General features: G+C 42.7%; 1 protein-coding gene across 2 annotated transcripts; it reads left to right on the forward strand.

The window, feature by feature from the left end:
- Nucleotides 1-39,093: 39,093 nt before the first annotated feature.
- On the forward strand, nucleotides 39,094-105,810 carry SPIN1 (spindlin 1). 2 transcript variants are annotated; one of them, XM_047760054.1, is made up of 6 exons: nucleotides 39,094-39,185; nucleotides 61,785-61,995; nucleotides 78,263-78,311; nucleotides 92,385-92,638; nucleotides 98,166-98,399; nucleotides 102,267-105,810. In XM_047760054.1, the coding sequence occupies exons 2-6, from the start codon at nucleotides 61,944-61,946 to the stop codon at nucleotides 102,464-102,466; spliced, it is 789 nt and encodes a 262-aa protein (XP_047616010.1). In that variant the 5' UTR covers nucleotides 39,094-39,185; nucleotides 61,785-61,943; the 3' UTR covers nucleotides 102,467-105,810. The 2 variants fall into 2 exon arrangements, with proteins under 2 accessions (XP_047616010.1, XP_047616011.1); XM_047760055.1 differs by lacking the exon at nucleotides 61,785-61,995 and having other exon boundaries at nucleotides 102,267-102,885.
- Nucleotides 105,811-144,179: the final 38,369 nt, after the last annotated feature.

Consider the following 144,179-nt stretch of genomic DNA (forward strand, 5'->3'; position numbering starts at 1 on the left):
TTACCCCTGCAGCCCCCTAAATACCATAGTCAGTTTCAAAGAAATATGTTGAGAAAGGGTGTAGTAGTGGTGTTGGGGGGGTGTCACCAGAAAAAGCAGAGTGAACACGGGTGAGGTTGTAATGCAGATTTAAGTGGCTGCTTCCTTCACTTACTGGATTCTTTTGTAATTTAGAGTCATCTCTTCTTCCTGGTACAGAAGAGGAGACACGCTTACAGATGGAGATTTCTCTTTATAAATGTAAATGGTCCTTACAAAAAGGTAACTTCTACTCTTCTCAGAGCTTCTGGGGCTTCAGCTCTTTGTCAAAATAATCCCTGTGCCAAAGAGGCCTATTTTGGGGTGGCCTATTCTGCTACACTTCAGCAAGCTCTGGTATCTAGGATAAAAATGGATAATTTTGATATTTTTTCCCAAATAACTACACATTCACTATCACCCTGAAAAAAAAAAAATCTAGGTACTTGACTGTGTGTTGTTTTGTTGAGGTTTTTGTTGTTGCCGGTTTTTGTCTTTTTACGGCTGCACCCAAGGCAAATGGAAGTTCCCAGTCTAGGAGTCGGATCAGAGCTACTGCTGCAGGCCTACACCACAGCCACAGTAACGTGGCCTCTGAGCCACATCTGCAACTTACCTACACCACAGCTCATGGCAACGTTGGATCCTTAACCCACTGAGTAGGGCCAGGGATTGAACCCTTGTCCTCATGGATACTAATCATGTTCATTACCCCTGAGCCACAGCAGGAACTGTTTTGTTGAATTTTTAACTGATCTGGTATTTATAGTTCTGTTTCCTTAGTGAAGACTGCGGTTTTAAAAGCCACTGAGCCTCCCCTATCCATCACCATGTCTCCTTTTCTGCTTAATTTTCCTTGACAGTTGGGCCCTTGTCTCTAGTCTCTAGAAATCGCAGTCTAGAAAAAACGATCTAAATTGTGAATTTAAAAATGTATACATTATATATTCTGGGTTTTATATAGAATTTTTAAAAACCACAATGTAAACTGTGTTGGATTATATTAACACTCTGATTCATTTTTTTCGATAAATCTTATTTGAAACCTAGAAGATTTTTTTCCTAGAACTCTAAATTTTTCTGCTGTAGAGATCACATATTCTTTCCATATAAGCCCTCAAAGGCTAAATCTGTGCTTTCTTGCACAAACAAGGTCAAGAGTACGTCTTTTCATTTTATTTTTTTAATTTTTTTGGCCTTGCCCACGTCATGAGAAGCCAGGGGTGAAACCTGCACCACAGCAGTAACTCAAACCACAGCAGTGACAATGCTGGATCCTTAAGCCACTGAGCCACCAGGGAACTCCTATTTTTTTTAATGACGGCTCTCAGAAGATAGAAGTGATTCAACATGTTAAACACAGGAGCTAAAAACCTTGCAGAGAAGGGTGCTTGTGTAAGGGAACCGTTGCCTGGCACTGCCCACCTCGGCCAGGCATGATAATAGCTGCTGGCTTAAGTTGTCTCACAACAGGAAGCCCTGATAAGGGAGAGGGTGCCACCCTGAAGACTAACTAGGAGGATTTGGGAGGAGCCAACAGGAGGGAGGAGACAACCAAACTCCCAGGATCCTTGGCACTGGACTCCATCTTGACTGAGAGGTGTGGGTGCTACCAAGAAGGACCCTGGGCCAGATGAAATACGGGCTGAGCAAGATGATTGACCAGGGACAATCCAGAACCTAACCCCATTCCCATAAAACCAGAGGCCTCGAGCCACTTGGCAGAGCAGTGCTCCTGGGTTCCCTTACCCTGCTACTCTCTGCCTGGCCGCCCCTTCCCAATAAAGTCTTTTGCTTGGTCAGCTCATGCGTCTCTTCAGACAATTCATTTCAGAGTGTTAGACAAGAGCCCATTCTCGGGCTCCTTCCTGCAACACTTGCATCTTTCACATTTTCAAGTGCTTGCCCAGTGGATTGATTTTTCTTCTTGGCCCCATTTTGTCTCTGTACTTTGCAGAGGGTGAAAACTAAGTGTCGGTACTTGCATCAGTAGCACTAATATAAACTGTTTGGCTTAATTGACTAATTTCCATTACCAGGCAACATTTCCGAGGGTGGATTATAACAAGTAGTATAGACATAGTCCTGCCTGATTTGTGTTTGGTCGTGAATCAACTTAGCTCTTATTTCCTCCTTCCTTCCCTTTTTCTTTGCAAAAGATTTTCTTTTCTTCTTCTTCTTCTTCTTTTTTTTTTTTTTTTTCTGTCCTTTTGCCATTTCTTGGGCCACTCCCGCAGCATATGGAGGTTCCCAGGCTAGGGGTCGAATCGGAGCTGTAGCCACTGGCCTATGCCAGAACCACAGCAACGCTGGATCCGAGCCGCGTCTTCGACCTACACCACAGCTCACGGCAACGCCGGATCCTTACCCCACTGAGCAAGGCCAGGGGTCAAACCCACAACTTCATGGTTCCTAGTCAGTTTCGTTAACCACTGAGCCACGATGGGAACTCCTGCAGAAGATTTTCTTTAGGAGTTGCTGTGTGGCTCAGCCGGTTAAGGATCCAGCATCGTTGTTGCTATGGCATGGGTAGGATTCCTGGCCCAAGGAATTTCCTCATGCCTTGGGCACAGCCAAAAAGAAGGAGTTCCCTTTGTGGCTTAGCAGTTAATGAACGCAGCAACTGGTACCCATGAGGACCTGGTCTTGCTCAGTGGGCAAAGGATCTGGCCTGGGAACTACCATGTGCTGTGGGTGTGGCACTAAAAACAAAACAAAACAAAACAAAAACTTTCTTAAAAAAAAAAATTAGGAGTTCCCGTCGTGGCGCAGTGGTTAACGAATCCGACGAGGAACCATGAGGTTGCGGGTTCGGTCCCTGCCCTTGCTCAGTGGGTTAACGATCCGGTGTTGCCGTGAGCTGTGGTGTAGGTTGCAGACGCGGCTCGGATCCCGCGTTGCTGTGGCTCTGGCGTAGGCCGGTGGCTACAGCTCCGATTCGACCCCTAGCCTGGGAACCTCCATATGCCGCGGGAGCGGCCCAAGAAATAGCAACAACAACAACAACAAAGACAAAAAGACAAAAAAAAAAAATTTAAAGGGGAGCAGATGGAGCAGACTTTGGCCCATATTAAGTCTTAAATAGGAAAATAGGCCAAGATACATAGCGGGATCTTGCAATGTCCACCTGTGAGCTACAGGGACTTGGGGACGCATGCAAATGCCGCCCTAGAGACTACACCCCTGCTTTGTGTCTCCCCACCCACCTGCCTCCAACACCAGAGGCTTGTGGACAGGCACAGCATTTCTCCCTTCATTCTGAAAAGGCAGAAGTAAACACTTTCCTTCCAGCTCCTGGTTTTCACTGGTGCCTTGCCCCTCCTGAACACCTTTTTGCCCACACCTTGTTTTTCTTTAAAAAAAGGACAGGAATTTGGGAACGTGGCCCACTCTTACCTATTGCAGAAACTGACAATTCCTTCCCCAAAGTCACTCTGGAATAACAGACCAAGATGCAACAACCGGGCAACCTCTCTCAAACACACTAAAGAAAATTATGCTGATATTTGTGCAAATGGTAAGGAAGACCTTATTCAAGACGATTGCCATAGGGGCAAGAGATCAGGCCCAGGAGTTCTCATTGTGCTACAGCGGAAACAAATCCGACTAGGCACCATGAGGTTGTGGGTTCGATCCCTGGCCTCGCTCAGTGGGTTAAGGATCTGGCCTTGCCGTGAGTTATGGTGTAGGTTGCAGATGCAGCTCAGACCCTGCATTGCTGTGGCTGTGGTGTAGGCAGGCAGTTGTAGCTGTGACTAGACCCCTAGCCTGGGAACCTCCATATGCCGGGAGTGCGGCCCTAAAACAGCAAAAAAAAAAAAAAGGAGAGAGAGAGATCAGGCCCATCTCTGAATGCGGCAAAGACTCCTGGGGGTTTACAGCCAATGGGCACAACGAGGGAATGGTGGACGGAAAATCACTAAGAGGAGGCATCCAGGATGGGGGATTCTGGCTAAACCAGCCTCACAGGATTCTTGCCGAAGTCAATGGTGGGAGATGAGGAGTTCGATCAGATTTCAAGAGTGGGTGAACCTGGCTAAACTGACGTAGCAGGATTCTTTCTAAGAATGTTTCCAGTTGGTCAAGGACGAGGAGCCTGTCTAAAGTCTGGTCAAGCGGAGAGTCTTTGCGAACCAGCTGACTTAAACAGGGGCCAGGCAAGGAGACTGAGATGACTGCCAGACTCATAGTCTTCCTCAAGAATGCCTGAGCCATGGAGTTCCCTGGTGGCTCCACAGGCTAAGGATCCAGTTGTGTCACTGCTTCGGCTCAGGTTGATGCTGTGGCTCGGGCTCAATCCCTGGCCCTGGAACTTCTGCGTGCCATGGCTGTGGCCAAAAGGACCTGGGCATCCTTCACCATCAGGGGCCTCGTTATAAGTCTGCCCACGGTCAGCTGGTACACCATCATGATCAACCAGGCCACCCCCTGTAACTACCCACTGTTCTTCCTAGTTGATGGGAACATACCAGTGGGTCCAGCTACCCCCAGGACTCCCAGGGCACAAGCTTGGAGTGGCTGAAGAAACTGTAAGCATCTATGCCTCCCTCCTATATCCCCCAATAAAAATGTGAACACTGAAAATGGGGGCAGTCAGTGTGTATGTATGTGCATATCATGTGCTTAATTATGGGAAGGGAAGAGAGGGAAATAAGTTTTTTGGTTTTGTTTTTTTTTGGGGGGGGGGCGCACCTGAAGCATATGGAAGTTCCCAGGGGTCGAATCGGAGCTACAGCGGCCTGCCTACACCACAGCCACGGCCAGCCTAGATCCAAGCTATGTCTGCAACCTATACCACAGCTCCTGGTAACACCAGATCCTTAACACTGAGCATGGCCAAGGATCGAACCTACATCCTCATGGATACTAGTTGGATTCGTTTCCACCGAGCCACAGCAGGAACTCTGAAATCAATGTATTTATTTTATTTTATTTTTTTGCTTTTTGGGGCCGTACCCTCAGCATATGGAAATTCCCAGGCTAGGAGTTGAATGGGAGCTACAGCTACCGGCCTACACCACAGCCACAGCAACCGGATCTGAGCCACGCTTGCAAACTATACCACAGCTCACGGCAACCCCGTATCCTTAACCCACTGAGCGAGGCCAGGGATTGAACCCACAACCTCACGGATACTAGTCGGGTTCTTAATCCACTACGCCACGATGGGAACTCCTCCCTGGTCCCCGTTCTTGAGGAGTCTCTGGTCTGAGAGGAGAGGGGAAGATGCAGACATTCCCGGGACAATGAGGAAAGCAATGTCCAAGGACACCAGGGGTGTAGCTTGGTCGGAAGGAGGAAAGAAGAAAAGGGGTGGAGGGCTAGTCAGCGAACTTTCTCTCCCTCCCTCCCTCTCCTTCCCTCCTTCCTCCCTGACAATAGAAGGATTCTTTGTGCTGTTTTATTTAATCCCAGTACTTTCCCAGGGTCTAGCTAACTGCTGGCACAAAGACGTTCGAAAAAAGTTTAGGGGTTCCTGTTGTGGCACAGCAGAAACAAATCCAACTAGGAACCATGAGGTTGCGGGTTTGATCCCTGGCCTCGCTCAGTGGGTAAAGGATCCAGTGTTGCTGTGAGCTGTGGTGTAGGTCGCAGCCTTGGCTCAGATCTGGCATTGCTGTGGCTGTGGTGTAGGCTGGCAGCTGTAGCTCCGATTGGACCCCTAGCCTAGGAACCTCCATGTGCTGAGGGTGCGGCCCTAAAAAGACAGAAGACAAAAAAAATATATACAGTTGATTTACAATGTTGTCATCTAAAGAATTTAGATAAAGGTCCTGACCCAGCATGAACAACTGAAATATTGACAAAGAATAGGGCAAAAGTGGCAGGGGGCGGGCACACTTATCAGCTTTCTGTGTCCCATTGTGTCTGCCTGGCATAGCAAACATTTGTTTACAAACATTTGTTTTTCCATCTCCAAGTGAAATGCCTTCCTTCCTTCCAAGTCCCAAACCTCTACCTGCTTCTTCTCTCAGATGCCATACAGGCCACAATTGCCTAACTTATCCTTAGGGCTTGCATTCTTCTGGAGGCCCCACATATACATGTAATTAAATTGTAATTTCTCCTGTTAATCTCTCCTGTCAGTGTGATTCTTAGACTAGCTAGAGGAATCTAGAAAGAGTAGAAGGAAATTTTTTTCCTTCCCCAACGTGGCACCATGAGCTGCTGGCTGGCACAGCAATGCCTCCTCGTCTTTGCTACTGCTCTTTAGTATTCTGGGAAACCCAGGGGGTGTCCAACGCATTGATAAGAGGGTCCAACTCCACTATAAGGCAAGGTATTAACTCTTGTAGGGGAGGAAAAAGCTCTCTCCCTCTTCCTTCCTAAGTTCTCTGTCTGGGGCCCTGCAAACTGGATGGATGAGAGACAGATTAAGAAGAAAAACTCAGGGTTTATTAATGTGAGCAGCACATATAGACCTGGGAAAATTCAGTGATGAATAACACAAAGGGATGCTTAAAACTTGGGTTTGTATAGCATTTTGTTTTTTTGCTTTTTTTTTTTTGTCTTTTTAGGGCTGCACCCAATGCATATGGAGGGTCCCAGGCTAGGGTTCTAATCAGAGCTACACCTGCCAGCCTACAACACAGCCACAGCAACCCTGGACCCAAGCCGCATGCGACCTACACCACAGCTTAGGGCAACACCAAATCCTTAACCCACTGAGCAAGGCCAGGGATCAAACTTGCAACCTTATGGTTCCTAGTTGGATCCATTTCCTCTGAGCCATGACAGGAACTCCTTGTATAGCATCTTAACAAAAAAATAATAAATCTCCAGTGAAAGGACTAGACTCAGGAAAAGATGGGCAGGATTTATTTTTTCATTATTATTATTATTATTTTGTCTTTTTAGGGCCAAAATCTCAGTATATGGAAGTTCCCAGGATAGGGGTTGAAGTGATGCTATAATTGCCGACCTACCCACAGCCATAGCAACACTGAATCCGACCCTTGTCTTCGACCTACCCCACAGCTCATGGCAACGTGAGATCCTTAACCCACTGAGCAAGGCCAGGGATCAAACCCTCATGCTCATGAATACTAGTCGGCTTCGTTACCACTGAGGCACCCACAGGGACTCCAAGATAGGCAGGATTTAAAGGCAGCAAACTTGGGAAGATGCACGGGCAGACCTCATGGAAGTTAAGTCTGGTTTTCGTATGCTTCTTACATAGATTCCTCTCCTGCTGTTTCGGGGAGCAGGAAGAGGTTAAAAGCCATCTTCTTCCTGGTACAGTACAGGGAGAAAACTTTACAAATGGGGACTTATGGCGTGCTTTTAGGCAGGTGGGGGAGGTCAGAGAGCTGTTTGGCACCTGCTATTTCTCAAGGGTCTTTAGCTCAAGATAATCTTTATGCCAAAATGGCCTGCTTTTTGAGGCTGGCATGTTCTGATATCCTACAGCCTTTGATAATCCCAAATCTTAGTTGGTGGCCAACGACCCTGCCCATGTTTAAGGACAATTGTGGTGATGCAGGATTTATATACAAGCAGTATGGCAGAGTTTAAGGTGGCCTGGGAGGAAGGGGCCCAGCCTTGTGTCCTTACTCTAAATGTAAAGCCTACATGATGGGATGGGTTGTCTGTCCTCGCGTGTACCAGAGAGGAGTGCAGTTTTTCAGTCTTGGCAATTCTTCCAGTGAGTTGCCCGTGATAAGCACTTTATCTGGTTTAATGCTCTTATTTGAGGAGTTCCCATCATGGCTCAGCAGAAACTGATCCAACTAGGAACCATGAGGTTTCAGGTTCCATCCCTGGCCTCGCTCCGTGAGATAAGGATCCAGCGTTCACGTGAGCTGTGGTGTAGGTCACAGATGCGGCTTGGATCCCGTATTGCTGGGTCTGTGGCATAGGCTGGCAGCTGTAGCTCTGATGAGCCCCCTAGCCTGGGACCTTCCACATGCCACTAGTGCGGCCCTAAAAAAATAAAAAAGAAGAAAAATGCTTTTATTTGATAATAGCATTTCCTTCTTCTGCTTTCGTTGAGCAGTTTTCCGGGGAGGGGGTGGGGGGACAAGGATTTTGCAATTATATTTCCTCCACACGGGCCAGGAACAAGCCCCAGCGCCCCTGCCCCAGAGAACCTTCAGGTGGTGACAGACTCAGTCTCCCGGCCCAGGCAGCGCTCTTTTTCCTTTCACACCTAGAGCGCCAGGGCACTCAGGAAAAGACCCCATGGGAGCCCAGGCCAATTATCATTAATCCACATTTCTGGGGTAAGGCTGAGAAATCAACATGTTTTCTTAAATTTCCCAGGAGATTCCAATGTGAAGGCACAGCTGAGATTTGCAGTTCTGGGGGCAAAACAAAACCCAACACTTGCTGGGATTCTAGTATGAGCAGAGCTATGTCGGGGTCAAAAATGGCCAGGCTCCCTGTGAGGAAACTCCCACCTCTTCCTGCCCCAGTTCTCTCAGGCTTCCCTGTCTCCCTGTCCTTTCTAAGTCTGGACCCTTAGCCTTCCCTTCAGTTTTGGGAACAACAGGTTTCTGTGAATTTCACTTTGAATTTCATTTCACTTAAGTGAACTCACAAGGCAAAAACCTAACACAGCTATTGGAAGGAAGTGCAGGGGAGGAAAAATGTTGTCCTCGACCCTCTCAGGGTCCCTGGCTGGATCTGAAAATTAAGCTGATAAAGACAGATGAACTGGAGTTCCCACTGTGGCTCAATGGAAATGAATCCAACTAGTATCCAAGAGGATGTGGATTTGATCCCTGACCTCGCTCAGTGGGTTAAGGATCTGGCATTACCAGAAGCTGCAGTGCAAGTCAAACATACGGCTGGGATCTGACATTGCTGTGGCTGTAGTGGAGGCCGGCAGCTGCAGCTCCAATTCAACCCCTAGCCTGGGAACATCCATATGCTACAGATGAACAGGAGAAAAGTATACAAATTTACTTACATGATGTGGGAATCTTCATAAAATGAAGACCCAAAGAAGTGGTTGCACCTGAGCGTTTTTTTGCTAGGTTTGATGAAGAATGGTCAGGCTCATGAAGGAACAGGGTAGGACAAGACAGGGCATGAAGTCAGTGTAATAAACTAGAGGAAACAGTGATTCTGTGCACTCAGAATCTTCTCAATGTCCCTCCACCTTAGAGATACCACATTTTGCTTTTTAGGGCCGAATGTGCTTCTTAGGGATGCACTTGCAGCGTATGGAAGTTCCCAGGCGAGGGGTCAACTCAGAGCTGCAGCCACAGTAACTCAGGATCTGAGCCACATCTGTGACCTGTGCCACAGCTCACAGCAACACCGGATCCCCAACCCACTGAGCGAGGCCAGGGATTGAACCCACATCCTCATGAATACTAGTGGGATTCATTTCCGCTGCTCCACAACAGGAACTCCCAAGCACCTCTTTTTTTTTTTTTTTTTTGAGGGTTGGGGGGCCTGCACTGATGGCATGCAGAAGTTCCAGGACCAGGGATTGAACCCGCACTGTGGCATTGACAATGCTGAATCCTTAACCCACTGAGCCACCAGGGAACTCCATGGAAGGGCACCTCTTACAAGAGGATCTTGTGACCTGCTCTGGGGGAAGTCAGAGAACCCTTCCAGCACCTGTCATTTCTCAAATTCCTCCCCTTTAAAATAGTCAACATGCCAAGATATTCGGAACCCCATCGGAAGAAATCGTTGCTTTCAACTTTATACTGACAAATCTAACCATGGTTTGGTTTTCATTTTTTATTTATTTGTTTATTTTTTTTTTTTTGGCCATGCCAGCGGCATTTGGAAGTTCCCAGGCTAGGGATTGAACATGCACTTCCAGTTGAGCCCACTATTGTTCTCCATCTCCACATTCAGTGACTGTATATATAGAAATTACAGAGCGTAGCTTACTAATCACACTGCTAAAGTACTTAAAATGCTTTCTAAGCAAACCTTTTAGAGGTATCACTGCAATGTTTGTGAAATAATGTTACTATAATACGGACATTTGGAATACATGATTTAGTGTTTCATTAAACCTGGAAGCTCACTAGCTTTGAGGAGCTTTCTCTTATAGGTGAATGGACACCAACTTGCTTGGTCATTGTCCGCTAGTTCTGTATCTCTGACTCACTGAATCCCTTGAGTGCAAGGTATAAATTTATCAGAATAAAGCACAATTAAACACAGTGTAGGGAGTTCCCCTCGTGGCTCAGTGGTTAACGAATCTGACTAGGAACCACGAGGTTTCAGATTTGATCCCTGGCCTCACTCAGTGGGTTAAGGATCTGGCATTGCCGTGAGCTGTGGTGTAGGCCGGCAGCTGCAGCTCTGATTCGACCGCTGTCTTGGAAACCTCCATATGCCAAGGGTGAGGCCCTAAAAAGACAAAAAGAAAAAGAAAAAAAACAAAACAGTGTAGACACTCAGCAAATACATAAAAATCCCACTGTTATGCTATAACTATGATCTAAAGAATTCAATAACCTAAAATGCGAGTCACATTTCTGATTCACCATTGTCATTGCTGTGGCTTGGGTTCAATCCCTGGTCTGGAAACTTCCACATGCCAGGAACACAACAACAACAAAAAAGAACTGGAGTTCCCTGTTGTGGCAGCCGAAACGAATCCAACTGGGGGGGTTTGATCCCTGGCCTCGCTCAGTGGTTAAAGATCCAGCGTTGTCATGAGCTGTGGTGTAGGTCACAGATGCTGCTTGGATCTGACATTGCTGTGGCTCTGGCGTAGGCCAGCAGCTCTAGCTCCGATTCAATACCCTAGCCTGGGAACCTCTCTGTACACTTCAAGTACAGCCCTAAAAAGCACACGCACAAAAAGAATTAATTCTACATTTTGGAAATGAGTGAATAAATGATTAAAATAAATACATAGTGACCTCCCAGCATTTATGCACTCATCTTGTTTTGCTATCATTTGAACTTATTAATAATATGCTTTTGACTGAGAAGAGCTTTTGCTAGTTACATAAAAAAACACCCGCTGTTGGAATATGTTCAAACGAACCTTCTAGCCTATCTTATTCCTTTGTTTGCTTGACAGCCAGGTATGAGAAAGCAGGTAATTTAAAATTTTTTCTACCCAAAATGAATGGCTCTTTGGTTCAGTGAAAATGTAATATGAGTACCTTACACATCTGTCACGTGTTTTCCTTGCCTGAATGTATGGTCTCTCTGGCTGCAGACGCTGTCTGCTGTAGCTGAAATGAGACATCTGAGGCTCAATGTTGGGTTCATTCTAGGATTAAAGAAGCTTTACACAGATAGCGTTATATTACAACCAAAATGAGACCAAAAAAGAGGGGGATCTTCTGCTAAATTGAATGCAAAGAGTATGTGATCAAGGACCCCACAGTAATGATAATTTTGCAGCAATTATTCTAGACCAAGGGCAAGCTAAACAATACAGCATTTTTCATGCCATGTTAATTTTTATTTTTATTTTATTTTTACCTTTTTTTTAGGGCCGCACTCATGGTATACGGAAGTTCCCAGGCTAGGAGCTGAATGGGAGCTGTCACTGCCAGCCTACACCACAGACACAGTAACGCAAGATCTGAGCCGCATCTACCACCTACCCCACAGTTCATGGCAATGCCAGATCCTCTAGTCCACTGAGTGGGTCCAGGGATCAAACCCACGTTCTCATAGATACTAGTCGAGTTGTTTCCACTCGGCCATAGTGGGCACTCCCTCATGCCATTTTTAGACGTGGTTGTTATTTAAGTTGCATTCCACATTTGGAAGTGTATGATTTAAAATATAGAATGTGAATTTTTTTGCTCTTGAGCTTGTTTCCTGGGGCAGCGCACGTCTTGTGTATGAAGCATTAGGTGAGGTGATTACAGGGAAGAATGTGTCTCAATAGAGCAGGTGAGTCTCCCAAGGCCGCTGGTGGCCCAGGACCCCACAGTCACTAAGCATGAAGGTCCTGGAGGACCGGCCATTCGGAGATCACCAAGGGGGTGATTCTTTTTTTTAGGGTTGCACCTGGGGCATATGGAGGGTCCCAGGCTAGGTGTCTAATCGGAGCTACAGCTGCTGGCCTACGCCACAGACACAGACACAGCCACTTGGGATCCGAGCCGCATGTGCGACCCATACCACAGCTCACTGCAATACCGAATCCTTAACCCACTGAGCGAGGCCAGAGATTTAACTCACAACCTCATGGTTTCTAGTCGGATTCATTTCCGCTGCGCCACAATGGGAACTCCAAAGGGGGTGATTCTCCTTCCAGCAAGAGTGGACTAAAGGGGACAGAATTTCCCCTTTATCTCTTGCCTTACTCAACTGAAGTACCGGTCAGCTAGAGGAAACAACTCTGCATTACTTTCTTGGAGGCTCTGCTGGCCACAGAGCAGGGAGGGTGCCCAGATATAGCCAGCCATGGCAGGACCCCTGGGTTAAGGAGATACAGCTCAGAGAGGGGGTGACCAAAGCAGCTACAGAGGCCCCAGAGGAGACCTCTCCATGGAGAAATCCAGAAATCTGCCTTCAGACATGTGACTGGGTTCTGAAAAGAGTCAGGATATGAGGAAACAGGACAGAGAAAGATCGCCAGAAAGCATCAGGGGAATAACCCCCAGCCTCACACACTCCAGGAATAATTCATGTTCCACCAGCCAGCCTGGAAAGACACCCAAGAAACAGAGTTTTGAGAAAAGTAATCAATAGTGTATTGTCTTGTCAGTAGGGACAAATTAGCCCCAGAGTAAAAAAAAAATCAGGGAGTTCCCATTGTGGCAGTGGAAAGGAATCTGACTAGGAACCACGAGGTTGCAGGTTTGATTCCTGGCCTCACTCAGTGGGTTAAGGATCTGGTGTTGCTGTGAGCTGTGGTGTAATTTGCAGATGCGGCTCGGATCCCGCGTTGCTGTGGCTCTGGTGTAGGCCGGCAGTAACAGCTCCGATTAGATCCCTAGCCTGGGAACTTTCATATGCCACGGGTAGGGACCTAAAAGGACAAAAGACAAGAAAAAAAAAAAAAAAAAAACAGGAGTTCCCGTCGTGGCGCAGTGGTTAACGAATCCGACTAGGAACCATGAGGTTGCAGGTTCAGTCCCTGCCCTTGCTCAGTGGGTTAAGGATCCGGCGTTGCCGTGAGCTGTGGTGTAGGTTGCAGACTCGGCTCGGATCCCGCGTTGCTGTGGCTCTGACGTAGGCCGGTGGCTACAGCTCCGCTTGGACCCCTAGCCTGGGAACCTCCATATGCCACGGGAGCGGCCCAAGAAATAGCAACAACAACAACAACAACAACAAGACAAAAGACAAAAAAAAATAAAAAAGTCTCTGAAAGATCAAACTATTTCCAAGTACTTCAATAATACCAGAATAAAGGTGAATAGCAGTTAAAAAAAATACTAAAAAAATCCCTACACCTAAGAACATATTTACCATATCACACAATAAAAAAATTAGCAACTATGCAAAGATCTAGGAAAATATAACTCATGATTAGTAGAAAAATCGATCAATAGAGACAGATCCAGAAATGAAACCAATGATAGAATTACTAGGCAAGGATATTAAAATAGCTGCTATGAATATGCTCCAAATGTTCCAGAGGAAAGCATATGTATAAAAAAGATATGGAACATATGAAAAAAAGATCCAAATAGAAAGAACCTCAAGAAATAAAAAATGTCTATTAAAAAAAGTCTGAGATAAAACTTATACTGGTGGGTGTGCCTGTCATGGTCCAGTGGTAAAAACCCTAACTAGTATCCATGAGTACGCAGGTTCCATCCCTGGCCTCACTCAGTGGGTTAAAGAATCCAGCATTGCAGTTCCCGTTGAGGCACAGGGGAAACGAATCTGACCAGGAACCACAGGTTGCAGGTTCGATCCCTGCCCTTGCTCAGTGGGTTAAGGACCCGGAGGTACCGTGAGCTGTGGTGTAGGTCACAGATGCGGCTCGGATCTCACGTTGCTGTGGCTGTGGTGCAGGCCAGCAGCAGTAGCTCCGATTCAACCCCTAGCCTGGGAACCTCCATATGCCATGAGTGCGGCCCTAAAAACCAAAAAAAAAAGAATCCGGCATTGCCATGAGCTGTGGCTTAGGTTGCAGGTGCAGCTGCTGGCCAAAAATGAAAAAGAAATTGATAACCCCAAGCAGAGGGATCATGAAGAAAGTTACTACAAGGCTTATCATAATAAAATTGTTTAAAGTGAGTGATGGAGGAAAATCTCCCTGGCATCTGGAAAACAAAGGGCACATTCAGAGCAGAGATGTGAGGGTGGCAGGAGAGGAGCAGCCAGTGGGCCCAGGACCCTCCGCCTTGAATGTTTGTATGTCCTTCATTTGTCCTCCTTGGCCCAGCTCACAGACCAGCTACTGTGAGGGACAGGAGGGGACACTGCTGACTCTTGATTATCAAGGTCTGTTTTACTGGATGTGGCAGGTGAGGGAAGATATCTTTGTATCTTCTTTTTTTTTTTTTTTTGTCTTTTTGCTATTTCTTGGGCTGCTCCCGCGGCATATGGAGGTTCCCAGGCTAGGGGTCGAATCGCAGCTATAGCCGCTGGCCTACACTAGAGCCACAGCAGCTCGGGATCTGACCTATACCACAGCTCACGGCAACACCAGATCGTTAACCCACTGAGCAAGGGCAGGGATCGAACCTGCAACCTTATGGTTCCTAGTTGGATTCGTTAACCACTGCGCCACCACAGGAACTCCCATCTTTGTATCTTTTACAGCAAGTATGTATCAGTTTTCTAATAGAAAGTGCTGTGGCTTTTTTTTTTTTTTTTTTGGTTTTGTTTGTTTGCTTTTTAGGGCTACACCTGCAGCATACGAAGCTCCCAGGCTAGGGGTCAAATTGGAGCTACAGTTGCAGGACTACACCGCAGCCACAGCAACATGGGATCTGAGCTGCACCTGCCACCTACACCACAGTTTACGGCAATGCCAGATTATACACCGAGTGAGGCGAGGGATCGAACCTGTAACCTCATGTATACTAATCAGATTCTTTTACACTGAGCCACAACTGGAACTCCCAAGAAAAAAATTCTTCATCTTTTCTTTCTTCCCAAGCATGACTTATAACTCATGTTGACTTTACAACACACACACACACACTGGAACTAGAGACTCTCATACTGAGTGAAGTAAGTCAGCAAGAGAAAGACAAATACCATATGATGTCACTCATATCTGGAATCTAATACTCGGTACAAATGAACCCTTCCACAGAAAAGAGAATCATGGGGAGACTTGTGGTTGCCAATGGAGTGGGATGGATTGGAAGCTTGGGGTTAATAGGTGCAGACTACTGCCTTTGGAATGGGTTAGCAATGAGATTCTGCTGTGTAGCACCGGGAGCTATGTCTAGTCACTTGTGATGGAGCAGGATAATGGGAGAAAATGTATGTGTAACTGGGTCACCATGCTGTGCAGTAGGAAACTGACAGAACACTGTAAACCAGCTATAATGGAAAAAATAAAAATCATTATAAAAGAAAGAAACCATCAATACAGAAAACAGAAGATTGCTTACGAATAGTTTATGTGAATGCGCGTATTTACAGATTCAAAATAAATCAGATCCTATTATAGTGGGAAACACACACACACACACACGCAGTGTAAGAGTTAGGAGGTGAGTATATTCAGGGTCTTACTGAGGACCAAAAACTGGGAGATAGGTTCTCAGTTCTAAGAATCTCTTCCAAAGCAGTAAAGGAGAAGAAGCCAAGATATATGTGAGTTTTTCGCTAGGAAAAAAATCACAACCATGTAGCTGGATATCAGATTACTGTTTATTCTTGAGAACACACATCTCAAGTTAATGATTTTAGTGCTTTTCTATATATAGAAAGATGCAAGAAACTGGGGTCATTGAAATTTTTCCTTAGATATGTATCTTAGCCATCTAGGGCTAGTATCCAAACACAGAATTCTTCCTGTTTTTATCCGTTCTGAATTCCCCTCAGGTGCACTGTCAGTAGGCAACTGCAGTAGCTAATGGCTGGATTCTTGTAGAACAGGAATGGCAGGCAACATTCATTTTCTTTATACTCAGAAGTCCACCTTCTCTCTCTCTTTTTTTTTTTTTTTTTCTTCTTTTTAGGGCAATACTTGCAGCATATGGAGTTTCCCAGGCTAGGGTGAAATTGGAGCTGCGCAGCTCATGACAATGCCAGATCCTTAACCCACTGAGCAAGGCCAGGGATCGAACCTACGTCCTCTTGGATGCTAGTCAGATGGTTTCCTCTGAGCCACAATGGGAACTCCAGAAGTCCAACTTTTCATCTGCAATCACGGGGGAGGGGTCTGGAGCCCACTCAGGAGCCCATTGATTGCCTGGAACATGAGAGGTGAACAATGATAATTACAGATTGATTCGCCTTTTACCATTCCAAGAAGAGGCCAGTTGACATTTGTCCCTGAGAACCAGAAACCATCTCTCCTGGAATTAAAACAATTCTTCCCCTTAGCCTCTACCACCTACTAACACAACATTATCATTAGCACAGAGTCATTGCAAGCACTCTGGGTGAACTTATAATGAATTTAATTGACATCCAAGGCAAAGAGAACAAGCTGTGCTTTGCCCATTTTCTTTTTGTTTCTTCTTCTTCTTAAGGCTGAGCCCTTCCATAGCCTGGCATATGGATGTTCCCAGGATAATATCGGAGCTGCAGCTGCCAGCCTACCCCACAACCATAACCACACTAGATCCGAGCAGCATCTGCGAGCCATACCACTGTTCATGGCAATGCCAGATCCTTAACACACTGAGCAGGGCCAGAGATCAAACCCACATCCTCACATATCCTAGTCAGGTTCTTAACCTGCTGAGCATGATGGGAACTCCTACCCATTTTCATTTATAGATTAGCAATAGTATATATGGACACACATTAGAAGCACATTCACACATAAGCATGCTTGCTCAAAAGGTTTTTAACTTCAAGATCAAACAAGTTTGGAATTCAAATATTTAGAACAGTCTGACTATCCTGCCTTACAGGAGAGTTGATCAGGAAGACTGTAAGAGCTCAGTGGGTTAAAAACCCGACACTGTCTGTATGAGGATACAGGTTCAATCCGTGGCTTCTGGTGTTGCCGTAAGCCACAGCATAGGTTGCAGATGTGTGGCATGGATGCTGTGTTGCTGTGGCTGTGGTGTAGGCTGCAGCTGCAGCTGCAGCTCTGATTTGACCCTTGGCCCAGGAACTTCCACAAGCCTCAGGTGTGGCTATAAAAAAAACAAAACAAAACACTGAAGATAACAAAATTCTTGGCTTTTGATGTACCAAGTAGACTTCTGAGGTCTCAAGGAAAAGATTTTAATTTGAGACAAAAAACTTAAGAAGTATGCGAGGTGGGTTTGAGACTCAAATGTCACATTCCTAAAGACTTGCAGATTTGGAGGAGTTGGAAAGAATAGATGAAACTGATCCCTGGTGGGAATATAAATTGGTGCAACCACTGTGGAAAACAGCATGGAGAGTCCTCAGAAAACTAAAAATAGAACTACCATTTGATCCAGCAATCCCACTCCTGGGCATCTATCCAGAGAAAACCATGACTCGCAAAGACACATGTACTCCAATGTTCATTGCAGCACTATTTTCAATAGCCAAGGCATGGAAACAACCTAAATGTCCATCGACAGAGGAGTGGATCCAGAAGATGTGGTCCATATACACAATGGAATATTACTCAGCCATTAAAAGGAAAGAAATAATGGCATTTGTATCACATGGATGGACCTAGAAATTATCATGGTAAGTGAAGTCAGTCAGACAAATGCTATCACTGACATGTGGAATCTGAAAAAAGGACAGACTGAACTTTTTTGCAGAACAGATACTGACTCGCAGACATTGCAAAACTTATGTTTTCTAAATGAGACAGGGTGGGAGGTCGGGGGATATACTGAGGGCTTGAGATGGTCATGCTGTAGGGTTTGGTTGTGATGATTACTGTGCACCTGTAAATGTAATAAAATTCATTAAATAATTTAAAAAAAAGAAAAGAAACAGGTCCTTCCCTGCCCTCCTGAGATGAAGACAGCCTCCTCCTCTTAGGAAGCTGGAGCCTTGGGATCAGGGATTGGGACAGATCGTTCCTGGTGGAAGTCTCTCTGCTCCTAGCCAGACAATGCCCTGGAGTCTGTGGTGTCTCAACTGAGTTCTCCATTGGTGTTGGCTTTGTCCTGGCCATGGGCTGCACCTTGGTGGGTTATCCTGGATATGCGCTAACTGCTAGAATGGCAGTGCTCACTGCACTTGCCCTAGGATTTGCTCAGCCCTCTGAATCATCCTCCCACCCAGAAGAAGTGTGGTGGGGCCCAGCACTTATACTCAGACTGAAGTCAGTAGATGACCCATGCTTGAAGGCACATTGTGAAAATAATCATCAACCTGGGTCATTGGGTGCAAGCACTGTGGCTTCACAGATGTAATCACTTCCATTATATGCTAATTATTTCTAGTTTTCAAATCAAAGGAATAAGCTTTTATGCCTTTATGCCCTTAAGGCAAATCTAGTAAGGGGAAGTGGGGTTTGGACCCTTTACTGTAGCCTTCTAAGCAAGGTGGGCACCCTAGGAGCAAGAAAAACCACACATGCACAGGGGCAGACATTCACAAACACAGATACACACTCAGAACTAGGGACCCTAAAGAAGGCTTGTCTTTGGTTTCTAGGGAAATTATCTTGGATGATAGAATATTTAAACATGATAGAGAGGCGTTCCCATCGTGGCTCAGTGGAAATGAAATCTGACTAGCATCCATGAGGATGCAGGTTCTATCCCTGGCCTCGCTCAGTGGGTTAAGGACCCAGCATTGCCGTGGGCTGTCATGGCTCGGATCTGGCTTTGCTGTGGCTGTGGTATAGCTATAGCTCCAATTTGACCCCTAGCCTGGGAATCTCCATATGCCATCAGGGCGGCCCTAAAAAGACAAAAAAAAAAAAAAAGAAAAAGAAAAAGAAAGAAAAACATGATAGAGAATGAAAGTGGAAGATTTTAACTGTTTAACAGCATAAGCCACATTTAAAAATGGGAAAATATTTAACAAAGTCAAACTTATCTTTTCCTGTGCTTAAAGTTATAGTTTATAATTTTAAGGTTTTTTTTTCCTCTTTTTTAGGGCCACACCCACAGCATGTGGAGATTCCCAGGCTAGGGGTCCAATTGGAGCTGTAGTTGTTGGCCTATACCACAGCTACAGCAACACAAGATCTGAGCTGCATCTGTGACCTACACCACAACTCAAGGCAACGCCAGATATTTAACCCACTGAGCGAGGCCAGGGGTCAACCCTGCGTCCTCATGGATGCTAGTCATTCTTTTCCACTGAGCCACAACAGGAACTCCTATGATTTTAAGTTTTAAAGAACAAAAAAATGTTTCTGAACATGAAAGGAAGAAAGAATGCATTGTAGGGGAGTATAGGAATAAATAAGTAGGAATCCCCATGTGGCAGAATAGGTTAAGGATCCACTGTTGTAACTGCAGCTGCTTGGGTGGCTGCTGTGGCTAGGGTTCAATCTCATGTCTTGGGCATGGCCAAACATGAGATAAAGAAAGAATAAGTAAAGAATGCAGTATAAGGAAGACCTTTCTAAAGATGATAAAATGAAGAAGCAATATAAGAAAATGAAACCCAGCAGGATTCTGTGGGGCTTCAGGGTACAAATCCTTTCTATGTCCCCTCTTTCTGCTTTGTAGGCTTCATTGAGCCTCACTGACCTTCCCAGAATTCTAAGGGGCAGATCCAAACAGTTGCCAGAGATGGGAGGAAATGCAGAAACAGGGGAGGAGCAGTCAAGAAACAGTGCAGCCTTGGGGCAGGGTCCTGGTTCCTCCTGAAGGAATATACATAACAATACCTTTGAGTTTTGCTGTAGGAACTAAGGTACCCCCCAACCCCCAGGTGGAGGACGGCAGCCTCAAGCTGAGCACAAGATTCCTAGAAAGCTGTCCTGTTAACCTTACCACCAACCAAGCAGAAGAGTCACACACCCACAGCCCTCATCCCAAATTTTGTCTATTAAAAACTTCTCCCAGAGTTCCTGTCGTGGCTCAGCGGTTAGCAGACCCAACTAGCCTTCATGAGGACAAGAGTTTGGTCCCTGGCCTCGCTCAGTGGGTTAAGGATCCGGTGTTGCCATGAGCTGTGGTGTAGGTCACAGATGCAGCTCAGGTCCTGCGTTGCTGTGGCTGTGGCATAGGCTGGCAGCTGCAGCTCTGATTAGACCCCTAGCCTGGGAACCTCCATATGCCTCAGGTGTGGCCCTAAAGAGACAAAAAGGCAAAAAAAAAACCTTCTCCCTAGAAGCCATTGGGGGAGTTCCCACTGTGGCTCAATGGATCACAACCAGGTTGCGGGTAGTATGCATAAGGACACAGGTTCGATCTCTGGCCTTGCTCAGTGGGTTAAGGATCCAGCATTGCCATAAGCTGTGGTGTAGGCTGGCAACTGAAGCTCTGATTGGACCCCTAGCCTGGAAATTTCCATATGTTGCAGGTGTGGCCATAAAAAGTAAAAGAAAAAAAAAATCAGAAAATTTGGGGTTTTTGAGCATTTGAGCATGAGCCATCCTGTCTCCTTATTCGGCCCTGCCATAAACTTTCCTCTGCTTCAAACTCCAATGTTTTGGGTTTTTTGGCCTCACTATGCATCAAAATTTCAACATTGTTCAGTAACAGGGGAGATCTCGCGCATGTACCACCCGTCAATAAGATCCTAGTGGAAAGAGCAATACCTTCCATCTTCGGCAGGAGTGTCATTGCCCCCAGCAGGATGAAGAAAGACTTTCTTCTTGCCTGCACACAGCTCAGACTATGAGGGGCTGTCACAACTCAGCCAATGAAAAACCACTATGCTTTGACTCCCACTTTCCTCCAGTGGATATTGTTTATAACAGCCCCTCCCAACTTCCCCTTCTCAACAAAATTTCCTCTCCTTTGATTTCTCAACTTCCACATAGTTGCCTATGGTTGCATGTTTTGAATTGCAATTGTTTGTTGCTCCCAAATAAACATACTGTTCAGGTTTTGGGCAAAGGAGAAAAAAAAAAAAAAGCTTGATTGCTTTGCCAGACAAAGGCGGTCACAACAGGATAATGCCCTCAAGACTATGCCCTCCTTTGGGAGAGAATAGGAGGTGGCATTATAGTTTTGGGAGTGGAAAATAGGGCCACAGATAAGGATTAGGGTAGAGGCAAGCTTTCATTCTTCTTCAAAGTTGGTATTTACTGGCCCCAGGATTTGTTCTGGCGGCCCTCCTACTTTCGGGAATGAATGCTTCAATAGGTACCTTTAATTTGTTAGGGGTTTTAGCTCTGCAGAGGCACTCAAGGTATTGTTACACAGATCCTTTGAGGAGGAACAAGAACCCTGCCCCAAGGCTGCACTGTGGTCTCTAGACTGCTCCTCCCTCGTCTCCGTCTCCGTATCCCCTCCCTTTCTGATTAGCAACTGTGTGAACCCCTCTTTGGAACTCAGGGGAGGTCTTGGGGACTGAGTAAGGTCTACTTCCTCAGGCAAAAAATAGGGGAGAAAGGCTTTTCTGCACAAGAGCTCCACAGGGTCCTGCTTGGTTTCACCCTCAAAAGAAACAGCACCCCTTAGTCACTGCCCCACAATCTCTGTCTCCTGTCCCAGGGAACAAACTAATCTACCTTCCATCTCTACAGATTTGCCTATTTTGGACATTTTGTATATATGGACTCATATAATATGTGGCCCTTCTGTTGGTTAATTGTTGAACAGTCTTTCCTGGGCTTATTTGCCATTTGCTTATCTTATTAGGAAAACTATTCAGATCCTTGGTCCATTTTTAGTTAGGCTGTTGTTTTATTACTGTGTTGTAATGAGACAATATTAACTCAGGTAGTCAGTGCAGGAGCAGGGGCTTTGATGCATCTTTGATACGGTCATTGATTAACATTTATGGCTTAAGAGCTCCAGGGAGTAACATCCCCACAGGCCTTGTTTACTACAGGGAGTGTACCTACGCCCAGAAAGACATTAATCTCCAATGGCCTATGACTCAGTTTACGGGAAGAAAGGGGCAAAGGAACTTGGAGAAAGGGGGAGATTTACCGGACACTTCCACCCCTAAGACCCTATTGGACGAGGACTGATGTGGGTAATTGAACAAGGTCATTGGGAGAAAACCACATCTTTCTGGACCCCATGTTGGTACCCCCCCATCTTTAAGGGATAAAACCCCCATAGGACAATACGGAAAGGGGGGGGGAGCTCTTCTCCCCGCTCCCAGCAACCCCGGGAGCTATTTGCTTGCTTTCTGCCTATATGTTCATGAAGTTCATTCTTCTGTGAACAAGAACCCAGATTCCGGTACCATCTTTCTAGCATCAAAATGAGATACTGAGACTTCAGTTGCGACATAGAGAAACCAAAGTCATTTAAGACTATTAATCAGTATGTTCAGTGTCGTTTTGAGATGTTCTGTACAAGAAAGCACATGATTTTAGAAATTATAAAAGACAGTCAGTCCATGGTTGCTTCAGAAAAGTAGGATGTGAGTTTTCAGTAAAGAAGGAAGGAGGAATGGAATTGCATTTTATTAAGGGAACAGAAAGTAAGTCTGCCTTACAGCTTGTTATTTAGAATGGAAAGGTAGGGGACAGAATAATATGGATATAGAAAGTGATGGAAGATTTGTGGGAAGTGGACACTGAGAAAAGAATTTTTTTTCTTTTGTCTTTTTGCATTTTCTAGGGCATAAGGAGTTTCCCAGGCTAGAGGTTGAATCAGAACTGTAGCCGCCAGCCTATGCCAGAGCCACAGCAATGCGGGATCCGAACCACGTCTGTGACCTACACCACAGCTCATGGCAATGCCAGATCCTTAACCCACTGAGCAAAGCCAGGGATCGAACCCACAACCTCATGTTTCCTAGTCAGACTAGTTAACCACTGAGCCACAACGGGAACTCCCCAGAAAAGAATTTTGTGCATGGTTGGGGTTGACTAAATTTAGAATTAAATTTAATTAAGTAAACTAATTTTAAAAGTAAGCTAGTGCAAAACTTGAATTTGGATTCCGTCTCTCTGTTAAAAGAAGGTTTTCTTAAAATGCTGCTTTTGATAACAGGGTTTATGAATTTCTTTGCCTTTAATTTGTATTTGCTTTTAAAATCCTTTGTAACTTTAGCTGAATGAATAAGTAATGTTAGGAGTTCCTGTTGTGGCTCAGCCATAACGAACCGACTAGAATCCATGAGGATGCGGGTTCAGTCGTTGGCCTGGCTCAGTGGGTTAAGGATCCAGCATTGCTGTGAGCTGTGGTGTAGGTTGCAGATGCAACTTGGATCCTGCGTTGCTGTGGCTGTGGCTGTGGCATAGGCTGGCTAGCAGCTGCGGCCCCAGTTTGACTCCTAGCCTGGGAAATTCCATATGCTATAGGTGTGGCCCTAAAAATAAAAAAATAAAATAAAAAAGTAATGTTAATAATCTATGATTCTATTTGACCAGGTGTTTTTAAATTTTTCCTTATTTTTTTTACAAACTTCCTGAGTGTAAATTACATTGTCAAATAAAAAGCAAAAACAGAATCTATAAAGATTATGGCACACATAGACATAGTGCGTCCTACTTCTACAAGGAATTAACCCCTCATTGTCAGAATTTTGCCATCCTGATGCCCCTGTAGCATGGTAACAGTCTGCTCCTAACTTAGAGAAGTTAAGATAGGTAAACAATAGCTGTGAGTTAAACAGTCAGGGCTATGGGAAATCCAAGACAGCTGCTTGGTTCTTCCCAGCTCCCTCGCAAAGCCAATAATGAAAAAGTAATGGTTAGAAAATGTGTTTTCCTTTTGGGGTATATTTTCTATAATCCTAATTTGACTATACTTGGTAAAAATGAGGGTAATTTTAAAGAAAAACTAGAATTGGAGTTCCTGTTGTGGCACAGTGGTTAATGAATCCGACTAGGAACCATGAGGTTGCGGGTTTGATCCCTGGCCTTGCTCAGTGGGTTAAGGATCCGGCATTGCCATGAGTTGTGGTGTAGGTTGCAGATGCAGCTTGGATCCCGCGTTGCTATGGCTCTGGTGTAGGCCGGCGGCTACAGCTCAGATTCAACTCCTAACCTGGGAACCTCCACATGCTGCGAAAGCAGCCCAAGAAATGGCAAAAAGACAAAAAAAAAAAAAAGAAAAAAGAAAAAGACTGTTTTGATCCATATTCTAGTTTTGTGTATTGAGATTAGTGTTCTGTCTAAAACTCACCTCCCAATTTGTTCTTTGCCACTATGTTACGCTGTTATAAAGTTTAACTGAGTTAATAAGAAAAATAATCTAAGCTTGTTTCTGAAGCCGATTGCTGTACTCTGTCTCTGGGTAAATATCAGATGTCCCATGATAACTAGCAGACTATACGTTCTGGAAAAAAGTGTCATTTAAAGGTCCATCTCCAGCCTAGAGAAAAGGTTTCTTATCAGGAAATCTTTTTTTTTTTTGTCTTTTTGCCATTTCTTGGGGTGCTCCCACAGCATATGGAGGTTCCCAGGCTAGGGGTAGAATCAGGAGCTGTAGCCATCTGCCTACACCACAGCCACAGCAACGCTGGATCCGAGCCGCATCTGCGACCTACACCACGGCTCACAGCAACGCCGGATCCTTTAACCCACTGAGCAAGGCCAGGGACCTGAACCCGCAACCTCATGGTTCCCAGTCGGATTTGTTAACCACTGTGCCACAACAGGAACTCCTCTTATCAGGAATTCTTAAGTGCCATGTGTACAAAGAAAGTGAAGAAACTCTTAAATTTATATTTCTCTCTTAAGAAGGGCTTCTACATTAGACTGGTCTATAGAGAGAACTATTGACTTCAAACTCGTCCTAAAATAAGACTCTAATAAGAGAAACAAACACCAATGCATGGACAAAATGAAGACAACATCAGAAGTAGACCCCTGTCCCAAGATTGCCACTCCTGACTCATATGGTTATTTGTTTTACTTCTGATGTACCTTGGTGGGTTTCTCCCCTCCAAGGCTCTTATTGATGCTACTAGGTGGGGTCCCTTCACCTGGCCATTAATACTCACTCTCACCCAGGCCATAAATATGTTTTCTTCTAATGTTTCTCAAGATCAATCGGCAACAAGTAAGACGTCAGCCAAGGGATATAACTTTCCCAGGCTATATTAATTTAAATTTAAAGGCTCCCTTATGTTGGGAACAATTAAACCATCTAAGGATAACCAGCCTAATAACACTAGGAAATAAGGCTGAATGGACAAAGCCAGTATATAATTTCCTTTAAAGATTAGGAACACGGAGTTCCCGTCATGGCTCAGTGGTTAACAAATCCGACTAGGAACCATGAAGTTGCGGGTTCGATCCCTGGCCTTGCTCAGTGGGTTAAGGATCCAGTGTTGCCGTGACCTGTGGTGTAGGTCACAGACGTGGCTCTGGGGTAGGCTGGTGGCTACAGTTCTGATTCGACCCCTAGCCTGGGAACCTCTATATGCCATGGGTGCGGCCCTAAAAGACAAAAAGACAATAAATAAATAAATAAATAAATAAATAAAGATTAGGAACAGACAAATCCAGCTGAACCGGAATATACTGGGCTGTACTTGCTAAAAACATTTAACTTAATATTATTATTATTATTATAGGGCCACACCTACAACATATGGAGGTTCCCAGGCTAGGGGCTGAATTGGAGCTGTAGCTGTTGGCTGACGCCACAGCCATAGCAATACCATATCCAAGCTGTGTCTGTGACCTACACCACAGCTCACAGCAATGCCAGATCCTTAACACACTGATCGAGGCCAGGGATTGAACTTGCATCCTCATGGATGCTAGTCATGTTTGTTCGTTGCCACTGAGCCACAACAGGAACTCCAAAACATTTAACTTAAATTCTTATTTACAGCTTTACTAATACTGCTATTAACTGTTTTCACAAAATTGCTATTTCTTGCCTTGCCAAATGTGTAACTGAGTCTCTGATTAAATGATATACAGTTCCATATGAGATCAGTGATCTCTAGATATGGGAAAATGCAACAAGAGGGAATATTTTCCAGAACCATAAGAGACTAGAAAGACAGGTGATCCAGATACTTGGCTCCTGTTAATAAGGCCAGGTCTAGTAATAGCACATTGAGTGGCCTATGAGCAAAATCTTTGCCAGATCTAGGAATGTTCATTCCTAGCCCCATGGGGCAAATGATCATGAAATGCTTCCCGAAACTGCAGTTGAATCTATGACCATGGGGAAGCACTGTGAACTGAAGTTTAGCACTTACCATCAGCCTCCACATAGAGTAAAACCTGAGCCACTGCAGCTGCCAACCTGCAGCACCCCCTGAGCAGAGGTTCGGGTGGAGACCAGGAGCAAGGTACTCTGTGTTCTGGGAAAACTGACAGAACAGGCCTTCAGAGAGTTAGATTTCAGGTAAGGACTTTTATGGGCCCAAATTCTTGTGTCTTCTCTTATCTAGAAAAACAGAAATCATTAATAGTGGCATCTCCAGGAGTTCCCGTCATGGCGCAGTGGAAACGAATCTGACTAGGAACCATGAGGTTGCCGGTTCAACCCCTGGCCTCACTCAGTGGGTTAAGGATCTGGTGTTGCCATGAGCTGTGGTGTAATTCGCAGATGCGGCTCAGATCTGGCATTGCTGTGGCTCTGGTGTAGGCGGGCAGTAACAGCTCCGATTAGATCCCTAGCCTGGGAACCTCCATTTGCCATGCGTGTGGGCCTAAAAAGACAAAAAACCCCAAAAAACAAAACCCAAAAAACAGTGGCGTCTCCATTGGCCATTAGAGAGAAAAGGCAGAATGGAGTAGCTATGGGTCAGACATCCAAGGTAATACTAGCAAATATTATGGGCATAATTTTAGACAAGTCTTTGTATTGCTAAGAACTTATTGTGTTCCCTGTCAGTCTTGATGCCACCAGCTGTTCTCAAACAGCATCAGCCGGCCACTCAACCTTACGTTTTCAAGGTCTCCTCTTAAAACAACAGAAAGGAGACACCATTTATAATAACCAATAGCTCCCGTTAATTGTGTGTTAATACCACAACAAATGTTAAAACCTACTTAGATAAACTATACTCCTTCAACAGTACCCATATCAACCTATAATCTCAAACCTCTGTTTATTTATTTTTCTTTTCTTCCCATCCTCTATGGTAGGAACCTACCATGTCCAGCCACCCAGTACTACTCATCCCTAGCCACCAGGAAGTAGCTACAGAAGAGTAGACATGTCGCCTCTGTTCCACATAAGAAAAGGCTGGGATGATAGGTTCCCAGGATGATGGGGACAACCACCCCACCCTCACCCCCCAAATGCAGCTGTTCACCTTGGAGACCTGCTTGCAGCCCAGCACAAGATCTGTACCCTTTCCCGGAATGCGGAGGCTCAAGTTGGGCAGCAAGAAACAATGGCCTGGAGTTCCCGTCATGGCTCAGTGGTTAACAAATCCGACTAGGAACCATGAGGTTATGGGTTCCATCCCTGGCCTTGCTCAGTGGGTTAAGGATCCAGCGTTGCCGTGAGCTGTGGTGTAGGTCGAAGATGCGACTGGGATCCTTAGTTGCTATGGCTGTGGTGTAGGACAGCGGCTGCAGCTCCAATTCAACCCCTAGCCTGGGAACCTCTATGTGCCGCGGGAGCAGCCCAAGAAAATGGCAAAAAGACAAAAAAAAAAAAGAGAAACAAAAAAGAAACAATGGCCTGAAGGAAATAACTGTCTGCATAGATTAACCACCTATAAGGATAAAGTGCCCTCAATCTCAACCGCCTACCCCTCCCTCGATCTTCCCCTCCTTCTTCTTTGTAGGTGCTACCACAACCCATCCAGCCACAGATCCTTTATAAGCCTAGCACTTCTTCACGGTCAGGGCTGGTGCATCTTTTTTTTTTTTTTTTTTCTTTTTAGGGCTGTACCCCCACACCTGCGGTACATGGTGGAGGTTCCCAGGCTAAGGATCCAATCAGAGCTACAGCGGCCAGCCTACACCATAACCACAGCAATGCAGCATCCAAGCCGCATCTGCGACCTACACCACAGCTCATGACACCAGATCCTTAACCTACTGAGCAAGGCCAGGGATTGAACCCGAAACCTCATGGTCACTAGTCAGATTTGTTTCTGCTGCGCCACAATGGGAACTCCGGGCTGGTGCCATCTTGAACCCCTCTGATGCCTTAATAAATCTCTCTTATTTTTACCAACTCGGCCTTGCATGTTCCTCCCTTGGCAAACCTAATAATTTTCATATATTTTCTCTCATTCTGTGGGTTGTCTTTTCACTTTCTTTCTGGTGTTCTTTAAAGCGCCAAAGTTTTTTTGTTTTGTTTTGTTTTTTAGGGCTGCATCTGTGACATACGGGAGTTCCCAGGATAGGGGTTGAATTGGAGCTACAGCTGCTGCTCACAGCCACAGCCACAGCAACACCAGATCCAAGCATCATCTACTACCTATGCCACAGCTCACAGCAATACTGGATCCTTAACCCACTGAGCAAGGCCAGGGATTGAACCTGCACCATCATGGATACTAGTCGAGTTTATTACCACCGAGCCACAATGGGAATTACAAGGAATTGTTTTCTTAATTTCACGTTGGTTTGCTCATTGCTACTGTATAGAAATAGAATTGATTTTTGTATGTTGATGTTATATTCTACAACCTTGCTGAAATCATTTATTATTTCTAAGGGCTTTTAAGGGATTCCTTAGGATCAAATGACTTTTATTTATTTTTTTTTCTGCTTTAAAAATAGCAGTTTTATTTATTTTATTTATTTTATTTATTTTATTTTTTTCCCACTGTACAGGGGATCAAATTATCAAATGACTTTTAAATATATGAAAAGAGACTAACCTCTTTTACAATGAGATAAATGCAAATCAGAACTACCAATGGGAGTTCCCTGGTGGTGCAGCAGTTTAAGGAGGATCTGGTGTTGTCATTGCAGTGGCTCATGTTGTTGCTGTGGCACAGGTTCAATAAGGCAAGGCCAAAAAGAACCCCCACCCAAACCCCATTGTCATGGAATATGGTTTTGTTCACCTACTAAACTGGCAAAGACCTAAAATTTTCAATTGTATGGGTGTGGTAACATTAATATTCATACTCTTTATTCAGCAATACCACTTCCAGGAATATATTCAACAGAAGCTATCTTCCAGTTCAGTTCATGTACAGTATCCCTAGGGACGCATAAACATTACTGAGGCACGAAGGCACATCTCTGATTGTTCATACAAAGTTCAAAAACAGGCAAAACTAATCTGTGGAGAGTAATCAGCATAATTGTATCAACATATCGTTTAATCAAAAAATTTTCAGTATGTTTCTTTCTTTTCTTTTTTTTTTTTTGTCTTTCATCCTTTTAGGTTCATACCCGCAGCATATGGAGGTTCCCAGGCTAGGGGTCTAATCGGAGCTATAGCTACCAGCCTACACCACAGCCACAGCAACACCAGATCCTAGCTGTGTCTGTGACCTGCAGCACAGCTCACGGCAACACCAGATTCTTAATCCACTGAGCAAGGCCAGGGATGGAAACTTCAACCTCATGGTTGTTAGTTGGATTCATTTCCACTGTTCCCAGTATGTTTGTTTCTTTATTTTTTTAATATATATTTTTTAATGACTGTGCCCATGGCATATGGAAGTTCCCAGGCCACGGATTGAACCAGCACCTCCACAGGGACAAGCCGGCTCATTAATCCTCTGCACCACAGCAGCAACTCCAATCAGGATGCATCTTTAAATGATGACTTCCTCCTTCTCAAGCTAACCATAATGCCACCTCCATCCCCGCCTCAGTAAAATAATAAGTTCTCTTTATTATCAGTTTGTTTGCTGTTTAAAATGTATGTATTATATTATGCTTTCCATAAGCACTACATCCAGTTCAAATTCTGTCCCCAAAAGTTATTACAGTAGCCTTCTATTATGTGTTTCATAATTCCCACTTTATTTATTTATTTATTTATTTATTTATTGTCTTTTTGTTGTTGTTGTTGTTGTTGCTATTTCTTGGGCCGCTCCCGCAGCATATGGAGGTTCCCAGGCTAGGGGTTGAATCGGAGCCGTAGCCACCGGCCTACGCCAGAGCCACAGCAACGCAGGATCCGAGCCGCGTCTGCAACCTACACCACAGCTCCCAGCAACGCCGGATCGTTAACCCACTGAGCAAGGGCAGGGACCGAACCCGCAACCTCATGGTTCCTAGTCGGATTCGTTAACCACTGCGCCACAACGGGAACTCCCATAATTCCCACTTTAAATTCTCCTCTGCATAGCACCAGATTCACTTAACAAAATCACCCTACGAACCTGACTGAACATCTTCAATCGGTTCCTACGGGATTGTGAAACTCCCTTACATGTGCATAGGTCTGTATAGAGTTTAGGTTGATCCCTGATATAATCCTGTGGGTAGGTCAGGAGAGTTTAAATTCCCCAATACCCTGGCACTTGGAGACACTTCACAACCCTTTGTTCTTTTTTTTTTTTGTCTTTTTGCCATTTCTTGGGCCACTCCCACGGCATACGGGAGGTTCCCAGGCTAGGTGTCTAATGGGAGCTGTAGCTGCCAGCCTACGCCAGAGCCACAGCAACTCGGGATCCGAGCCGCATCTGCGACCTACACCAAAGCTCACGGCAACGCTAGATTGCCAACCCACTGAGCAAGGGCAAGGATCGAACCCTCAACCTCATGGTTCCTAGTCGGATTCGTTAACCACTGCGCCACGATGGGAACTCCCCGAATAAGGTGCTTCTTTTTTTTTTTTTTTTTTTGGACTTTTCTAGGGCCGCAGCTGCGGCATGTGGAGGTTCCCAGGCTAGGGGTCCAATCAGAGCTGTAGCCACCAGCCTACACCACAGCCACAGCAACTCAAGATCTGAGCTGCGTCTGCAACCTACACCACAGCTCACAGCAATGCTGGATCCTTAATCCACTGAGCGAGGCCAGGAATCGAACCTGGAACCTCATGGCTCCCAGTCGGATTTGTTAATCACTGAGCCCCAACGGGAACTCCACAGCCCTATGTTCTAATAAATCCACATGTTCCAGTATTTGCACACAATCATGTATTCATTTATAATAATTGTTGAATCTTAACAGTCGTCTAGGAGGTATATTGATAAGGAAAACAGATATGGTTTCCAGATATGGACTTTACAACAAGGTGGGGAACAGATAATTCACAACTCAACAATTAAATGCTGTATGTAATTACAAACAATCAGTGCTCCAAAGAAAAATAAACAAAGAGGTCAGTAAAAGAGAAGAGAGGGCGGAGTTCCTGATGTGGTACAGCAGAAACAAATCTGACTAGGAACCCTGAGGTTTCGGGTTGGATCCCTGGCCTCGCTCAGTGGCTTAAGGACCCGGCGTTGCCTTGAGCTGTGATGTAGGTCGCAGACGTGGCTCAGATCTGGTGTTGCTGTGGCTGTGGCATAGGCTGGCAGCTTTAGTTCCGATTAGACCCCTGGCGTGGGAAACTCCATGTGCCACAAGTGTGGCCCTAAAAGACAAAATGACAAAAAAAAAAAAGTAGCGAGAAGAGAGGGCAATTTACTCTTGTAGATGTCAAAAGAGGCTCCTCTGAGGAGGTGACATTTAAAAGCGTACATATGGAGTTCCCGTTGTGGCTCAGCAGGTTAAGAACCTGTATCCATGAAGATGCGGGTTCAATTCCTGGCCTTGCTCAGGCCTCGCTCAGTGGGTTAAAGGTTCTGGTGTTGCAGCAAGCTGCAGTGTAGGTCCCAGACGTGGCTCTGATCCATGGCTGTGGCATAGGTTGGCAACTGCCACTTCAATCGGGAACTTCTACATGCTACAGGTGCGGTCCTAAAGAGAGAAATAAATTAATTAATTAATAAATAAAGGCATACATTTAACTGCTGTGTAGAGCATGACCTGGAGAAAGGTGGGAGTGAGCCAGGGGAGGGAGGAAGTTGCAGAGTTGACCAGATGGCTGAACTCTGCTCCTGCTCTTTCTTTTTTTTGTTTTTTGTCTTTTCAGAGTCACATCTGTGGCATATGGAGGTTCCCAGGCTAGGGGTCTAATGGGAGCTAGAGCTGCCGGCCTACGCCAGAGCCACTGCAACACCAGATCTGAGCCACATCTTTGACCTACACCACAGCTCGCGGTAACACCGGATCCTTAACCCACTGATCGAGGCCAAGGATCAAACCTGCAACCTCATGGTTCCCGGTCGGACTCATTTCCACTTCGCTACGTCGGGAACTCCTTGCTCCTGCTCTTTCTTTCTTGGAGTCATTCAGTAAATATGTCCTTATCACCATGTGACGGTCCCTTCATTGAAGTGTAAACATTCTTGGGTTTGTAGATGTAGTGTCCTCTCCAGAGGCTAATATAGTATCTTGTGGTCAGTAGGGTCCATTTTATAGCTTTTCTTGTTCTCTCTCTCTCTCTCTTTTTTTTTTTTTTTTTGCTTTTTAGGGCCACACTTGCGGCATATGGAAGTTCCCGGGCTAGGGGTTGCATTGGAGCTGCACCTGCTGCTCTACACTACATCCACAACAACACAGGATCCAAGCCACATCTGTGACCCATGCCACAGCTCACAGTAACGCTGGATCTTTAATCCACTGGGCGAGGCCAGGAATCGAACCTGCATCCTCATGGATTCTAGTCAGTCTCCTTAACCATTGAGCCACAAAGGGAATTCCCTCTTGTTCTCTTCTTTTTTTTTTTTTGTTTGTCTTTTTGCCTTTTCTAGGGTTGCTCCTGCGGCATATGGAGGTTCCCAGGCTAGGGGTCTAACCCGAGCTGTAGCCACCGGCCTACGCCAGAGCCACAGCAATTCGGGATCCGAGCTGCATCTGCGACCTACACCACAGCTCAAGGCAACCCCGGATCCTTAACCCACTGAGCGAGGCCAGGGAGCGAACCCACAACCCCATGGTTCCTAGTCGGATTTGTTAACCACTGCACCATGACAGGAACTCCACTCTTGTTCTCTTCTTCCTTCAGCAGTGCTGAGGAGTGATGATGGCTTTCAACTGAGAGAAGCCTGGAAAGGGCACGGTGCTCTAAGTTGTGATTTTCCTGAGGATCCAGGAGCAAGTTGAGCCAGAAAAATGAGCATGGAGAGAGAATCCCCTCTGAGAGATGGGATTCCTGAGAAGAAAGCAGCCCTGTTTGGCCCCACTGCTGCCAGACTTCCAAGGATAGAGGACTGCAACAGTATGACTCCCTCCCCCTCTAACAGGAAGAAGCTTCAGTGCAGTGTCGACCTGACCTGAGGCTTCCTGGGAGGCAAGGTGGCTGGACGCCTCCATTCAGAATGGGAAGGGAAGGAACTCATATCCTCCTGGTTGAGGTTGTTGGATCCCAGGGCAGACTGCCTCCAAATATGCCACAATGGCATGTTGATTATCACCATTATTATTTTCTTTGCAGTGCTGGTGGCATACGGAAGTTCTGGGGCCAGGGATTGAACCTGTGCCACACCCGCCACCTGAGCCATAGCAGTGACAACGTTGGATCCTTTTTTTTTTAACTTTTTTTTCCATGGCACATGGAAGTTCCCAGGCTAGGGGTGGAAAAGGAGCTGTAGCTGCAGGCCTACGCCACAGCAATGCAGGATCCAAGCTGTGTCTTCGACCTACACCACGGGTCACAGTAATTCTGAATCGATCTGCTGTTGGAGGCCAGGGATTGAACCTCCAATCTCACAGTTCCTAGTCAGATTCATTTCCGCTGTGCCACTACTGGAACTCAGACAATGCCCGTATCCAAGGGAACTCTTCACGTTGATTACTTTAATTAAAATCACTTAAGAAACAGCCAATCAGGGGCGTGCTCTGTCTCCCTGAAAACAAGGAATAAATCTCCCATGTGAGAGGTACCCTTCCTGTACCAGGAGGTAAAGAGAAAATCCTTATCACTAGAGACAGGGAAATCAGGCTGAGAAGCCTGTATAAACAAAAGCTTGTTACTTTTAAAATTTACTACCCAAAGTCCAAATTCTGTTTAGATTCTTCCCCAGTTGAGCACCCCAAATCCAACTTTCTTTGTTCTATCAATTCCTCACAGATTTATTGTTTCTTTGCCTGAAAAGAATAAAATCTGCCTGCTTTGGCCACTTTGGAGATTCTATTTCTATGAGATCTCCATGTGCATGAATTAAAATTTGTTTCTGGAGTTCCCATCATGGCTCAGCGGTTAATGAACCCGACTGGTATCCATGAGGACGTGGCTTCAATACCTGGCCTCACTCAGTGGGTTAAGGATCTGGCAGCGTTGCTGTGAGCTGTGGTGTAGCCTGGCAGCTACAGCTCCTATTCGACCCCTAGCTTGGGAACCTCTATATACTGTGAGTTTGACCCCAAAAAGACAAAAAAAAATTTTGTTTCTTTTTCTCCTGTTAAGCTGTCTTCTGTCTTTTTAAAAAATTTTATGGTTTTTGTTTTTTCCTTTATAGTTGATTTACAGCGTTCTGTCAATTTCTACTGTACAACAAAGGGGCCCAGTCATACATACATATAAATTCTTTTTCTCACATTATCCTCCATCAGGTTCCATCACAAGTGACTAGATATCCAGTTCCCTGTGCTCTACAGCAGGATCTCATTGCTTATCTACTCCAAATGCAATAGTTTGTATCTACGAACGCCAGACTCCCAGTCCATCCCACTCCCTCCCCCTTGGCAACCACAAGTCTGTTCTCCATGTCCATGATTTTCTTTTCTGTGGAAAGGTTCATCTGTGCCAAATATTAGATTCCAGATATGAGTGATATCATATGGTATTTTTCTTTCTCTTTCTGATTTACTTCACTCAGTATGAGAGTCTCTAGTTCCATCCAGGTGGCTGCAAATGGCATTATTTTGTTATGTTTTATGGCAGAGTAGCATTCTGCTGTGTATGTGTACCACATCTTCTAATCCATTCACCTGCTGATGGACATTTAGGTTGTTTCCATGTCTTCGCTATTGTGAATAGTGCTGCAATGAACACACAGTAGGTGCATATATCTTTTTCAATGAAAGTTTTTTCAGAACTCCTGTCAATTTTATCATTAGTCTATCCACAAGGAGTCAAGAGGGGCAGAGTAGGAAAATTTTCCCTCCCCAACAGGGTGGCCCCTAGAGAGGGCAGGGGGGGGTTGGCGAGGATGTGAGAGGGTAGGGAGGGGGGGGGGGTCTAGGCTTGGGTGTCACTCCTCCAGAGCTTACATTAGCACTCTGGCAAACCTGGCTTTTTTCCCTAATAGGTTACCTCCCCTGGAAGAACAGTTTCTGCATCGAGGTTGTGAAACAAACTTGGGGAAAGCTGTCTACAAACCACAACTGGTCTCTTGTAGGGTTGTCAATGGTCAGTGAAGCCCTTCTCTCACCAGACTCCAGCCTAGTCAGTGGAGACACAGCAGAGAAAACTAAGGTGTAGGAGTTCCCGTTGTTGCACAGTGGAAACAAATCTGACTGGGAGCCATGTCAGCCCAGGCAGCCGCTGGGTAGAGAGCATCCTTACTTTCAAGGTGACTGGTGGCACATAAGGCTCACCCACCTAGAGAGTAAGCTAATACAAAGAATGACCCTTGTACAAGGAGTACACACTAGATACTGAACACTTTTTGCTGTGTTGAATAACCGAATTCAAATGTGTTGAATAAGTCTATGATAAATATAATGAATTTAAAAAGGTTAAAACTCCTGAGGTTGGGTTTCCTATGATCACATCAATGTCAGCGGTGAATATACCAAGTTTCACTGTGGATTCATCTCTGGGGAAGAAGTTCCCTTCTCCCGAAGTAGGATCCCCAGGATCCAACATTAAAAGAGACATAGTCTTTCTGTAAATTGAAACGTCTTTACTTTTAATTTTTTTGTCTTTTTAGGGCTTCACCTGTGGCATATGGAAGTTCCCAGACCATGGATCACAGAATTGCATCTGCCAGCCTACACCAGAATCATAGCCACACCAGATCCGAGCCACGTCTTTGGCCTACACTGCAGCTCATGGCACCACCGGGCCCTTAACCCACTGTGTGAGGCCAGGGATTGAACCCAAGTCCTCATGGATACTAGTCTGGTTTGTTACCGCTGCGCCACAACGGGAACTCCTAAGTTGAAACTTTTAACATGCCAATTTACGTTTGCTAGCAATAAAGTTCCGGCAGGAGAAAAAAATATGTATGAAAGCCCTTCTGACCCAATCTCCAGCAGTCCAATGTGGTTGAAAAACTGTAAAGAAATTAACTACACGTGTTTAAGTTTCTGGAAACGTGTGGTTAGCAAGTTGGAAGAGAACAGAGGCCACCCGGGAAGTTGAAGCACTGTGGCTTATTTAGCATCCTAGAGATTCATGAAATAACTTGTATTCCACTTTTTAAAAACATTTTTACTGGAGTATAATTGATGCATAATGTTATATTAGTTTCAGGTGTACAGCCAAGTGAACTATATATATTCTTTTTCCCATATAGGTTATTTATTTATTTATTTATTTTTGTCTTTTTAGGGCCGAGGCATATGGAAATTATCAGGCTAGGGGTTGAATCAGAGCCACAGCTGCCAGCCTACGCCACAGCCACAGCAATGTCAGATACAAGCCACGTCTGCAATCTACACCACAGCTCACAGCAACGCCAGATGCTTAACCCATTGAATGAGGCCAGGGATGGAATCCACATCCTCATGGATACTAGTCGGATTCATTTCCACTGCAATATGACAGGACTTTACCAGCCACACTTGGTACTTCATCACACCTCTCCTAAGAACGAGGATATTCTCAAACATAGCCATTATCACAGTGAAACATATAACAGACTCAAAATTACTCTCTTTAGTATGTATTAGACATACAAAGTTCTCCAATTACCTCTCAAATCTCTGTCATAGCTTCTTTCCTTCAACATGGTATAGGATCAAGGGATTTGGTTGTGGTCCCCTAAGTTTGGACTGATTTCTAGCTTTTCTGTGTTTTTCTTGATATTGATTTTTTGAAGAGTCTGGAGCTGTTTTGCAAAATGTCTCTCAATCTGGATTTGTCTGATTTTTTTTTCCCCGTGACTAGTTTCATTTTAAACCTTTTTGGCAGATGTACATGGGTGATGTAAAATCCCATTTCTGACATTCAGCGTGCTAACAAGCTAGGCCTTGGAGGATGGTTGATATATTTTTAGCAGGACTAGTTGTTGCCTTCTCTGGAGTGTGGTGGCCCTTTCTGACATAGGACTGGCTGACCTCTCTGGCCTGTGCACTGTTGAAAACTCAGTGACCCTCATTAGAGGCAAAATTTTAAAAAGGGAGGTTCTCTGTTGAGAGAGGGGATAGGACAACATATCCGGCTTTGTCTGGAGACATTTTTGGTTGTCATATTGGGGGAGGGGGTGTGCTACCAGCATCTAGAGGGTGGAGGCCAGGGATGCTGCCAAACATACCCATTAAGAAAGAACTATCTAGCCCCAAATGTCAATAGTGGCCAGGTGGAGAAAGCCAGTGAATGCCAATGAAGTGCTTCAACTAGTCGACTTCTTGGCACCTGCCTCCTTCCAATCTCTTTCTGAAGTGTTCCACTACTCTTTTTGTCATAAATGTTGAACACGAATGAAAGAAAACAATTTCCAGCACTTCCTAACTGTTACGCAGGGTGACACAATTTTGTATATCTGTATCTAAACTGGTCCTCTAGTTGGCCTGTGAACTTCCAGCTCCTGCCAAGTGTGTCATCTGAGATGAACATTTTAATTGTTTGAACAGGCACGTATCAATCTTATTTGGGAGAAAAGGTGCCAGTAAAATCCCAAAGAGCATTGCGTACTGACAATTACGCTGTAGGTTAGAGTGTACAGAGTGCTTTCCAATAATACATCTGTCATTCGACCTGACAACATTCGGGGAGGTGGTTTATTAGGAAGTGGCTGCCCTTTCGCACTCGAGGAACCACGTCCGCCCAGAGCTGTGCCGGAGGACTCCGGACCAGGGAGGCGGGGGGGGCGGGGGGGGGGGGTTGAGCGCGGGTTAGTCGGGGAGGGGAGCGGGCCGGGAGAGAGTTGGGTGGAATGATGAGGGAGAGGAGACCTCCAGGCTGGGGTGGGAGGGTAAGGGGTTCAGACTGGTTATTCAGCCTCCAGGTACCGCAGTCAACTTCGCAGGAATCAAAACTGTTCTGGACTCTTCCTCTCCCTGTCCTCCCGCAAACAACCAACCTGACACTCAAAGGGCATCTTCTTGGGTGAAACAGAAGTCAAACAAGTTCTAGAGTGACCGTGGAAATGCCTGGCTCCTGACTTCCGCGGAAAGCTGGGCAAGTTCACCTGTTAGTGGCGGGGCGCAGCACGCGTAGGGAGTGCGGGGTCAAGTGCTTGCAGCGCTCACCCTCCCCCGCCAGGTAGGGCAGGTGAATGAGCAACGTCAGAGTCCAGGTTCGATGGTGCGGTGAGGAGCACAGAGAGCTCTACAGCGCTGCATCTCGGCGACCATGGCTTAGCTGGTGGATGGCCCTGTTACTGTATCCGGCTTCTTCCACCCGTGCGGCATGCGAGACGCAGGTCGACTTGACAAGACGTGGGGAGACAATCACGGCGTGATCAAGGGATTTGATCCTCCCATCACGCGAAAACGAAACTTCTTAGGATGCCAGACTTCCAGTGCGACCTGCGCCGCCCCGGCTGGCGGGGCTCGGAGCCCTGAACGCCGTCCCTCCCTGCACGTACCTGGGGCCTAGTTCGGCCATGCTGCCAGGCCCCGCTCCCAAGGTGGGAGTCGCGCCTGGCCCTCCCGGCCGGCAGATCCCACCCCGGAGCCAGGCCCTGCTTCGCTAAGTCCCGCAGCCAGGTGAGTGGCGCCAGGCCCCACCCTGCCCCGTCGCCAGGCCCCTCCCCACCTTCAGGCCCTGCCCCACTCGGTCCCATCTCGCAGCCAGGTGAGCCGCGTCAAGTCTTGTCTCATCGTCAGGCCCCGCCCTATCCCGCCGTCATGCCCCGCCCACCACCTCAAGGCCCCGCCCACTGACTGCAGCGCCTGCGCGCTGTGGCCCGTCGGGCCAGGGCCGGGCGGCGCGGCCGGTGCAGTCGGCGGGCGCAGTGCGCGTGCGCCTTGCGGCCGGGGGCGGGCGGCGGCGGCCGCGGAGCGGAGCGGGGGCGGGGCGGCGCCGTCTGGCTCGGTCGGGCCGGGGCGGGAGCGCGGCTCGGGACAGTGGGGCCCGCGGGCTGCGGACGGCGGCCTAGGTGGCCGGCAGGTGAGGCCCGTGCGCCGCTGGGGAGCGGACGCCGCAAGGGGGGCCGCGGGCGGGGCCCGCCGAGGGGCGGTGGCGCCCGGGGAGCAGCGGGCCCCGGCGCATTGTCCGGGCGGCGGGCGGCGCCTGCACAGCGCCCCCTGCCGGCCGGGCCGCGGGCGGGGGCCTCAGGCTCGGGCCGCGCGCCTTTGTTCGCCGCCCCCGCCAACATGGCCGCCGCCCCCGGCCCGGCCGATCGGCCCCGCGCGCTTTGTTCCAGAGGCCTCGGAGCTCACGCGGGCGGGGGGCGCGAGGTGGCAGGGCCCGTGGCGTGGGGGGGGCGATGCGGCAGGCGCCAGCGGGGGGGCGGGGCGGGGTGAGTGTTGCATAACCCGGGCTGGGCGGGGGAGGAAGGAATGGGACCCTCGGGGCTTGAGGGGGTGGAGTAGGAGTCCCCCTGGTGTGGGGGAGGGGGGACAGGACCCCCGGGGTTGGCTGGAGGGATGTGGGGGGGAGGGGAACGGACCTTCGGGGCGTGGGGAGGGGCTGGGGTGGAAGGTGGGAAGAAGGTGGGGGGAGGGGACTGGTCCCCCCGTGTTAGGAGGGCGCTGGACGGCACCCTGGGAAGAGGAGGGGGTTCTCCAGGATCGGGACCCCTGAGCACTGACGCTGCTCTCCCACCCAAGGCTGTGTACCTAACGACGGCTTGGCCTCTCCTTGGCGGCTGCCCGGGGTCCTGCAGCGATGGGCTTGGCGGAGAAGGTGGTTTTTTCGGGGCTCCCATAACATCCCCCCACCTCATTTCCCTCTTTCCCTTGGCGGCCGGTTCGCACGCCCCGGGGAAGCTCTGCGCGGGACGGGCGGACTACGGGGTTTTCTGCACACACGGACACTTTTCTTTTTCATCACGAGTGACCTTGAGCGCATTCCGCAAGCATTTGCTGAGATTAATTGCACGGCGCGGAAACTGCGCAGTGCCTTTCCTTTGCCTCTGTTAGCCTCTCCAATTGTGGATGCGTCCTCGACTTTACCAGATTTGATTTTAGTGATGGCCTCAGCAATAAATGCCCCAAAATAGACACCCCAAATCTGTTTACGCGGTTGCTTTATGCTTATTTGCTTATGATTTGTGGATTGGGGTTCTTGCTTTTGGAGAGGGTTTTCCGTGCATGTTGAATTAACAAATATGGATTTGCTGTAGATCAATAAGCAACACAGGATACATTTAAGTATTAAAGGATTACACTATGTAACGTGACTTGTGCAGAAGACGACGTACCTAAGGAAATGCGAATACCTATGTAAGTTGGATTGGAATTTTCTGGAAGGAACTCTGCAGTCTGAAAGGATTGATGGAGAGTACAGTAATTGCTTTCTACATAGCTTTTGTTAGGAAGTGAAAATTAAACGTAAACTTGGGGTTGTATACTAGGACAGAATGAGTTTGTGCACATTCTTAAGAGGTTGTGAACTTCTAGTGGCTGTGAAATTTCAGATGGGGTCAAGTGAAATGAGGCAGCTTTTTACCCTTCCAACTGTCAGCCTTAGTTAATGGGCAAATACCAAAAAACTGTACTAGCTACTAATTTATTACCAGACTTGCTAATTATATGTAAAAGTTGTTAAGTATGTTTCTCAAAATTATGGGTAATAGGTATGTGTTTCTTGTGAGAATTAAAATTGATTTTTTTTGTTTTGAATTTTTTGAGTGGCAAAGTGGTTACTGTTAAGATGCTTTTAAATGGATAAGGAAAAAAAGACCTTTAGCCATCTCTATGATTCACTTCGAATTCTTGGGTTTTTTTTAAAGACTTTAGATGATCCCCAGAGTTTTGATTGTACCATTTCTGATGGTACCTTTATTGACCAATTCAGAACATAGTAACAATAATTTACTTAGTTTTGGAATATGTATCTGAAGCATTGTTGTTTCAGATGGTAGTCTTTGTTACACTGGTATTAAGAAATGCTGCAGGAAAACGGGTCGTGGGTCTCCTTTAGTTTGGGAAACAAATCTAAATCCTTTCCTTCTTCTGTAGGGTCACAATTTTTATCATATCCAGGGCTCTCAGAAATAGTGCCAGCAGTGTTTTCCACATTTGGCCTTAGGTCCCTTCTTGTTTGTCTTTAATGTAATATCTAGTAACAATCGGGAAATCCAGGTAACGGTGACATGTTGGTTATTGGTGTCCTTATAGATAATGGTGCCACTCCCATTAATTGTTGACTCGGAGGTTGATGTGATCTGTGTGTGCTTGTGCATCCTGTGGGAAGCAGTATCTCGGATTTGGCTCTTATTGATGAGATATAATTATGAGTTACTAATTTGAAGTCTTAACTACAGGAAATTTATGCAGTTTTTACTTCACAATGACTTACCTGATTGCATACTGTTACAGCTCCACTGGCTGCACTCCGTAATTGTTAGCATTTTTTCCTCTGGTATGTTAGAAATATGTAAAAAGGATACTATTGTTCCTGAAGAGTTACTGTGGATTATTTTAGAGATGCACAGTAGTGCTGTTGGGCATTTCTTTTGGATTAGCTGTTAGCAGGAAACTAATTTGCTGAGAAAGAGCAGTTACTATATATCATGTACATATTTTCTTATATTTATTAGATGCTTAATGTGTTTTCTTTCTCTTTTCCTTGAATGAAAAGAAATTCGAAGAGGGGAATCAGTGGCGAAAAGGATATGAGCTCTGGAGTTGGACATGGAGATCGAATGGCCTTCAACTTGAAGGAGTCTGGGTTGAAATCCAGCCCCAGTCCTTATTGGTCTAAAGCCACATACCTGATTCATCACAGAGCCTTTTTAAGCTTTCAATTCCTCAGCTGTAAACTGGGATTAAAACCTATCATATAAGACTGTTATGAGAGTTAAATGAAATAGATTTGTAGCACTTCCAGTACGTTCCTGAAATGCACCAGCTGATGCCAGTCATTGTTGATTTCCTTTTCTTTCCTGCCTTTGAACTTTGCTCTAGTTATTAGCATTTATTCTTCAACATCAGGTTGCCGAGCTGTGCTCCAGTTCAATTAAATTTTTAATTAAATCTTTATTAGGTGCTTATTTTATAGCTTTAAAATTGCTATAAGTCATGTATGGGCATATTACGTAAAAATGTGCCCTTAGAGCCCTTAACAGCTTGGTAGGGAAGATACCCATTCATATGATGAGGAAATTCTATGCTAATGGTGTTTGGGAAGAGAAGGTGATGTGCCAGCAGGGTTTAAGAATATAGATTAGGAGAGGAGTTCCCGTCGTGGCGCAGTGGTTAACGGATCTGACTGGGAACCATGAGGTTGCGGGTTTGGTCCCTGCCCTTGCTCAGTGGGTTAAGGATCCGGTGTTGCTGTGAGCTGTGGTGTAGGTTGCAGATGTGGCTCGGATCCCACGTTGCTGTGGCTCTGGCGTAGGCAGGAGGCTACAGCTCCGATTCGATCCCTAGCCTGGGAACCTCCATATGCCGCGCGAGTGGCCCAAGAAACAGCAAAAAGACAAAAAAAAAAAAAAGAATATAGATTAGGAGAGAAAAGAAGTCTAAATGGAGTGACGGCAGGAGCAGAGTCATGAAGAGAGTGTTTGAGAGCATCCTGAATTTGAACTACAATCAGTAGTTTCCTGATTGTTATTCTTGTGAGAGATTCATAGGACCCCTGGATGTCATGAGTTGCCTATGGGTATTGATCATACCACTGTAGTCTGGCATAACCAGTCTATCTAGGGATGAATTTGGGGCTAGATTTTCAATCCACATGTCACGTTAAGGTAGTTGGTTTTTATCCTAAAGGTGGGGGAAGCCGTTGAAAGGCATTAAACCTATGAAAGGTGGTTTGGAGGAATCTGCCTGTGCAGGAGCTCTAGCTTCTAGCATCTAGTCTGTGGAAGAAGGTGGATGAAGTCATTTGAGAGCAGAGGGAATTTGTCTGGAGTCATTAGAATGTTAAATGTGTGGACTTTTCTGGGGGCTGGTGATGGAGGAAGAAAGGATCCATTCATCATGGATCCTTTTATACCCAGATGTTGAGAGAGTAAATGAAGAGACTAATAAAGCATTTTAAATACCATTTTGGGTGGTTTTAGTTTGTTGTAATAAAGAAAAGGACAGGACAATTTTTTTTGAACCTAGATTATTTTTGTTTGCTTATTACTTGTTCCATTTGCTTATAGTTATATCCTTAACAAACCTAGGTTTAGTTTTTGGACCTGTTTGCAAATGATCTATGTATTTATCTATAGATCTATATAGACACATATATATCCATGTGACCTATATATCTGTGTACTCACTAACCATGTGTGTAAGTTAATGTTCCTCGTGAGAGTTTTGGGTTCTGACATGAGGGTGAGAATGTTCTTTTTCCCGAGTACATGGTTGATTCGTTGTGAGTTTCTTTTTGCTTTCTTTTGAGGATCATGGTGGTCTCGTGGAATTTTATGTATTCAGTGTGTTTTAATCGAGTAGTCACCATTCTTTTTCCTCAGCGTGTTCTAACTTGGCTGTAGCTTGGAACTCTGAATCTAGTTCTTTTCCCTCACGTGCAATCCCGTTAATCTTTTAACTGTTTCTCGCTCATGTTACAAGATGTCTGAGACTCACTTTGTGCTTTTCCTGCCCAATGCCTATCATCTAGTTCTTTCAGCTCCTTTTCTTAGGCAGTGGAATTTAGATGCCAAGGTGCTGTGCACCCTTATTGGTGCTGAGATGCCCTTGCTTTCGTTGGACAGGCCTGGGAAATAATACATTTTGGTTTGTGTGCACTATTGTGTTGATATTTCCAGTTCACATTTAACTTTGTAGGGTTTTTACTTTGAGTTTATCCTTTCTTTTCTAATATGGAAAACCTGCATTCTTAGCAGCATTGGTTATTTTCCTTTATCTTATGAATTAGTTTGAAAACACTAATAACCATGACGAGATTGTAGGTTTATATTTTATTCTTTTTGTTTAAAGAATATATCCACATAAGGATGTACAGTGGACATTCCGAAGTATTAAATCATTTGAAAACATTTTCCTTCTGATTTTGTGTAACCAATTTGATTATTAATTTGGCTTATTTGAATGAGATCTTTAACTTTTAAGGATTGCTTTAATTTTTTATTTAGTATATTTTTTCACCGTGTAGTTCCAAAGTCAAAGCTGCGTTACAGAGGTCTGTTCACTTTCTCCCTTCTGTTCCTGTCCCCTGCACTGTTCTCCTGCTCCATTTTTATTGGTTTCTGGTTTATTCTTCCACTCTTTTATTTTTTCAAATAAAAGCGCACTTTTAAAAAATTTATTTGCCTTTCTTAAAAAGAAGTTTGGGTACATTGTTGTTACTTCCTTTTAATATATTCTGGAAATCATATAAGCTCTTTTCCATTCTTTTGTGCTTGTTTGTCTCTTAATTATGGACACTTGGGTTGTTTATATTGTGGATATTTTGTTTTGTATTTGTACAGGGATAGTTTCAAGATAGTGAGATTGTTAGATAAAGAGGTAAATAATGTTATTTGTTAGTGTCAAAAATTACATTTAAAAAATTATCAATCTTTAATAAAATTCTCACTGGCTTCTCGTTGCTTTAAAGAAAGAAATGTCACAACATTACCTCAAAGGTACACGTGATTTTTATCCTTTGGGGCCTTGGCCTCACCTGTAGCACGCCTCCCTTTGCTTTCCTTATTCCAGCCATACAGGTTCTTCTTGCGTGTCCTGTGGCCATCATCATCTCCTCCACTAAGGAGTGTGGCCCTTGTTCTTTTCCTCTTCCTGGAATGCTTTTCTTTTGTTCCTAGTCTTCTTTTAGAGCTTGTCTCAAGCATCACTTTTTGGTTTTTTTTTTTTTTTTTTTGGTCTTTTTAGGGCTGCTCCTGTGCCATATGGAAGTTCCCAGGCCAGGGGTGGAATTGGAGCCATGTGGCCTATGCCACAGCCACAGCAACTCCAGATCCGAGCCTCATTTGTGATGTGAGCCACAGCTTGTGGCAACTCTGGATCCTTAACCCGCTCGCTCACCAAGGCCAGTAATCTAATCTACATCCTCACGGATGCTACTCAGGTTCTTAACCCTCTGAGCCACAACCAGAACTCCAAGCATCACTTTTTTATGGAGTTCTTTTCGTGTGAGTTTACAGATTTTATAATAGCAGTAGAATAGGGCACCTCCATTTGGCCATCATTTGCTATGGTAAATAACCATCAATCTTCTGATGTTTTTGATTTTTTTTTCCTTGGTTTTCCTGAAGTCAAGTCCTTCTGTTAGAGACATTACTATCTTTTCTGGTTCTTAGCAAAATTAGTGTTACAGTAGTTCACATAATTTAATGGAATTTTTTCTCAAAAGGGCTGAGTTACATGAAAGCAGAGACTCTTCCTGTTTCTGCCCATAATTCCTTTTCTTGTCCTTAGCTCAGGGCTTGGGTTGTTAGGGCTCAAGTCCCCTGAACAGTAGCTAGAATTATCCAAGGGTAAATTGAGGCTGTGTGATTAAATGTGTGGTCTGCTGCACAGGGTCTGTCAGAGTTCCATTCAGGGATCTTGGTTAGAGTTGGCAATGCACCTTTGTAGATAAGGCTGTTGTCAGCATGCCTGATGTTGGAGTTTGCACACTGCAGGACAGTCATTTGGGGAAGGAAAGTGAAAGTTCAGGTGGGAAGAACACAGACTGGAAGCCACAGCAAGATAGATTGAAAGCTGTATCAGTTCTGTTGTCTCTGACCTTGCTTGTGTGGGCGTCTCCAAGAGCTGGGCCTTTGTCATGGAGCCAACCACACGCTCTTGGCCCAGGAGGCAGACACTCTCAGGGACCCCGGAGGAAGGTAGAATGGCTATTGCAGCCTTGCATCAGTAAGGCGGATGGGGAGGTGAGTGGGTGCAGGCTGCAGATGTCCCACCAGATGTGCCCTTCACTTGGCGCCCTCTGCCTGCTGCGCAGTAGTCCCTCTTGTGGCCCGCCCAAACCAGAGACAGATGGGAGGGGAAATACTAGGGAATGTGGTTGAGCCCAGCCAAGTTAAAACTTCATAAAGCAAAACCTGGAGTTTTAAATTCGCAGCTCGGGTTCCACATATGGGACCTGAAAGTTTCTATGAAAACCCTGCAAGTGCAAATTGAATTCCCAGTTTGTAAGTGAGAGTGTTGATTGGTAAAGAATGGAACCCTGAAAATTGGATTAGAGACCAGTGGTCAGATTCCAGTTTAGCTGGAGACCTTGAACTCCTAAATTCTGCTGGGCTACCTTTGCCAGTAGAAGCAGCCTTTCCATCCTCTGCCTGAGGAACTTCATCTCCCCCTGCATTTGGCTTCCCCTGGGATCCTACCAGGAGGCCCTGATGGGTGAGGTGCAAAGTGTGACTCATGAAGAGGTGGGCCTACCTGCCAAAAGATTGTCTAGTTTGCCAGTGTGGAGTGAAGAACCTGGGGAGTATTTGTAGCAGTGGATGTTAAAGGTGTGGGGTAATGATGGAGGGAACGTAGGATTAGGCACCAAATGTATTGATGTACCCTAAGCAGAGATTCTGGATTTCAGTAGCTCAAGGGGTTAGAAAGGGCTCTGCTTAGTTGATTGCCTGAAACAAACCAAAAGGTGACCTGTGCTAGGTGGGGTTGAGATGCCAGAACTGCCTTGGTATACTCTAGAGAAAGGCTTACGGAGATTGGAGTGGATTTGTCATGAAAGACTTGCTCACCAACCCTGGGAAGATTCATAGCTCATGCCTTATCCCACAGCCAATAGACTTGCAATGGGAGCTCCATTATCCTTGAGAGCTCTGCTCACTTTGCTCTCTAGGTCAGAAATCACAGTGGAAACTGCTGGTGTTGAATTGGGACCTGTAAATGCAGTGGCAACAGCTGGATCTTGAGTTGGCAGCTCTGTTAAATGGTTTTTATTGTATTTTTTTTCCCCTTGGCTGCGCTTGTGATGTGTGGAGATTCGTGGGCCAGGGATTGAACCTGAGCCACAGCAGTGACAGCACCAAATGAATCCTTAACTGCTAGTCCACTAGGGAACTCCTAAATGGTCTTTTTTTATTTAGGATTAATCTCTGGCTTATAACTACTGGTAATTTTTGTTACTCTGGTGTTTTTGTGTAACCCTAAAAATTTTCCTTAAATTCACTCAGTATAAGATAAATGCAGTCTTATGTACTTTTCATTCATAATTACTCTTCACAATTTTTAGTGCATAGAGTAGGATTCATTTAAGATACATAGCCTTGGGAGTTCCCGTCACGGCTTAGTGGAAATGAACATGACTTGTATCCGTGAGGATGTGAGTTTGATCCCTGGCCTTGCTTAGTGAGTTGGGATCTGGTGTGTGTAGGTCGCAGACACAGCTCGGACCCCCCATTGCTGTGGCTGTGGTGTAGGCTGGCAGCTGTAACCCCTATTCGATCCCTGCCTGGGAACTTCCATATACCACGGGTGTGGCCCAAAAAACCAAAAAAAAAAAAAAACCGCCATTAAATTATTTATATTGCTTATGGGACTATAATTTGATAGAATCTTTCTGGAAGGTGGCTTCACTAAAATAATATAAAATGCCTGTACTCTGGCATAGTGATTCCACTTCTAGAAATTTACTGTATAGATGTATTTGCACAAATACACAAATCTGTAATATTTTTCTTTATAATGGTGTTTGTGATAGTGAAGAATTTGAAACATCTCTAATATTGGGGTTAATGGTAAAATAAGTGATCTTATTATATACATATGCTGAAACGTTCCATCACTATTAAAAATAAGTGGAAAATAAAAATAAGAGGAAAAAATTTCCTATACTGCGTGAAAAATATAACAGTAAGAGAAGTGAGTTGTAGGACTCATGCCTCTGTGTGCATGTGTGTGTTTTAAGATGTTTGTGTTTCTATTCTTATACTTTAAATATTTGCATATGTCATTAGATTCACAGCCGTCTTTTAACAGTAGTTACCTCTCAGGGATGAGACTGAAGAAGGGGGAGGAGGATGCTGTACAAGATAGTAACAGTTTGGCGGCATGTGACTTGGTTAATAGTAAGCAAATTTCGTTTTGGTTTGGGGACAGTTGACTTCTCAGTCTTACCTTTTCTTTGAGGAGTGTGTGTGTGTGAAATATACTGTAAGTAAAGTAGTAGCTACAGATTTGTGACATACCGGCTGTGGAACTGCTCTTAATTTTGTCATGAATTTCATTCACAGGGTCACATGTAGTTTGTTTATTCATGTAATGATTTTTTTCATGTATTAATTATCCATGACTCTTCATTCTTCTGTTGATAAATATTGGGTGGTTTCCAGTTTGAAACTGTTCAGGTCCCCTGAAGAATAAGAAGACTGCAAACTGGGATTAGATTTAGATTTATTGGAAGGAATGCTTGTGAGAGAGCCAAGAGCGCCTTGCAGGTGTGATGCATGTGGAGGAGGAAGGGGTTGGAGGGAAAGTCTGGAGGATGTTTTAGGACTTCAGGGCAGTTCTGAGAAAGTTTAAGCAAGGCCAGTGAGGAGCCCTCCAGCCAAAATTGGGGGCAGAGAAGTTCCTTATCCTGCAGGTATGGGCCTGCTTTAGCACCCTGCCTGTGGCCAGTCATTGGCTGGAACAGTCTGTGAGAAATGTTGGGCTGGGGGGAGGAATGGATTCAGAGTGGAGCAGCTCCACATGTTAGGTAATCGGAGAGGTTCATTTCCATGACTGACCAGGGGCTCATGTGAGTGGACTTGCTATGAGCATTCAGATGCATGTTTCTTGCATGCTTCTCTGTTGGGTGGACTTAGGAGTAGAATTGCTGGGTCATGTATATTATGTTTACGTCCAGTATTGGTATAATGCCAAACTTCCGATTTGGATATACCCAGTTTCTATTCTGACTACAGTGAATGCATTCTTGTGGCTCCACATCCTCACCAATATTTGGTTCTTTTTAAATGTAAATAATTTCAGTGAGTGTGTGGCAGCATCTTGCTCTAGTCCCTGGCTCCTAATTAAGTGTGGCCATGTCATTTGTGAGCAGAAGAGACTTGTCACTCAGACCTGAAGAGCAGTGGTGAGATTTGCCACATTCCCTTCCTCCTGCCAGTGATGTTTTCAACTGGAGCTTCTTCCAGAGCAGGTCTTTTTATTTATTTTTTTTATTTTTTTATTTTTTTTTTTGTCTTTTGTCTTTTTGTTGTTGTTGCTATTTCTTGGGCCACTCCCGCGGCATATGGAGGTTCCCAGGCTAGGGGTTGAATCGGAGCTGTAACCCCCGGCCTAGGCCAGAGCCACAGCAACTCGGGATCCGAGCCGCGTCTGCAACCTACACCACAGCTCACGGCAACGCCGGATCGTTAACCTACGGAGCAAGGGCAGGGACCGAACCCGCCACCTCATAGTTCCTAGTCGGATTCGTTAACCACTGCACCACGACGGGAACTCCAGAGCAGGTCTTTTAAATGTCTAGAGGGAAGACAGAGCAGAGGATGAGGGAAGGGGCAAGGGTGGAGAAAAAGAGGAAGGGCAAGGGTGGGGATTTTCTTTTTTTTTTTTTTTTTTGTCTTAAAGTAAAATTTCTAAGGTTGTTTGTAACCATAGCAACTCGTTAAACCTATCCCGACAGACAAAGCTTTATGAAAAAATATACTTTATTTTTAAGAGCAGCTTTAGGTTCACAGCAAAATTGAGTAGAAAGTAGAGCTCCCCTGTATCCTCTGATCTCACACAAGCCCAGCCTCGTCCATTAACAACATCCTGCACCTGATAGTACATTTGTTAGAATGGATGAACCAACATTGACACATCATTATCATCTGAGGTCTATAGTGCACACAGGGTTCACTCTTGGTGTTGTGTATTCTGTGGGTTTTGACAAATTCGTTATGTATCTCTGCCAATGTAGTATCGTACAGAATAGTTTCACTGCTCTGAGAATCGTTAGTGTTCTGTTTTTTCCTGATACCTCTATTCCATTGTGGTCAGAAAACTGTATAATTAAAAGCTTATGGGAGTTTCCTGGTGGCCTAGCAGGTTAAGGATCTGGCATTGTCCCTGCTGTGGCATGGGTTCAATCCCTGGCCCAGGAACTTCTGCTTGACACTTGTGCAGCCAAAAAATAAAAATAACAGCTTATGAAATTTTTTGAAGCTTGCTTTATGGTCCAACATATGATCACTTTTTGTAAATCTCTTGTGTGTGCTTTGAAAGGATGTGCTTCTGCATTTGCTGGATTCACTGTTCTATATTTGTTAATCCAACTTGGTTAATTATGTTACATTCTTCTACCTTTTTTCTTTATGGTTTGCTGGTTGTATTGGTTACCAAGAGAAATATATTAATACTCTTACTTTGCATTTGTCTGTTTCTCCTTACTTAGGATAATTTTTGCTTTATCTGTTATGAGGGTATGTTATTGCATGCATACATGTTCAGAGTATATTTTCCTCATCAGTTGAGTCTTTCTTTTTTTTTTTGGTCTTTTTAGGGCCTCACTGCAGCATTTGGAGGTTCCCAGGCTAGGGGTCTAATTGGAGCTGTAACTGCTGGCCTACACCACAGCCACTGATCCATAACCCACTGAGCAAGGCCAGGGATCGAACCTGCGTCCTCATGAATGCTGGTCAGATTCGTTTCTTCTTAGCCAGGATGGGAACTCTAGTTGAGACTTTAAAAATCAACAGGTATTCTTCCTTAAGGCCAAAGTATTATTAGAGGTTAAGGTTGCTTAACTTAATATTTATGTAGTTGCATTATCTATTCTCTGATTAGTAGGTGCAGTGTATATCTTTTTTTTTTTTAACCTTTTATTTTCAGTTTTTCTAAGTCTATGTTCTGGATGCTTCTGTTTTCAACGGTATATAGCTGAGATTTTTAGTCTGACAGTATTTCTTAAATTGGAGCATTTGCTTGATATTTAACAAAGTGACTGACATGGCTTTGTTTAAATATGCTGTCTTAATAAGTGCTTTCTGTTTATTATACCTGCTTTATGTGCCTTTTCCTCCTTTCTTGTCTTTCTTTGGAAGCTTATTTTTTTTTTTTCCTCTGCTAATTTGGAGGTTACTTAAAACGCATCCTTGACTTGTCAAAATCTAATATTTGGTTATTTCCTCCTCTTCTGGACACTTAAGCTCTGCTTATCTTATTTTCAGTCATGTAGCACAGTTTGTGCTCTTGTAATTCTGTGTGTACTTTATCTTAAGATATTATTAATTTGTACAGTCAGTAGTCATTTAGATTTATCCTTTCATTGCTCTTCATTCCTTGCCATATTTCCAGTCCAGCCCAATTCCATTCCATTTTTCCTTCTGCCTGAAGAACCCTCTCTTGTTTCTCCCCTGTTGTGTGACTCCTAGTAGTGAATTCTCTGAGTATGTGTTAGTCTAAAAGTATCTCAAATTGATTTTCCTTTTTGAAGGACATTTTTGATGTGTATAGAGTTCTAATGTGTCAGTTTTCTTCTAAAGTGTTGAAAGAAGTTATTGAATTACATTTGCAGCTTTCATTTTTTTCTTAAAAAGTAAACTGTCAGTTTAATATTTGCTCCCATGGACGGGATCTTTTTTACCTCAGTCTTTATGATTTTTTTTTTTGATGTGTCTATTTTTTTATATTTTGTGTTTATAGGTCTTACTGAATCTGTGGTAATGTCTTATTCTTTTGAGAAATTTGTAGGCATTGTCTTTTAAAATATTTTTGTTACCCTGGCCCCCACCTATCCTCCACTCCATTTAAACACATGTGAGACTTTCCCAGTCTGTTCTGGATATTTTCTTCTGATCATTTTGTTCACTAATTTATTTATTTATTTATTTGTAAATTTTTTGGCTGCATCTCTGGCATGCAGAAGTTCCTGGACGAGGAATTGAACCTGTGCCACAGCAGTAACCAGAGCCACAGCAGTGACAAAAGCCAGATCCTTAATGCTCTGAGCCACTAGGTAACTCCTGTTCACTAATTTTTAATAAGACTAGCCTACTGATAATCTATCGAGTTTATTGTATTTTTTTACTTTTGGAAAATCTGGTTCTGTGATACCAAAGTTTTCTAGCTTATGTTTTATCTCTTTGAACATAATAGTTACAGCTATTTTATTTTTCATTAAAAAATTTTATTTCTGTTGCTTCCTTCCCATAACTTACTTTAAAGTATGATTTTGTAACTGGAATACCTGGCAGCCCAATTGATCTGTTTTTTTTGTGTGTTTATTTGTTGTTTTCGATAGTCCTCCCCCCCCCCCCCCCTTTAAAAAAAAAAAAAAAAAAACCAGCTGCATCTACACATATGGACGTTCCGGGGCCTGGGGTTGAGTTGGAGCTGAGCTGTGGCGTATGACACAGCCACCGCAACACTGGATCTGAGCCATGTCTTCAACCTGTGCCTCAGGTTGGGGTAGTGCCAGATCCTTTGCTGAGCCAGGATAGGGATCGAACCCACATCCTCACAAACAGCACTGGGTCCTTAACCCCCTGAGCCGCAAAGGGAATTCCTGTTTCTGCTCGTTTCTGTTTTGTCTCTTTGTAGGCTCATTTCTGTATTTACACATGTAGTGGATTACATTTTAAAAATTGAGCTAATTTGAGGGTCTAGGATGATATTCCTAGGAGAATTTATGCTTGCTCTGCTGGGCATCTGGGGGAGTGGGCAGCCTGGGATCTACTTCAGCTCAACTTTAGGGTGAAGATGAGTTGCCTCTGGGCATCGTATCATTCCCCCAGCCCCTAGGAGCAATTCAGGATTCCATCTCAGGATTCCATGTCTACATCTTACAGATACATAGGTTCCCCAGCCCCCTCCTTCCTTTGCTAGTCCCTGGGTTCTGGTCTTTGGCCCCTTACCTTGCAAAATTGTTAGCCTTTCAACTGTCCTTTAACACTTGACACTTACTCTTGGCTGAAGGTGGTTGCAAAGTGGGGTTTACCTCTCTAGGTCCCAACTCTGAAAGCACTGCTGTCTTGGAATTCTGTGATACCTTCAGGCATATGGTGAGTGTTTGTGTCAGTATGTGTGTTCAGGGTTTTTGTCATGGACGTTTTCAATCTTGTACAATCATCCTTTCTTTGATAGTTGCAGAGGATTGGTTCCAAGATCTCCCATGGATACTCAGGAACGTCACATAAAATGGCACAATGTTTGCATATAATCTGTGCACATTCTTCTGTGTCCTTTGTCATGTTTAAATTATTTATAATACCTAATACAACGTAAATACTGTGTAAATGGTTGTCAGAACAATATAAATGCTGTGTAAGTAGTTGTCAGTGCTTTGGGGAACGTCCTGGAATTTTTTTCCTCCTGATTATTTTTGGTGTGAGGTTGGTTGACTCTGTGGAACCCAAAGATATAGAGGGTTAACTGTACAGAAGTCTAGGAAATAGTGTAGGGCTTCCCCTACTGGCGCAGCGAAAATGAATTCGACGAGGAACCATGAGGTTGCGGGTTCAGTCCCTGGCCTTGCTCAGTGGGTTAAGGATCTGGTGTTGCCATGAGCTGTGGTGTAGCTCACAGACGCAGCTTGGATCCCAAGTTGCTGTGGTTGTGATGTAGGCTGGCAGCTACAGCTCTGATTAGACCCCTAGCCTGGGAACCTCCATATGCCGCAGGTGTGGCCCTAAAAAAACAAAAGAGAAAAAAAAAAGTAGTGTAAACGAAACCTTTCCAGTGATGTCTTCCTGACTTCGATAGCTTCCTGGCTTCTGGTGTTGCACGGTGTTCCAGGCGCCTCATGTATTTCCTCCCCTCATCTGGAATTAGCCATTCCTCTGAGAAACTCTGGTTCCTAATAGTTTTTGTTAGAGGTGTTCTTTTAGATTTTATTTCGATATTCTAGCTTTCAGGAAAGTGGTCTCAAATACCAAGCCATTACTACCAGGCTTGTCTGTTCTTTACATTGATGCTTGCAGGTGGCCTTGAAACACATCGAGGATTCAGAGTTGCTCTTTTTGCCTGTGGTGTGTTGTATGTGTGTATGTATGTATGTATGTGGCTGCCCCATGGCATATGGAGTCCCCGTGTCAGGGTTCAGATCTGAGCTGCGCTTGTGACCCAGGCTGTGGCTGTGGCAAACACCAGATCCCTAACCCGTTGTGCAGGGCTGGGGATTGAACCTGGTCCCAACATTCCCAGGATGCCACCGATCCCATTGTGCTGCAGCGAGAATTCCTGCCAGTGGTTTTAGGCAGGGGTGATTGTGCCATGGACTTCCTGGTAGTCTGGTGAAACCTGTGGATACCTTCTCAGAATGTTTCTGAATATGATAAGTGAAATATGAGGGATCAAAGAAGAAATCAAGTATGTTTAAAGTTATTAAAATGTGAAAACAATTTAAATTCAGTGTGGCTTTTTTGTTAATATGTTAAGCAGTGCAGATGAGCATTTTCATATTTTAAGATACTAAAATGACACCTTTTGCTATCCATCAAAAAGTAAATTGAGGTGGTCTTTGATTTATCTCCTTTCACATATTGACCAGCCGATAACTGATGACAGGGAATACACGTGAGCATTATAGATCCTGTGTGTTACTGTGGAGTAATCTTGACACGCTAGTTACCCAGAACGAAGTCGTGCTTTCAGGCCAAAGCTCTGTCCTCCGTACAGCTACCCTCCCTGCACACACCAGTAATAAACTTGGGGGTGGGGGCGTCCCTAGGCCATCCACATCTGACCAACTGGCTGCACATTGGGGGATTCTCATGACTCAGGTTTGATAATTTACTAGACCAACTCCCAGATATCAGGAAAGTGCTCTATTTATTATACAGCTTCTTTACAGGAGAAAAAGATCCACATCCGTGGCCAGCCAAAAGAAGAAACACATAGGATGAGGTCTGGAAGGGTCTGTGTGGGAAGCTTCTAGTTTTCTTCCGGGGAGTCAGGAGGATCGCCCTCCTGTGTGTGGATGGTAATGGCGCATGGAGTTGGGAGTACTGTTGACCAGGGAGGCTCCCTTTGGCTTCGGGGTGCAGACTGCTTATTGGGGTTTCATTATGCCAGCATGGCTGATTGAGTCATGAGCCATGAGGTTGAGCTCAGTCTCTTGCTTTCCCCCTTAAAAGTTGGGCGGCTGTCAGGGAATTCAAAGCCCCAGTCCTCTAATCCCATGGTTAGTCGTTTCGGTGTGGCCGGCCCCATTCTAAGTCATCTTGTTAGCAGAAACTCTCGGGTTCCACCATAATCTCAAAGACTCCTTCCTGTCACTTAGGACCTTCTAAGGATTTAAAAGGTGCTTCCCAGGAACTGGGACAAGGGCCAGCCAGAACTCTTTGTTTTATAACAGTCACCAATTCTGTTTTCACAGTTTGATGACTAATGCCCTGATGGCTGATCCACTCTGGTCATGTCTGTTCTGCGACAGACCTCCTTCCTAATTTAGAAGTAGTTGATGAGTTTAAAAGCTATTTTGAGATTTACAACAAATGCAATGGGAAGGAAAGATCTGTGATTTCCATTCTTGAGAAAGTCAGAGGTATGGTAATAATACTGTGGTTTATTTTTTGTACATTCACGATGGAAGGAAGTATTATATATTTCAGATGAAAGAAAAATGAAGATAGAATTTTCCTCTCATCCAGATTCACAATACTTGTAAACTTTGTCCATGCTTAAGAGCTCCTATAGTAGAACTTGGTGTCCAGACATTTAGTGGTTTAGGCTGTTCAGTAATTTTGTTGACATTGTTATGAGAGTTTGGGGCTCTGAAGACCTTCAGGTATTTGCTTGATATATATAATAGTCAAACACTGAGTAACTGGCAATGCTGTGTTCAGATAGAGCCCTTCATTTTAATCTTGAGCTGTTAGCCGAGGGACAGCCTCCAGTGGAGGCCTCTAGAACACTGCTTTTAGGTGCTATCCATTGAAACATTTATGACTGGCCTTTCTAGTAAATTCTTTCAGGAACTTGGGAACATTTTGAGTTGTAATCCATTGCTTTTTCTTTCCACATTTACAAAATCTAAAATCATTGACCGTTTCCCTCAACATTGTATCGTGAAAAATTTCAAAAATATAGAAAATTTGAAATATGCAGTCGAACACCTGTATACTCACCATCCAGATTCAGGAATTGCAAATAATTTGCCGCCTTTTCTTGGCCTATTTTTAAAAATCACATCATAGGAGAAATGAACTATAGACTTTTGAGTACCTACAGTAAATCTACATTGTTGCCATATTTGGTATTCCCCCCCCCCTTTTTTTTTTTAATGCTTTTACACTTTTTTTTTCTTTCTAGAGCTGCACCTGTGGCTTATGGATGTTTCCAGGCTAGGGGTCAAATCAGAGCTGCAGCTGCCTGCCTACACCATAGTCATAGCAACGAGGGATCTGAGATCTGAGCCACATCTGTGACCTATGCCACAGCTTTGGCACCACCAGGCCCTCAACCCACTGAGTGAGGCTAGGGATCGAACCTGAGTTCTGACGGATATACTTGTTGGAGTCTTAACCCACTGAGCTGCAAAGGGAACTCCTCCCCAAACCTTTTAAATGAAATTTCCTATGCATGGAAAAGTTAAAACTATAGCTGAATTGTACCTGTATGTTCTCCACCGAGATTCATTTGCTAGCATTTTGCTGGACTAACATTTTTTGTTTTTGTTTTTGAGCCATTTGAAAGTTGCATTAAATTGCAGACATTATGACACTTCTTAAAACGATATTTTTCTTTGTAGCTATATCATAATTAAGAAAATTGTTTAATATTTAGGTTCTCTTCAGATTTTAGTCGTATGCTATTTTTCACATAAATATTTGTGGTAATGTACATTCCTTCCAACCCTTTGAACCTCTGTGACAGTAACTTTAAGATACTTGTTTGCAGCCCAGACTTCAGCTTACACTTGACATGTTTGGCCATTAGTGCTCCTTTGTGATCCAGGTATTGAGATTTCTTTGGAACATAGCACTTTTGCTTAAGCAGTTTCAGAAATGTATGTATTTTTAATAAATAGGGCTTTTTGGTGGTAGCAGCTGGCAGTAAATTCTTTGGTATGTAACTTCTGCTTTGTGTTTATCACTGATACATGTGAAATGTTGAAATGCTTATTTCTTAACCTTTCCGGAGACGCAATACAGTGTCATTGATGTTTGTGGTGCCCTCTTCCTTTATGGATATAATCTGTGTGGTTTCTTTGCCTTTTTTTTTTTCCTTCTTCCCATTTTTGGCTCCATCTGCAGAATGTGGAAGTTCCCTGGGTATCAGGGATTGAATCTGAGCTGCCTCTGCAACCTGTGCCACAGGTGTGGCAACCCCAGATTCTTAACTCATTGTGCCGGGCCAGCGATCAAATGGCAGTGCTGCAGAGACAAGCCAGGTCTTTAACCCACTGCATGTCACTGTGGGAACTCACGTGTGTATTTATTTTTAAAATAGGAGATTTTTCTCAGTAATGTTACTTGCGGTCTGTATGACCACGTGAGAGTTGTTTTAATTTTGGTGCCGCAGTTTTTAATTTCTAAAATGGAACAGCTATATGTGCCTTGTGGTTGTGTAGAGTCTGAATTGATGCATGTATAGCAGTGTGTGACACATAGCATGTGCTTGGGGACATTTGTTTGTGAAATAGTTTCTGAGAATCTTGTGATCCCCTTTGAGATGGTTACAGAAGGAGAATTTTGAGTTTCAAAACCAAATTCATGACATGTTTTAAAGATCATTTAGCAAAATTGCATGCCTGTTAGCTATGTTTAATACAGATGGACTTAGCAAGGGAAATCCAGGCTCTTTTTTTTCTCAGCTTTTTATTACAGAAAATTTTAAATTGAAATAAAAGTTCCGAGAATATTAGTATGTTCTTCATTTAGATTCAAAAATTAACATATTGTCATTCTGAACTTACTGTTCGTGTGTGCATTGCTTTTTTTTCCCTGAAGTGTTTGAAATTCACTTGCAGACATTATAACAGCCTACCTGTAGAAATTTCAGGACTCATTTCCTAAGTATATTCCCGTGCATAACCACAGTGTACTTTTAAAAGTAAATGATAATTCCATAACATGTCATGTACTATATAGTCTCAATTTAAATTTTCCCATTTGTCTTCAGTGTCTTCTTTAGCTTTTTTCTGTCCAAACCATTCATTCAGGATTTACTGTTGTCTGCTTTTATTTATTTATTTTTTTACCATGCTTGTGGCGTGCATATCTGGGTCAGGGATCAAACCTGAGTCACAGCAATGACAATGAGCCACAACAGTGGCAATGCCAAATCCTTAACTACTAGGCCACCAGGGAACTCTTAGGTAGCAAGCATTTTTGGCAAGAATGTTTTATAAGTGATGTGGTGTGCTTTGTATGACATCACATCTGGAAGCCTCTAAAGTGTGGTTGACTCACTCTTAGTGGTCCTGAATTGTTTGATCTCTCCATCGTAAAGCAGCATTTATAACCAGTAGGTAATTTTGGGTGATCCTTTGTTACCATGCAGCATTATTCTCTCACAGCCTTTCACCTGACGGCGTTAGCTGTCTGTTGGGTTTAGTCCTGAATACAGGACTATCCTTTTTATGACCTCCAAATTAAGCTCCACTTGACAACATTTTCTGTATATTTGAAAAAAAAAAAAGATGACTCCTGCTATCTTAGAAATAATGAGATTTTGCTATCTCAGAATTTAAGATCAGGCAGTTGGAATAGGAATTGTGACTCAAAAATGAGGAAGGACTTTTATCTGAAATTATGCATTCTTACATTATTCAAAAAGCTCCTGTATCCTTCCTTGCTACAGCTCTTTCTTCAATCTGTGTCTTACACTTTTTTAAAAAGTATTATAACAAGTTCAGCCTGGAAATTTTAATGAAGTGGTAAGCAATAGAAAATTGTACCAAGATAAGCTTAAGTCGGCTAGTGAAAAGAGGGCAAGCTCTTTAGAACATCAGTTAAGTTAAAACTTTCATGTTGTAGAACCAAGCTGATTTATTAAGTTAGGAAACCTTGATTACTTGTGTAGATTAAAATATTCTACAATCTTTGAAGTAGCTTTGTCAAGAATGTTGGAGAAAAGGAGCAGAGTCTTGGGATGTTTTTAAAATTGGGAAATATTACGTTATTGTATGCCGATAAGAGAGAAATTGATGGAGATGAGATTGATAAAACATGAAAGGGTCGAATTTAAACACAGTTCATCTGTTATAGCAGCGAGGGTACCAATCAGCTGGTGAATTTGATGGTGGGAAGATGAGTAATTCTCTTGTTTGCTTCCACCTCACTTGCAAAAAGCAAGCTTATTTGCTGAGAGGGAGGGAGTGGTATTGTCAAATGCCCACTTGAGATAGGAGATTTTAAATTTGAGGTTTTTCCAGCCACGCTTAACAGCTTAAATTGTGGGGCAAGGAGTTAGGCCTTTGCCAAAAAGTGACAGAGGAGAAAAGCTTGGAAGTCACCATAGTGGTTGACCATCTGTGGAATCTAAGCAGAGTAGTGATGAGGGCAGTAGGTCTCCAAGAAAGGTACAGGTCAAGACGTAGTTTGGAAGGAATGGTTGCATCAAAGACTTATTGGAATGGGACTATTGGCATCAGAAAAGTGGGATAATCAGAGATGGTTTTGAGTGTGAGATACTGGAAACAAAGATTCTGGAGATATTGCAGTCATTGGTGATGAGGGGTTGAGGTTGTGACTGTGGAGTCAGGTAGGTAGGCTGAAGTCAGGATATCAGAGAACCAAGGGAGTATGTTGTTCAGAGGATCAGATGTTGCCAAGAGTGTGATGAGGATAGTGAAGGAAAACAGGTAAACCAAGAGCTAAAACCTTCAGGAGTGTGTGCACATGACTAGAGGATTAACAGGTAGCTGACTGCAACATAAAGGGGGGTCTGTTATTGCTGGTGCTGTGGCCCGTGCCTCCACACTGGGGTGTTGGGGTGGGAGAGATTGTGTGAGGACACTGGGGGACACAACCACTCTGGAGAGCTCCTGGACAGAGGGGACCCTAGATATAGATAGACTCTTGGGACAGGCTGCCTGCCTTTCAGAAGGCAGTGGAGAGGTTTGGGCAGATAAGGGGAAGGGGGCTGTAGGGTTCCAGTGGGGCAGTGTACATCAGTGCGGGAAGAATTGAATGGGAAGCTGAGTTTTCTGGTGCTGAAAGAGGTAGAGCGGTGCAAGGCTTGCATGGCTGTTGGGTGGACGCCTAGGGAAAGATGACTGTCTTTGTTGTCATGGCAACCTTGGCTTGGTCTCCTTAGCACTTTGGGATGAGGAGGCAGGTTGGTGTATCACCCAGGAAGGATCCATGAACCTTGCACAGTCACCTTCAGAAAAGGTTTTGCTTCTGTTTTTTTTTTTTTTTTTTTTTTTTTTTTGGTGCAGGCATACCTCTTTTTATTGAAGGTTTATGGCAACCTGTCACTGGCTGGTGATGGTTAACATTTTTAGCAATAAAGTATATTTTCATCAAGGTATGTACCTAGTATTTTCTAGTAAAGTGGTACTGCACTCTGAATAGACTACAGTGTAAACTAACTTTTATATGCACTGAAAACCAAAAGATTGGGTTTGTGTGATTCATTTTATTGAAATACCTTCTTCATTATGTGGTCTGAAACTGAACCCACAATGTCTCTGAGGGATGCCTGTATAACTTACTGCCTCTTGAGATACTGTCTCTTTTTTTCCTCACTTGTGTACTGTCTCTCCCCTCCTACCTAAGCTACAAATAGTAGGCAGTTTGAATATTCATTGAATGAATTATAAAGTCCATTTATTTTTAAATCTTCCTTGAATAATAAGTTTTATACAGTTAAGAATTTTTAACAGTTAAAATGATTCATCTCTCCCTTGTTCTTTAGACTTTTAAATTATTTTAACTATTTTGTTGTGTTCCGGCCTCACATTACTTCAGCACTCCCTTCAATTCTTAGACCTGTGAGCACATGGCTGTAAGTTGTAGACATGGCGGTGTAGACATGCGGACTGAATGTAGTCTTGTGGTTTGGTGAAATTGGGGGTAGACGTTTTTGTGTTTTATGAAAATGTTGCCGTATATATTTTACTGTGTGGACTGTAAGCCGGCACCAGATTTGGTTTAAATGATAAGCTGCTTCTGTAGGATGACTTAACTTTTTGCATGGGTATGGAAATTTCTTTGGCTTCTCCAAAGTTACTGGCTCTTTCCCTCTAGTTTCTAGAAGCAGGAGAGCAGAGAGGGAGCTTTTTGATGGCTGTCATCCCTCCTCTTCTTGCCTGAGGCTGCCTGCCTCCTGACCTAGCTGTGGCCTGGTCCCGAAGTAGATTCCTGAGCAGACCACCCCTCAGTTGTCCCACCAAGCGCCTGCTGTACCTCTGTTGCCTGCCCCTGTGCCTCATCAGGTCTTTTTGTGTCCTCTTAAGAAGGGCCATGACTATCTAAATCGTAGCCTCAACTCCAGCATCCACCCTTTTCTGACTTCTGCCAGTGCAGTGGGTTGGGATGCAGTGGGGGAATTCAAATGCTGTATTGTGTGTAGTTGGCCTCTGAGGAACTATGCTTTTCCTTGTTAAAGAGTCTAGTACTTCCTTTTCTTCCCTTGCTCTGTGCTGTCCTTGGCACTGAGGTCTGAGGAAATAAAGTTAATTGCTTCTGGGCAAAGTGCATTTTAGCTTGATGTTAAATTTAAAATTTATGTCAAGTTTGATGGCTTGCTTGGAGAAGTTTGCTCTTGTGATGCTCTAGTAATGAACTATTATTTCATTGTTTTACAGAGTACTTAGAATTTCACATATTTTTCCTGAACTTGTAAAAATGGCGCTTGGGATGATGGATTAACAAGAACATTGAAATTCTGTGAAAAGTTTTAAATTGGAGCATATTGAATTTTCACCCTAGTCCAGCAGCTCTGCTGCTCACTTAAATACAGATGAATGAAGACCCCATTCGGGAAGACACCTGGCCAGCGGTCCAGAGCTGATGCAGGTAGGCAGTGCGGTTCTGCACATACTTCAGTACAGTAAATTTAAAACAGTTGTAAAATTGAGGAATGTCTTCACCTAATTCCTAGTGGTTTGCTGTTCTTAGAGCTTTGTGGGTTCTAGTATTTCGTACACATATCCATGTGAAAAAAAAGGTTTAGGTATTTTTTTTAATGATTTTGATTTTTTTCCATTATAGCTGGTTTACCAGGTTTAGGTTTTTGAAAGCAGGGATCATGTTAATTTTTTTCCTGTGGTCTCTTGCAGTAAGTTGTGATCCAGTAAATTTAGCAAATGAATTGTAAATACTTAAGATGATTAAGTAAATAAAGGATTTATCATTTGTTTTTGAGAGAAGATGTGAAAGTGAGATAACTAGATAAGTGTTAGATATAAAGAGATAATTTGGGGAGTTCCCGTCGTGGCGCAGTGGTTAACGAATCCGACTAGGAACCATGAGGTTGCGGGTTCCGTCCCTGCCCTTGCTCAGTGGGTTAACGATCTGGCGTTGCCGTGAGCTGTGGTGTAGGTTGCAGACGCGGCTCAGATCCTGCGTTGCTGTGGCTCTGGTGTAGGCCGGTGGCTACAGCTCCAATTGGACCCCTAGCCTGGGAACCTCCATATGCCTTGGGAGCGGCCCAAAGAAATAGCAAAAAGACCAAAAAAAAGGAGAGATATTTGATTCCAGCCTAGGAACTTCCATATACCACAGGTGTGATCCCCCCCAAATATTATAATGATGCTAATAATAATTGTGCTAGCATAATTCTCAGATTCATTTATCAAAGAACCTTAATAATGTTATGACAGATTTTTTTCAGCGTTCAAATATATTTCCAGAATGGAGAAAAACTAAGTCCTAAAGAGAATATTACTTGCCTATTTTATAGCCTATAAGATTTTTATCTTTGTTTTTAGAGTAGACAAAAATCAGGCAAAGTTTAAACTTTTAGCTGTATTAGCTGCATGCCACAAAAATAAGAATTTTTATTAAATATTCATTTCATTTCCATACATTTCATATCAATAAAGTTTTTTTCAAATAAATATACAAAAAACTGAGCTTAACTATAGATACGGAGTTTCTGTTGTGGTGCAGCAGAAACAAATCTGATGCGGGTTTGATCCCTGGCCTTGCTCATTGGGTTAAAAGGATCCAGCATTGCCATGAGCTGTGGCGTAGGTCACAGGTGCAGCTCAGATCCCTTGTTGCTGTGGCTGTGATATAGGCCAGCAGCTGTAGCTCCAATTCAACCCCTACCTAGCCTGAGAACTTCCACATGCTGGCCTATGCCACAGCCACAGCAGCTGGGAATCTGAGCTGCATCTGCAAACTACACCATAGCTCATGGCAATGCTGGATCCTTAACCCACTAAGTGAGGCCAGGGATCAAACTTATATCCTCATGGATCCTAGTTGGGTTCATTACTGCTGAGCCATGATGGGAACTCTTAGCACAATTATTAATCTTACAAATAGTTGCTATGTGATTTAGAATTTATTAACTATAATGTTTGAAATTCCTTTGTAGAAGGGCCACAGGGATTAAGAGTTTTCAAGTACCTCTTACCTCTTAGATTTTAGTTCCTTCCTCTTTTATAAAGGTAACATTGACTTAACTGCTATAAATATTTGTCAGTAAGATTAATTTGCAGTCATGGTGACAGATGGAAGTGTAAGTCATCTGGGAGTTTACTATTCAGATGTTAGCTGTATTTTTAAAAAAATTTATTTATTTATTTATTTTTTTTGGTCTTTTTTTAGGGCTGTTACCCACAGCATATGGAGGGTTCCCAGGCTAGGGATCTAATTGGAGCTACAGCTGCCGACCTACACCACAGTCACAGCAATGCTAGATCCGAGGCACGTCTTTGACCTACGCCATAGTTCACGGCAATGCCAGATCCTTAACCCATTGAGCAAGGCCGGGGATTGAACCCTCAACTTCATGGTTCCTAGTCGGATTTGTTTCCACTGAGCCACGATGTGAACTCCGAATTTTGTATCTTCTTAAGCTTTGGTTTTTCTCATCTGAGCAATGGGACTGTTGTGGTCTGTACTTATTGGGGTTATTATGAAGAGTAGATGCATTGATGTGTCAGGCACTTAGCTAGGTGCCCGGCACATTATAGCTGCTCTGCAAAAAGCATTATTTTTGTTGATCATGCTACTTACAATAAAATGTTTATTTCATCTCATTAGTTGCAAAAATTGCTGTTGAGTTTTTGTTGAACAGTGAAACCCCCCATGTTTGTATCATTTGAAAGAGTAATTCATACCCCCAAGTTCTTTTTTTTTTTTTTTTCTTTGCTTTTTAGGGCTGCACGTGCAGCATATGGAAGTTCCCAGGCTAGGGGTTGGATCAAAGTGGCAGCTGCCAACGACAGGCACAGCAACATGGGATCTGGAGCCAAGTCTGTGACCTACATACACCACAGCTCACCACACCGCTGGATCCTTAACCCACTGAGTGGGGCCAGGGATAGAACCCACATCTTCATGGATTCTAGTTGGGTTCTTAATCCATTGAACCACAAGAGGAACTGTTTCTCCCCCGCCCCCAGTTCTCTTTATGCACATTGTTCTAAATTCAGTACTCCTGTTTTCTTCATTGATTTAAAGTCATCTTGATAGGAGAGAGAGTTGATTAAAGTGATGTGTGTAGTGTGGTATAAATGACAGAGCTAAACCAAGAGATGTTTTTAAGGGAGAGATTGCTAATTCTAGTCAGAACTTTGCTCTCGTATTTTCTTGTTCTTTGATATTTCTTAGAGCATATGACATAGGGCTGAAGAATGACAAAGTAGGTACTCTGTAAATTGTAGTAGGCCCATTGTCAGATATTTTAACATCTGAGACCCTGTGGTCATGTATTGTTTTTCACTGTCTTTAATATACTCTATTTTAGAGAGATTGCTGATCAAGAGATATCAGTATTATTTATAAAATTGTCTCAATCATTCTTCCTGTTAATATAGACAAAGGCTCTGTTGCTTTCAAATCGCTATTTCAGTAACGAACATGCCCATTTGTGAATAAGGAAAATTCACCCAAAAGGGGTGCTTTTTTATTTCATGCAGCAGGAAGCCCAGGCAGGCATTCCAGAGATGGTATTGTGGCCCCGCTATGCCCTCAGTCTGTCTCCAAGGCTGCAGTGGGGGCCTTCAGTAGGTAGGACTCATGAGATGTCTTCTTTTTCTGTAGGCTGTTGAGTACCTAGACTTGCAGCCTGATGGCTCCCAGAGCAGGTGTCCTGAGAGAAATTAAGGACAGTGGTACGGTCTCTTCTGTTGGACCCTTGGAAGTCATACAGGTTGACCTCTGCTGCATTTTGTTCACTGAGGCAGTCACAGAGGTCTGTCCAGGTTAAGGGGAATAGGCATGCACTCTCCTTCATTGGAGGAGTGTCAGTGAATTAGTGGTCATGTTTTAAAACCACCACAGTGGGCAACTTCCAGTACCTGACACTCTTTGACATAGGGCATGAGTGATCAATAAAAATTTGAAAATTGAATTTTTGCTTTCTCTTTATATATCTAGTTCAACACATTAGGGATTTCTATTTTTAAAATAACTTAGGTTTATCTATATAATTATGTTGGAATTTAATTGATTGCCTAGAGTGGTAGTTTAGATATACCTAATGACATTGGGCAGTAAGTCCTTTTATATGGTATAATTTTTTCATATTTTTTTTCCCATAGCCTTAGCCTCCGTTTTATTATTATTATTATTATTATTATTTTCTTCTTAGAGCCACTCCTGTGGCATATGAAAGTTCCCAGGCTGGGATCAAATCAAAGCTGCAGCTGCTGGCCTACACCACAGCCACAGCCACTGGATCTGAGCTGCATCGGTGACCTCTGCTACAGCTTGGGGCAACGCTGAATCCTTAACCCCTGAGTGAGGCCAGGGATTGAATGTGCATCTGCAGAGAGACAGTGTTGTGTCCTTAACCTGCTGAGCCACAGTGGGAACCCTTCCATTTTTATTAGTTTGCCGAAGGTTACAGTTTTTCACCTCTTAGACATACTTTTAATCGTACTGATAGACACAGGGAATGGTACTAATAGATAGCTGTGTACCTAATACTCAGATTAACAACAATATTTGCCGTATTTAAATATTTTTAAAACCCTGGTTTTATTTTTATCACGTTAATGAAGATTCATAGGTGAAATGCCACTTAGTGTCAAAGACATATCAAAAAGTAGACACTCCATTCTAATTTTTACCTTCAAAATATGTAAGTAATTGAGTATACAAATTTCTCTTGATCTGAAGTTCCCATTTTGGCTCAGCAGGTTATGAACCCAACAAGTATCCATGAGGATACAGGTTTGATCCCTGGCCTCGCTCAGTGGGTTAAGCATCTGGTGTTGCCATGAGCTGTGGTGTAGATTGCAGATGCAGCTAGGATCCCACATTGCTGTGGCTGTGGTGTAGGCTGGTAGCAGGTTTGATCCCTGGCCTGAAAACTTCCACATGCTGTGGGTGCAGCCAAAAAAAAAAGAAGATACATACAATGGAATACTACTCAGCCATAAAAATAAATGAGATAATGCCATTTACAGCAAGTGGATAAACCTATAGATACTAAGTGAAGTTAAAACAGGGAAAGACAAGTATTTTGATATCACTTATATGTGGAACCTAAAAAAAAATACAAATGAACTTATTTTAAAAATATAAATAGGAGTTCCCGTCATGGCGCAGTGGTTGACGAATCTGACTAGGAACCATGAGGTTGCAGGTTTGATCCCTGCCTTTGCTCAGTAGGTTAACGATCCGGCGTTGCCATGAGCTGTGGTGTAGGTCGCAGACGCAGCTCGGATCTCGCGTTGCTGTGGCTCTGGCCTAGGCTGGCAGCTACAGCTCCGATTAGACCCCTAGCCTGGGAACCTCCATATGCCACGGGAGCAGCCCAGGAAATGGCAAAAAGACAAAAAAAAAAAAAAGAAATAGACTCACAGACATAGAAAACAAATTTATGGTTACCAAAGGGGACAGTATTGGAGTGTAGGGATAAAATAGGAGTTTGGGATTTACTGTATATAAAACAGGTAAACAATAAGGACCTTCTGTATAGCACAAGGAACTATATTCAATCTTGCAATAACCTATAATGGAAAAAAAATCTGAAAGAGTACATACACAAACACACACACATAAGTATAACTGAATCACTTTGTTGTATAGTTGAAACTAAAGTGAGATTGTAAATTAGCTATATTTCAACTAAAAAAATTAAATATTGACTTAAGAGTTCCACTGTGGGTGCAGTGGGGTTAAGAAGCCAACTGCAGTGGCATTATCTCAATTTATTTTTATGGCTGAATAATACTCCATTGTACATATCTTCTTCTCTTTTTTGGGGGGCTGCACCCATAGCATGTGGAAGTTTTCAGGCCAGGGGTGAAACTTGCATCACAGAAGTAACTGAAGCCATAGCAGTGACAGCAGTGGATCCTTAACCCACTAGGCCCCCAGGCCTGGGAAATCCATGTACCACATCTTTAGCCATGCATCTATCCATGGACATTTAGGTTACTTCCATGTCTTTGCTATTCACTGCTCCTATGAACACTGGGGTGCATGTACCTTTTAGAGTTACCTCCAAATATATGCTGCATTTTATGTCAGAGAGTGTCCATCCTTTGTTTTCCTCTAGGAGTTTTATATACCTGGTCTTAGATTTAGGTCTTTTGAATTTATTTTTGTATATGGTATTAAAGAATGTCCTAATTTTATTGTTTACATGTAGCTTTCCAGTTTTCCTAGCACCACTTATTGAAGAGACTGTCTTTTCTCTGTTGTATGTTCTTGCCTCCTTTGTTGTAGACTGGTTGACCATAGGTGTTTGCGTGTATTTCTGGGCCTTTTATTCTGTTTCATTGAGCTATATGTCTCTTTTTGTAGCAATACCATACTGTTTTGATGACTGTAGCTTTGTGGTATAGTCTAAAGGGAATGTGGTTTCCCCAGCTCTGTTCTTTCTCAAGATTGTTTTGGATATTCGAGAGCTTTTGTTTTACATAGAAATTTATGATTTTTTTGTTCTAGTTCTGTGAAAAATGCCATTGGTAATTTGATAGGGATTACATTGAATCTGTAGCTTGCTTTGGATAGTATGGTCGTTTTAACAATATTGATGATTCCAGTCTAATGACTCAGTATATCTTTCCATCCGTTTGTGCTGTTTTCAGATTATTTCATTGGTGTCTTATGGTTTTTTGAGTACAGGTCTTTTGCCTCCTTAGGTAGATTTATTCCTACATATTTTATTCTTTCTGATGTAGTGGTAAATGGGGTTGTTGCCTTATTTTTTCTTCTGATATTTCGTTGTTAGTGCATGGAAATGCAGTAGATTTCTGTGTATATGTATCCAGCAACTTTACCAAATTCATTGATGAACTCTAGTAGTTTTGTGGTAGCATCTTTAGGATTTTCTGTGTATAAGCATCATGTCATCTGCAAACAGTGACAATTTTAATTCTTTTGCTTTCTAAGATGATTTTGGTTAAAATTGTGTTTATTGTTTCTATTATGATTACTACATAAATACTGAATTTTTTTTTTTTTTTTTCCATTGCCTAGGCTGCTCCCGTGGCATATGGAGGTTCCCAGGCTAGGGGTCAAATCAGAGCTGTAGCACCGGCCTATGCCAGAGCCACAGCAACACCAGATCTGAGCCATGTCTGCAACCTACACCACAGTTCATGGCAAGGCTGGATCCTTAGCCCACTGAGCAAGGCCAGGGAACAAACCTGCAATCTCATGGTTGCTAGTTGGATTTGTTAGCCACTGAGCCATGATGGGAACTCTAATACTGAACTTTTGAGTCAGGTAATGCAGTATGATGACTTTTTTTGTACATTATGTTTTTCTTGGAATTTAGTGGTTGCTTTATTTTTTTTCTTTTTGTTTAAATTTCTCAAACCATCCAACAGCTTTATAAAACTCCTCTCAGTATAATTTCTTCCATGCCAAATGTGATAGATAATCCATCTGTCTATGTTTTTCTTAGAGTCTTTTTTTCCTAGAGCCTTCTGTCCTTTTCTTATCTGTTGATTACTCTCTTGACCTACTGTAGCATTGTCATCCTTGGAATTCCTTTTTCCTTTTTCCTCCCTTGTATGTTAGATTCTCCTTCTTCCTGGTTGCTGTGCATTTTCTCTCAGTGTTTTACTCTTGGATAAGTGAAGCATGTACATTTTCAAAAGAGTAGGCAGTGAATGAGTTGATGGTTAAAGGTACAGGTAGAATGTGTGGTGATTCATTCATTCTTTTGTGCATGTTTGAAATTGTCTTTAATAACAATTCTGAAAAATGCTTATAGAAGATGAAGTTTTTTTGAGACCTAGCATCAACATTGTTTTTTCTATACTTTCATGCTCTATATTTGGCAGGAAAAGGATTCTAGGTTGAAAATAACTTTTTCAATCAGAACTTTCCAGGCAATGCTCTGTTCATTGTCTTTGAGACTTTAGTGTCTCTCTTTGGGGAAGTTGGATGCCATTTTCATTTCTGGACCTTTGTATGTGTCCAGAGTTTTTCCTCGCTTCTTGAGAAACTTTTAGAATTGTTCTTTTTTGTGTTCTGAAACTTTATGACAGTGTATACTAGTTTGGATCTTTTTCTTTTTCTTTTTTTTTCTTTTTTTTTTTTTAATGCTTTTTAGGACTGCACTGGTGGCATATGGAAGTTCCAAGGTTAGGGGTTGAATTGGAGCTGCAGCTGCTTGCCTGCACCACAGTCACAGCAACTCCATATCCAAGCTGCATCTGCAGCCTACACCACAGCTCATGATCAATGCTGGATCCCTAACCCCCTGAGCGAGGCCAGGGATCCAACCCATGTCCTCAAGGATACTAGTCGGATTCATTCCACTGTGCCACAACAGGAACTCCTTGGATCTTTTTCATTTATCATTTTAGGCTTTTTGGTCCTTAGATTCATCCTTTAACTACAAAATTCTTTATTATTCCTTTGATGATCTTCCATTTTTCTCCTCTTTGGAATGCATGTTACATGAATATTATGTTTCTTAGGTTGTTTTTTTTTAACTTTCTCCAATTACTAATTTTTATCTTATTCTTTTTTTTTTTTTTTGTCTTTTTAGGGTCACACCACCTGTGGCATATGGAGGTTCCCAGGCTAGGGGTCAAATTGGCCACAGCCACAGCAATGCGAGATCCGAGCCATGTCTGCAACCTACACCACAGCTCATAGCAACTCAGGATCCTACCCACTGAGCAAGGCCAGGGATCAAACCCCCATCCTCATGGATCCTAGTTGGGCTCATTGCCGCTGAGCCATGACGGGAACTCCCTCATTTTCATCTTACTCTTTCTGAGGGAGTTTACAGACTTTATTTTCCAAATTGTAAAGTTATTTTTTTCAGTAAGCATTTTAAATTTCTAGGAGCTCTTTTTTGTTTTCATATGTGTTTTTTTCATAGAAACACATAGCTTATACATCTGAGGCTATAAATTACATTTTTAAAAAACCTTTCTGGAATTAGCTCTATCTCTTATGAGTGTCTTAGTGTCTCTGCTTTTTGTACCTATTTGTGGATGTTTTCTCTGGAGATGGATTTTCAGATTTCCTGCTTGTATGATAAGAATATTTATTACTTCTCGCATTTCTTGATTTCTCCCTTAAAGTTATAAAGTCTTTACTATTTGTTGAAGTGACAACCCTAGAGACTACTGTGGGTCATAAAACACCAGGGTAATTAAAATCTCTGATCTGCAGGGAAAGCGTTACCCTGACAGCCTCCCAAGGAAATGTCACAAGAGGGAGAGGGACTCACAGGGGAGGAATGAGTGAGTTGACTGAACCCGCATACTCGTGGATACTAGTCGGATTTGTTGCCGTTGAGCCACAACCGAAACTCCTACGGTGATCTCTGATACATTCCCTATCTGTTCCTAGCTTTTCGCACTGGCAGTGTCCCGCACCCAATTACACTTTTGTTACAATGGATGTAACATTGTGCTGACTCATCGTCATCATCCAAAGCGTGTAGTTTGCTGTAGTATTCACTATTGGAGTTGTATGTTCTCTGGATTTTGACAAATGCAGAATGACACAAATCCACCATCATAGTATCATGCAGAATGGTTTTATTGCCAGAGTTCCTGTTGTGGCTCAGCGGTAATGAACCCAACTAGCATCCATGAGGATGCAGGTTTCATCCCTGGCCCCACTCGGTGGGTTAAGGATTTGGCATTGCAGTGAGCTGTAGCGTATGTAGGTCGCATTTGCAGCTTGGTTCTGGTGTTGTGGCTGTGGCATAGACTGGCAGCTGCAGCTCTGATTTGATCCCTAGCTTGGAAACTTCCAAAAAAAAAAAAAAAGAATGGTTTCACTGCCTTAAAAATCCCCTGTGCTCCCAACTATTCACTCCCTACCTCTGACTTAACCCTTTGCAACCACTGACCTTTTATTGTATCCATAGTTTTGCCTTTCTTAGAATATCATATAGTTGGAGTTGTGAAATATGTAGCCTTATCCGATTGCATTTTTTCAGTTGGTATTATGCGCTTAAGATTCCTCCATGTCTTTTCATGGCTTGATAGCTTAATCTCATTTCTTTTCCAGTACTGAATAATAACAGTCTGTTGTCTGGATATACTATCGATTATTTGTCTATTCATCTGCTGAAGGACATCTTGTTGGTTGCTTCCAAGTTTCAGCAATTATGAGTAAAGGTGCTATAAACGTTCATGTCCAGGCTTTTCTGTGAAAGAAGTTTTCACCTCCTTTGGGTGAAATTATGCCAGAGAGCATAATGCATAATTGGTGGATCATATGGTAAAAGTCTTGTAAGCTGTCAAGTTTGCATTATCACAGTGGTGAATGAGAATTCCCGTTGCTCCACATCCTCTCCAGCATGTAGTACTGTCAGGACATGTTTTGGATGTTCACCATTCTAATAGGTGTGTTGTGGTTTATCACTGTTTTGAGTTGTGTTTTCCTGGTGGCATACAACTATAGAGCATCTTTTCATATGTTTACTTAAACCATCTCTATATTTTCTTTGGGGAGGTGTCTGATAAGGTCTTTAGTACTTTTTTTAAAGTTTTAATCAGTTTTCTTTTATTAAGAGTTCTGTATTTGATAGATAACAGTACTTTATCAGGAGTTCCCTAGTGGATCATCGAGTTGAGATAAGGATCCAGCATCCAGCATCGTCACTGCTGTGGCGTAGGTTTGATCCCTAGCCTAAGAACTTCTGCGTCCTGCAGGTGTGACCAAATCCAAAAACAAACCCCCAAGATAGCACTTTATTAGATAGGTCTTTTGCAAGTTTTTTCTCATCTTAGTGTCTTTTTTTTTTTTTTTTGGTCTTTTTGCCTTTTCTTGAGCCGCTCCCACGGCATATGGAGGTTCCCAGGCTAGGGGTCGAATCCGAGCTGTAGCCACCCACCTACTCCAGAGCCACAGCAACACGGGATCCGAGCTGCGTCTGCGACCTACGCCACAACTCACGGCAACGCTGGATCCTTAACCACTGAGCAAGGCCAGGGAATGAACCTGCAACCTCATGGTCCCTAGTCAGATTCGTTAACCACTGCACCACGACGGGAACTCCTCATCTTAGTGTCCTGACAGTGCCTTTCAAAGAGAAGTTTTAGTTTTAATGAAATCTAACTTAACAATTATTTCGTTCATGGATTGTGCCTTTGGCATTGTGTTTAAAAGATCTTCAGCATAACTAAGGTTATTTAGATTTTTCTCCTGTGTTATCTTTTAGGAGTTTATGGTTTCTCATTTTACGTCTTTTTTTTAAATGTGGATGTCCAGGTGGCCCAGCACCATCTGTTAAAAACACTCTTTTCTCCGTCATATTTCCTTTGCTCATTTGTCTAAGATCAGTTGACTGTATTTATAGGGGACTGTTTGTGTCCTCTCTGTTGTGTTCCATTGATCTCTTGTCTGTTCTGTCGTCAGTGCCCCACTGTGCATTTTGTGTGTGTGTGTATAGTGCAGCCATATAGCACGTCTGCAAGGCCGGTGTGTCAGTCCTCCGAGTTTGTTCTTGAGCTTCATTATTCTGTTTGCTATCCTGTGTCTTTTGCTTCTCCATATAAACTGTAGAATCAGTTCGTTGATATCTACAAAATAACTTTTTGGAAAGAACTGACGTCTTAACAGTGTTGAGTCTTATCTATGACATAGAAGATCTGTCTTTTATATAGTTCTTTAATTTCATCAGAGTTTTGTAGTTTACCTCGTATATACCTTGTATATGGGATCTGTAGTGATGTTCCCCCTTTCATTTTTCATATTCATGATTTGTGTCTTTTTTTTTTTTTGTCTTTTTTCAGGGCCTCATCCACAGCATGTGGAGGTTCCCAGGCTAGGGGTCGAATCGGAGCTGTAGCTGCTGGCCTCAGCCACAACCATAGCTGCACTGATCCTAGCTGCACATAAGACCTACAGTGTAGCTTGCAGCGACTGCTGATCCTTAAGCCACTGAGCAAGGTCAGGGGTAGAACTTGCATCCTCACAGAGACTATGTCAAGTTCTTAACCTGCTGAGCCATAGTGGGAACTCCTCAAGACATTCTTCAGTTCTGTTTTATTGCTTTTGACCTCTGCCATGTCTTTTTAATTTTTTCTTATAATTTCAGTCTTTCCACTTTTATATTACCCATTTGTTTTTGCTTGTTTTCTGCTTTTTTCATTAGAACCTGTTGGAAGGCAGAGATTTTGAATAATAGCCTCTGTGCTAAGAAGTAACTCAGACCAAAAAGTGGAGCTGGGCTGGAGATTGAACCCATGCCTCAGTAGCAACCCAAGTCACTGCAGAGACGATGCCAGATCCTTAACCTGGCACAGGTTGCCACAGTGGGAACTCCCACCACTGGTTTTGTTTTTTGTTTTTTTTTTTGACCTATTGATCATTGTCCATTTATACTTAAAAATTAAGGATTAATAATGAATGGCTTACCTTTCTCGAGTGATCATTAGATTGTTTCTGCCATGATATTCATCTGAGAAAGTCAGCTTTGTGGGGAGTGTAGTGTGTGTGAGGCCTGGTAAGTGTCTAGGATGCAGGGACAGGGGTATGGGTATTAGGTTGGGGGTGCACCAAATGCTAAAGTCACCTGCACTTTTCTTGAATCTTTACTGAGGAAGAGAGGGAGGGAGGGGATTCTGACACCTAGTACATACAGTTCCAGTAGACCTTGATTGAAGCCGGTATTTTCATGTCTGCCTTTGCATTTTCTTATATTCTCACCCCCATCTACTCTAAGCCTAAGGGTTTTCCAGGGATGGTTCAGATCAATTTGCTCTCTTCAGTCTGTATCTTACCTTCATCCATGGTTGGTTCAGTGTGTGTAAACATGCTGGGTAAAAGTTGGAGAGAATGGTTCTCTTAGCAATCAGGGCATTGCTTGTCTTGCTATTTTTAGTCCATGAAGTAGAAGGGATAAAACTTAGACTAATTGACTCTATTTCCTTTTTCATTTAACTTTTTAGAATTGTAAGTGTAACATCAGTATAGAAATTGATGTTTAAAAAATGTACATTTTAATCTAAGGCTAAGGAGAGAGAACTTTGCAGATAATCCAGAAGTCTTCTTCCACCCAGGGGAATCATTATTCTGAGTTTAAAGTCCTTTCTTTTCTTTATATTCTTGTTATTTAGTACAAATTTTGATCAATATAGTTAAGTACTGCTCTTGTAGCATTCCACAGGTATTGATAGCTTATGTTTTCATTTTAATTTGAAAGATAGTTGAGTTTTCATTGATATTTTGTGTCTGAACCATGAAGTTTTAGAAGATTGTTTAATTTTCAAATATTGTGGTGTTTCCAAATACCTTGTTATTTCTAATTTAATTCTGATGTAGTCAGAGGACATAACTTTTTATGATTTCAAGTTATTTAAGTATATTGAGGGTTTGTATTCTGAGTAGCATGTGGTGTTTCTGGGCTAATGTCTTATGGGAACTTGGAAAAAATGTTTATTTTGGCATTATTGGATTAGTGTTCTATGAATGTCAACCAAGTCTAGTTGGCTGTGATGTTCATGTCTTTTATATCCTTTCTGATATTCCTACCCACTGAGGAATCCGTTACTGACAAGTGTTCATATCTAAATATAATTATGAGCTTGTTAGTTCTGTCAGTTTTTGCTTTATATATTTTGGTATTCTGTAATTAGGTGCATATACATTTATGATTGTTATGCTTGCTGCATGTAGAAGTTCCTGGGATCGAACCTATGTGGCCCAAGCTGCTGCAGTGCCAGTGCCAAATCCTTAACCCCCTATGCCACATGGGAACTCCTGTTAGGGCTTCTTGATTGACCTTTTCATCATTTTGGAATGTCCCTTTTGATCCCTGATAGCTCTGTCCAGAATTATTTTGTCTGATATTTATAATTATCTCTTTTTTTATGGTCTCTTAATTGATGCATTTTATTTAAGTTTAATGAAATTGTTAGTATTGTTGGTTGGAAGTGCTTTTGCTATATATATATATATATATATATATATATTCTAAATCCACAGGTAGGTTGTTTTGTTTATTTTAGTAGCACTTTAAGTATTTATTCCACCGTTGGCTGGCTTACAACATTTCTGACAGAAAATCTGAAGCCAGTATTTTCCTTGTTTCCCTAAATACAAGGTGTCTTTTATTTTTTGGCTGCTTAAAAATATTTTGTTGTTGGTTTTCAGAAATTTAATTAGTATGTGCCTTAGCACGTTTTTTTTCCTTCCTTTTTATTCTACTTTGGCCTCATTGAGTTTGTTCGTGGGCTCTGTGGTTGTTGTCTACTTAGCGGATCTAGAAGACTTCCTTCCATTCTTTTTGTCAGACTTTCTCTTCATCTCTCTGTCCTTTCTCTCATGGAGTCCATTCAGTTTATGTTGGACTAGTTGATAATGTCCTGCAAGGCACTGAGGCCATTCATTTCCCCCAGTGTTTTCCTTTGTGTTCCATTTTGGATATGTTATATTGTAATGTCTCACATTCACTGATCTTTTTTTGTCTCTGGGGTCTAATCCATTAATCCCATTCAGTGATTTTTTTTTTTTTTGGCTCATATTTTTCACCATTTTCATCCCCCTCCCCCCCTTTTCTATTTTAACTATTTGAGCATAGTTGTTAGGATACTTTTAACATCTTTGCCTGGTAATTACATCATTTTGGTTATAACTCGTTTATGGTGTTATGGGGTTACTTTCTGCTGCTTTTCCACAGTTTTAGTAAATTTGGTTGGGGTGTTGGGCATTTGAAGTGTGTTGTGGAGTGTTGGGGGTTTTTGTTTTGTTTTGTTTTAGGGCCACACCTGCAGCATATGGAAGTTCCTGGGCTAGGGGTTGAATTGGAGCTGCAGCTGCCAGCCTGCACTACAGCCATAGCAATGCCAGACCACAGCTTGCGGCAGCGCCGGATCCTTTAACCCCCTGAGCAAGGCCAGAGATCGAACCTGTATCCTCGCGGATACTAGTCACAGTGGAACTCCAGAGTGTTGGGTTTTATTGATTGCTTTAATGAATATTGGAGTTTTGTTTTGGAAGCAGATGCTAGGATGCGTCTATAGCAGCTTTTATTCTTAGGGCTCCTTCAGCCTTGTTGCTAAGAGATCATCTTTTTATCGTTTTTACTAATCGCCCTATGTGTTCAAAGAGGTGGACTTTGAACAGCTCTCATGACTTTGCAGTTAGCATCTGGCCAAAGACTTAAGGCCACACTGCCCCTTCTGGATGTTTGGAGCCACCTCTGAGCTCTCCCTCCACGCCAGCGCCCTGATCCACAGCTCCTAGCCACCCACCCTCCCCAGCTCCAGTCTGACTCGTGATGTAGCAAAACCATAGTGTTCTCGGTTTCCCCTTCATGTCCCGTAGTTCACAGATGGTTCTTAGGATGCACTCTGTTGGTGTGAGGGCCCCTGCTACCTGGCCCCACAGTCCTGTGCTGCCTATGCTGCCTGTTGTCCAGCATCAGAATCCAGATGTTTCCTATCTTTCGTTCTCTAGTTATTTGTGTCAAGAAGGCAAGTTGTATACCTTTTATTACTTAATGACTGGATGGTCTCTTTTCTTGTTGTAGTTTTTGTCCATGTCTTTTTGGTTTTGTGTTTTATGGCTGATTTGGGGAGATAAACTGCTGTCCCTATCACTTTACCTTCCCAGAATCCCTTATATCCTCTAATTAAAAATTGAGTGAACAAATGGTTTTCTTCCATGTTGGTTGTGGTTTATTTTATTTATTTTTTATTTTTTGATAATGATATTTATTTTTTACATTATAGATGGTTTACAGTGTTCTTTCAATTTCCTACCATACAGCAAGGTGACCCAGTCACACATACATGTATAGAGTCCTTTTTCTCACATTATCATCCTCCATCATAAGTGACTAGATAATAATTCCCAGTGCTATATAGCAGGATCTCATTGCCCATCCATTCCAAAGGCAGTAGTTTGCATTGGTTAACCCCAAATTCCCAGTCCATCCCACTCCCTCCCCCTTCCCCTTAACAGCCACAAGTCTGTTCTCCATGTCCATGATTTTCTTTTCTGTGGAAAGATTCATTTGTGCCATATATTAGATTTCAGATATAAGTGATGTCATACAGTATTTGTCTTTCTTTTTCTGACTTACTTCGGTTAATATGAGAGTCTCTAGTTCCATCCATGTTGCTGCAAATGGCATTGTTTTGTTCTGTTTTTATGACTGAGTAGTATTCCATTGTGTTTATATACCACATCTTAATCCATTCCTAAATGTCAATGGCCATTTAGGTTGTTTCCATGCCTTGGCTGTTGTGAATAGTGCTTTAATGAACATGTGGGTGCATGTGTCTTTTTCAAGGAAAGTGTTGTCCAGATAGATGCCCAAGAATGGGATTGCTGGGTCATATGGAAGTTCTATGTATAATTTTCTAAGGCACCTCCATACTGTTCTCCATAATGGCTGTACCAGTTTACATTCCCACCAACAGTGCAGGAGGGTTCCCTTTTCTCCACAACCCCTCCAGCATTTGTTATTTGTGGACTTATGAATGATGGCCATTCTGACTGGTGTGAAGTGGTACCTCATATTAGTTTTGATTTGCATTTCTCTAATAATCGGTGATGTTGAACATTTTTTCATGTGCTTGTTGGCCATCTGTATATCTTCTTTGGCGAGTGGTTTGTTTTAGTGTCATCTTTACATAACAGTTTTTCATAAGTTAACTTTTTCTTGAGTTTAACTATTTTTTATCCAATTTTCATTGACTTTTACTGACTTTTCTTTTAGGCCATGCTGGTGTATCTGCAAGCATGATGAAGAAGCGGACATCCCACAAGTAAGCAATTCTGAAATTTGCCTTTTAGAGCACAGGTTGTGGCCTTTGGTTCCGTGAGCTAGGAGATCATCTATGCCAAGCCTTCTCCCCGTCTGAGGAAGCGTTGGCTCAGAGCAGCCGGCCTCACGTACAGCCCTGCCGCATGCTGAGTGGTGGTGCGTGATCTAATCCCTCTGCTTTGAGGACCTGACTAGCACTCTGCCAGCCATGCTTCAAAAGCATGAGGAGCTGATAATCGAGAGAAAGCATATGTGTGTTGAAAGATAATTTCAAGTGACAAATGTGTTATAAATCTTAAATTCTATAGGTACAGCAGCAACATTTTTTTTCCTCCCTGAAATCGCTTTTTGTGTGTAATGTAGCTAAATGTTCAAAAAGAGAGTTGAGATACTATTTTACATACTACCCACTGGTACTGTATTGTATTTAATAGATTTTACCAGGTATCCACCAGTAATGGTGAAGGCCACTGCAGTGTGGAACCCTCTCTAACAAATCAGTTCTGATGGGATGAGTCTTAGTCGTAGACTGTTAAACATGGAGGAGCCCCTCCTTGACCCTGTCGTCTCCCACGACTCATTACAGCAAGTAATTTCAAATTATTGACATGGACAGGTTTGTTCCTCTCAGTCACCACACTGTTGTAGTCAGAGTGTGAGAGTCTTCTGGGCTATTGTGGAACGTCTAGATGAATAAACGTGCCCTTCAGTAATTGCTGGTGATTAAATCAAACATGTCTCTGTTTAAAGGGACACTTGGATATGTAATGTAAATATTTGTATGTATTCAGTTTAAGAAATGACTTAGAAAGTAAAAATAAGACAAGGCAACTATGCTCTTGTATCCCTGAGGTTTGATAAGATGTTCTTCAAGTTTTATTCATTTGCCCATCACCTTCACAGTTCTGCCATTCCCAGTGAGCTGATAATTTATGTAATATACCTCTGTTCATTATCATATCATTACCATAAATGGTAGGCCATCTCTCAGCACAAATAGAAGGTGATGAAAAAAACTTTAAATACATTGGGGAATAAAAGTAGGTTACATAATAACTTTGCAAAACGAGAGTCTGTCATCTTTTTTCTCTCAAGTACAAGGTGTAGATACCTATTCAGTTTTTGAAGTTCGTATGTGTACCAGCCAGAAGGATTTCTCATCCTATATGTTCCATGAGGCAGGGCACTGGTTCTAGTGCTTTCCTGGGAGATGTGCTTGTCTCGCTTAAAGAGGAGAAGTTTTTTTAAAAATTACTGTTATTAAAGTGTAGTTGATTTATAGTAGTGTGCCAGTTTCTACTGTACAGCAAAGGGAGAGAGTAGAAGTTTTGAACATAGCAAAAAGGAGAAGTTGAAAAGTTACGAATCATTTATTTTTTTCTAATCTCGGTTCAAATTTGAAGACGGGTGGGGCAGAAAAAAAAGAAAAGACTGAAACAAAAGTTTCCATGTTTTGCAAATGATAGCTGAGGGGTGAGCAGAGATAGTGGCTGATGGAGAGGCTGGCCTTGGAGTGGGAAGCCCCACTGTGGGCCTTCCCAGGTTCTTCCATCTGTCTGGTGTTCACCTTAGCTCATGCCTAAAGTCGCAGTGTTGGACTAGCACAATGAGGTTTTTGGCTTTTCAGCATAGAATCCGTTCTACAAATGCAATATTTATAGAAAACAAATACAGGAAAGCAGGACTGGAGAGCCTCACTCTCTCCTTGCCTGCCTCCACTGTGGCTCTCCAGGGAGTAAGACACTGAGGACTCTACATGCCGCCACTGACCTGCGGTCATGCCTCCCCCCACTTCTCATGTTGGTACAGGGGGACTGAGCAGTAATTACTCCATGTGCAGATGCCTCTGCTTGCTTGAGAGAGAGTCTCAGGAAGCCCAGGAGACTTGCTGGCAGAGCCGTTGTCCTGACGGCAGCACCTCCTGTCCCTGAGGGTGCTGGGGGATTCAGGTAATCTGGGCTCAAGTGCTTGGAGCAGTCCCTCCGCGCCCAGAAACATTGCATAGCTGAGTCTCGTTCTTGTTTTTAAAGTAAATAGAAACAAACTTTTGTGTTTCCTGGGGGCCAGGGTCCTCGGTGTGTTTTAGGCACCAGCTGCTGGACAGACCTTTCCTAGCTTCCCAGGAGCTTGTTTGGGAAGTACATGCACATCGAAGGTGCATCTTGAAAGGGAAGTATAGTTGGGGACTAGATCTAAGGTGAATTTAACTGTAGTGTCTTTGTTTCAATTTTCCAATGTAAATCCGGCTCTTTTTTCTTCCTGAAGTTGAATAGTGGGTAGATTTACATTTCAGGGTATTCTTGTAAGTATGATGGGACTTTGGTACGTTTCCCACTAATGTACATTTAGAAAATGGATCAGGAGCTGTTAAGCGTAAAATTGAGGTATTTCCAGAGAATGGTTTCCTTTCATTTGAAAAGATTCAAATATAGTCCCTGTCAAGACTGTCCCTGCTCCTCCTCCCCGTGTCCTTGGTGTGGTTTCATTTAGTGTTCATGGCATCCCTGTCAAGTGCGGACCGTGAAGCCTTTCTCTGTGCAGAGAGATTCGTCAGTAACTTTTCTGACGTAATACATCTGAAGAGTCAGTGAGCCCATATTAACCACCACATCGTATTTCCTGAACTGCATGTTTTGTTGTCTCATATCTGAAAAATATGTTATTTCTGTCACAAACACCCAGACTAGATAACAACTGGAGCAAGCATCTAAATGAACCATGGTATTGATAATCTTAAATTGGTCAAGTATATAATACTTTTTAATCAGTTTTCCAGCTGGTATTCACACTAGTGAAAATGAGTGGTGCTTTGGAAGCTTTGAAACATTTGGATGTTTGCCATGGACCTCTCTATATTCACAGAGTTCGGCGTAGACAAAAAATGAAAGAAACCATAGCGATTTGTATGGAAGACTTGACTCTCCACTCTGTTTTTATATTGTCAATTTAAGCTGGGAATGACAGTGTCAGCTATAGTTTTATCAACCAACATGTACCAGAGGAGGAGTTTTTCTCTCTGCTTGCTGATGTGCATCTTGAAAAAGTCAGTTATTTTGATTCATTTTATTTTTTTTATTTTTTATTTTTTTTGCATTTTAGGGCTGTACCCATGGAATATGGAAGTTGCCAGGCTAGGGGTCAAATTGGAGCTGCAGCTGCCAGCCTATGCCACAGCCACAGCAGCGTGGGATCCGAGCCGTGTCTGTGACCTACACCATGGCTCAGGGCAATGCCAAATCCCCAACCAACCAAGTGAGACCAGAGATCAAACCCACATCCTCATGGATACTCTTCAGATTTGTTTCCACCGAGCCACTTGACAGCTCCCAGTTATTTTGATTTAATCTGTAATTTCACTTGAGATCTACTGGAACGCACAGCGTAAGGGAACTACTTTTATATCACAATACCAAATAGAATAAGGAAAGAAGTCAGTAATTTATTCATACAACATGCAGTTCCCATTGTGGGACAGTGGAAACTAATCTGACTAGTATTCCATGAAGATGCAGGTTTGATCCCTGGCCTCATTCAGTGGGGTTAAGGAGCCAGCATTGCCATGCCAAGCTGCGGTGTAGATTGCAGACGTGGCTCGGATCTCAAGTTGCTGTGTCTGTGGTGTAGGCTGGCAGCTGCAGCTCCAGTTCAGCCTCTAGCCTGGGAACTTCCATATGCCACGGTGCAGCCTTAAAAAGCAAAATATATATATGCAATGAAAATGCCTCTTTAAAAAATTCATACAACAAAGCACATAGTATGTGTCAGGCATTTACTGGTTTGTAGTAGAATTGTAATAGTTGAAAATTTAAAGCATGGTGCTTTTAAATATTGATTATGAAAATAAGACACTTACTGAGGAAAAAATAGTCATCAATTTAAATCATTAAGGGAGTCTTGATAAAAAATCTAGTGTCTTTAAACATTTTTTTAAAATTGGGATATAGTTTATTTGTAATATTATGTAAGTTTTAGGTGTACAGCGTAGTGATTCACAATTTTTAAAGATTTTATACTCTACTTAGAGTTATTATAAAGTATCGGCTCTATTCCCTGTGTTGTACGTTATATCCTCGTAGTTTATTTATATATAGTAGTGTGTATTTCTTAATCTCCCACCCCATCTTTCCCTCTCCCTTCCCCGTCCCTAGTGGTAACCACTGATTTCTTCTCAGGAATTCTTTTCTTGATGACAGGATAGTTGGGATGGTACTTTTGGAACTTTTTAAACTAATTTTTTAAATAGTTTTTCTTTTTTATTTGTTTATTTATTTTTTGCTTTTTTTAGGGCCGCACCCATGGCACATAGGGGTTCCCAGGCTAGGGGTCGAATCGCAGCTCTAGCCGCTGGCCTACACCACAGCCACAGCCACTCCAGATCCGAGCCAAGTCTGTGAGCTACAGCACAGCTCACGGCAGTGCTGGATCGTTAACCCACTGAGCGAGGCCAGGGGTTGAACCCGCGTCCTCACGGTTCTTAGTCAGATTCGTTTCCACTGCGCTGTGGCAGGAGCTCCAGGGACTTATTTAAACTATCGGGCAAAGCACAGAAACGTTTTCTACACTCTCAGTTTACCTTTTTGGGAACATGGGTAGATAGAAATTAATATTTCTTCTGGGTCAGCTTTATTACCGAAGAAATGGTCCCTGCATCAGCAGCAGCCCTAAGCTTGTTAGAAAGTCATGGGGGAGTTCCTGCCGTGGCGCAGTGGAGATGAATCCGACTAGTATCCACAAGGACGCAGGCTCAATCCCTGGCCTGGCTCAGTGGATCGGGGCCCAGCGTTGCCAGGAGCTGTGGTGTAGGTCTCAGATATGGCTTGGATCCTGTGTTGCTGTGGTTGTGACAGAGGCTGGCAACTTTAGCTCCGATGCTGTTACCAGAGCTGATATTAAAGCGTTAATCAGATGACTAAGTCAAGTTATATGGAAATTAGTACACACAATGATAGCAGTGAAAGGTACTAGGTGCTGTGTACTTGGTCACCTTTTATTCCCAAGAAAGCTATTTATAGCTTCTGGAGATAAGAGACAAGGAAAGTGATTATAGATGTTTAATTCAGTTTTCTCTACTTTTATCTTTGGATTGTTTGGATCATGACATAATGCAGCCTTTTATTTGCCTTTGGCTGTAATTCTGTATGTCCTCAATTGAATGAAGTGTTTTGGTATTAGTTTATAGTATTGCTATTTGTTTATTGACTACCTGTTGAATGATACTTAAGAACATTTTAGACCCTTTCCCAAGAAAATACCAGAGACTGAGGCTGTTAAAAATAATGTATTCAGATTGAATATAAAGCAAAGTCATCCTTTTCTTCAAGCAACTCTCATTGTATTTAATTAATTAACTTAATTTGTTTAAAGTTATCTCTTTTTATCTACTTCTTTATTTATTTTTGCTTTTTAGGGCCACACCCGCAGCATATGGAGGTTCCCAGGCTAAGGGTCGAATTGGAGCTGTAGCTGCTGGCATGTGCCACAGCCACAGCAACCCTGGATCTGAGTCACATCTGTGACCCACACCACAGCTCAGGTCAACATTGGATCCTTAACCCACTGAGGGAGGCCAGGGATTGAACCTGGGTCCTCATGGATGCTAGTCAGATTCGTTAACTGCTGAGCCACGACGGGAACTCTGGAACTCTCATTTTAAATTAAAAGAAAGTTTTGCTTGTTAATTTCACATCCCTGCTCTTTGATTGAACTATCTAGGGAGGACCAGAGTGTGTTGGTGTTCATGTACCTTCTTCCAGTAATCTGACATGTTCGTATTTGCTTTTATATATACTATTTCAACTCATGTAAATAAGCTTTAACTTTTGTTTCTCTTACTGATATTTGAATCTGAAGTAGCAATTAGAATTTAAAATGTAAGAATTTGTTTAATATATAATTTTTTTCTTTCTTTTTAAGGCCACACCTGTGGCATGTGGCTGGGGGGTTTGAATCAGAGCTGCAGCTGAGGCCTACACCACAGCCACGGCAATGCCAGATCTGTAACCCACTGAGTGAGGCTAGCGATCAAACCCACATCCTCAGACAATGTCAGGTCATTAACCCGCTGAGCCACAGTTGTAACTCTCAATATATCATTGTTTAAAAAAAAATAGTGTATTATAAATCCCAAATTGCTTTCACCCAACTTCAGCAATCATCAGCATTTGCCTGATACTAGATAACTCTTAGTGTATCACTTGTTATTTAGGGAAATTCTAAACATTGTCTTCAGTTAGATCTAGTTGAAAGCACTTAAATCAGTTTATCAATAACCCCCGGACTTTAACATGTTTAAAAATATTTTTAAGCACTCTTTGTAAATTTTGGCTGCAAAGCATTCAGACAGCTTGGGCATTTAAGGTACAGTAATCGGAAAGTTTGACTAATGAATTTTAAAAGTAGTAAATTATTCTAATTACTGTGTTTGTCTTTAGTATTCATTGAGGCATCCATTAAATTTTTTGTTGCTCTACTTTTTTAGTCAAATTAAGTTATTAAATAAACTGGGCAGAAATGGTATCTATATTAGATCTTTAATTCTTTTAGAACTGGTGAAATCATGCTTTAAAAGTGGAATTATCTGGGGGTTCCCATTGTGGCGCAGGGGAAATGAGTGTGACTAGTATCCCTGAGGTCTCGAGTTGGATCCCTGGCCTCGCTCAGTGGGTCGGGGATCCAGCATTGCCGTGAGCTGTGGTGTAGGTTGCAGATGTGGCTCGGATCATGTGTTGCTGTGGCTGTGGTGTAGGCTGGCAGCTGCAGCTCTGATTTGACCCCTAGCCTGGGAACTTTGAGATGCCACAGGTGCGACCCTAAAGAGCAAAAAAAAAAAAAAATTTAATGTATATTTTGGAGTTCCCCTGGTGGCATAGCAGGTTAAGGATCTAGCATTATACTTAAGGGATTTGATATGCCACTGTGGTGTGGGTTCGGTCCTTGGCCTCAGAATTTCCACATGCCATGGGTACTTCCAAGAAGAAAAAAAATATTAATTTCATGTATATTTTAAAAGTCTTTCTTCTACATATCTGTATGGGTAATTGTGTGCATAAAATTTTTCACATGGTCATATATTCTACATTTGTTTTTCAAACGTCTTTATGTTTTTTCTGTGATTTTTAACAGCTATGCTCTTATTTGATTATAAAGATTTACTGTCACTGGAGTTCCCATCGTGGCTCAGTGGTTAGCGAATCTAACTAGGAACCATGAGGTTGCGGGTTCGATCCCTGGCCTTTCTCAGTGTGTTAAAGATCTGGTGTTGCCGTGAGCTGTAGTGTAGGTCACAGACACGGCTCGGATCCTGCATTGCTATGGCTGTGGTGTAGGCCAGCGGCTATAGCTCCAATTCGACCCGTAGCCTGGGATTATGCACACAACAGAGCAGCCCAAGAAATAGCAAAAAGCCAAAAAAAAAAGATGTACTGTCACTTACTGAATCAGTGGGGCCAATTAAACATTTTTATTTCCAGTTTCCCCTGTTGTGAACACTGCTCAGAACATCACTGTAGCTATAGTTTAGTGCTTGTCCATTGTTTTTTTTTTTGATAAATTTGTAGACATGGAATCATTGGGAGAATGGATTGCCAAATTGTTCACTAGGAAGGTTGCATTTATTCTATAAGTGGATAGAAAATAGTACCTCATCATAATTTGGAGTTGTTGTTACAGAAAGATACGAGACCCCCTAGGAGTTCTGTGATGCAATGGGTTCAGGATCTGGCTTTGTCACTGCTGTGGTGTAGGTTTGATCCCTGGCCCAGGAACTTCCACGTGCCATGAGCACAGCTGTAAAAACAAAACAAATCAGATCCACTCAAATCTGTCCAGGTCAGGGGCAGCAAAGGCTGGCTGCAGTCGCCTAAGTCGTTATGGGTGAGAAACCAGCTGCATTCAGCAGTAGATGCTCACCTTACACCTCACCTCCCACCCCCTCCTTCTTGGCTACTCTACAGTTCTCTGGGTCCTGGCTGTTTCATCAGGCCCTGTACTTAATGCTCAGACACCAGGGATCCTGACTTGGCCTGAAAAAAATACATCTCAGCCATAGATACCATTGAATATTTCCTTGTGTTTGCAATATGAACACCAAGAATCATCTGGCACCTGAGGAACACTGACAGTGCTAAAGAAAGTCGTACATAGAACAAGAGAGCTAACCAGGAATCTGCAGGTGTGAACAGAGCTAACACTCAGACAGCAGCAGACTCAACAAAGACAAGGCTGAATCCAGTAGTTCAGCAGGAATTGGGAAATGTTCATTAAAAAGAAAAATCATTCAAGATAAGATAAAGAAATAATTAGTTCATAGAAGTGAAAAATGTTACTTAAGATATTCAGTAGCTAGGCTGAAATTTTAACTAGTTCAAGAGAAATGGATCTGAGGAGTTCCTGGAGATGAACAGTATGAGAAAGGAGTTGAATCATGGTGGATAGATCTGGAAGAGCTACATCCATCTAATTGGAGTTTCAAAAAAAGGGTGGAGGGGAAAAATAGTCAAGAATAAGTATGAAAAGGAGTTCCTGTTGTGGCGGATTTGATCCCCAGCCTTGCTCAGTAGGTTAAGGATCCGGCTTTGCCGTGAGCTGTGGTGTAGGTTGCAGACGCGACTCGGATCCAGAGTTGTGGCTGTGGTGGAGGCGGGCAGCAACAGCTCTGATTAGACCCCTAGCCTGGGAACCTCCATATGCTGAGGGAGCGGCCCTAGAAAAGGCAAAAAGACAAAAAAAAAAAAAAGAATAAGTATGAAAAATAATTTTGCCCAGCTCTCTTTAGATTTACCAAGTCTAGTGAGGGATAATGAGAAACACACGTGGCAAGTCCTAGTGACATTTCAGAATCCAAGAACAAAGAAAATTCTAAAAGCAAGCTGAAGAGCAAAACAAGTTAACCTTAAAGGAACCAGGATCACATGAGCATCTGGTATCTATAACTCTGGAAGATAAAAGACAATGAAAATACCTTTTTCTGATAAAGGTGCTGAGGCAAAAGGGATTTTAAGCCAGCCTTCTATACCTAGGCAAGTCAGGGATGAGGAAAAAATAATACTATTTTGAGGCTTAGAAGAATTTGAAGTTTGCATTTGTGAACTCTACTGACTCACCAGAGCATATGTCTAGAAAGACCAAATATACATGAGAAAAAAAGTGTAAAGTTTGCAAAAATTTGTTACAAAAAGAGAAATCTTCCTTGTTTACTTCTAAATAAGACAGTGTCTTAAAAAATTTTCTGTAAGGTAATGGCAAGATAAAAAATAACAATTTGGAACAAGACACTAAATTTCACAAGTGTGGTGAAAGTGCCCAAGAGGGGTTTACTATGTGCTAAGGTGTTTGTTTTAATTTTTTTCCCTTCTTTTTACAAAGAGTTTATTTTTAGTCTTGCTCGAGGTGTGGAAGAGAAAGTATAGGTTTTGATTAATTTTAGATTTTAGTAGAAAAATGAAAGTTTAAACAGGATGTTTAGAAAGCAAAGAGGTATCACTGTAGGCTAGCTGTTAAGATCTGTAGCTTCCTACAACTTCCATTAGAACTAACTTTTGTTTGGTGCAAAGAAACCTCACTCATCTTAGCTGTATAGATAAAGGAAGAAAGGGGTGAGGAGATGAAGATGAAACATTTCAAACAGAAACACAAAGCAAAATGTTAGAACAGACCAGGCATATTATTTACCACAGCAAAAGTTAATGATTCAAATTCCCTTAAAAAAAAAAAAGAAAAGAAAAGAAGAAGACCCCCACATTGGAGTCCCTCTTGTGGCTCAGCAGGTTAGGAACCTGACTAGTAATATGAGGGTGTGTGTTTGATCCCTGCAGCCCTTAAAAAATGAAAAGAAAAGAAAGAAGAAAATCTTTGCAAAAAGGAAGGATGGTATTTCTTTAGAATTAAAGGATGTAGGAGCTACTTTGAAAAGGGATGCTTGCTGGCCACATTTAAGTCTCTTATAATAATTAATGTTCAGAAGAGGGAGGAGAGCCTTGTGTACTTCCATCATTAGAGGTGCCAAGATGAAAACTGCCTTTTCTGAAATGTGACTAAAGGGAGCGTCGCATATCTTCCTCCTCGGAAGCAGCTGCAAGTTACAGAAGATTACCCCTAATGAGTGTAGAAAGAGTGAGTGACTGAACTAGAAAATCATGTCCTTTGGGTCTTCCAGTTGCCCTTTTCTGCTTTCAGTGGCTAAATTTATATTGGTTTTGCTGAGAATCATGGTGGTAAAAAATTTCATGCCTCTGATCTAGGCTAGGACGCTTCCCATTTGTAGTCAGTGTCTTCCAGAGAAGCAGCACCAGTGGTGTGTGAATAGACAGATTGGAGACCCAGAGAGGAGCTGATAGATAGATCCACTCGAGAATGAAGATGGAATTGCCTCTTCATTAGGAAGAGCACCTTCAACTGATTGGATGAGGCCCACCTATATTATGGAGGGAAAGCTGTTGATTTACATGTTAGTTTTATATAGAAAAATACGTTCATAGTAAACATCTAATGCTTGACTAGATACTCAGTACTGTGTCCCAGCCAAGTTGACATCTTAAAATTAATCATTATACTGGTGAGGACGCTGTGTTTGTTTATAATTTTGGTAGTAATAATGGAATGTCTGTGTAAATTAGAAAATGGTGCATATGACTGAATTCTTTCTTCAGTGAGTTTTGGGAACCAACCTCTGCCTTTGCTGTGAAGAAAGCCTGATCCTGTACACAGGATGAATCACAAGGACTTTTGCCTAAAGATCAAAAGAAGATAGGTAATTGTCTATTTGAAGAAAAACGCAATGCTGGAAAAGATGCCTGTATTCTCAAGGCGGAATGTAGTCATCTTCACCAGCCCTTTCCCCACAGGGCCCGTTGGATGCAGTGGCACGTTTTCAGGGAATTTGAAAACGCCTTGGTGTACTTTCTTTTGGGCTTGAGTATTAGTACTAGTTACACGTTACAGACTTGATGTATGTGTTCTTAAGCTTTCTTTTCTCCACTCAGTTTTACACTTATTTTAGGTTCTATAGATTGATTCCTTACTATGAACCATATTGAATTGAGCTCTTGGCTCTGTCCTTTCTCTCTCCATTTAATATAAGCTGTTTCGTTCCAAGCAGTATTCTTTTGTTTGGCAGGGTTGTTGTCCTTTTCCTTGTTCTTTCCTCCTGGAGCCCTTTTGGAATGGTGTTAACTCTCTTGGGTGAACAGATAATAGTTCTACAGTACTCACTTTCTCTTGTTTCTTGTTTGTTCTGCAGTAAGAGATGCTCATTGCTTATTGTCAGCCCCCTGCTGAAACTCTTCCAAGCGTTCTTGATTGTCTGAAACTCTGTCCTATTACGTTATCCCTTAGTGTCCAAGGGGGAATTGGTTCCAGGACCCCTTGTGCCGTGTTAGAATCCACAGATGCAGCACGTCTCTTTATAAAATGGCATAATACTTACACGTAACCCACACACATCCTTCTGTATACTTTAAATTATCTCTAGATTACTCATGATACCGAATACAGTGTAAATATTATGTAAACAGTTGTAACTACAGTGTAAACCATTGCCTGCACTGGCAAATTCAGGTTTCGCTGTTTGGAACTCGGGGATTTTCCTGTCCATGCTTGGTTGAATGCGAGGGTGTGGAGCCCATGGATATGGATGGCCAGCTGTGAACTTCTTCAGGAAGCATCTGTGAGAACAGTATTCCCTGCGTCCTTATATGTTCACACTGTTTTGTCTGTGTCCTTTCACTTGGAGGTCAGTATAGAATTCTTGACTGACTATCAAACCCTCAGCTTACATTTTCTTTCCTGAGAACCTTGAATTTGTCATTGCATGGTCCCATCATGGCGTTGCTGTCACATTGTGTTTTCCTTTCCTCACACACGATGTGGTTCTTTTGCTTGGATGCCCAGGAGATGTTATTTTCTTTAAAGTTCATTTTGTTTTAGTGAAATGTCTTCATGTCAGTAGTTCTAGGTCATTTTCTCAGGGGTGCGTTTGTACATTTAATAGTCTTTTATTTCAGGATCTTTTTCCTTGAATTCTTTGAGTATTTCTGTTCCTTTTGTTTTAGTTTTTGGATGATTCTGTTAGATGGAATTTTGTATCTGTTTCCATCTCTCTGTTTTTCTTTCTCTCTCTTTTTTTTGGCTACACTTGCAGCATGTGGAAGTTCCCGGGCCAGGGATTGAACCTCGGCAGTGACAATGCCGGATTCTTAACGTGCTGCGCCACAAGGGAACTCCTGTATCTCTTTTCTCCTTTCCTTAAATGCCCCATGGTGTCAACGTCGTCCACGTTCCTCTAGTTTAGTCTTCATTTCTGAAACATGTTCAAATGGCTGATTGTTTCTTGACTGTGTCTGATTTTTCTCACGTCTTCTCTTCTGTAGCTGTCTCATATTTGGGCTCTTCTGTTTCTGATGTAAGTTTCTCTTTCATAGCCTCTGTTGTGTGCATAATCTTAGGTGATCATTTCCATCTGTTTTGTATTTTTGAGCTCTGCCTCCTATGCACGTTGGTGCCACCACGATCCCCTCCTGAGACTCCTGTACACGAGACGCTGTACACGAGAAGGGGTGAGATGATTCCAGGGAGCGGGCCTTGCTGCAGAAATCTGAGCCTGCGTGTTCCCATGGCATACTTAAAGTAAAGCTTCATAGTCTTCTCTGTGATACCTTTTGAGGTCTGTCTCCTTTGGGCCCTGCCCCGAAGCATCTGAACACCTCATCTTTCCTCTGCTCCCTGGCCTCGCCCTACTCAGATATTATTCTCAGTGTGTGTCCTCTGTTCAGGGCTCTGCCTTCCTGGAAAGCCTTGTGGCTGGGTCTTTGTAGAGCTTTAAGGGCTGGGGCAGACACAGCATTTTCTGGTCTCACTGTCCTGCACGTAACCTTGTAAGTCCTTTTATAGTCCAACTGGAGAAGTTTTCCTTCCAATGTGTTCTCCAAATGGTGTTACCTGTCTTGCTTAGGAAGAGGGCCCTGTCAACTGATTTCTCATGAAGGCAGTTTTAATGGTTTGCTGTAACCTGTTTCTCTGTTTCACAAACCCACCAAATTTACCAAATTGGTCTGTTTAGAATATATATACCAGTTGTCGTTTTCAGTGTTACAGCCTACAGTAAATTGCTTGTTTTTTAAAGTTTATTTGTATTTATGCCATCTGTTTACCACTTTTATTTGTGGTATACCAGATGAGAGCTTTATGCCTATGAAAGTGTGGGAGTGGGTTCTTTCTTGCTTTCTAAATTTTTTTATTCTTGGCATATAGCAGCATCCGTGTGCCAGCGTGGTCTTGGCTTCAGCTTGCATTCACGCCAAGTGTTGTCCCTTGGCTTTGGATTTTTACGTGAAATGAAGATTTTTTTTTTCCTGCTATCGAAAAAGTCAGGTGTATTATTTATAAATATCTGTAGATTTTTTTCAGTTGTTCGTGATTGAGAAAGAATATAGTTTGATGTTGCTCCAATAATTTTTAATATTACATTAAGTACCCGTCACAAATTTAAATGTTTTAAGGTAATATATTTTCTAGAGAAGTAAAATGCATGGATATAAGCCAGCCTGGATTCCAGTTTAAGAAAAGATTAAATGTTAGTTTCTTCTTATTGTTTAAGCCAGTGGGAACAGAATTATGTCATCATTAGAATGGGTGAAATTTTAAGTTACACATTTCTTTTTGATGAGAAATATGTTTGTATTTTATAAGGCCAAATATACATGTGTAATTATTTCATGTAGTCAGCTCTTTGGTTAAGTTGGATAATTGTGATTTGATTTAATTAAAGGAAACTCAGAAAGCTGGGAAATTGGTACTTAATTTTAGTGTTTAAATTGCTACTGAGTAGTACTGCCTGTCCACAGTTGGGGTACACAGAGGTTCCTGTTGGGACAGAAGGGCCTCTCCTGTGAGCCACTACTGCTTGGCTCTGGGATGGGGAGATGGCCACCTTGGAGGCCCCTGGACCCCGAGCGTGGCAGCATTAGCTAGCGCAGGACTGGGACCATCTGTAATGAGAGCATGTTAGCTAGCAAAGTTGTGTTGGTAGGAGTGCATACTTTTGAGATGATACCTTATGTGTGTGTATGTGTGAATACAGAAAACATCGGAGCAGTGTGGGGCCGAGCAAACCTGTTTCCCAGCCCCGGCGGAACATCGTAGGCTGCAGGATTCAGCATGGGTGGAAAGAGGGGAATGGCCCTGTCACCCAGTGGAAAGGAACCGTGCTGGACCAGGTGCCTGTAAATCCTTCTTTGTATCTTATAAAATACGATGGATTTGACTGTGTTTATGGACTAGAACTTAATAAAGATGAAAGAGTTTCTGCGCTTGAAGTCCTCCCTGATAGAGTTGGTAAGTTCTCTTTACTATTTGTGCGTTATAATGCTTTAAAAATGATCATTGAAATGGATGTGTTTTGATTTTTTTTTTTGCATTATTATTTTTATTTTTATTGGAGCATAAGCACTTCTGATTCACATTTAAATCGGTCACCTAAAACCACAAAAACTGATCAGTAGATCAGTTCTAAAACCACAGTTCAAGGAACTGTGAGGGATATAAAGATATATAAAATTGTTTCTCAAAAAGCTTACAATCTAATAATTTCTAACATGATCATTTCCCACATTTTGCTCACTTTTTATCTGGACTCTGATGGGTAAGAATATTTCTCGTTAGCTCAAATATTGTGTTCTAAGAAAAATGTCATGCATTAATTTAGAATCTATGCAAAGTGTATCTTTCATTGTGTATTATTACGATGACTGTTCAGCCAAAACATGAAAACTCTATTACACTGCATTTTCAAGGATTTGTACAAGGTTTGTGGGAAATGAGTGGCTTTTTAAATGTCATATGAATCAGTTTTACCATGTGTAACTTAGGTTCCCTTAAAGCATAAAGTGTCAGTTAATAATGACGACTGATTTTATTCTTAAGAATAAGATGAAATGATTTTATTTTAAGATCAATAAGATACACCCAAGTTGATGTTACTTTCTTCAGAGTATTTACTTTGAAATCAATTTTCTTATTATTGTAGTGATGCTGCTGTTGCTCGAATACTGGTTTATGCTTTTGGAATTGTCCTCAAACAGCCTGTATATTGACAAATACAGTCTCAGCAGATCTGCACTTGGGGGACAGAAATTTGGGTTCAAATCGTCAAGGGAAGAAGCTTACTCAGTCCCTTCTCCCCCTTTATTTTTGCCATTGCATTCTTGGGACACATGCATCCCCAGCAAGTTAATTCTTTGCTGGAGCAGCAGGTTATTTTTTAGTCTATCTTTGGATAGCAGATGCTGTCTTTATTCATCCTGTATAAATATAGTTCAGTTTTCACAGAAATCTTTATTTAAATTTGTATTTTTAACCAAAGGTAACTAATTGTGTAATAGTAGCTGGTGTTTTGAACATTTTTATCAATTCTAAATGCAGATGAACCCTTCATTCTTCCTCGTGAGACACGTCCTTGTTTCTCTTGATCTTGACATCAGTCCATTTCCCACATTAGAAACTAACATTAAAGAAACTAACTTAACATTCCCTTCAGGGCTTAAGAGCTTAAGAAGTATTACCCACACCTTTACATCAGTTACTTGTACTCAGTAATTATCACGCATTCTTTTTCTCACCCAGAATTTTAGTTTCTGACCCCTTCAAGGGCAAGTCAGGGGTCAGAAACTAAAATTCTGGGTGAGAAAAAGCTTCATTTGAAATGGGCTAGTAGTCTTGCCCTTGAAGGGGTCAGAAACTAAAATTCTGGGTGAGAAAAAGCTTCATGAGCTATATTTGTTCTTTTGTCATCGTAAGGCAGAAATAAAACAAAAAAGTGAGTTGACCAAACCAAAATAATCCGTAAATATATAATATCTCTGATGATGGGTTTAAGGGTTTCCTAATGTTTTTCTTTCTAGCTCTGGGTCATCTCAGTTTCCCGCAGTAGACATGAATTGCTTTTGTAAATAGAAAAGCAGTTCAAGAAAAGAAATTCAGAGGCCTCAATGCAAACCGGCAATATGTTACATACCTAATTTCATTAAAGGTTAATTACAATTTCCCTATGATACTTCAGTCTGAAAAATCATTTGACTTTGATTTATGTTCCATGTAGGAAGAAAATGGTCTTTTCCAGTTTGCTTCAGGCAGTATGTTAGACTAAAGTTACAGTTTTGTTTTCATTAAGCTAAAAGTAAGAAAGGTAAGTCAGTCGGCTTGGAACCATGTGGTGACACAGAGTGCTGATTCCCAAAGCATGGTCTGGGGACCCTTGAGATTCCCTGAAGCCCATTTGCCTTTTCACGCGCATCCTTCACGGTTACACACTGGGGCTTCTCACTATTGGAAGATGTGCGTAACTCGGTGAGCCCGGTGTTGGATGTGTACAGTGCGTGATGTTACCAGAGCCTGTGCTGGTAAAAGATCCATTCAAAGACCGGCAGGTTTTTTTTGCTTTTGTGGTAAAAACACCAGACACTAAATTTACTACCGTGACTGTTTTTTAAGTGTGTGATTCAGTAGTGTTAAGTATACTCACATTGTTATGAAGTAGATTTCCAGAACATTTTCACCTTGCAAGTCTGTAATTCTGTTCCCATTAAACAACAGCTCCTCTCTTCCCTCTCCCGCCAGTCCCTGGCACCCACCATTCTGTCGTTAGGAATTTGATTCTAAGTAGAATCGTGCAGTAATTGTCTTTTTTGTGATGAGTTTCTTTTCCTTAGCATAATGTGCTCAAGATTCATCCATGTTGTATGTGACAGGATTTCCTTCCTTTCTAAGGCTGAAAAATACTCCCTTGCCTCTGTACGCTACATTTTGTTTATCCGTTCACTCGTGGTTGGACAGTTGGGGTCCCTCTACCTTTCGGCTGTTGTGAATAGTGGTGCTATGAACTTGAGTATACATTATTTCCTAGGGCCCTGCTTTTGGCTCTTAAGTTTATACCCAGAAGTGGAATTGCCGGATCATATAGTAGTTTTGTATTTAATTTTCTGAGGAGCCTACGTACTGTTTTCCATGGTGTTTGTAACATTTTACAATCCCACCGATAGGTAGTGCATGAGAATTCCAATTTCGCTGCATCCTCACTAACGTTTGTTATTTTCTATGGGTTTTGACTTACATTTTGTAGTATAACTAGTGATATTAAGCATCTTTTCATATACATTTTGGCCGTTCGTATATCATCTTGGCAGAAATGCTTGTTCTGTTCAAGTGTCCTTTGCCCACTGTTTGGACTGGGTTATTTGATTCCTTGTTTTGTTGTAGAGTTTTAGGAGTCTGTTTAATAGTTGACAGAAGTTTATTGATAGTGATTTCAGATTACATGGCAGTTAACCTTTAAGGCAAGCTCCCACTTGTGTTTTGATGTGGTATCATAGAAGAATATCTAAAATTATCTGAAAAGACTAAAAAAATATTTACCTTTTCAATAGCATGTCTTTTGTAATTTTTTTAACCTTTTGTGATTTTTTTATGCATTAACCAAAAGTATCTACATCAGATCGAGTACTGAAGTAGATTTGGGAGTCTAGCCGTCCTTTTTTTTTGTCTTTTTTTTGTTGTTGTTGTTGTTGCTATTTCTTGGGCCGCTCCCGCGGCATATGGAGGTTCCCAGGCTAGGGGTCGAATCGGAGCTGTAGCCGCCGGCCTACGCCAGAGCCACAGCAACGCGGGATCCGAGCCGCGTCTGCAACCTACACCACAGCTCACGGCAACGCCGGATCCTTAACCCACTGAGCAAGGGCAGGGATCGAACCCACAACCTCATGGTTCCTAGTCAGATTCGTTAACCACTGCGCCACGACGGGAACTCCTAGCTGTCCTTTTTAAAATCTAGCCATTTCTTACTAAATTTTTGTTAGAAAATATAGTTGTTCTTCATTAAAATTGTGTTTATGTAGGTATTTTAAAATGTTTTTAGATTTGTCATGTGTAATTTCTAAAATATTTGATACTGATATTTACCATCCATATAGACATGCTCTTTTAGGTCCTCAAAATTTTTAAGAAAGCTTGAGAGCTTCTGGTATGAAGAAAATAGTGGGATTTTGCTTTAGTGCTTTAGCGTCACACACAGTCAGGAATTTGAAGTTATTTTTGGTAATTACTGCATACTTAGGCAAAGAAAACCACCATATGTGGGTTTTGGGGAGGGGTGGTTGTCTTTTTAGGGCTGCACCCACGGCATAGGGAAGTTCCCAGGCTAGGGGTCGAATTGGAGCTGTAGCTGCTGGCTCATACCACAGCCACAGCAACACGGGATCCGAGCCATATCTGCGACCTACCCCACAGCTCACAGCAAAGCCTTACCCACTGTGCAAGGCCAGGGATCGAACCTGCATCCTCATGGATGTATTGGTCAGATTCCTTTCTGCTGAGCCACGGTGGGAACTCCCCCACCATATGTGTTCAGAGTGTCCTTCTGATAAAATTGGATGGCAGTATCTTTACCATGAAATTCTAATCTTTGTTGCTTTGAATTTTGATAAAAATGGAAGCACTTAGGAATGAGTAAGAAGCGCTAACTTTTTAAAAAAGATAGTTGTTTAAAACATGGGGACTGGAGAAACCTTACAATCAGGATTCTCTGTAATTTTTCCAGTAGTAAAAAAGAAAAACTAGTAATTTTTTGCCTACATCCTTAAGGAATGTAGAGCAGGACTGCAGGGGGCTATTGATACACCAGTGGGAGTTGGGGGCTGGGGCTATATGCTCCTAACCACACTGACCATCTCTGGAACAACCTGCTCTCCTCTGAAATAATTAATTCGTACAACAAACGCTGAACCCCTGTGACCTCAGTATTGGAAACAAGATGGGAAAGCCCTCTGCTTCCATCACTGTGTGCAGGCTGAAAGCAAGTAGATAAATATATAAAACAAGGTAACACAGATAATTGTAGGTGTCTTTAAGAAATAAAACTGAGTGAGGTGACTGATGGTTTGGCCTGTTTTCGTTGGGGTGGTCCTGGAGAGCCTCTGGGAGATACCTTCTCAGGAAGAGTCTGCCCCTGGGGATGCAGGGCTGTAGTCAGCCCAAGGGTATCCCAGGAGAGGATGCCCTTGTTGCTGAGGTGTAGGCAGTCAGGAAGAGTGAACAGGAGGGCAGAGGGATGCAGGGGATTATGGCTGAAGGGCTGTGGATTTGGGAGAGTCAGTTTGTTACTTGAATTATGAAAGGAAAGTGCTAGAATATTTTAAGCAAGTGAGCAAACAATTTGGTATAACTGCCACAAAGATCCCTCTGATTGCTGTGGAAAATAGGTTGTAGGCTCAAGAGTAAAAAGTTTATGTCTTGGTTATAATAAATGATCAGTGGTTATATAAGATAGTAATATAAAGGGAAGATGGGTAAAGGGTGGATGGAGACAGTACTATTTTTTAAGTTTATAATCTTATAATTTAAAGTAATTACCTGTTTTAAAAACAAAGCACTTTATACCTTGAGTAAACAGCCTGAAGTTTTGGCGTTGTCCTGTGGTGCAGCGGTTTAAGGATCCAGCATTGTCACTGCTGGATGGTGCAGGTGTGATCCCTGGTCCAGGAACTTCCACATGCCGCCAGTGTGGCCAAGACAACCCACCAAGTAAAAGTTTTAATTTAGATGCAGTACCAAGAGCAGATGAATTCAGAAAAATAAAAAGAAAGAAAGCAGATTCTCTCAGTCACTGGCTTGGGACAAAATAAATAGTTCTGTCAGGTCCACTTTGACTAAGCCAGCAACATGAGTTTGGTGGTTGTCCTTAAAGCCCTCCAGGTGATTCTGATGCCTGACGTGTATTTCAGAGTTGTTTCCTTGAATAGGTTTAGTCTTCACAGTACATGTTTATTTAGTAAAACCGTTTGTAAATCATTGCTTGCTTCTTTGTCCCCAGCAACATCTCGAATCAGTGACGCACACCTAGCAGACACAATGATTGGCAAGGCAGTGGAGCACATGTTTGAGACCGAGGATGGCTCTAAAGACGAGTGGAGGGGAATGGTCTTGGCGCGCGCTCCCATCATGAACACGTGGTTTTACATCACCTATGAAAAAGATCCTGTCCTATACATGTACCAGCTCTTAGATGATTATAAAGAAGGCGATCTTCGCATCATGCCTGATTCTAGTAAGTACAGACGGACAACTTCTACAAAACATTTGAATTTTAGAACAAGATGCTTGATTAACTCTCATGCAGATACATTTTAAAATGTTGAAAAATTAGGGGTAAGTAATTATTATTTTAGTCAAGCACCAAGCATAGGTTGTGAAAATTTTCACCCTTTTGCCAAGAATAACTTACTTTCCCTGGTTTGGACCTTCATCTGATGGAATGTATATAATATGGGGTCCTTTGCAGCTAGCTGTTTTTATTCAGTATTTTCAAGGCTCATCCATGTTGTAGCGTGTGTCAGTAGTTAAATTTCTTTTAATGGCCAAATGCAACTCCATTATATGGATATACTCTGTTTTGTTTATTCGTTTATCTGTTGACGGACTTCTGGATTTTTTTTTACCACTTTTTGGCTCTTAGGAAGAATGCTACTATAAATATTTGTGTACAAGTTTCTGAATGAACATTTGTTTTCAGGTCTCTTGGATATATGCCTAGAGTGGAATTGATGGGGCATAGTGGTCACCTGTGTTGAATCCTTTAGGAACTGCCAGACTAGTGTTCAAAGTGACTGCACCATATGCATTCTCACCAACAGTGTATGAGGGTTCTGCTTTCTCCACAGTCTTACCAACACTTACTGTCACTTGACTTTTTTGATTGAGCCATCCATTAGGTAGTGAAATGATATCTCATTGTGGTTTTGGTTCTCTTTTTTCTTTCTTGATGACTAAATACTTCAAGTATCTTTTCATGTGTTATTGGCCATGTGTTATTTGTGTATCTTGTTTGGAGAAATGTCCATTTATGTCCTTTGCCTGTTTTTCAGTTGTGTTGTCTTCCTATTAGTGAGCTGTAGGAGTCAGTATTCTAGGTACAAGTGCTTTCTTTTATTCTCTGGGTTGTCTCTTGATAGTATTCTTTGAAGTACAAAGGTTTTTAATTTTGTTGAAATCCAGTTTATCTGTTTTTCCTTCTGTTGCGTATGTTTTGGTGTCATATCTAATCTCTTGCGAAATCCAAGGTTATGAAAATTTACCTCTATGGTTTCTCCTAAAAGTCTTGTAGTTTTAGCTCTTAAATGTGGGTCTTCAACTCTTACATTTGGATCGTTGATAACATGTTGAGTTAGTTTTTGTTTCTGATGTATCAGGGTCCAGCTTCATTCTTTTGCAGGTGGCAGGCCAGTTGTCTGAGCACCGTTTTTCGAAAAGACTGTTCTTTCCCCGCTGGATGGTTTTGGTATCCTTGATGAAGATGAGTTGATTGTGGATATGTAGCGATATTTCTGAACTTTACATCGTATTCCATTTGCCCATATGTACATAGTGCCAATACTCCACTTGATGACATTGCTTGGTAACACGTTTTGAAATCAAGATTGTGACCCTCCTGTCTTCTTTTTCAGAATTGTTTTGGCTGTTCTTTGCAATTTCATGTGAGTTTTAGAATCACCGTATCAATTTTTATAAAGAAGTCAGCTGAGATTCTGTTAGGCATTGTGTTGAATATCTAGATCAGTCTGTCAGAGTACTGCCGTCTTACCAGCATGAAGCCATTGCATGGATGTTTTTTCATTTGTTGAGATGTAAAAATTTCTACCAGCAACGTTCAGAAGTTTGCAGAGTGTTTAAGTTTTATACTTCTTAAATATATTCTTAAGTGTTTTCTTCCTTTTGATGGCTATTGTAAATAGAATTATTTTCCTGAGTTTCAGTTTGAGGTAAGCCTGTTTTTTGTTTGTTTTAAAAGAGCTCAGTAGCTTTTCCTCAAACGCATGGATTCCTTGGATTCCTGCCCGGCGCAGATGCGGCAGGTGACAGACACTGGATGTATTAGCAGTGGGACGTCATCCCCACCACACCTCCCCCTTTTTTAGATCTTCCTTTGAACAAGCCACTCAGTGAACTTACTTGTGCTCTTTTGGCCCTTTCTACTTTTTTGTTGTTGTTGTTTAAGTTTTGTATATTTGTTACAAATGTATGATGGAAAGGTAGGAATTTGATGATGAGAGCATTCCTTAAAAGCATTTCTCCAACCTATACAAAGTTACTTTTATCTTATAAACAAATATCCAAAGTAAGTACTACTGACTTGATCATAGAAAGTGTGAGGTCATTTGCGTATTACCCATTGTCTCTCCCAACTGTGTCTTAATCCTCTCACTCTATTGGTTTGAGTGGTAAGGAAACTCATTTACCATTACAAACAGTGGTGCTGTTCTGATAGAAGGAGCTCTGCTGTGGCCTCTTTTTGAGTCCCTTTCTTCTTCATTCATGGTTACTGTGAAACGGGTGGCAGTCACATCAGGGATTCCTTTGTACACGAAGTACAGTGGAGGTGTGGTGGTCTGATGCTGCTGCTCGAAAGAAGAGTCCAGCTTAGATTTCCTCTTTACTTCTCTGATACTCTGCTCGAGTGTTTTATTTGTGTTATGTGAGATCAGGTAGCAGGGTTTGGATTCTGTCATTCAGTGAGGATGTCTTGTAATGAAAGAGGCAAACTGCAATTAATATGAATACACGATATGGTCCAGGCTGGAATACGTGTGAAAATAAAAGGGTGCACTGCTAAGCATTGTTCCAGCACCACTGGCATAGCATGGACTGTCTTGGTCAAACAGGATACCTGATGGTCCCCCTTGAAGGCTCTCTGTTACATGGAAAAGAGCTTGAGTTATTCAGGACCTGTAAGGGGTTTCTTAAAATAGAATTGTAATGACCTAGCGCTCTATCCCCTCTTGGCTCTGCCCCCTTTTGTACATTGTTTCTTTGTTGTTGGCAGTGATGGTTTGCTCTCATTTTATGTGTATCCCTGGAATTTACAGAGTTCTTGCTAGGTCAGAGGGCAGACAGTGTTTTCTAACACTTGGATTTTCTTGGGGACCTTTTGAGAAATGCAGGTGCCTCAGCCACCCTGCAAGATTCTGTTGTAATTGGTCTGAGGATGGAGTTCACGTACCAATTACAACTTACTCTTGAACAAGTGCGGTTTGGGAGGCTGTCTTCTGCAGAGTTACATTTGCATGTAATTTATGGTCAGCCCTTTGTAATCTGCATTCCTTTGCATCCGTGAATTTAACCAACCGCAGGTCTTGTATTTATGATTGAAAAAAATCTCTTTATAAACGGACCCGTGCAGTTCAAAACCCTGTTGTGCAAGGGTCAACTGTATTTAGTTTTATTTCTTAGCTCTTTCCTTCTTTTAGTCCTTACCTCTGTAGGTAATTATGGCTGTAATTAAATATTGAGCCAAAGGAATTTCTGGTTATGATTTTTAAAATCATTGGCATGTCTAGATCTTGGGGGTCCCCACACTGTTTTTGTAAATAAAGCTTTATTGGCACACCGCCACACCAGTCATTTGTACATCATCTGTGGCTGCTGTCATGTGACACTGACAGCTGAGTAGTTGGTACAGAGACCGTACGGTCTCAATCTTAACAAATTTATTGTCTGGCCCGTTGAAGGAAAAGTTTGCAGAAATCTTGGTTAGAAAATCCAGATGAATTCCGGATATTAAAAACTATTTTCTTTCTTTCTTTTTTCTCTGCTTTTTAGGGCCGTACCTGCAGCATATGGAAGTTTCCAGGCTAGGAGTCTAATCTGAGCTGCAGCTGCCAGCCTACTGCACAGCCACAGCAATGCCAGATGCAAGCCCTGTCTGTGACCTACATCATTGCTCACAGCAACACTAGGCCCTGAACCCCCTGAGCAAGGCCAGGGATCAAACCTGCATTCCCATGGATACCAGTTGGGTTCGTAACCTGCTGAGCCAAGATGGGAACTCCTAAAAACATTTTTTAAAAAATTATTCAAATAGTTGGTGTGTATCTAAAAATTGACTCTCAATTCTTTTTTCCCCTCCTTTTAAATACAGATGATTCACCTCCAGCAGAAAGGGAACCAGGAGAAGTTGTGGACAGCCTGGTAGGCAAACAAGTGGAATATGCCAAAGAAGATGGCTCTAAAAGGACTGGCATGGTCATTCATCAAGTAGAAGCCAAACCATCTGTCTATTTCATCAAGTTTGATGATGATTTCCATATTTATGTCTACGATTTGGTGAAAACATCCTAGATGTCATCATGAACTTTGCCAAATTTGTGGAACTATTAAATGTATAATTTGTAGACATAAAGACTTGATTGCTTTCCAGTTTAATGAAAGCTTAAATGTCCCTGCGAACCCACAATCTCTGCCAGCAGAACTGGTTTTGTTCTGAATAGTACAGATTTATGTGAACACAAAGCATTTTGTGTAAGGAACTCCTTCCTCTTAAAAGAAGTCTGTCTGTCTGGAAGGGAGTTACAGGCAAGTCTGGTAAAAGTTAAGCTAGTATCATAGTCATTTAAAACTGTAATAGATCTTATCCACTTTCCTCTTCACTTTTAACACTCTTATTCTGCTGCCACAATGCAAGCATAGTTTGGTATTTTTGTTATTGCCTTTTTTGAGATATATATGTATCTATATCTACCTATCTATATCTGTGTGTATACATATGTAGTGTATATATATACACACACATAGATGTGTGTATACACACGCGCGCACACACACGCACACACACACACACACACACACACACTTCATTGGCAGTCCTTTCTTTGGGGATTGGGGTGGGGGTTAAATAATTTACTCCAGTTTAACAGGAGCGCTTGACCCAAATTATTCATATCTAGTATATTACTGCTGTTTATTTAAAATTAAATTTGGGCACAGGAAGTACATAGGGACATTCAGCTTGTTTTGAGGGTTAGAAGTTCAGAGCTTAATTTCACTCTGGGGGCTTTAAACCGTAAATTCAAACATGAATCACTTGTGAACAGTTAATGACCCACATTAGAATTTTACAAAACAGTTAAAAATCTGGGTGAAAGGCTGCCTTTAATTCTAAGCTTTGTACAGTTTTTTGTTTACATTTTTTATCATATTTTTTTTTTTTTAAACAAAGCCCAGGTACTTGGTCCACATAATATAATGCAGGTATATTTTAGATGGCACATTTGGTCCATTATTTGTACAAATTAGTAATCTGGATTTCAGTACACGGATTTAAAGGGCAACAGTACATCAGTGGTTTGTGTGTATTTGGTAAGTTCCTGGAAGAACATAGTGCTTTTATAGTAGAAATTTAAGTTGTTGCCTATTTACAAGTTAGCTGGGAGACCTTTATTTTTATTACTATTATTACTGATATATGATTATGGTCAGAAAGCTTTTTCCCCTCGGCTTTTCCCCACAAAGAATATCCAGATGAATAACAGCTTAAATCTCCTGACACCTTTTGTGGTGCTGTATGTTCTTGCTCATGGTGTGCTGTTGGTATGGATTCATTCCGTTTAATGGGTCAGGGTCAGTCACCTGCTCTGACTCGTGAGTGTGACAGACAGCAGCCCTTGGCCACTGAATCCTTCCCTGGCCTATTCCTGCAAGGTTGTTTTTTAACGCAAATAGAACTGCAGAAGTGGCTCGTTCAGCAGCAGAACGTCCGCCTGTCGCTGTGTTTTGGACGATCCCTGGCAGCCTGAAAGCTGGGAGAATGGTGGTTTGTCAAACCAGGCAGAAAGCTAAATGCATATGCTGTGAATCACCAGAGGTGTGACCTCTGTCATGGCTGTTCTTGGTAATAGAGATTCTGTAGTTTGGAGGCCATGCTATGCGTGGCTTGGTGATGCCCATTTTCGCCTTCAGGAAGGCTGTGCTTTGTCGTGCTGGTGGCTGGTAACCTCGTGCACCATGTAAGAACTGCACCTGGTTCTCTGCCGTGTGCCCACCGCCTCACCGAGAGCAGCCAGGGGTGAGCTGCTCCATGTAGTGAGTGCCCAGGTCTGAGACGTTCCTCCTGTGCTTGGAAGAAGTGTCATGCTGCAGATCTGTCACCTCTTCTCCTGGTGGCTCTTGTAAGAGTCCCTGCATGTGAATCTCAAGGCCAGGCCCAACTCCCCGAGCCCACACAGTGTGTGAGGCCTAGAGAGAGCGTGTCCAGTGTGCACAGCATGACCAGGGCGCAGTGACTTAAGGCTGAAAACCAAGTCCTTTGGAGGGATCCTGAGGGTTGGGTCAGTTGAAACATTTCTGGCATTACTTAATGACTTGCATTGTGGTTTTTCTGCAAGTGTCTTCAGCAGCTTTTCATACCACGTGATCTGCCACTCTCTAGATGAATGTGACATTTGATTAGTATCATAATTATTTTAATCATTGTTCCATTTATTGCCTTTAAGGTTGAAGGAAGGGGAAGGGGTTTTTTGTTATTGTTTTTGTTTTTTTTCCCCCCATTCTTTTTTCTTTTGGTGGCTTAAACCACACTTCCTGATGCCGTGACTAACTCTGCTCCCTAGCCGAGTATTTCAGGCTTCGTTTAGGCTCATGTTTCAGATCTGCATGCGTTGCTTGCATTTTCCTGATATCTGAATGTTGGTTCCTTGTTCTAGGAATACAACATTAATTTCCAAAATTATCATGGGACTTGTGACAACACAAGACATGAATCTCTGTATAAAATGTATTGGCCTTTCTCATTGACCTGCTATAGTATTATTGTGTCGTGTGTGTGCGTGTGTGATGTCTGGCTGCCATGTAAAGCTTCAAAGGAAAACCTTAAAAGCAGACCATCCTTTTTTGCATGCTCTATTCTAAGTAGAATGTTCAATGTTAACTAACTAAAATTGCATGTTAAATATATTTAGGTTTTTTGTTTTCGATCTTTGTTTTTATTTGTTTTCAGTTTCTGTATATTTGCTTAACTGTGCTGTTTTAGTGGTTGTAGGATAAAAATGCACTGGTGAAGCAAATGTAGTGCCAACAGGAGGTGATTTTCCAGTTGTGTATGTCATGCAGCATTTGAAGGGACTGTGCATTCTTAAAACGATCACAGTTGCTTCTAAACCAGATTTCATTTCTATTATTGTTTTATGTGCCAAACCCCGAAGTGCATTGGGCTTGAATCTCTGAACGCCATGGACCCATTAGGAGACTGTTCTGATTGTCACAAATTGTAGTGCCTGAAAACATTCTTAAGCTGATTGTCTTAAAAAAGAAAAGAAAAGCAAAGAAAGTTCTCCAAAGACAAAACAGGAACAATTATTATAAAAAAAAGTAATTATGGTCAAAATGTCTGTGGTTCCTTGGAAATGCTGCGCTTTTTGTATTTTCCACCATTAGTGCAGTTTGAACGAATGTGTATAGTTCAGAGGTCTTCGTGTTCGCATTTTAAAATTAGGTAAATGACCTCATCTTTCAAGCTTGAATTCATTTTTAATTTTAATTTTATTTTATACAATGTGTAGACAGTTCCCTGTTCTCTGCATTTAGAAGTATAAACAATATAAATCTGTTAATTCTGTAAGTAATTTTTATAATTATGATGTAACTCTATCCTATCCTTAAAACATTTAAAATAAACCCTTTATGTGCAACTTTTGACTGTAAATTTTGTGCTTATGAGCAAAATGTGATGTTAAACCTGCTTTTCTGAAAAAAAGGTTTTGAAGTTTTACTTGAAGATTTTAAGTAACTTTTTCTCGCCTTTTCATCAAATGTAAATATAAGGAACAGAAAGAGTTAGAATTTTTATTTGAATGATAATCAGTACCTGAAAAGAATGGGGGCAGTACTCAATAGCCCCAATGTATGATTATACGGTCCAAAATGTTCAACTTTGTGATTAGCCATCCATGAGTTAAATTTTAATTTATCATAAAATTTTAAACTTAAACGAATTGTTTTAAGTAGTTAAATAATGTGTATTTCGAATCTTGCTAAATTATATATTGCTCTTCTTATTATTGGTGAAATTCCTTAGTGAAGAAAACTCCATTTTCAATACCAAGGACAAAGAAATCTAGGTAGAACTGAGAACTATCTGTACTCTGTGTTTGATCTTCGTAGCTAGATAGTCTAATCAATGAGGGGAAAAGTAGAGTTTATGGTGTGCCTGCCCTGAAGTAGATGGATTTTCAGTATTCCCCTGTTTGGCCCAAGGATCTTGTGGTTAAAGCTAGAATGGGACAGGTTGCCTTTCCTGCTGGCCAGAGTGGCTGGGAAGGCTGGTCTTGGCACGGCAGCTGCAGGGTCCCTGCCAAGGTCATGGCCAAGGGGCTGCAGGGCCACCTCTCAGGCTCTGGTTGGAGGAGCCGCAAACTGGTGATGAACAGGGAACCACAGGCATTCACCGTGGGCTCGATCTTAAAGTCCTCCTCCTGAAGGTAAATCACTCATTGCAGTATCGAAGGTGTACCCTGAGAGGACAGGGCAAGTTAGCCTAAATTCGGCAGCTGCTTACTGCTGTTTGTAAACTGAAGAACGGGTCTAGAGCAGTCACCGCTATTGGACAGTTGTGGGCACGGGCTTGCTTTCCATTGTTTCTTCTCTCGGCAGTCACAGCTCTGTGACAGTAAAAGCGTCACCAATAAAGCACTAGCAAAAGTGCTTAATGAGTTCCTTGTCAAGCGCTTTCCACCGTTACTGCATGCTTAATCCTGTGAGGAAGGCACGATGCGCTTTCTCCACATTTTGATGCAGAAGATGTGGGGCGAGGGCCGCGTCCAGGATCACAGAGTCCTCGGGACTCAGACTCTAGTGCTGGGCCCAGGCTCCGAGCTGCTGTGTTAATGCTGCAGAATTAAATTATTTCAGTGGAATGACTTGATTTGATAGTCTACAGTCAAATAATTTCTCTGGATGATTTTTTGTAGCCTTATTTCATAAGTTGATAGCAGAGTGTTTTATTTCCAAATTGTATAATAAAAGGTTTTACATTAGGTCACTAGGCGGTAGAAATCTATGTCTCTTTATAGTGAGACTTAAAACCCAAAGTCACTTTTTTTCTCAAAAAATAAATACATTTTATTTTGGAGAGAAATTATACTGCAACAATTTAAATAATTTACATCACAAGAATGTAGATACTGGAGTTCCCATCGTGGTGCAGTGGAAAAGAATCCAACTAGGAACCATGAGATTGCGGGTTCAATTCCTGGCCTCGCTCAGTGGGTTAAGGACCTGGCATTGCCATGAGCTGTGGTGTAGGCTGCAGACGTGGCTCGGATCTGGCGTTGCTGTGGATGCGGTGTAGGCCGGCAGCTGCAGCTCCAATTCGACCTTTAGCCTGGGAACCTCCATATGCCGAAGGTGTGGCCCTAAAAAGCCAAAGAAAATGAAAAGAATGTAGATACTATTTTATATTTCAAAGACACTTTAAACATGCCATTAGGTCTTACAAAGCCTGGACTTCTTGTTCTAATACCTAATTTTTATAATAATTAGTTTGTCCTATATCATATATACATATGTTAAGTTTTTAGGCTGATGAGTTTCTGAGAATTAGGTGAGCCTGTGAACTATTTCTTAGAACATTCTTAGTCTCTGCCCTTATATTAGCCATAAGACTTCTAGGTTTTGGTAACCTGGTGGCAGATGGTTTGGAGGCATTGCCTTAGCACATCATTTTGCCTAAAAATGACATTGCATTCTTTCTGCTTAATTTTTACGTGAGGGCACTGGACCAGGTGGCGAGTTGATTCCTGTCAGCTCTGGCGATGGTGACGCGGAAGTGTGGGCCTTTTCCATGCATCTCTTTTTTACATTGGCTGTTAACAATAGGTGAGTAGGCTGCCATCCGCACTGCAGGCACATTCCTGCTTCCTCTTTGATCGTCATCCTCCTTCATTCCTCTCGACTTACGCTTTGAAATTCATGCTCCCTGGGAACCTAAGAGCTTCAAGCATCACGTCAACTATCTAAAGGTCCTGTATAGGATTGGCACGTTACATGTGACTTTAAAATTCTGTGTCATCATTTTGGAACCGAAGCAGATTATGGTGTGAAAAGGAGACCTTTCTTCTGTCCTTTTCACATGAGGAGTTAACAGCTGGATTGAAATTTAGCTTTCTGTATTGTCTTCAAATATAGATAGTGAAAGCAGCTTTAAAGCTTTTGCCTTGAATTTGTCTCCTAAAGGATTTATGAGAAATCTGGTAGCAACTACTTGTGCACTGTTGGCATTCACACTAGAGAAACAAGGAAGAGTTCTCCCTGGTAACAGTGGCTTTTTTTTTTCTTTCTTTCTTTTTTTTTTTTTTTTTTTTTGCTGCACCCACGTGGTGCAGAAGTTCCCAGGCCAGGGATCAAACACACACCACAGCAGCCATCCATGCTACACAGTGCCAGATCCTTAACCCGCTGTGCCACATCCTTAACCTGCTGTGCCACAAGAGAACTAGTTGGGCTTACACTGGAAAAGAAATGTTACGGATGGAGCATTATTTTTGCATCTATTGAGATGATTCTGTGGTTTTTGACTTCTCTTGTTAATATAGTGTATGACATTGATTTACATATGTTGAACCAACCTTGTGAACCTTGTGAACTTGGTCATGTGTGATCTTTTTTATATGATGTAGGATTTGATTGGGTAAAATGATAGGGCATTATTATTATTATTATTTTTTTTTTAGGGCTGCACCTGCAGCATATGGAGGTTCCCAGGCCAGGGGTCTAATCGGAGCTGTTGCTGCTGGCCTACACCAGAGCCACAGCAACGCAGGATTCGAGCCGTGTCTGCAACCTATACCACAGCTCACGGCAACACTGGCTCCTTAACCCGCTGAGTGAGGCCAGGGATCGAACCCGAAACCTCATGGTTCCTAGTCGGATTCATTTCCGCTGCGCCACCATGGGAACTCCCATAGTTCGTTATTTTTGACAGAGACTAATTTTTTTTTAATTTTTCTAAGACTAGTTAAAAATAATATTCTCTATTTTTTATATAAAAGGGCTACATAAATTTAGTGTACTAAAAAGATCATTGAAAGAAGAACCAGGGAGTTCCCATTGTAACTCAGTGGAAACAAACCCGACTAGTATCCATCAGGATGCAGTTTGGATCCCTGGCCTCACTCAGAGAGTTAAGGCTCCAGCGTTACCACGAGCTGCAGTGTGGGTTGCAGACGTGGCTTGGATCTGGCTGTGGTTGTGGTGTAGGCTGATAGCTGCAGCTCATGATTCCACCCCTAGCCTGGGAACTTCATGTGCCACAACTGCGGCCCTACTGAAAAAAAAAAAAAGAAAAAGAAAAAGGAAAGAAGAGCCAAATCTCTTGAGTTCTGGTTGCCCACTTTTTTTTTTTGTCTTTTTTTTGTTGTTGTTGTTGTTGCTATTTTCTGGGCCGCTCCCGCGGCATATGGAGGTTCCCAGGCTAGGGGTTGAATCGAAGCTGTAGCCACCAGCCTACGCCAGAGCCACAGCAACGTGGGATCCGAGCCGCATCTGCAACCTACACCACAGCTCACGGCAACGCCGGATCGTTAACCCACTGAGCAAGGGCAGGGACCAAACCCGCAACCTCATGGTTCCTAGTCGGATTCGTTAACCACTGCGCCACGACGGGAACTCCTGGTTGCCCACTTCGTATCAGTGTGATCTTAGGCAAATTATTTAGCCTTCCTAACTTATTTTCCTCCTCTGTAAATGGGGAGAATCCTGCCCTTCTCACTCAGAAGATGCCTGTGAGTTTCTGTGACACTGGACCTGATACAAACCTGAGCCTGATGCAGAGGGGATGAATCACCTTCATGCTGGCATTTCCTTGGGTGGCAGGGCCTTACACAGACAGCAACTCTTTCATTTAAGGACTTGTGTTTTGCTTTGACTTTAAGATCTTTGAGATCTATTAATTCCACAGCAGTTTCATTTATCATCATACACCGTCAGTCGGGAAGATTTCCATTTGTATGTTTTTTCAGAGCACTAGGATCTCCAGGCATAGGTGAAAATTGTGAAAAGCGCTGTTGGAAGGTGAGTGGGATGTCCCACATTTTCCATTTATCATACTGGGAAGTAGACTGTTAAGCTAACCTTCATGAATAAAAGTCCGCATCTGTGTCTTGTACTCATGTTGTCACAGGGGTCATGAACACTGAACTGCCTGCCACCTTAGTGCTTTTGTGAAATGTGGTGCTAGAGTTAACAGTGTCAGCCAGTGGCCCTGTTCAGAAAGATTTAAACAACAAGTCCACTCTCAGAATGCTTTGCCGCCTAAAAGGGAATTTATATCATGAGGTCTTGATGCACTGTGTCTCTAATCACTACCCTTTTTTATTTTTTTCTCTAACATAATCTGAAATTGGTCCCTCTTTGGAGAAGTTTTAAAAGTTGATTTTATGGCGGGGAAGGGCAGGGATTTACAGGTCTTTCACCTTAGTAGTTTGACATCCCATCATTAATTTCTGATACAGATATTTAACATTGGTCCCACAATGCTAAGTAAAGCCAGCTGCTCTATTTACTTTTTCTGTTTTTATTTTTGGTCTTTTGTCTTTTTAGGGCAGCACCCGCGGCATATGGAGGTTCCCAGGCTAGGGGTCCAATTGGAGTTCTAGCCGCCAGCCTACATGACAGCCGCAGCAACGTGGGATCCGAGCCACGTCTGGGACCTACACCACAGCTCACGGCAACACTGGATCCTTAACCCACTGAGCAAGGCCAGGGATCGAACCCGCAACCTCATGGTTCCTAGTCGGATTCGTTAACCACTGCGCCATGACGGGAACTCGTTGTCACTATCATGTGGGAAAAAACTCGCCAGTATTTGAAGCTATATGGTGGTTATGACTTGGGGAGTTTTAGGATCCTGTGTGATACAGCAGCTGAACTTCGCAGGATAAATTCACAAGGCCTGATAGAATTAGCCCTGAGTAGGAATTACGGAGTGTGGTCTCTGTTCTCTATTTTAAAATATCTCTGTGCTCAGTTTCTTTCTTTGCATGATTATTTTGTAAACACCTCTGAGCTTCTAATTTGTTAATCCTGAATAACACTATGATTTCCTGTTTCTTTAAAGCACTTAGGAAATATTTTGGTTTTGGAGGGGTTTCTTTGTTTTTTTTTTAATTACAAAAAATGCTTCAGAATAAGTGATAATCTATACTGCATTTAAGCTAGCAAGGTAATTTTGGGTAGCAACAAGCTCGTGTCTGTTCTAAGTATTATTATATCGCAGGCTTCCCACTGCTCACCTGGTTTGGTGAGGTGCCTTCTACCAACAACTACGTCTGGGCTTTGGAAGGTGAACGTTAAGCTGATGAAGGCGTTCGTTGCTAACCAGTATCCTCCCTGCTACGCCATTACACCCCGTGGAGGAGCGCACATCCGATGGCTGCCATTCAAGCATTTTAGTTCTGACACCACAGAGTGACGTCCTATGCTTTTAGGAGGAGAAAGCCAAGTTAAATGTAAACCGCACCGTTTTCTCAGTGTATAGTCAAAATTCGCCCAGCCAGCCATTGACCAACCGAGCAGTAATACGCTGGGACCCACCAGGGCTAGGCTATTTCTACCCAGCCTCTTTCTGTGAGGCAGGATCCCTTTGGCTGTGGTCAGGATTTATCTGGTTGGGCTGTTAGACCTGCTGCTTCTCAGGTTTTATGCCTACCTTATCCTATAGTTTTAGCACGAATTGCAAGGTGACATTTCATGTTATTAGTACTTTCAGAAAAATGCACAGTACCTTTGTCCCAATTTCTATGTCTTATTTTAACTTAAAATATTCTAGGAGTTCCTGCTGTGACACAGTGGCTTAAGAATCTGCATCGGCCTGGGTCAGTGCTGCAGTGCAGGTTTGATCCCTGGCCAGGGGAAGTGGGTTAAAGGATCCAGCATTACCGCAGATGCAGTGTAAATCACAGCCACTGGTTGGATTTAGTCCCTGGCTTGGGAACTTCCATATGCCATGGCTGAGGCCATAGAATATAAATAACATTAAATAATAGTGATAAGCCTTTCCAGAAGATTCAGTTACTATCTTCTATCTTTAAAAGGTGGTTTTTCTTACCTGTTCTTCTGACCTTCTACCCTTGTGCTTGTGACTCACCATTAACTTATTACTCCTGGAGCAGAAAGGGGTTAGAGAACTAAAACATAGGAATTTATTGCACATTAATTTTGTTAATCATCGGAAATGGGTGGTCTTTAAGAATGTTCATTAGACTGGTAAATTGTTACAGGAACCCCTTGTAGGCTGGTGTCTGAGTGCAGTGTGAGAATGTGAGGGTTATTAAAAATGCAGATTCCTGGGCTTGATGCAGACTAAAGTTGCTGCTCAGGAAACTCACTCATGGAAGCACTCCTCCCCTACCCCTAAGTAATTTTGTGCACACTTTGAGACTTACCGTCTTGGATCTTAGAGGCTAGTTAAAAGTCACAGCATTTTGTGTTTTAATATTTAACAAGGCTGTATCTCAGGGATGGTGAGGCAGTGCATTTTTTTCTAATGCTCTTGACCTAGATCTTCCTGTTTTAAGCCGCCAGATTAAGTTTTATGTCATTAAGAATCTTATTCTTAAGGTTTCAGAACCGTGGAAATGATGCGATTTTTTTTTTTTTTTTCCTTTTTAGAGCCTCACTTGCGGCATATGGAGGGTCCCAGGCTAGGGGTCTGATTGGAGCCACAGCTGCAGGCCTACACCACAGCCACAGCAACCTGGAATCGGAGCCATGTCTATACCACACAGCTCATGGCAACGCTGGATCCTTAAGCCCCTGAGCAAGACCAGAGATCAAACCGCAAGCTTATGGTTCCTAGTTGGATTCGTTTCCACTGCACCACGTTCCAGAACTCCCATGGTGTGATTTTTTTTTTCTTTCTTTTTTTTTTTTTTTTTTTGCCATTTCTTGGGCCACTCCCGCGGCATATGGAGGTTCCCAGGCTAGGGGTCTAATCGGAGCTGTAGCTGCTGGCCTACGCCAGAGCCACAGCAATGCCAGATTTGAGCCGCGTCTTCGACCTAACACCACAGCTCACGGCAACGCTGGATCGTTAACCCACTGAGCAAGGCCAGGGATCAAACCTGCAACCTCATGCTTCCTAGTCGGATTCGTTAACCACTGCGCCACGACGGGAACTCCCTATAGTGTGATTTTTGTTTGAACTTTTGTGATTGTGTTTTCCAGGTTGCTCAGGTGACCAGCACGTGGCATTTCTGTGTTTCATCCATACGTGAGCCAGGCTGTGTTAGTTCTCCCTTGGACCTCAACCAGGTGACCCTTGTCTGCTTTTGCCCCTTTAGCTATAACTTTCCATGGAAAACAGCCCTCAGTCTTCAGTATTCAAATGATGTTGACAGCTTCATCGGAAACAAAACTCACAACTCAACTTTTAGATTACCTCTGTTCTATTCATGAAAGAATACTCAGAAATAGTTGTATGTATTTATTTTTTAAATTGCTTAAGGTTTTTTGTTTTTGTTTTTTCTTTTTATGGCCACACCTGCGGATGTCCTAGGCTAGGATTGGAACTCGAGCTGCAGCTGCAGGCCTACGCCACAGCAACACCAAATCTGAGCCACACCTGTGACCTACACTGCAGCTTGCAGCAATACTGGGTCCTTAACCCACTGAGTGAAGCCGGTGATTGAACCTGCATCCTCATGGGTACTAGAAGGGTTTGTTACCACTGAACCACAACGGAAACTCTTTGAGTTTGTTTTTTTAATTGACGTACAATGTTGTGTCAGTTCCTGCCCTGATAGTAGTTTTAAAACAGAAAACTTGCAGGGTAGGGAAGTACCTTGTGCCAAAATGATTTTCACTTGTAGGATGCTCTCTAATCCTCTTACACATTGATTTCACTTCGGAAAATGGATTGGTGTTGTTTTATAAATTTCAAAGACGCTTATTAATTTAAAAGAAAGCATTATAGGAACAAAAGAATAGCATTTCATCACATTTCTTTTGCCGTGTGCATTTGGAGTTTCTCTGAATAGCCACTTTAGCTGTGTATTTTACGGAATTCTTATTTGTCTTTAAGAGGCTGGAACTCAGTCTTCAAACTGTCTGAATTATGACATGGGTGTGTTTATGCAGTGACTTAGTACAAATGCGTCCATGTTTACTTCCAGATAGCTTACACTGGCCTGATTACTGGACTCTATGCACGGGTAAGAGAAAGATACTGGGATGCTTAATGTTACTTTTCAAAATCTGAGATACAAAGCTTGAAGTGGTTAACTAACAATTTGTGTTTTATATTAAACTCCCTATTATTTTCCAGGGAGGGACTTTACATTTTGTAAAAACTTTAGTAAGCAATCATTAAAGAAGTGTTCGTGAAAAGAAAAAAAAAAATGGATATTACTTCTAGTAGGTCTTAATCACAACATGATTTTAAAATTTATGGGATATAGCTAAACAGTGTTTAGAGGGAATTTTTTGCTATAAATACTTACATTAAAAAGATCTCCAAAGTTCCTGCCTTGGTGCAGTGGGCCAAGGATCTGACTGCAGTGGCTGAGGTTGCTGTAGAGGTTTGGATTCAATCCCTAGCCTAGCTCAATGGGTTAAATTTTTGGAGTGCCCGTCATGGCTCAGCAGTTAATGAACCCGACTAGCATCCATGAGGACCGGGGTTCGATCCCTGGCCTCGCTCAATGTGTTAAGGAGCCGGTGTTTCCATGAGCTGTGGTGTAGGTTGCAGACATGGCTCAGATCTGGCGTTGCTGTGGCTGTGGTGTAGGCCGGCAGCTGCAGCTCTGATTCAGCCCCTAGCCTGGGAACCTCCATATACCACAGATACGGCCATAAATAGACCAAAAAAAAAAGCCACAAATTTTTAAAAAAAACGTTTTATTGAATTATAGTTGATTTACAATGTTGTGTTAATTTCTGCACTATAGCAAAGTGATTTAATTATATGTATTCTTTTTTTGTATTTTTTCATTACGGTTTAATACAGGATTTTGAATATAGTTTCCCTGTGCTATACAGTAGGATCTTTTATCTATGCTATATATATAATATTTTGCATCTGCCAGTCCCAAACTCCCAGTCCTTCCCTCCTCAACCCTCCTCCCTTTTGGCAACCACAAGTCTATTCTCTGTCTGTAAATTCATTTCTTTTGTAGATAAAATCATTTGTGGTGTATTTTAGATTCCACATATAAATGGTATCATATGATATTTGTCTTTCTCTTTGTGGCATACTTTACTTAGTATGATAATATCTCTTGCTTTTTTTTTTGGTCTTTTCTAGGTCTACACCTGCGGCATATGGAGGTTCCCAGGCTAGGGATCTAAGCGGAGCTACAGCTGCTGGCCTATGCCAGAGTCACAGCAACTCGGGATCCGAGCCACATCTGGGACCTACACCACAGCTCATGTCAACCCACTGAGCAAGGTCAGGGATCCAACCAGCAACCTCATGGTTCCTAGTTGGATTTGTTAACCACTGAGCCACGATGGGAACTCCTTTTTTTTTTTTTTGGATAATCTCTAGTTGCATTCATGTTGTGGCAAAGGCATTATTTTGTTCTTTGTTATGGCTGATATAAATACCATATCTTCTTCTTTTTTTTTTTAGCTTTTTTTTGTCTTTTTGCTATTTCTTGGGCCGCTCCCGCGGCATATGGAGGTTCCCAGGCTAGGGGTCGAATCGAAGCTGTAGCCACCGGCCTACGCCAGAGCCACAGCAACGCGGGATCCGAGCCGCGTCTGCGACCCACACCACAGCTCACGGCAACGCCGGATTGTTAACCCACTGAGCAAGGGCAGGGATCGAACCCGTAACCTCATGGTTCCTAGTCGGATTCGTTAACCACTGCGCCACGACGGGAACTCCATAAATACCATATCTTCTTTCTTTCTTTTTTTTAATCTTTTTAGGGCCGCACCCACAGCACATGAAGGTTCCTAGGCTAGAGGTCGAATCAGAACTGTAGCTGCTGGCCTACACCACAGCCATAGGCAACACAGGATCTGAGCGGTGTCTGCCGTCTACACCAGAGCTCATGGCACGATGGATCCTTAACCCTACTGAGCAAAGTCAGGGATCAAACCTGTGTCCCCATGGATGCTAGTAAGATTCGTTTCCACTGAGCAACAGCAGGAACTACACCCATATCTTCTTCATCAGTGCATCCGTGAATGGACATATTGATTGTGTCTATGTTTTGGCTATTATTAATAATGCTGCTGTGAACATTGGGGTGATGTATCTTTTTGAATTATAGCTTTATCTGGATATATGCCCAGGAATGGGATTGCTACATCATATAGCAACTCTATTTTTAGTTTTTTTGAGGAACCTCCATACTGTTTTCCATAGTGGCTGCACCAGTTTACATTCCCACCCACAGTCAGGAGGGTTCCCTTTTCTCCACACTCTCTCTAACATTTACTGTTTGTAGATTATTTTAATGATAGTCATTCTGCCCAGTGTGAGGTGGCACCTCATTGTAGATTTGATATGCATTCTCTAATAATGAGCGATGTTGAGCATCTTTTCATGTGCCCATGTCTTTTTTGAAAAATGTCTATTTAGGTCATCTGTTCATTTTTTGACTGTGTTTGTTTTTGTTACTGAGTTGTATGAGCTGTTTGTATATTTTGGAAATTAAGCCCTTGTTGGTCACATTGTTTGCAAATTTTTTCTCCCAGTCAGTAAATTATCTTTTCATTTTTTTTTATAGTTTCGTTTGCTGTGAAAAAGTTTGATTAGGTCCCTTTGCTTATTTTTGCTTTTATTTCTGTTGCCTTGGGAGACTGACATAAGAAAACATTGGGGAGTTCCCGTCGTGGCGCAGTGGTTAACGAATCCGACTAGGAACCATGAGGTTGCGGGTTCGAACCCTGCCCTTGCTCAGTGGGTTAACGATCCGGCGTTGCCGTGAGCTGTGGTGTAGGTTGCAGATGCGGCTCAGATCCTGCGTTGCTGTGGCTCTGGCGTAGGCCGGTGGCTATGGCTCCCATTCGACTTCTAGCCTGGGGAACCTCCACATGCCGCAGGGGCGGCCCAAGAAATAGCAAAAAGACAAAAAAAAAAAAAGAAAACATTGGTACTCTTTGTGTCAGAGAATGTTTTGCCTGTGTTTGAGTGTGATCTAACTTCATTGATTTACATGTTCAGCTCTCCCAATACCACTTGCAGAAGAGATTGTCTTTCCCATTGCATATTCTTGTCTCCTTTGTCAAGGATTGACCATAGGTGCATGGGTGTATTTCTGGGCTTTCTGTTCTGTTCATTGATCCATACATGTTTTTGTTCCAATATCACACTGTTTTGATTAATGTAGCTCAGTAGAATTGTCTAAATTCTGGAAGCATTATGCCTCTTGCTTTGTTCTTTTTCCTCAGGATTGCTTTGGGTCATTTGTGGTTCCATATAAACTTTAAGATTATTTGTTCTAGTTCTTAGAAAAATTTAATGGGTAATTTGATAGGGATTGCATAAATCTATAGATTGCTATGGGTAGTATGGCCATTTTTAACAATATTAATTTTTCTAATCCAAGAGCATGGGATATCTTTTCTTTTTTGAATCATCTTCCTAAGGTTTTTTTTTTTTTTGGATCTGATTTTAAAAGAGATTGTGTTTTTTACATTCCCTAAGAAAGACACAAATTAACAAAACTTTGTCAAGAAGAAATAGAAAATTCCATTATATCTATAACAAGTGGAGAGATTGAACTAGAAACTAGACTTGACCCATGACATAAAAACAGGGCTAGATAGCTTCACTGGTGAATGCTTAAAGAAGAAATAATAATGTTTAAAGAAGAAATAATGCGAATCTTTCACAGACTAAAATAGAAGAGGAGGGAATACTTACCAGCTCTGTGCTACAATCTTCCTATTATTCTGACACTAAAGCTAGACAAAAACATCACAAGAGCACTACAGACCACTAGCCCATATAGATATAAATATCTTCAACAAATCCAATGTCATTTAGAAAGCTTTAAGTGCACAACCAAGTGAGATTTTATATGAAAGCTGATGAATATAGTCCACTATATTATTAGATGGAAGGACAAAAGATGCTTCATTTCAAAAGGCATAGGGAAAGCATTTGACAAAATGTAACACTCATGATAAAAACTCTCAAAAACATGGACTAGAAGGGCATCTCCTCAACCTGATAAAGGGTATCCTTAAACAAACAACAGCTGACACCATACTTCATGGTGAGAGAGTACTAACTTTCTCCCCTAAGGTCAGGAATGTCAAAAGTGTCCACTTTCATCCCTTCTATTCAACATTAAACTGTAGATTATAGCCCAGCAGTCGAGCAAGAAAAAATAAAAAGCATCCAGATGGAAAAGGAAGAAATAAAGTTATCTTTACTTGCAGATGGCATGACTCTATATTCAAAATCTTAAGGGATACACACATAAAACATTAAAAGCAGTTCAGCAAGGTTGCACGATAGATGGTCTACATACAAAAGTCCATTGCTTTTCTACATACAATATAGCAAGAACTATCCATCCTGAACCTAATTCCATCAAAAAGGATAAAATACTTAGGAATAAATTTAATAAAAGTGGAAGATTGTACCCAAGAAGATCTTTAAATAAATGGAGAGACTGTCCATGTTTATGAGTTGGAAGATACATTATTAATATGGCATTCCCTGTCAAAATTCCAGCAAGATTTTTTGCAGGAATTTAACAAGCTGATCCTGAAGTTTTTATGGAGTTGTAAAAGAACTCAGAATAGCCAAAAGAATGGGGTTTTTTTGGCCTTTTTTAAGGGCCACGCCCCCAACACATGGAAGTTCTCAGGCCAGGGGTCGAACTGGAGCTGCAGCTGCCAGCCTATACCACAGCCATAGCAACGCAGGATCCAAGCTGCATCTGCAGCTTACATCACAGCTCATGTCAATGCTGGATACTTAACCCACTGAGCGAGGCTAGGGAGTGAACCCTCATCCTCATGGATACTGGTTGGACTTGTTTCTGCTGCATCACAATGGGAACTCTGCCAAAAGAATTTTGAAAAATAAAAACAAATTTGGAGCAGTATACTTCCTAATATCAAAACTTAATCTACCAATAATCAAGATAGCATGACATTGGAATGAAGCCATGTCTACATAGATGCAGCTATGTCAGTGAAACAATTGAGAGTCTTGAAAGTAATCCTTACATTTATGGCCACTTGCTTTTCCTCGGAGGTATGCGGCAATTAAATGGAGAAGATACCACCCTTTCAACAGAGGAGGCTGGAAGGATTGGATATCCGATGAAAAAAGATGAATTTAGACCCTTTACAATAGACAAAAGCGCACATGGAATGGACCACAGGCCGAAATGTAAGAGCTAAAAGTATAAAATGCAGAAGAAATTACAGGCAAAAGTCTTCACGACCGTTGGTTTGTTTTTTTGTTTGGTTGGTTTCGGCCCCATCCTCAGCATGCAGAAATTCCTGGGCCAGGGATTGAACCCGAGCCTGTGCAGTGACAACATCTGATCTTTAACCCGCTGAGCCACCAGAGAACTCCCTGGCCGTTGTTTTCTTAAAGATTTCTTATATGTAAAACACCAAAAGCACAATCTATAAAAGGCAAAGTTGATAGGTTAGACTGCATCAAAATTAAAACCCTGTGTATTGTAAGCCACTATTAAGGAAATGAGAAAACAACCCAGATTGGGAGAAAAATTTGTAAATCATATTGTTAAAAGATTGGCATTGCCATGAACTGTGACTCAGATCTGGCGTGGCTGTGGCACAGGCCAGCAGCTACACCTCCATGTGCTGTGGGTGTGGCCTTACCAAGACCAAGACTGGTATTCAAGGAGTTCTCGTGCTGCAGCAGGTTAAGGATCTGGTGTTGTCATTGTGGTGACTGGGTTGCTGCTGTGGTGCGGGTTCAGTCCCTAGGCTGGGAACTTATACATGCCATAGGCCTGGCCTAAGAGAACAACAAAAAAAGATTGGTTCTCAGAATATACAAAGAACTCTTTAACAAGGTAATCCAAGTAAAAATGCAATGGATTTGAATAGGGCTCTCTCCAAGGAAGATACATAAATGTCCAGTAAATACAAAAAGATGCCTAACAGCCTTGGTCATTAGGAAAATGCACATTAAAACTGGGATTCTTTCTTACCCCAAGTAACTGTACCAAGTAACAATACCAAACTAACTGTAATCCAAAGAACTGGCGATGACAAATGTTGGTGAAGATGGAGAAACTGGACCAGCCCCTCTGGGTAACAGTTCAGCAGTTTCTTAAAAAGTCAAATGTTAGCTTTACCAAAAAACCCGTCAGTTCCTGGGAAAATCCACGTGAGAATTGAGAAAATATGTCTACAGGAAACTTGTAAATTAATGTTTATAGCAGCATTGTTCATAGGAGCCCCCAAATGGAAATACTGCAAATTACCATCAACCATTGAACGGGTGAACAGCTTGGAATATCCATACAATGGAACACTACTCAGGAAGAAGAAGGGAGTGGTGCATGCTACCACTTGGATGAAGCTCAAAATTTAAAATGGAAGAAGCCAGACGGTAAATACCACATATTCCTTTTTTTTTTTTTTGTCTTTTCTATGGCCACACTCATGGCATATGGAGGTTCCCAGGCTAGGGGTCGAATCGGAGCTGTAGCCGCTGGCCTACGCCAGAGCCACAGCAATGCCAGATTTGAGCCACGTCTGCGACCTACACCACACCTCATGGCAATGCCGGATCCTCAACCCGCTGCGCAAGGCCAGGGATCGAACCTGCAACCTCATGGTTCCTATTCCAATTTGTTAACCTGACTGCGCCATGACGGGAACTCCTCCATATATTGCATTTAGATGAGGAAAAACCACAAGTAGGAAGTAGCTTACTAGTTGCTGGGGGCTGGGGCTAGGAAAGGAAGCCCCCTGCCAGTGGATACCAGGAGTCCTTTTGGGTTGAGGGGACTGTTTAAAATTATTGTGGTGATTGCACAGCCATATACTAAATAAAAATAGTTCACTTAAAATAAGTGATTTGATGATGCATGGGTCATTTGTATCTCAAGTAAAGCTTTTAGAAGATTCCTGAAATGAGATGTGAATTCGACAAAGAGAAGAATTGGGGAGGGAGAGTTTGGGATTCTGCCTGAGAATTTGTTTCTGATGACTTCGAGGGTGATGCTTTGGTATCCAGTCTGAAGACAAGACGCTAGACCAAAAGCATGAGTTCTCAGCATGGGACGTGCGTCCGGGTGAAGTAGACTGTCAAGGGAGTTGTGATTGCCAGGAGTGCCTGCCACGTGCCTTTCTCCTCTGGGTCAAACGCTGGGGAGCAGCATCAAGAGCCAGCATCATCGAAAAACCAAAGATTTTCAAAGGCCAGTAGAAAGAAAATCCCCCTCCTGGAAGAGGCGACACCCCAAATCACTCACGAGAAGCGGTCTTGATGCAAACAGCAAGAGGATTTTTATTCCAAGCGCGCTGGGGCCCACAGTCATACGCCACGCAGGGGTAGAGGACTGCGGCCCCGAGTGCGGAGTCAGGATAGTTTTTATGGGATTCACAACAAAGCCCGGGGTTCACAGCAAAGCCCGCGCTTCACAAACCAATCATTTTAAAACTTCGCGAACCCGTGCTTCGTGGACCAATTAGTTTTAATTTGTTCTGGAGTTACGTGTTTGGGCTTGTACCTGGGAGGGGGAGACATATTGTCGCCAAGATATGTTTACCAGGATTTTCAACATTTTATGGCACAGCCAATCTTACTGGGGTCGGTTTAGCGATTAACTTCCCCTCCTTTCATCTTATGCAAGCAGCTTTACAGAAGCCAAACAAGCAGTTAGGGACCCTTCTCCCTGTTATCTCAAGCAGTTTCAAGAGGTTTCATGCCTAGAGGCACGTACTCAGGGGCCTGTTTTCTCTTCTTTTTTTCCTCCACATAGTTTTGTACAGAACAGAAAGCAAGCCCTAAAACAGCAAGAAGTATGGTCTTTTACCTATAGGGAACAGGGTCTGGAATTCGAGGGCATTTAGAGCTTTTTATTAACTTTCTGGGTTCTGGGAGGGTTAGGTCGCATTTTCATCCTTTCAGTTTCAGTTCCCGTCGTGGCGCAGCGGAAACAAATCTGACTAGGAACCATGAGGATGCAGGCTCAATCCCTGGCCTCACTCTGAGTTAAGGATCTGACATTGCTGTGAGCTGTGGTGTAGGTCTCAGACCCGGCTTGGATCTGGCGTTGCTGTGACTGTGGTGTAGGCAGGCAGCTACAGCTCTGATTCAACCCCTAGCCTGGGAATCTCTCTATGCCACGGGAGTGGCCTTCAAAACAAACAACACCAAAGGTTTCTCTGTTGGGGAAAATAACTGGGGGAAACCAGAATGTCATTGTCACAAATTGAAAACCTGAGAGGAAAGCAAGAAAACCAGAGAAAAATCTACCAGTACTTGCAGAGCTGGGCAGCTTGGGCCCCTGGCTGCTGAGTCGTGCTTTGGGACACTGATTGCATGTGGCCTGTGGGCACCACTGGGGCAGCAGTGGTTGGTGAGCAAGACAGTGCTGTGAGGCCTGCAGGTTGACCAGTAACTAAAGGAAGCACCTGGGATGCCAGGTGGCTCTTTCTGATGCTGACAGTGTGATTCTCCAGAGACCAAGGGGGGTGGGGGCTTAGTCTGAAAGGGGGGTTAGGCCCCTGCCAGAAGAGTTGGCCAGAAGGGAGTGCGAATAGCTCAAAAAACAAAACAAAAAAAACTAGACTACCAAGAGCAAAAACAGCTGAAATGAATGAAACCTTATACACTTAAAATCACTCCCAGGAGTTCCCGTCGTGGTACAGCAGAAACGAATCCAACTAGGAACCACAAGGCTGCGGGTTTGATCCCTGGCCTTGCCCATTGGGTTGGGGATCCGGTATTGCCGTGAGCTGTGGTGTAGGTTGCAGATTCGACTCAGATCTGGCATTGCTGTGGCTGTGGTGTAGTCCAGCAGCTGTAGCTCTGATTCAACCCCTAGCCTGGGAACCTCCATATGCCCCAGGGGTGGGGCCCTAAAAAATAAAATTAATAAAATAATAAAATAAAATAATAAAATAAAAATACTCCCAATAGCTCTTTACCTGAACTACTCGAACTACTCTGCTTTAGGCTAGTTTGGGTGAAGATTAAACGAGTGCTGGGGGAGGCACTAAGCATGTCTTCAGAAAGTGAAGGCAGGTAGACAGGTGGACCCAGGTCACTCAGCGGCTGATTCAGAGGCCATTTGGGGATAGAATGGAAACGTGTGCTTGTGCAGGCCTGTGTGCATGTGCTTTGGAATGCTGTGATGGCTGGAGGTGTCAGAGCACACAGATGGCAGTACAAGGGACAGGAGAGTGTGAGTCACGTGTACATTGGTGGTCCTGTGGCGTTCTGTTAGGTGCTTTTTTTTTTTTTTTCTGTCTTTTTGCCATTTCTTGGGTCGCTCCCGAGGCATGTGGAGGTTCCCAGGCTAGGGGTCGAATCGGAGCTGTAGCCCCCGGCCTACGCCAGAGCCACAGCAACGCGGGATCGTTAACCCACTGAGCAAGGCCAGGGATTGAACCCGAAACCTCATGGTTCCTAGTCGGATTCGTTAACCACTGCACCACGACGGGAACTCCAGGTGCATTTTTGTTTTTTTTTTTAAAGAAAAATTAGCTATGGAGGCAATCCTTACAAGTCAGCCCAACATGAGGGCAGATGTGTGTGGGAAGATGTCTCCTCAAAGCCCTGCAGGGGCTGGTCAGTGGGCGCCGTCTTTCCCCAGCAGAACGTATGAGGCTCAGCGCCTTTCCGCGGTGCTGCGGCAAAGGTAGACACTGAGGACAGAGGAAAGCAGAGACGACGTCTAACACTTTCCTGCCTCAGGCACTTGGACTTTGAAGGAGAACAGATAAAACCCTTGAGAGGGAAAAGATCATTTGCGGACCAGAGTACCAAAAGCTGGGAGTTCCTGCTGGAATGGAAGCTCTTTGAGATAATAATTTGGGAGGAGCTCCCACTATGGCACAGTGGGTTAAGGATCTGGTTTATCTCTGTGGAGGTGCTGGTGCTATCCCCAGCCCAGCACAGGGGGTTAAGGAGCTGGCATTGCTACAGATGTGGCATAGCTTGTAGCTCCAGCTCAGATTCACTCCCTGGCCAGGGAACTTCTATATGCTGTGTGCAGCCAAAAAAGGAAAAAAAAAAAAAAAAAGGTTGTGAGGACTTCATGTCTCTTTCATTAGATGGAGTTCCTTGCTAGAGAGATTGCCTTGCTTTTGTTGCATTCTTGTTTCCTAATGACATCCATGTGTGTCACGGTATGGGTACGAGGTTTCTGCATGTCAGTTTCCAGTTTCTGTCATTGCAAGGGGATCTCCCCTCCAAAGTCATAACTGGGAACACCTCGCTATTCCCCTTGGGCATTTTGCATGTCCTTTGCAAGCTGCCCTAGCTGTTCTGGTGTTTCCATGGCCTGGCCGTTGTATTCACAGGTTAGCAGTCAGCCAGTGCCAGCCCCGTCCTTGACCCCGTGAACAGTGACCACCAGTACCCCGTCCCCTTTCAGGCTTGGATGTGTTTGTTCCTTCAAGAGCCAGGCTAGAAGGACAGCTGGGTCTAGATGCAAAGAGAAGTACCTTCTGGGTTTTGATGGGACTCTCTCTCCATTCTCACTCGGCCATGTTTACTCTGGAGAGAAATTCAAGGTCATGCCAACTACATTTTGGCCATGAGACCTTTGTTTCCCCTGGGGTGTTCTATGTGTTGGAGAATCTGTAGAGTCCCATGCCCTGAAAAGAATGCCTGCACTGTCATGAAGATGGAATGTTCGTGCACAACGTTAGAGCCTAAGATTTTGAGGCAAAGGGAAAACCAGGCCACGCCCACCTCTGCTTGTGGCGACCGAAGCCATGGCCTGTGCTGCTCTTTATGCCCCGTGTCTCAGAAGCATCAGGGTGGTGCCCATGTCAAGCTGCTTTGATTTCTTTCATATCTGTGCAGATGTATTTATCTTGCTGAATATCAGCAATGATATCTAAATTACAGTTCAAAAGACAAAAACCAAATATTTGTCCTAGGTGATAACATTACTCCTTATTTTGGAAAAACTGGTCACAACAATAATGAATTAATAAGTCCCAGTGCCTCCTCCATCCCTCTCACGCTCTAGGGCCCACAGCCATGCCTCCTCTAAAAGTGGGTCCCCTGCTCCCAGTGACTTTGTAGTAATTTGCGACTGCCTTTTAAAATCCACACTTGATACCTGATCCTTAAGAAGTATTAGAAATATGATTGGTTGTTGCTATAAAGAAATGAGGTCTACCAGCGCATCTTTGAATGAAAGTCTTTAAAGATTGAAGGGTGGTTTGGATATATAGATGGGGGACCTTGAAGAGAAGCTTCCAACCCTTGGCTTGGGGATGACTCCTTTGGAGAGATGTCTCGGCATGGGGCGTGCAGAGGTAGGACCCTTAGTTGTCACTTAACCCCTGCCTTGTCTGCTGATGGCTACCAACATGGCAGTGAGCGATAAACCTTTCCAAGTGAGTAACAAGTCAACTCTGACCTAACCAGGGTAAAGCAGCTCTGGGTTTGGATTTTAAAAGAATATCTTGGGAGAAGCCAAGATGGAGAGAAGTTCTGGGCAGGACAGGAATGTTGCAAGCATTCCAGTCAAACTTCCTTAGTCCTTTAACAGAGCAAATATATCTTATTAACATCTGACAAAAAAGGACCCCAAGGAGAACCACGTATGAGTCTGTATGAAGGCACTTTGGCAGAACTCAAGCCCTTGGTGCTCTAGACTCTCTCCCCAAAATTCCTGCTAAATCCTGGTGCCCAGCATGAGGGTGCTAGGAAGTAGGATTTGGGGTGAGAGGTCGTAAGGGTGGAGCCCCAGATGGAGTTAGTGCCCCTGTAAAAGAGACCCCCTTGATAGTCCCTTTGCCCCTTCCTCCAAGTGATGGTGAGAAGCAGTAAGTCATCCGTCTCTGAACCAGGAAGCAGGCCCTCACCAACTTGCCAGTGCAGGTTGATCTTGATCTTAACAGCATCCAGAAATGTGAGAAGCAGATTTCTTGTTTATCAGGCACCCAGGGTTTGGTATTCTGTTACAGCAGCTTGATTGGACTAAGAGCAATAGCTGAGACTTTCAAGCAGTACAACATCAGGGGTGTGTGTGTGTGTGTGTGTGTGTGTGTGTGCGTGTGTGTGTTTCACATCGAAGATATAAAATCCTTACAATAACCTCTTCTGAAGGTTAGGTAGTGTCACTCCTATTTTACAGATGAGGCCATCTGAGAGTCTTTAGAATCAGACCCGTGCTACAGAAAGCTTAGCTTGCATGGAGCATCTAAGACAAGGCTATCCAGTAGAACCTTCTGGGATGAGGGACATGGTCTGTCTGTGCCACCCAGTGCTGCACGTGGCTTCTGAGCACCCAAAATGTGGTTTGGGGGCTGAGGAACTGAACTTTTGACTTCACTGTACTATGTACAGCCATGCGTGGCCCGAGGCTGCTGGGGTTGGATGGTGCAGGTGAGGCCCTGGGACAATGTGACATGAGTGGTTGTGTCCTCTGCTGGCTGTGGGGTGAGAACACTGAACGCTAACCACTTGATGTAGGTCCCCAGAACTTTGTCCCTTTGGGGAAAGAGTACAGCATAGAGACAGAGTAGTGAGGCAAATAAGCGTTTATTAAGAGAGAAGATGGGGGAGTTCCTGTCGTGGTGCAGCGGCAATGAATCCGACTAGAAACCACGAGGTTCCAGGTTTGATCCCTGGCCTCACTCAGTGGGTTAAGGATCTGGTGTTGCCGTGAGCTGTGGTGTATGTAGGTCACAGATGTGGCTTGGATCTGGCATTGCTGTGGTGTAGGCCAGCAGCAATAGCTCCGATTAGACCCCTAGCCTGGGAACCTCCATATGCCGCAGATGCGGCCCTAAAAAGACAAAAAGACAAAAAAAAAAAGAGAGAGAGAAGATAGATGTGGAGAAGGCACAGGCAGGCTCCCAGTGGGCAGCAGGTGTAGAAAGAGAGACAGAGCAAGAGAGGAAGAGAGCCATATGTGCTTTGGAGGTTGTTTAAATCATTCCTCTGGGGGCAGCCCTTCTGGGCTTCCTCTGGCCAGTCATCCTACTGGTCTGGCCGTGGCCTGACTCAGGGCCCTGCCCTCGGGATGGATTCTAGCACAGGGGTCTCTGGGACGTTGACAGGAGGTACTGCGGCCTGGTGCCCCTCCTTCCTCTGACCCAGAGGAATCTTTCTGCGGGTGTGTAGTTCCGAAGGGCTCCTTGACCTCAAGACAGAGAAATACATGGTCTCTTTTATCCAAGCAGGATGCAGCTTTTATCTTGAGGTTATCTGCCCACAGGGAACAGATTACAGTTGCTCAGCCTGGGCCCAGTCTGTCTCCTGCTTCAGCGGCCCATCTCATTGCTGTTCTGTAAATTGCACAGGTAAGCAATGTGTGTTCACTGGTATGTGAAACGTGGGCATCTGCCTCCTTCCTGGTTCTCCTGGTAAGTTCAGTGTGACTTTTCCAGTAGCTTTAGTTCAGGTGTGAAGGGCCCTTGACCGGTGAGCTGTGAGAGCGTCGGCTTCCGCCCTTGAGCGGGCAGGGACCCTGTGCAGGACGCAGGAGATGGTCCCTGCACACCAGCCCCTAGGCAGAGGCAGCACATTCTCACTGCCTGGAGAGTGGGAGCAACTCAGCTCGGGGGCTCCCCCAGGTCCTCTCTGCCCAGCAGCTTTGCCTCAGAGGACCGTGAGCGCTGAGACTCCCGAGGCCAAGCACCAGCCCCATCTTGAGGAATGGTCCCTTTAGAACCACCCTTTCCCCATCGTTCTTCTGGGGCCAGACTGAGTGAGGTCCTCCTAGTGGAGAGGGCAGCTGTGCGCAGTGGGGCTCCGTGGTTCTCTTAGAAACTGTGCAGCTGGCCCATCAGACCCAGATCAAGCAAACAGAAAACAGAAACAGGTCCCAGAGGAAGCAGAAATGCTGTCTGCTGCTCAGCCCCTGGCTTAGCTGTGTTTGACCTCAGCATTGGACTGCATCTCTGGAGAAGCCTCAGTTTCCTCTGGGCCTGCAGCGGGTAGGCTGGAGGCTGAAGACTGAAAGGGCTCTGGAGAGTTGGGCCTTCCCTGAATGTGCTTTCTGGACAGCCCCCCAGGCTAGTCTCGGGGTTCAGGAAGGTTACCAAGAGCTACAGGAAACCCCTGAGAATGCAGTGGTGTGAGTTTGTTTTTAAGTTTTTTGTTTTTTTTGGTGGTTTTGCTTTTTTCGAGCCACACCTGCAGCATTTGGAAGTTCCTGGTCCAGAGGTGGTATCGGAGCCACAACCACAGCAACTCGGGATCTGAGCTGTGTCTGTGACCTGCACCACAGCTCACAGCAACGCCCAGTCCTTAACCCAGTGAGTAAGGCCAGGGATCGAACCCGCATCCTAATGGATACCAGTCGGCATTTCCATGCACTGCCATGGGAACTCCAGCATGAATTTTTATACTTTGGGCATCATTCTAGTTGGTCAGCACCCATCTGGCCCAGCTGATCAGAGCCTGTATCACCATACTTGGAGGCCAACCCCAGATATCTGAGGTCTCAGACCCACCCTGGCCAGCTGTGTCTAGAGATTGTCTCTGGGTTGTAGGTCACTTGATTAGATGAAATGATGAATGGTAAGTGGATCACTGTGGTCCAATTTGCTCTAGTAAATTGAGTCACAGTTGCTAATAAGAGCTCAACAGTATTAATTAATTTATATCAGTTATAATAATAAGAAACCAGGAGTTCCCATTGTGGCACAGCGGAAATGAACCATGAGGTTGCGAGTTCGATCCCTGACCTCGCTCAGTGGTTAAAGATCTGGCGTTGCCATGAGCTGTGGTGTAGGTCACATGTGCAGCTCAGATCTGGCGTGGCTGCGGCTGTGGCATAGGCCGGTGGCTACAGCTCCGATTAGACCCCTAGACTGGGAACCTCCATGTGTTGCTGGTGTGGCCCTAAAAAAAAAAAAAAGACAAAAGACAAAAAATAAATAAATAAATAAATAAATAAGAAGAAGCCTGATACTTTACTATTTGCCAGGCACTTTTCTAGAGATTTTACATGTATTATCTCATTAAATCCTCCCAGCAGACATTATCATCTCTGTTTTATAGATGTAGAAACAGGTTGAGTGATGGTAAATAACTCGCCCAAGGCCCTGCAGGTGGGAAGTGTTTGGATCTGCTTCATGTGTCCGCTGTGTACACAGCTCTCAGGCCACAGCATGAAGGACATTGGACATACTTATGATTATGTGTCAGGACTGTGTTCCTAAAGGGACATTTGAATTTTGGTGTGATACTGAGAAAGGAAACTTACTCAAAAAAATCCCCCTGGGAATTCTTGCTAAGGCACAGAGGTTTAAGATTCCAGCATTGTCTTCGTGGAGGCGTGGGTTCAATTCCTGGCCCAAGAGCTTCAGTATGCCTCAGGTGTGGTCAAAAACAGGGGGAAAATGTATTCACCCTCCTTTCACACCCCAAAAGACAAGTGTTGGTGAAGATGTGGAAAAACCGGAACCATCTTTCACTGCTGATGGGAATATAAATGGTACAGCTGCTTTAGAAAAGTCTGGTGGTTCTTCAGAATGGTAAACTCTTACCACGGACCCCGCACTTCCACTCCTGGAATAAAAAACTGTGTACATAACTTATAATGAAGATGACCTCAATACCCTAAAAAGACTCAGAGCACAAATGCAGCTATTATAATAGGATCTTTCCAAGAACTTGAATAAACTTCCTGAAAACGATGTGAAAAAGTCTCAAAACGAAGGGGTGGCATTTCCATTGCCACAAGGGATTTCCCTCCTTATTAAAAAATGTATGTAGATACTGGATAAAATAGAACAATGAAAAATACACAGCCAAGCTAGAAGAAAGGAAGGGAGACCCCTGAGTACCCTACACAAACTGAAAGTCTGGGGGCTGGGGGGCATGAGTTTATGGACTGGACCTGGGGCAGCCTGGCCAAAGAGGTGGGTGGGAGGCCATGGGACTGGCCAGCATTCATAGGGCACAGAGATGGGAGTGGCAGATCAGATGTCTAAAGGGAGATTCTGGAGTTCCCGCTGTGGCACAGTGGAAACAAATTAAGCGAGGAACCATGAGGCTGCAGATGCAATCCCTGGCCTCGCTCAGTGGGTTAAGGGTCTGGCGTGGTCATGAGCTGTGGTGTGGGTCGCAGACGCAGCTCGGACTTGATGTTGCTGTGGCTGTGGTGTAGGCCGGCAGCTGTGGCTCCGACTGGACCCTTAGCCTGGGAACCTCCATATGCTGCGAGTGTGACCCTAAAAAGCAAAATAAATAAAAAAAGATTTAATGAATTAGAAGTCAAATTGGAGAAATTACCCAAAATGCCCCATAAAGAAACAAACAGATGGAAAGTAAGAGACATGGAATATGGAGTAGCAAGATCCAGCACACGTCTAATAGTAGTTTTGAAAGAAGAAAATAGCGTGGGTGTGAGGTAATATTCTCAGAGTCAGTGGCTGAGAATTTTCTAGAATTGGCAAAAGATGGCAAAAAATCATTAGAATGGTGAACCACAATTAGACCCAAACAAGGTAAATAGGTAAATAAACCAGCATCAAGACATATCATGGCAGGAGTTCCCATTGTGGCACAGCGGAAAGGAATCTGACTAGGAACCATGAGGTTGTGGGTTCGATCCTTGGCCTTGCTCAGTGGGTTAAGGATCCGGCATTGCCGTGAGCTGTGGTGTTGGTCGCAGTCTTGGCTTGGATCCCGCGTTGCTGTGGCTCTGGCGTAGGCTGGCAGCTACAGCTCCGATTCGAGCCCTAGCCTTGGAACCTCCATATGCCACGGGTGCGGCCGTAAGAAAAGACAAAAAGACCAAAAAAAAAGAAAAGGCATATCATGGCAAAACCACAGAGTATTAAGACAAAGAGAAGTTATTTAAACCTGAGAGAGCAAGAAAAAGATTACTTACCTACCTGAATTATTCAAGAAGGAGGAAGAAAACACATTTTCAGAAAAACAAAGAGTATTTCCTGTCACACAGGGGTTCCTTGTTGAAACCACTTGTTAACAACGAAAAGATGTTTATCAATAAGTGGTAGACAGAATATTGTATAAAAATGACAAATCTACATATCTATAGTAATCACTCTGTATATAAAGATATTAAACTTATTTAAAAGAGGGAGATTCTAAAGTGGGATTAAGACATTTAAGTTGTATTCTGTTTTCAAAGCCAACAAAACATAATGTCACACAAAAATGCTAAAGGAAATTAAAGAGATAAAACAGACTATTCCTATCCAGAAAAAGATGGCATAGCTGTGTGAACATCAGATAAAATCCTTAAGGAAACAAGATATCAATAAACTAATGAATAAAGCAATGACTTTACTACTTGGTGATGAAAAGGAGACCCTTATAAAGAATGTTTGTTAATGTGTAGATACAGAACACACTCTCAAAACTTATAAAACAAAGTGGACAGGATTGCAACTGGATTGAAAAATTAGCTATCAGAAGGTAGAACAAGCTTCTTTGAGTCATCAGAGAGAAATTAGGACACAGGAGATTAGAACAATACAATTAATGAGCTTGGATTCTGGCACCAAAAGGGGTAGTCGGCATATCCTTTTTTTTTTTTTTCTTTTTCCCCAAATATACTTAGAACAGTTATAAACACTTACTGTGTATTAGGTCTCCAATTAATTCTCAGTATACCTGACCTGACTGATACATAGCACCACGCTCTGATCATACAGTGGTAAAATTAGAAATCACTAACAGAAGCATGAAAACCCAACTTTGGATATTAAAACCGTCTTTCTAAATAAAACAGGAATAAAAAGAAACTCCATAAAAATTAGTGTGTTTTGGATTTAACAAAAATTCCCTATCAATATTTATGCGATAGTCTTCAAGATGTATTTCAGTGGAAGTAATAACCTTAAATTCATATTTAGAGGAGTTCCCTGGTGGCACAGAGGGTTAAGGATCTGGTGTTGTCACTGCCATGGCTTGGGTCACTGCCGCAGTGTGGGTTCAATCCCTGGCCCAGGAAATTCTGTGTGCTGTGCGCGTAGCCAAAAAAAAAAAAAAAAAATCATATACTGGAGAATAATGGTTGAAAACTGATAACTTAAATATTAAATCCAAGAAAATATCCTACCCAAAGGAAGGATAAAGATGGACATAGATATAGGATTAGATATATGAGCAGATATGGGGAGTGCTCATCATGGCTCAGCAGTTAATGAATCCGACTAGGAACCATGAGGTTTCAGGTTCGATCCCTGGCCTTGCTCAGTGGGTTAAGGATCCGGCGTTGCCGTGAGCTGTGGCATAGGTTGCAGATGTGGCTCGGATCCCACGTTGCTGTGGCTCTGGTGTAGACCTGTGGCTACAGCTCTGATTCAACCCCTAGCCTGGGAACCTCCATATGCTGTGGGAGTAGCCCAGGAAATGGCAAAAGACAAAAAAATTAATTAATTAATTAATTAAAAATAAAAATAAAAAATAGATATATGAGCAGATAATAATGAACTAAAACATATGAATGAGGGCAAGTCTTGGTTAACATCAGAAGACAAACTCAGGCAATGCTGGTAAAGGAAAAGAAGCAATAAACCTGTGGAAAGGTTTATTTGTGCCCTATATTAGATTCCAGATATAAATGGTATCATATGTATTTGTCTTTCTCTTTCTGACTTAGTTTGAGAGTCTCTAGTTCCATCCATGTTGCTGCAAATGACATTATTGTATTCTTTTTTACAGCTGAGTAGTATTCCATGGCATACGTATACCACATCTTTTTTTTTCTTTTAATTGTTATTTCTCCAATTTTCTACTGTACAGCATGGTGACCCAGTTACACATACATGTGAGATAATATTTTTTCACACTATCATGCTCCATCATAAGTGACTAGACATAGTTCCCAGTGCTACACAGCAGGATCTCATTGCTAATCCATTCCAAAGGCAATAGTTTGCATCTATTAACCCCAAGCTCCCAACCACCCCACTCCCTTCCCCTCCCCCACCTTGGCAACCACAAGTCTGTTCTCCAAGTCCATGATTTTCTTTTCTGTGGAAAGGTTCATATGTGCCTTATATTAGATTCCAGATATGAGTGATATCATATGGTATTTGTATTTCTCTTTTTGACTTACTTCACTCAGGATGAGAGTCTCTGGTTCCATTCATGTTGCTGCAAATGGCATTATTTCATTCTTTTTTATGGCTGAGTACGATTCCATTGTGTGTATATACCACATCTTCCTAATCCAGTTGTGTGTCGATGGACGTTTGGGTGGTTTCCATGTCTTGGCTATTGTGAATAGAGCTGCAATGAACAATGCAGGTGCATGTGTCTTTTTTAAGGAAAGTTTTGTCTGGATATATGCCCCAGAGTGGGATTGCTGGGTCAGATGGTAGTTCTATGTATAGATTTCTAAGGTACCTCCATAGGGTTCTCCATCGTGGCTGTACCAGTTTACATTCCCACCAACAGTGCAGGAGGGTTCCCTTTTCTCCACAGCCCCTCCAGCACTTGGTATTTGTGGACTTATGAATGATGGCCATTCTGACTGGTGTGAGGTGGTACCTCATGTTAGTTTTGATTTGCATTTCTCAAATAGTCAGGGATGTTGAGCATTTTTTCATGAGCTTGTTGGCCATCTGTGTGTCTTTTTTGGAGAAATGCCTATTTAGGTCTTTGCCCATGTTTCCATTGGGTTGTTGGCTTTTTTGCTGTTGAGTTGTATAAGTTGTTTATATATTTTAGAGATTAAGCCCTTGTCATTTGCATCATTTGAAACTATTCTCTCCCATTCTGTAAGTTGTCTTTTTGTTTTCTTTTTGTTTTCTTTTGCTGTGCAAAAGCTTGTCAGTTTGATTAGGTCCCATTGGTTTGTTTTTGCTTTTATTTCTGTTGCTTTGGGATACACCGGTTTTTTAAAAGGAGCCAACTAGGGACAAAGTAGATATTTTTAAAGTTACAATGTTACAAACATTTTGATGCCTTTGAATTAAACCCTTAGACAAAATGGACAGTTTTCTAGAAAAATAAGTGATCTCAACTCATTGAATAAAATAGATAACCTGAATAGACCTGTAACTATTTTTTTTTTTGTCTTTTTGCCTCTTCCAGGGCTGCTTCCACGGCATATGGAGGTTCCCAGGCTAGGGATCACACCAGCTCCTAATCAGAGCGTTGCCACTGGCCTACACCAGAAACACAGCAATGCGGGATCCAAGCCGCATCTGCAAGTTACACCACAGCTCACAGCAACGCTGCATCCTTAACCCACTCAGGAAGGCCAGGGATTGAACCTGCAACCTCATGGTTCCTAGTTGGATTCCTTAACCACTGTGCCACGATGGAAACTCCTAAACCTGTAACTATTAAACATGCTCTGAAGGGCATGGAGCCGTATCAAACCCAACCCTCAGGGTTTCTACAACAACTGGGGGGCAGGCTGCATATCTTACAAGGCTGTGACAGTCGTGGAACAAAGTGGAGGCAGCACCCAATATCCAGTACAGGCTCTGGACCCCACAACAACCATCACACCCACTGTCAAGAGGGTAATGGATAACATACTCTGAGAAAAGACATGGCTGGCATCCACACCATAAACAGCCATTGCACCAAAAACACTGGACTTACACAGTCAACAGAGTGATGGTCCCATCTAAAAACACCTCTTTAAGATCACAGTAGGTAACCATTTCTCCTAAATTCAGTGGCAGAGGAAGTTAAATAAAATGAAAAAGCAAAGAAACTACTGTCACTTAAAAGAGAAAAAGAGTACATATATTCACTATACACAATTCATATACACTGTATATATATATATATATATATAACTGGGTCACTTTACAACAGAAATTGACAAAATGTAAATCAACTATCATAAAAAAAGTACATAAAAGAACAATATAACTCCCCTAAAGGAACAAATAATGAAGCAGACTTCACAAGTCTACTAGACCCTTACTTCAAATAGGAGGTCATAAAAATGTTAAAAGAATTAAGAAAGATTATCAAAAGAAATGCAGATCATTTTAACAAGGAAGTAGAAACTAGAAAGAGTAACCAGTCAAAATTAGACAACTATAAGTTCCTGTTGTGGTTTAGTCGGTTAAGAAACTGATGAGTATCCATGAACATGCAGGTTTGATCCCTGGCCTCAGTGAGTTAAGGATCTGGCATTGCTTCAATCTGAGGTTTAGGTCATAGATGTAGCTTGGATCTGATTTGACCGCCAGCCAAGGAACTTCCATACACTACAGGTGTGGCCCTAAAAAGAAAAAGGAAAAAAAAATTAGACAACTCAATTGCTAAGATAAAAACAAACCTGGAATCAATAAATAGCACAGAAAAAAAAATAAGTGATCTGGAAGACAGAATAATGGAAATCGCCCAATTAGAATAGCACACAATTTTTAAAAAAGCAACATATGAGATCCATGGGATAATTTAAAGCATGTCAACCTATACATAATAGGGGTTCCAGAAAGAGAAGAGAGAGAAGAGGATCAAAAATATATTTGAAGAGGGAGTTCCCGTCATGGCTCAGTGGTTAACAAATCCGACTAGGAACATGAGGTTGTGGGTTCAATCCCTGGCCTTGCTCAGTGGGTTAAGGATCCAGCGTTGCCATGAGCTGTGTTGTGTGTCACAGATGTGGCTCAGATCCCAAGTTGCTGTGGCTCTGGTGTAGGCTGGTGGCTATAGCTCCGATTAGACCCCTAGCCTGGGAACCTCCATATGATGTGGGAGCAGCTCAAATAAAGGCAAAAAGACAAAAAAAAAATACATATTTGAAGAAATCCTGGCTGAAAACTTCACAAGTTTAAGAAGGAAACAGATATGCAAGTACAGGAAGCACAGAGGGCCCCAAATGAGATGAACCCAAACAGACCAATGAAAAGACATATATCATAACGAAAATGGCAAAGACTCTAAAGGCAGCAAGAGACAAAGAGTCAGTTACAAGGGGACCCCATAAGGTTATCGGCTGATTTCTCTGCAGAAACTGCAGGCAAGAGAGGGTAGCATTATATATTCAAAGTCCTGAAAGAGAAAAACCTGCAATCTAGTATACTCTATGCACCAAGAACAGAAGGAAAAATGAAGAATTTCTCATACAACCAAAAAGTAAAAGAATACACCAATACTAAACCTACCTTAAAAAGAAATACTGGGGTGCAGCCCATTGTGACTCAGTGGTTAATGAATCCGACTAGGAACCATGAGGTTTGATCCCTGGCCTTGCTCAGTGGGTTAAGGATCTGGCATTGCCATGAGCTCTGGTGTAGGTTGCAGACGTGGCTCAAATCTGGCATTTCTGTGGCTCTGGCGTAGGACAGTGGCTACAGCTCCGATTAGACCTAAACCTCCATATGCTGCAGGAGCAATCCTAGAAAAGGCAAAAAGACAAAAAAAAAAAAAAAGAAAGAAACAAAAGAAAGAAATACTGGAGTTCTTCTGGTATTGCAGTGGGTTAAGGATCTAGCTTAACTGTCACTGCTGTGGCTTAGATCACTGCTGTGGTGCAAGTTCAATCCCTGGCATGGGAACTTCCATATGCTGCAGGTGTGGCCAAAAAGAAAAAAATATTGCAGGTAATCTCTAAATAAACAAGTCAGAATCTATAGGAAAGAGAAAAATCACAATAGGAAAGTAAATATATTAAAGAATAAAAGATCACTCAAATAAGCCAGTACATAGATTTAAAAAAAATACAAAATTTTGTAAAAGTGAGTGCAACTGCAATGAACAGCAAAAGGATAAACATGAAGATGTAAAATAGAACATCAAAATCACAAAATATGGGGGGAGGGGAGTTAAGCAAGTAGACATAATATTGGAAACCCGAGTAGCCACAAAAAAACAAATAAATTCATCAAAACCAAAAGGAAAGTAACTCAAAACATAAAAGAAAACCACCAAACCTCAGAAGGAAAAAGAAAAAAATGAACAAAGAACTACAAAATCAATTAGAAAACAAGGTTTAAAATGGCAATAAGTACATGCCTATCAACAATGACTTTAAATGTTAGTGGACTAAATGTTCCATGCAAAAGACATAGGGTGGCTAATTAAAAACAAAAACAAGGCCCATCTATATGCTGCTTATAAGAGACTCATTTCATGGCAAAAGACATAAAGACTGAAAGTGAGGAATGGAAAAAGACTTTTATTTTACTATTTTATTTTATTTATTTATTTTTTTCCAACCCACAGCATATGGAAGTTTCCAGGCTAGGGGGTCAAATCAGAGCAGCAGCTACTGGCCACAGCCACAGCAATGCAGGATCCAAGCCACATCTGTGACCTACACCACAGCTCATGGCAATACTGGATCCTTTACCCACTGAGCAAGGCCAGGGATCAAACCTGCGTCCTCATGGATACTAGTCGGATTCATTACCACTGAGCCACAATGGGAACTCCTGGAAAAAGATATTTCATACAAGCAGGAAAGACAAAAAAGTGGGAGTAGCAATACTCATATCAGAAAAAGACTAAAATAAAGTCCATAAAGAAAGATAAAGAAGAACAGTATAAAATGATAATGGTATCAGTAGAAGAAGAGGATATTACACTCATTAACATATGCATCCAATATAGGGGTACCTTAATATATAAAACAAATACTAACAGATATAAAGGGAGAAATAGACAGGAATACAATGACAGCAGGAGACATTAACACCCTACTGACATCAATGGACAGATCATCCAGACAGAAAGTCAGTAAGGCAACAGAGATGCTAAATGATGCAACAGACCAGTTGGACTTAGTTGATATCTATGGGACACCACATCCAAAACAAAAACAGAATACACATTCTTTTTAAGAGTTCTTGGAACACTCCCTAGTATAGACAACAAACCAGGTCACAAAACAAGCCTCCATAACTTAAAGAGGATAAAATTATTTCAATGACTACGATGATATGAAAAACCAAACATGTGGAGACTAAAAAGCCAATGAGTCAAAAATGAATACAAAAACAATTACTCTCTAGAAAATTGACAATGAAAGCCCAACCTTACAAAATCTATGGGATGTAGCAATAAGCCATTCCAAGAGGGAAGTTCATAGTGATATAAGCCTTCCTCAAGAAAAAAGAAAAATCTTTAAAAAACTTTAAAAAATTAGAAAAAGTAAAACAAAATGCAAAGTCAGTAGAAGAAATAATAAAGATCAGAAAGGAAATACATAAAATAGAAATACAAAATTGAAAAATCAATAAAACCAAGAGCTGGCTTTTTGAAAAGATAAACATAATTGACAAACCTCAAGAAAGGCTCACCAAGAAAAAAGAGAGGTTCCAAATAAATAAGAAGTGAAAAAGGAGAAATAACAACCAATACTGTAGAAACATAAAAACTCATAATGAGTTCCCTGCTGTCTCAGCTGGTTAAGGATCAAGCTGTGGTGTGGGTGTGATCCCTGGCCTAGGAACTTCCACATACCACAGGTGTGGCCATAAAAACAAACAAACAGAAAACTGCCTGCAAACAAAAGTCCAGGACTGGATGGCTTTACTAGGGAATTCTACCAAACACACAAGGAAGATACTGTACCTATCCTAAAAATGTTCCAAAAGATTGAAGAGGAGAGAACACTCCCAAATTCATTCTATGAAGCCACAATCATCTTGATGCCAAAACCAGACAAAGACACAAGAAGGAAAACTACAGGACAATATCTTTGATGAATATAGATGCAAAAATCCTCAAAAAATTTGAACAAACTGAATCCAACAATACATAAAAAAGGATCACATACCATGATCAAGTTTCATTCATTTCAGGGTTGCAAAAATTGTTTCAAAATGTTCAAATCAATCAATGCATCAATCAATGTATCACATTAACTAAAAATACAAAAATTTATGATCATTTCAATAGACATAGAAAGAACACGATAAAATTCAACATCCATTCATGATAAAAACTCTCACCAAAGTGGGTATAGAGGGAACATATCTCAATATAATAAATCATTTATGACAAACCCACAGAAAATAGAATACTCGATGATGAAAAGCTGAAAGCCTTCCTGCTAATTTCAGGGAAAATACAAGGAATCCCACTCTCTCCAATTCTATTTAACATAGTATTAAGGGTCATAGCCACAGCAATCACACAAGAAAAAGAAATAAAAACTATCCAAATTGGAAGGAAAGAGGTAAAAGTGTCACTATCTGCAGATGTAATGATATTTTATATAGAAGTCTAAAGAATCCACACAAAAACTGTTGAACTAATAAATAAATTCAGAACGGTAGCAGGATATGAGGTTGATATATAAAAATCTGTTTATTGCATTTCTTTGTACTAACAGTGAAATAGAGAAAGTAAAATATACCATCCCTTTAAAAATTGCATCAAAGAGAAAAAAACAAAGAAACTTGGGAATAAACTTAACCAAAGAGGTGAAAGACCTATATGCTGAGAACTATAAAACATTAATAAAGGAAACAAGATGATTCAAAGAAATGGAAAGACAATTCATGTTCTTGAATTAGAAGAATTGATATTGTTGGGAGTTCCTGTTGTGGCTCAGTGGGTAATGAATCTGACTAGCATCCATGAGGATGTGGTTTTGATCTCTGGCCTCTCTTAATGGGTTAAGGATACAGCATTGCCATGAGCTATGGTGTAGGTCATGGATGTGGCTTGAATCCCAGGGACTGTGGTGTAGGCTGGCAGTTGCAGCTCCAATTCAACACCTAGACTGGGAACTTCCATATGCTGCAGATGCAGCTCCAAAAAAAACAAAAAAAGAACTGGAAGAATTAATATTGTTAAAATTGTCATACTATCCAAAGAAATTACAAGTTTAATGTAATCCCTATCAAAAAAAACCATGACATTTTTCACAGAACTAGAACATATAATCCTAAAATTTATATGGAACCACAAAAGACTCAGATTTTCCAAAGCAATCCTGAGGAGAAAGAACAAATCTAGAAATATAACCTTTCTAGACTTCAGGCAATATTACAAAGCTACAGGAATCAAAACAGCATGCTATTGGAACAAAAACAGATCAATGAACAGAGTCCTAGGGTCAGACCTTCCTACCTACCCACAGCTCTTAGAGGGTCTCTTGAGAAGGCAGGGGGTGGCTGTGGCTCACTGTGGGGGCAAGACATTTTGAGGTGAAGGTCCCAGGAATAGTTATTGGCATTGGCTCCCCTGGAGGCTACCATTTTGGAAAAATTTAGGCCCACTCATGACGGCTGAGAAGCCTGAGGCCAAACAATAAACAGGGTGGGAATATGGCCCCACCCATCAGCAAACAGGCTGTCTAAATTCTTCCCAGGCACACAGCTGTGTCAAATCCCACCCAGAGACAAAGCTCCACCCACCAGAGGGACAAAACTCAGCTCCACCTACCAGTAAGCAGGCACTAGTCCCTCCTATCAGGAAGACTGTAACAAGCCCCTGTATCAACTTCACCCACAAAGAGGCAGACATGAGAAGCAAGAGAGGCTATAATCCTGTACCCTGCAGAAAGAAGACCATGTAAAAATCTACACAAAATGAAAAGGCAGAAAAATATGAGTCAGATGAAGGAACAAGCTAAACAGCTTAGTGAACTGGAGATAAACCTTCATGCAAGAGACTTTAGAGTAATTACAGTAAAGATGATCCAAGATCTCAGAAAAAAACACTAGAAGCAAAGATGGATATATTTTTTTAAATCGTTGAAGAAAGAAATAGAAGATTTAATGATTAAACAAGCAGAGATGCAAAATACAATAACCAAAATTAAAAATTCACTAGAAGAAACCAATAGCAGAATACAGGAGGCAGAAGAATGAATAAGTGGGGTGGGAGACAGACTGGTATTAATCACTTATGTGGAACAAAATAAAGAAAAAAGTGAAATGACCACAGTCTAAAATAACTGAGATGACTTTAAACACCACCAACATTTGCATTATAGGGGTGCCAGAAGGAGAAGAGAGGGAGAAAGGGCTGGAGAAAAATATTTGAAGAAATCAAAGCTGAAAACTTCCCTAAAATGGAAAGGAATCACTCGCTCAAATTCAGGAAGCACAATGAATACCATATAGAACAATCCCAATGATAACAACCCCAAAACACATATTAATCAAGCTGACAAAGAGAAAATATTGAAAGCAGCTAGGGAAAAGCAGCAAATAACATACAAGGGAACCTGATAAGGCTATTGGCTAATTTTTCAGCAGAAACTCAGCAGGTTAGAAAGGAATGGTGTGATATATTTAAAGTGATGAAAGGAAAAACCTCTGAACAAGAATGCTGCTCTCATTCAGATTTGTAGGAGAAATCTAATACAGCACCACTAAACCAGCTTTACAGCAAATACTAAAGGAACTTCTCTAGGTGGCAAAGAAACTGCCACAACTAGAAACAAGAAAATTACAAACGAGAAGGCTCACCACTAAAGGCAAACATGTAGGATATCATCCCCACAAAATATGATATCAGCAGTTGTGAGAAGAGGAGGGTACAAATGCACGATACTGGATATAGGTAATTGGACAAGGCCAATGGGAGGAAACCACACCTTTCTGGACCCCACATTGGTACCCTCCCATTCCACTAAGGAATAAAAACCCCTATAGGACAATAGAGAAGGGGGACGCTTCTCCCCACTCCCAGCAGCCCTGGGAGCTATTTGCTTTCCTTTAATAAAGACTTGGCTTGCTTGCTGCCTGTGTGTTGAGGAGTTCATTCTTCGACTGCCGTGAACAAGAACCCGAATTCCGGTAGCATCTTTCTGGTATCAATATCATCTCTGTGCTGCTGTCTGGAGACCTTGTTGATAGTGTTTGGAGATGGCTTTGAAATGGGCAAGTTTGTAAATGCAGCTCAGCAGATGGCAGCTAAGTTTACAGCATCAACTGTCTAACCACGACATCATTGCAACTGAGCAGGACCTATGGGGCATGGAAGCCTTCTGTGTCCTGCCCCCCATTCCAAAACCATTTCTTGTTTGTAGGAATAAGCTTCAGCCTCCTTCCCTGAGTTCCAAAGGGCAGGTTCAAACAGTTGCTAATCAGGAAAGGGAGGGGATGCAGAGACCTGGGAGGAGCAGTCAAGAAACAATAATGAAGATTAAAAAAAAAAAAAAAAAAAAGGAGTTCCTGTCGTTGCTCAGTGGAAACTGACTAGCATCCATGAGGACGCATGTTCAATCCCTGGCCTCACTACTCAGGTTAAGGATCTGGCATTGCCATGAGCTGTGGTGTAGGTTGCAGATGTAGCTCCCATTTGATACCTAGCCTGGGAACCTCCAAATGCCATGGGTGCGGCCCTAAAAAGACCAAAAAAAAAAAAAAAAAAAAGGAAAGAAACAATAATGCAGCCTTGGGGCAGAGTCCTTGTTTCCCCCCCAAGAGATACATATAATATCTGTGAGCTCTTCTGAAGAACTAAATGGAAGATGTTAACTACATGTTGTAACATTCTTCATTCCAGACAGAGGGCCACAGTTTGATAACCTCATCCTTGAAAACCACAGTAGTTCATCAGGAGAAAGGGAGGCCAGATTAGTGGAATACAGGCCCTGCACATGCCCTGATCCTTATCAGCAATCCCCACCCTTGAACCACTGCTATAAAATGCCTCACCAGGGAGTTCCTGGCATGGCTCAGAGGTTAAGGAACTCATCTAGTATCCATAAGGACAGAGGTTCAATTCCTGGCCCCACTTAGTGGGCTAAGGATCCGGCTGTTGCCAGGAGCGGTGGTGCAGGCTGCATCTTGCTGTGGCTGTGGTGTAGGCCAGCAGCTGCAGTTCTGATTGGATCCCTAGCCTGGGAACTTCATATGCCATACCTGCAGCCCTAAAAAGCAAAAAAAAAAAATTTTAATTTTTTTAATAAAACACCTCACCTGGAGTTCCCTTCATGGCGCAGTGGTTAACAAATCCGACTAGGAACCATGAGGTTGTGGGTTTGATCCCTGGCCTTGCTCAGTGGGTTAAGGATCTGGCGTTGCCATGAGCTGTGGTGTAGGTCGCAGACACGGCTTGGATCCCATGTTGCTGTGGCTGTGGTGCAGGCCAGTGGCTACAGCTCCAATTGGACCCCTAGCCTGGGAACCTCCATATGCCGTGGGTGTGGCCCTAGAAAAGACAGGAAAAAAAAAAATCCTCACCAAATAAATCCTCCTGCTGCACAGTTTCTCAAGGCATTAGCCTACTGTATCCCCCTTTGCCTGCAAAACAATAAAGTTATTCTTTTTTCCTTCACCCAAACTCTCTGAAATTCAATTTGGTCTCAGTGCATTAGAGGCCCGCTGAATTTAACTCTCTTAAACTGGTACTTATAGCAACAGCAAGGCTCATGGTGTTAGCAACCCAAAAGGCATATGCTTATGATTTATCTCTTTGTTTTTTAAGAGTAGTTTACAACAGCTGTAATTTGGGATAAAGAAGTGTCAAGTAATATCCCCGCATCAACATGTGGCAGTTTAAAGTCCCTTATCACTTAAGAAAACTTGGTGCAATGTCTTCCAGAAAAGCTTACCTTGAGGTTTAGAAGAAGAAAATGAGGTGTCTCCTAACTTCGGAGCCTGGACCCCTCAGGTGGGACCCTGGGCTGAGACTCAGGCCGGGCCAGGAGAGAGTCCACAGCCTACCAGTTTCAGAGGCTGGTTACCGCACTTGGCTATGAGCTCTCATTCCTGCACGAGTTAAAGGCAGCAAGTTGGGAGCCGTGCATTTTTAGTTCTGTAGCCATCATGCCCCACTGTTGGTCTGCATTCCGCAGGCCTCCAAGGCCTGTACTTGCCCCGTTTGAAGACTGAAGAAAGAACTCAGGAGTCTGAGACAGAGACCGACTCCATCATTGGTTTAGTGGATGCAGGAGCTTACGTGTATGAAGCCTGGTCCTGTAGCAATTCCCCACTGTGCGAAGCAGCAAAGAGCCTGCAGGACGCAACGGCAGGCTTCACTCAAGGGGACAAGGGACATTGCCAGTAATAGGGGGAAACTGATGTCTGGTTGGCTCATTAGTTCCCA

Source organism: Phacochoerus africanus, chromosome 15, assembly GCF_016906955.1.
Source record: "Phacochoerus africanus isolate WHEZ1 chromosome 15, ROS_Pafr_v1, whole genome shotgun sequence".
Taxonomy (NCBI): Eukaryota; Metazoa; Chordata; class Mammalia; order Artiodactyla; family Suidae; genus Phacochoerus; species Phacochoerus africanus.

Bases quoted from the DNA above. Each gene is read 5' to 3' on its own strand.
- SPIN1 (XM_047760054.1), top strand. From the start codon at position 61,944: ATGAAGACCCCATTCGGGAAGACACCTGGCCAGCGGTCCAGAGCTGAT. The intron at 78,312-92,384 runs GTAAGCAATTCT...GTGTGAATACAG, and splicing joins AAGAAGCGGACATCCCACAA to AAAACATCGGAGCAGTGTGG. The intron at 92,639-98,165 runs GTAAGTTCTCTT...CTTTGTCCCCAG, and splicing joins AGTCCTCCCTGATAGAGTTG to CAACATCTCGAATCAGTGAC.